Raw genomic sequence first — 143,188 nt, 5'->3', positions numbered from 1 at the left:
ATGGCTAGCTAATTCTTATAAATGTATCATTCCAACAATTTAGGTTGGGATTTGATTCCATTTTTGCAATAAATTTTAATTCTACATGGACGGCATATTGTACATATATTGTGGTATAGAGCGAACAGGTACTGCGACACAAACCCAAAGAATACACGCTTTCACTTCATTCCTCAAAATTTTGTTCGTAGTGCAGAGCCTTAACAACCTCTAAACTCTGTGAGAGAATTAATAGTAGAACTTGTTTTTGCACTAAGTAAATGTCCAAAAAGCTTTTAGCAAAATATCTTATTGCCTATGAATCCTTAGGTTTCTGTAGATTGTCTTGTATCAGCTATGTATTGACCAGTTGGAAAAATTTGTAGAACTAGCATTGGTCAAGATACATTCGGAACATCATTGGTGCATTCGGTACTAATCATAAGTTGTATAACAGTGTCATATATGCAATGTAAATCTTGGCCAATTCTGATGGAGAAACACATCACAAGCAGCGTAAATCATTTTACAGTGGCTCATTCAATGTTATTTTTGCCTCTAACTGGTTAGAGTTCACCAAAGAACTACAGCAATGTTAGTTCATACATAATAGCTATAATACTAATACTATAATAGCTTATATTAACACACAAGCTTAATGATGTTTCGACTCCCCTCAATCGAAGAACTGTAGTGTATGGTCAGAGCATTCTTTGATGTGCCAACTCATTTCTTAATGTCCATATACAAAATAATTTGTGTAATATCGCCTTGTTAGTTCTCAGTAGTTGAAAGCAAATTTGTGCTCAAAATAATAATATAAAAGGATTATAAACAAAAATCCCAAATGATAATTATTATTTCGCAATGAGTGAACTCGCTCATAATTTTTACCAAGCAAAGCCTTGTGCTAGATATGGACATGTGAACGCATCTACGATGTGATTCTCCAAATATATTATTAGGGTTGCTATGATAAAATGACTAAAAAATCTATTGATGTAAAACTATCATTGTTTGATTTGGATTTGTAGGCAGTTCTATATCTGTTGAAGTTTTGGTTAATTCAAGCATGTTCATTGACGGAGTGATGAATATATGTTGCAGGCATCTGAACTTGTCATAGCGGTAGGCTTATAACGCTGTTGTCGATGTTTGAATGTACTTATCCATTGTTGCCAAGTGACACACCTTTTTGTGGGTGTCCAAGAATGTGTACTCCTTGACACCGAGTGAAGCATCTCTGTTGTTGGTGTGTGAACATGTTTCTTTTGTCACAGAGTGATTTACTTCTGTCATTAGTGTGTGTCCTTGTTGCAGTGGCTAAACTTGACACTTCTTTTCTCATGATTTAGTTTTTGAACAGTAAATTCATCAATGTCTCACTCGTCACCTTTGTTGTGCACAACACACAAACGCCAAAACAATGGCAACTCAGTAACATCCTCTAGAGTCGAATTCAACCCGAGATACACGCTAGCGCATTTGCAATGTTTGGCGCTACATGTGGTACAATACTGGGTGGGAAGGGCAATAAATGTCTTTTGGACTTCACTCGACCAATATTTCAAAATTTTTATAAAGGCTGAGTTTTGTTTGTGTCACTATAGTAAAGGTTTGGAATGGTTCCTACTACAGTTGAACCACCATTCTCGACTACTCCTCCTCGCTGCTACCAAATAGCTTATTCATGGAATGTCAAAAAAAACTTTTTACGAATACAGTACAGCACTGTGTTGATGTTGCAGTCATAGTTGGTACTTTTTATTAATACAGTACAGCACTGTGTTGATGTCTCAGTCATAGTTGGTACTTTTTATTAATGCAGTACAGCACTGTGTTGATGTCTCAGTCATAGTTGGTACTTTTTATTAATAAAGTACAGCATTGTGTTCATGTCTCAGTCATAGTTGGTACTTTTTATTAATACAGTACAGCACTGTGTTGATGTCTCAGTCATAGTTGGTACTTTTTATTAATAAAGTGCAGCATTGTGTTCATGTCTCAGTCATAGTTGGTACTTTTTATTAATACAGTACAGCATTGTGTTCATGTCTCAGTCATAGTTGGTACTTTTTATTAATACAGTACAGCATTGTGTTCATGTCTCAGTCATAGTTGGTACTTTTTATTAATACAGTACAGCACTGTGTTCATGTCTCAGTCATAGTTGGTACTTTTTATTAATACAGTACAGCACTGTGTTGATGTCTCAGTCATAGTTGTTACTTTTTATTAATACAGTACAGCACTGTGTTGATGTCTCAGTCATAGTTGGTACTTTTTATTAATGCAGTACAGCACTGTGTTGATGTCTCAGTCATAATTAGTACTTTTTATTAATACAGTACAGCATTGTGTTGATGTCTCAGTCATAGTTGGTACTTTTTATTAATGCAGTACAGCATTGTGTTGATGTCTCAGTCATAGTTGGTACTTTTTATTAATACAGTACAGCACTGTGTTGATGTCTCAGTCATAGTTGGTACTTTTTATTAATACAGTACAGCACTGTGTTCATGTCTCAGTCATAGTTGTTACTTTTTATTAATACAGTACAGCATTGTGTTCATGTCTCAGTCATAGTTGGTACTTTTTATTAATACAGTACAGCACTGTGTTGATGTCTCAGTCATAGTTGGTACTTTTTATTAATAAAGTGCAGCATTGTGTTCATGTCTCAGTCATAGTTGGTACTTTTTATTAATAAAGTACAGCATTGTGTTGATGTCTCAGTCATAGTTGTTACTTTTTATTAATACAGTACAGCACTGTGTTGATGTCTCAGTCATAGTTGGTACTTTTTATTAATAAAGTACAGCACTGTGTTCATGTCTCAGTCATAGTTGTTACTTTTTATTAATACAGTACAGCACTGTGTTGATGTCTCAGTCATAGTTGGTACTTGTTATTAATACAGTACAGCATTGCGTTCATGTCCTAGATATAGTTTGCACCTGAATCTTCCTACATAAATATTAGATATGATGAACATTGTGATGAGTAAGGAGGCAACAATAGAACTTTTCCTACATTTACCATTGCCGAATGCTCAATAACCAAAGCTAATTTGTTTAATTGCACAACTTATGCTATTCAAGACACATTTGTACTTGTTTAAAGCGTAACAACAGCGATAATGCATAAAACCACACAGTAAAGCCACTCTACCCCAGTGCCAAATTCAAACCAGTAATCTGCTGAATGGCTGCGCTAGTATGTACAGAAATTGCTCCCAGCTTCTGAAATTTCCAGTGCCAAAGCTCAGCCATGATAACCAATTATTGAAGATTTACTCGCTGTATCACAAGCTGCTCGTTTGATGTGTGGAATATGCGCTGAAGGTGAAATGCATGCCTTTAAAAGTAAAATCTACTGACATTTGCGAATTCTAGAAAGCTACTTGCGCGTACATAGTCTCAGGGGCTCACATAGTTACGGAATCTCGTACTTCCGAGATATAAGAAATTGCTTACGTATTATTCTTATCTTATCTTGTAATCTATTTGTTTCTGCTTCACGGAGCACTTTCTACATCTTGATTCATACGTTATAAATGAAGGAGTAACGTATATGTTTTATCTAATGCGGAAAGCTCTTCTCGTTTATGAATACTCCTTTTATACCTCAAGTCAGACCTCACGATATTGTGGTTTTATGGTTGTAGAAGTGAGAGTACACAAGATGTTGATTGAACAATCTGCTCTCAAGGTTTTGTAATCAAAGAGTTAGGGTTAGCGTTAGTCTATTGTTGAGGTAATTAGATTGTACAGTTGGCCTAGCTGGTTAGACTATCTGAATACTCCCCAAACTTCATGATGGCCGAGCAAGCAATGCTTAATTACCTCTTCCTTCCCTTCACCCCCTCCTTATGCAGGATCTAAATGCGCAGACATTTAATCTATGATTGATTCTATGATCTATCTATTGAACTTTTCAATCGATTAGCAATTTAATTTGCCAAATATATATTCAGTAGCGATAAAAACAGCTACTTGAAAACTTAAAATAACATTACTTAATGTTATTTAATTTAATGTACGGTATTCTTTGCACCCTAGTTACTATATTATGCAGTTCCGCACGACTAGGTTCTTCTCAGCTGTTCGTCACAAAGGTGTTACTTACATTTATACATGTATGGTTCTCTTTTTTTATACACCATTAACTTGCAATTCTCTGGTTGAACTACTTCTTAGGAAAATATATGCCACGAACCACATTATTAGCTTTTAGTGATCCGTATGAATGACATAGAGCCATTTTTGCTGAAATGCTTTCTCATTGTGTATTGACATGTTTAGGTTGCTCATTTTATAGCAACCAGTCGATTTATAGGTTGCTTGCTTTTATATATGTAGTGTCATTAGTTTTGCTACTTCTCTTAGTGACCAAAATTTCAGTCGTTCAATGGTCACGATGAGCGAGAAATGCAATGTAAGTTTCAACAAAATGTAAATTGTTAGTTTCAGCAACTTAACATTTTTTCAGCTCAATGATTCTTAGACCTGCATGACCTAATGTGTCAAACTTCATGAATGCGATTGGCTGGTGTTGTACATATTGTCACTGAATCGTTGACTTTATATATAAAATAATTGTTGACGCCCAAAATTTTTGGAACCACTACCATTTTGGAAAAAAAATAAAAACTGGTATAAGCTACGATCATATATATAAATTATAAAAATGTATAAATTAAGTTGCTCCAATTGGTTCCATTAGTGACCTACCACCGACCTCGAGCACTGCTGAGCCTACACTTCTGTGTAGATAGAGTAGCAATATATAGCTCATTGGTATTTTGTTAATTTAATTATTACAAATAATTTATATAATGTATTTGTATAAATGCTGTATTATGCAATCAAGCGAAGTATACTGTATTTTCATTACTTTTAGGCTCTAGAATGATCCAAATATGTGCAGGAATTATTTATAGGAATACTTGTTCCAATATACACTAGTTTTGATATGTGAATCAAATATTAGAAATGATTATCTTCATTATGTCAAGATTGGGCGGTATCGCGAGGTCAGGGCCAGGTCAGGGCGAGGTCAGCGGGTCAGTGCAAATATTCTTTATTCGCTGATCGTTAGCCATTCTGCTCATCTGCCAAATCTGACTATCCGCTATTTTGTCACTCTGCTTGCTTTTTTGCCAATTTGCCAGAGTTGCAAAAATGTTATGTTGAAAAGCTTAGCCTAGCGGATAGAGTTGAGTTATGGATTCTATGTCAACACTTCGTCTTAGCTTCAACTCCGCGCTTGCAATTTATTGACACGTTCCTACGCTGTTATGGTCTGTTCCAGGGAGTTTGCACATGAAGAACCAGCAAATATTACTTTTTGGAATATTAATGCATATAGCATTAGAGAATGCAACAGCTTTGGTGAATCTTTTAGCCAAATATTCATATTGCAATATCTTACTTAACTTTGTTTACTGATGGTTAAAATTATTGCATGTATACGCCCTACCTTATGTTGCATGAGATTTTCTAGAGAGATGGATATGAAATAGGTATATCGATTTAAGTTGCAGGAATGAAAACTAATCTGAATGCCGATAGAAATTTTACTTACAATAGTTTGTTCCAGAAATCTAGGAATATGACGAAGCTGAAGATGTATACGATGCATGGAGCTTACCGAGTACCCTAGTTAGTACCCTACTAGTTTGTTGTATTTCAATTGGTCTATCCAAGGAAAATTGGTTTGTTTTTATGAGAGTCGTATGCATGGTGTGTTTGTGTGCAGGCTGGCATATGTATTTTACAGAAGCTATGATACATTTGAGTTAGAACATTTTGTTCTAACATTTTGTTAGAAGGAAAACGATTGCGTAGCCGCCTGCGTGGGATGTAGATTCATATAGAGCCGTACGGAGGATGACTGGAGGCAGCTACGCGTGATCTCAGCAGTTGCATCCGGTCTGTATATATATATGAATTATATGGCTCACTCATGATAGGCTTCAGTATGGCAATGAGGAACATTCATCTTGCTTTCCATCAGTCAATAAATAGACTCGACATGTAGATATTCATTCAGCGAATGTCAAGTGCATTGGAAGGGCTAACGAAAAGCAGGCATCCTAATTGCTAATACCTGCAGTATAAGATTAAGGCTTGATTATAAACTAACCACACCCTATGTAGACTCCTTCAAGTTAGCGTGATGCCACAGCTTCTGGTTATAATCTCGCATTATGGCATCGGAGTTCACCAGCGGATCTGCTATCTCCGTGTTCTCAGTCACTTATGAAAAAAATGCAGCATCCAAGTCATGATATATACTTCTATGTTGGCCTTGCTGAATATCAGTTATGATTTTTGTGGGAACAATACATCCGGTTTTATTTATTGCTTTAGTTTGCTATCTTCTACCAAGCGACCAAAAATGCAGTTAATACTGCATGCAGGATTCAAGCAGCCACCTCTGTAGCCCCTCACGTAGAAATAACAGCTAATAAAAACTTTAAATTTCGTCAATTGGGTTGGAAGCCTGTGGTCGAAGCTAATAGTAAGCCTGCGAATAAAAATGTATGTCCAAGGTGACTTCACATCGGCGCTGAAACTCATACACAGTGCAATGACATTCACTTTGCCAACATGTATTCCGTTTATCTGAAATCAGTCCCATAAACATTTAATTACTAGGATAATGATGAAGTTTTCAAATCCTTAATTTTTCTGGCATAATTGGAGAAAATTTGAAGAATGCTGCGGGTATTTGCGCTGAGGACCGCTCATCCTGTTCAGGATAAACAAGACTGATCAAACAGCACGAATGCCGGTGAATTATGTGAACTGGTCTATAGATTCCTTTTAAGCTCTTGAAATGCTTTTCAAAATAGTGCTGGTGATGATTCGTCTGTACCGGTGTCATGCAGTGCAATGGACTGATTACTGCCTGCGTGGTATAAGTAAACTCCGTCTGTTTGCATTCATTTGCTTCAGCAAATTTGTTATAATGCTGTTTTACCTAGTTATGTTGTTTCCGATATTTGAGTTGGCTATAATTGGTTGCGCTATCACTATTTGCATTGCGCTTCCAATTCAACTTTGATATCAGCCATCGCAAATGCATTCTCGGAACTTAGCAGCAGAAGTTGTTTTGCGAGTAAACACATTAACATCCATGATAGTCTGCGTATTAAATGGAGGAAATCAAAGTTGAATCTTATGCTCCGAATAAGGCCTAAGCTCCACCGTAAATGACAGTACATACTGGATTTATAGCTAAAAAATCTACTGCTCATTGTCACAAGTATCAACTTTTGTTGGTCTGTTTATGTTTTAACCCTTTGACAGGGGAAACGACCAGAATGTCGTTTACCGGTTGCGTGGGGAAACGACATTTATGTCTATTTCGGTAGACGTTTATAAAGCTGTCGTCTAGTAACGTTAAACAAAGGATATGAACACTAGTAAGTTTTAAATATCATCAACAAGATAGCAGTCATTGATTTACAATATGAAACGATTATCTGAGAGGCGTTGCTTTGTGCTAAAAGCTAAACAAATCGCGATTCCTTGGAAAAGATTAAAAGTTGGAAAAACCAGTCAACATCGGCTCGACTTTCAAAACAGTAAAATAAAAGATTATTGTATCCTGCGATCGTTAGTGATTTTTTGTCTGATCAGAATAAAATTAATTCAAATGATAGAAGTGATGTAAACTTTTTAGGACTTTTAATATACTTGGAATATTCAGAGAAAACGATCGTTATGGTGGCTCGCACGGCTACGTTATAGCGTTTGACTCTACCGAAAAAGATGCTTCCAAGCATTTCATACAGGGACAATTGCACATGGTTGTAATTTTTTTTGAGTAGTAGATATGTGAATGAATGTATATGTACAAAAAATTTTGTTCATTGAACTAAATTTAAGATTTGAGCTATGCATGTTCATAAAATATCGATTTTTTTGAATTTTCGAAAATAAATTACACGAGTCTCGGTTGTTTTTGGGGGGGCTTATACCCGGTCAAAGGGTTAACCAACGCCTGCTTCGTACACGGCTATAAACCGCTTCAGGCAGTTTTAACTTTTTACAACAAGAACTGCAGGCTTAAAGAAGATGTGACAATGACTAAGTCTGACGATTTTGTTGAAGGTGTTAAAAGGCAAAACTTTATCTTAAATCTCAGCATTTTTTTCGTGGATAGTTTTATGCTGTAGTGCTGGTCAATGCCATGTGCTGGTCAATGCCATGTGCCGGTCAATGCCATGTGCCGGCCAATGCCAAGTACCGACCAATGTCAAGTGCCGGCCAATGTCAACCATGGGTTATTTTGTTTAGCGTTACGTAGCTGGCTATCAATTCAGCCCTCTAGAAACATAATCGATTGACAATGTATCATTTGCACATTATCTTTTATAGTCAAGGTCTGTTAAAACATTTCATGATTGATTGTTTAAGATTATTAAAAAAGTAAATTTACCATAGACATAATTGGGGGCACTTTGTCATGATCTCCTCAAGTACCCAATGCTTAATAAGTTGTGGACAATTATCTATCGCTGACGATCATTATAGATAATGTTTATAAAGTCAGCGAAATTTGTTATTACATAATTTATACCTTTGCGAGTCATTTTAGTACAACACAGACGTAAAAGGCCAAATTGTTCATTTGAGCAACATTAAAAATATGGGAACAGCCTAATATTTTCAGATTGTGTTAGCTAATGTATTTGTAACAGTGAAACGGCATTGCAGGTACCAGCTGAATATATCATAGCGAAAAATAATGACGAAGGGAGGCAGATCTGAATTTAGGTTTGGCATAAACCACAATTTGATAAACCACCCTTGATATCTTTCAATAGACCTATTTCTCATCCAATTCTAAACTAAACTAAGAAATCCTGTTCTCTAATTCAAAGTTGTAAATTTCTTTCAGCCTTTCCTGTAATGCTTTCTGGTTAAGAACGGAAGAAGTCTATCATCCATTTGATTAGCATGCGTAAGTGCTTAGCAAGTGCTTGCACAGTTCAGTAGAGTTGAACGATATTCAGTTTAGCACAGCTAACTTAGACTATGAAATAGTGCCAGCTCCATATTTACAATGTTTTGTATTACTACTTTACTGTTGATAGCCATCAAGTAATGTAGTACAATACCAACTATTGAACTTGGTAAACTGCTGTGCTGATCTATTGGGAGTCAGAACAAATGTTTTTCAATAGGATTTTGTGGTTGAATGGCGATTTCGTTTAGAACTTTGAAATCTTTGGCTATTTGCCAAGTTTTCTAACCACATATCAATCATTTCTTTCCTTCGCAAGACACTCTGCCTGTGTTGGTGTAAAGCTCAATCGCTAAAAAGCCACTCGGTGTGTTTTGCTAATTAATCAACTCTCAGATGCTTTGCCATTTGAAACAACTAGACTCCCTCTTGTACCCGGTGTATAGGAGGGGGTCTAGTTGATAACCAGCTGAATAGGTTGAAAGCGCGTCTTCAAATCTAATCTAGTTGGTCTAATTTAGAAGCCAATAGAAGAGACACCACAGTTTGCTGAACCTGAAAAGTCAGGACTGGTTACGAGGAACTACGATAAAAATGAGCTGCTGTGCTCGGTAATTGCTAGTATACTAGTACAACTAGCTAATATTGCCATTGCATCTGCCTAGTGCATGCTCCATCAGTTTGGCATGTTTATTTTCTTGATAACCACGGACAAGCCAGTATGTCTCACCTACACCTAGGTAGACACCGAGGCAGTCACTTAGGTATTATTGCCAGAGCCATTTAGTTTCATATGACATGTAGAGTAGCTGCCCCGTCACAGCAGCTTTCTGGAAATTTAACGACGAGCTCTTTTACTTCTCTTATTTGAGCCGATACCAGTTTGTGGTCCAAGTGTGCCATGTTTAATTTTTTAGTGACACAGGCGATATCTGTGCTACGAAAGTAGCTTAAATTGAACGGCTCAGACGTGGTAAAAACTTATCAACAGATTGTGAATAGGAAACCTTGGAGGCAAAGGAACGAAGAGAGCCATTAGCCAACATAGTCATCGAGGCAATATACCGGATCTATTCTTGATATGTACCATACTAAGTAGGCTTTTGAGTCAATAATATATTTCATAGATACGCCCCGCGTTATTTCTTGGAAAAAGTACTTGTGAGTGCATCTCCATGTCATAGGAGAAGATCATTTGTAACCCGAATTTTTCTTAACTTGCCAATATAGTATTCAGCTGACGAGTTCAAAATTCTTTGGCTAAATAGTACACTATTATTATTCAGCTCAGATGTTTATCACCATACATTCACATTCTACTTTTTCGTTTTTAAATTGAAATGACATTTAATTCATTGCCTTAAACACATGCGGTGCGTACATTGAATGATCTGTAAAGGCCAATTTTTAATCATGGATATAGTGGTTAGTAAACAACCACTTTCCAATAATGGCCAGTATGGGAATGCCAATAATTAGGATGGACTGTTATTGCAAGCTTTATTTCCTGTCACTGCTATGCAGCTGCATTTATCGATGACATAAATATTAACACACACGGCTATGCTAGTAATCATGAAAATTTATGGGACAAGAGCGATACAGTTGCATTTAAACCTATTGTATAAAAATAGAGGGTGAACTATTGAAGAGTAAAGACTATCAATTTTATGCAGAGCATTTGAATACTTGAAAGCTTATTATGGTTGAGTAGACACCCAAGAAATTTATGGCCTGAAAGGAAGCATACATGACAAGCGATCGCAGTCTCACCACGAGCAGACTGGGTAGTGATTGATCGTTCTAGCTATTTTTAGCTCAGTGTAATGTATTCATTCAGTCAGAGTATGGAGATGCCTTACCAGTACTAGCGGGATTTGTCAATGAATGATTAATAAAGCTCAGCCTATCACATTTTCTAGGAGTGGTTGTGAGGTGAGCCCGAGGTGGGATAGCTACCTAATGCAAAGCTATTAGCTAATATTGTACTAGTGGCAATCTCTTTCAAAATAACCAAGACAAATCCTTTGATGAAAGCCTTTTATTGCTGCTTAGACTGTAATGTAGGTTTGGTTACGGCTTTCACAAAACCAGTAAAACTTTACCACAAACTCGCCAAAAATATATACCAGTAGGATCCGAGTACTAGTATTATGAGAAACTGGCAAATCAAACAAAATATATCAATGGTTTTTAGTCATTCACTGTTTTCATGGCATCACTTGCTACTGACTAGCCATATTCCTTGCTGGGCATCCTCTAACACGGATGTAGGATGTAGCATTGCCGCTGTGTATGAGAAATAGCTGGAGATGTTAGTAAATTATTCTATAGTTAAATAAGGTGAGGAGATGTTCGTCAAATACTTCTAGCTCCTGATTGAGTGTGCCTGGCTTGCCTGGCTTGCTTGGCAGCTTGTCATATACGGTCTGTCCATGTGTGATTAGTTATAATTAGGCAATCTCCATTTGTTTAGTACATAATCCCGGTCAAGAGTATAAAACAACATGGTGATTAGTTTGGGGCTTTTCATAGAAGAGCAAAATTTGAAGTCCATTGTGGCAATGGCTCAGACAAGACAGCCTTGCCGAACTTCAACTCTGATCACAGTTGCAACCCCGTTTCCTGCAATTGTAGCACGCTGTCGCAGCCTTAACACCCAGTTGCATCGGACCGTAGCAACATAAACACGGAAGACATAAACTTAGGGCTGCCAGTGCTGACCACCTTGTTAAACATTTTGGTGATTCAGTACAGGAACAAGGATGCACTCTCGTGTCATCGGGATTGTCAATGATAGTTTTAAAGCAACTTTTTACACAGCACATGCATGATAACACATCTACAACACTGTCCGCACTGCATCGACAATTCCCTTCGCAGAGCCACCGCTCTGGAAGTTTGCGTTGCCCAGTACAATCAGTGCAACGACACTGTCCGCATTCACGGCAGATGATCGAATTGCTTATATTGCCAGTCTCACCCAGAGTCAACATAATGTTCGATGCTGCAGGTTGCTGAGTGACTGGTTGAGGTGCATTTGTAGGAGAATCCTTCACACCTTTATCACGACGAAGTGAGCGAGTTGAAAATTGTGGAAATCTTGATTCTTCTGTTATGATTAATACTGTGGCGGGTAATAGGGATTTACTCTTACTTAACGAACTAGAAGAGTTCTCTAGTCTAGAAGGACTTGTATTACACTTCCAGCTAGGCTGATTACTATTCGAGCGTGTGACCGCTGGGCGACTGGGTAATCTGTCTGAACATACTACTCGCCGATCTCTTGGCGGCACCGGTGGCGGTCGTTCGCTGCGTGGTGGAACTTTTGGAGACTGGAGGCTTTTTGTACATGAAGGTTCTTTTTTGCACCCCTGCAATTGCTCGCGAATTTCATTTCTCACGTTCTCACGATGTTCCATATTCTTGATATGATTAACCTTTGATTTGAGAACTGGTTTGTCAGGTTTATGCTGTTTGGCTGGACGTTGTGGTGGCTTTTGTGAAGTGGAAATAGTGTTTGTGTCGACATATTCATTTGGTGTAGACTCGGATCTGATACTATCGATGCCTTGTATTCGAACAACACGTCCGGGTCGATCTGGAAGGGGTGGTGGTGGAGTACTGTCTTCATCCATTTACATACAGACCTCTCTAGATTGGTGCATTCCTGCAACAGATGAGAAAACAGAAGGTCGTAGCAGTTACTGTAAGAAAAAGTGGCTCACCAATGGAATAATCTAGGAATAGCTGGAAGTCAGGTGACAGAAATAAATAATGACTATGAATTCCAACATCTGCAAGACTGGTTGAGATGGTTACAGAATCTTTAGAAGATTCAACACAACAAATTCATCTCATAAGAAAGGGCTCTGACAAGATGGGTCTTTAATTGATTCAGTTAAGAATAGGCCCTAAAATACTCATCATCATTTTTGTGTGTAACTTACAGAGCCTTTCCATGAGATCATTATATCTAAATATCATTATCTTGACAGCATGCCACTCATAATGTTTTATATGAACCAATCTCCCTATGAAAAATACATTGCATGAATATTTTTGAAAATGAATCGACATCACTACCAACAGAAACATGAATTTTTTTCTGGTGTCACATTGTAATTCCACTAAACGACAAGTCAAATATCAGCTAAAGCCTAAACTATAAAATCATAATATAGCAATCCAATTTGTTATTATAAAGCTGTTCGACTAATGCTGTTTCCATGGTAAGTTTGTATGTAAAAATATATGAGTTGGATTACCTGAATAGGTTGGGTATAAATGAAAACTAGCGTCTATGTGAAGTTTTTCACACAAACAATAAAATGGGTAATATGTGATCAATACTGGCTGAGGGTAAAGCAGTGAAGAGGGTTGTTCCTTCAAAGCATAAACATTGTGTAGTGGACATTAAAATAAGTAGATGAACACCTGCGCAAGCTGTCAGTCACTGCGACTGACGCTTCATTCAACGCCAAGTTTGAGTTTCCTGAATACATTTTTTGAGAGAATAAATTTTGAGCTCTTGATCTAAATCTTGATAAACAAACAAAAGCCTTGATAACAAACAAACTTGTTAACATAATGCAGGTGCTCATTGTAAAGCTGATCCTGGGACACTAAGTAAACACTGACTAATTTAGCTTGGCTAAAATTGTGCCGAGTGTAGTCATCGAGTGTAGTCAGCGGAGTGTAGTCAGTGAGTGTTGTAGCGCTCTTTTTGGCTAGCCTTCTTTTTGGCCTGCATGGAGAACAAATACGATTTCTATGTTCCTCTCTCAGTTCATCAAAGTGTTTGACAAGTATTTCCTAAAAGTTGATTTCTAGATCACTAATTGACCGAACAACTTGTAGGCCTGGCATGTTTTTGACCATTTTAAATTTGAGGCCCTGGTCATTCCCCTCTCAGACTAGAGCCGATTGCCAGTTATCACGCTGCTCAACTGGACTCAAATGACTCGTATGTCTGTATAGCCAATCACGGTGAGTGATTATCATCTTCTGTTGGAGCCAGTTGACAATAGAGCTTATATGTCAACATTTCAGCAATGTAAAGCTTAGACAATACGGAAAGCCATTTGGTATTGCTGGACATAGAAGATACTACAAGATATAATTGCTAATGTTTGAGCTATATTCCTGGTAAACTAAAAATTTAAGGGGACTCTTGCCGGGGTAGACAGTCATATTAAACAAGCAGCCAATGGTAATGCATTCATCACTAGACATGGATGTCAATTCTCTACAATTCTATGCGCACTAAAGAACACTTTAAAATGGTTTGTTCACTCGGTTCCATAGGAAGAAAAATATTAGCATCAACAGTTTTTGTTTTACTCTATTTGTTTAATAGAATGCTAATTAGGATTTCACTAATGTTTTGCATTCACAGCTGTTTGTTGGTTTGAAGATAGCTGGAGCCGGCTACGCACGCAGCACACAGCAGCACACCGCGAGCTTACGCATTATCCCTTGACCAGAGCTACTAAAATACTGCAATGAGAGTGCTTCATTACAGTAATGCCATAGCATTAACACTTATTATATGCATATCCTGCGTGGTTTCCCTTGCCAATAATAGTAGAGATTCTACGTTACATTCTGACAGTGTTGCCAAACGAGGTGTCACTCTTATTCTCATGGTACCCCTTTACCGATGATTGATTACGGAGAACAGCTGCTAGTCGTGTCTTCAGTCATTCTTTCATATAAATCCATCAAGCGATTTATGAAGCCAGTTGTCATCAGCGGCTATCAGTTCGCTAAGGCCGTGCTAACTGCTCAGTCACAATACCATACGACGTAAAGGAATCAAGTAAATAACCTGTCACAACAAATGAAGAGTAGATATCCCTGTTCCCAATTAGTTTGCGGTACCGTTATAGGCCACCACTAGCCATCATGGGCCATTGATCATGGATTTGCGAGGCTACGCCAGGTAAGGATATGTAGTCATCTGGCTCCAATTAACCATACAAACTTTTGTCATGTTGTTTGTTGGGAAACAGATGCTCTACTTACCATCACCGTTTTCACCTATTTACCCAATCCCGTTTAATACGAATCACCTACCTTTTACTATCCTAATCTTGGACAGTTTCAGGATCTTTTACATTGTCCAAACGAATTTATGAACAACCCTTAAATGGGGCAGCATAAAATATATTATTCCACTGTGAATAAACCTACTTTTCCATGGGGACCAATATCTCAATAAATAAATACATCAATTGAGTTCTCCAAAATAAACTTGACCATGTGTTTTCTCATTAGCTGTTCACCGGATATAAATTGGTTAGACAGAGACGCATTGCAATTGTTTAGGCAAGTTTCAGATGTAGAAATGAAATCTATGTAGAAGCTAGTTGATTTAGAAAGGCTACAGGAACTAGCAAGAGATTCGCTAAAATTTATTTTATACAATGACAATACCTTGACCTTGACCTCATCTCAGTTTGAGAAAGATCAATAAAACAACAAGTAACATTTTTCCTTTTTCAAAAAAGATATGTTGTCAATTTTATAAATTAAAATCTGATATTGTTCGAGATATCAACATTTGCATATTTCTGGGATGAAGACAAGGTATAACACAGTTCAAAGAGCTACTGCTATCATTTACAATTCACTCAGGCTATTCACCAGCAATGGAATTATACAACAAATTATGCATTAAACAGATATAGTCATTCAACTGTTGTGAAGATTAATGGACCCGTAGAGGTGCCAGATGGCGGTTTTGAGGACAGAAATTCATGAGGCTGTTCATGGAGCACGCTGTGCATTAATAGTGAGTAGATATTATTATGCTCAATAGCTGATGGCGGAATGAGGGTGGAGTGAACTTTCCTAACGGCCATTCATCAAAACAACATCACTGTTGAATGAATGCCACAACTGGTGTTTGGAATTTACGCCATTGTGCCGGATGAATGGTGCATTCTAGTTTACATCCGGTGTCAGAGCAGCAACACAGCGCCTAATGCCCAAATATCAAGTGGCTTTGAGGATCTCATTTCACTGTTTAACAATGCAGCTGATTATTGGGCAGAATCAGTTAAAAGATTTGTCAGTTGTCAGATCGTCAGAATACGTCGTATCTGACAAGCATTTTGTCCCCTGACAGCCCAAACAGTGATATTCTATTTTATTTTAAATTCAACGTCTTGACTGATACTGACAGTGTAAGATTAAACGGCGTGTTCAAATGAATGACTCGAGATGTGATGGGAACACCTCTAAAGCTCATTGAGACAGACTACTAGATATTGTATGCAGTGCTATTTATGCTAGTTGGCATAGGGCGGCCATTATTACAAATATATACCATCCAAACACACATGCAAGCCTTGGCTCTTGAATTGCGGACAATTGAGAACAATTGCATACAATGCTTTCATTGATACGTGATCATGATAATAATAAGGTCTTGGACAATAGGAGCACACACTACACACTTCATACCATTGCATTGCTTGTATAAAATGGAAACAAATTTATGTTTTAGACTCAATAAGATTATCAATGAAGTTTCAATAGGCCTACTGTGATGACATCAAGTGATTTAGAAGGATTGGCCATTGTTCTTAGTCAGTCGAATCTCCCGAATGATGGAGGATAAAATGATGGACAAGTGCGAGCAAGCGTGCGCAAAACATTGGCGCTCTTCTCGAGGCCTTGTCGCCCCTATTTTCACAGCTTGACCATTATGGGGGCATTTTACTTTTCAGTCGATCAAGTGAAGATCAACTAGTCTTGCACCTAGCTGCCTGCTTGCCCTAGCAGATAGCAAGGTGAGCCGTAAGCGCTGTATACCTGAATATTGTTAATGATTAGCGAGTATTTGAAATGGGGAGAACAGATGAATACTAGTTGCTCCAATAAATGGCCACCACTAAGCAAACAGGCCAAGAGTGCTGGGTGCCAACAATTGGCATGTAGCACATTATAGCTGCGAACAGTCCATGGCTAGCATATAAAATGACATTATCAATGGAGGGAGGCTGAGAGTAATGGCTAAAGCAGACATGCATGCCACAAATAAAACAGCATGAGGCCAGCTGCATCAGTCAGTGGTATACATCAGTATGTATACCACTGACTGCAGCCTCCATTGATCAATCATAAAACCAACATCAAAATGATTTGCTTTGGTAATGTGATGATAACTAGCTAGCTGGCCATGCCACGGCAGGAGCTCACTTTTGATGACACTGCTCAAGTAGCTGTTGATTTATGATAGTATGAACAGTGATTATTTCTGATAGAGCCAATATGTGCGAGCAGCCATGGCTAGATAAAGGCATGGCTTGACGAGGCAGGATATCCAATCCATCCAACAACAGTCGGTTGTCAATACCCAATTCCATTCTACATAGTTCACGTTCCATTGATAAAACGCATGAATGAAGAAGGACGAAGGACGCTGGCGAAGGGCGTCGCAATATCGGAATCAGTTTTTCTGATTTCATGCCAACAGTGGATTCGTATGGTTTCATTGACGCTACATATTTTACTTGGTCCCGTAAGAGTTAATCAACTGCTATAAACATCGCGAAGCAAGAGTCATTTCCTATCTGGTTCTATTAGCAATGCTGAGTGCAATACGAAGTGGTGTCGTAGTAAAGTTGGTAGATTGTACCGCACCTAAGGCAACACCTGACTTGTATAAGCTTTTAATTCTATTGTGTGAAGTTCATTCATAGTTTAAGCTTTGACATTCGTTCTTTACCAAATCCAAACTACAATCAACGGAAAATTATAGACGGTTGTTATTATGCTTGTTACAACTTACAGATGTAATAATACTAGTGCTCACTTCATAGTTGAATCTGTAAAGATGCTCATGCGGTGTCAATAAGCATGGTATATGACGGACATTATTGCTACTGTCATATATGGCACACACAGTTCTGGGAGTAAACCTGTAGGTCTCATAACTTTCCTCCATTGGAGATAATGCTCTAGTGCAATTATTCGCTGAAACTATTGGTGCTGCAAGCAATAATAGATACAGAGAAAAACAGACAAATAGATACTTTCTGTAACATATTCTTGGACATTAACTGAAAAGTAGGCCCTAGTTGCTCTATTACTAGCTGTAATGGAAAAACTATAGTTGTTGGTTATTGAAGCCTGCAGGTACATAAGTGCTAAAAATGCAGTTTTACTCACCTAGTAAAATGTCAAGTATTCTTCTTTGAATGTGAAGTTATCTGAAATTTCCTTATATGATTTCTGTCATAAGCTTTTATCTTTGCTTTAGTATAACTTGAAGGGTCGAAAGCTGCCAAGTATGGTATACACTATAATCCAAAGGAGATAGGTTCACGTATTTCTATGTATTATCAGTAATAATAATCCAGTGCGTAGACACGGAGCGCTGTTTATAGAGATCCGTAAGGTAGTAGCGTACAGTACTCTCTTCAGCTAACAAGAATGAAACTAGCAGCGCTCGTACCCGACAAGAAGTACTTATGCCATATATGGAGTGAATGGAATAGCCTAAGTTCCGCTAAGAATTGACAGGATGTAGGTATTGACAGAAAGGGTTAACGTGAAAGGGGTAGAATCTATACATAATTACGCTGTTACGCAAAAAATAAATAAATTAATAATGTATAATATATATGGTTTTAATTCTTAATGATTAATAAATACAACAAAATATTTAAAATCAGTTTATAATAATTATTTCTGTAAAAAAATATATTTTGCAAACAGTTTTTATCAATAAGTTTTGGTGGCTTTTTTGATCGTTAGGGAACAACTCCGTATTTTTAGTCATTGGTTGATTATTGCCATCTCATCTGATATGGACGAAACAACCGAATCATAAACACATCCAAGCAAGCAATGAATAAGTTCTAACGCCTGCATTATATTTGACATGTTTTTGTTGGTATACGAGTAGGTTATCTGAAGAATATTTTGCTCAGTAGATGAAATTTAGTTGTAAATCATTTCTAATAAAGAAATGTTTTTATTTGCTTTATATATTTCAGACCAACATAATTGAAAATTCAACAGGACTCACATGAATCCACGCCAAAAGCTTATTTTAATGATGTCTAGATTGCAAAGCTCATAATAAAAAGTTTTCAATCGTCATAATAACAGTGATATATTTATTATTTCATTTAAAATTGATCTACAAATATGTTTGATGCTATGTTCTATTTGCTATTATTAGCAAAATTTAGATTTTATCTTCATAAGAATTCTTTTTCAGTTTTTTACTCATAATTTATCACATAAACTAGTAACATAAACTACTAACATAAACTAGCTAGCGCGCTTCTCATGAAATATTGAAGCCTTTACGAAAAGCAAAATATAGCACTATATTATTCTACATGTAGGCACATGTTTTCATTTAATAGCTTGCTATGTTTATGAGCCTTGCAGAATAGCTCTTGTGGTCCTGCAGAGCAAACCTATTGAAAGGCATAAATTAGATATCATGACACCGTGAAGATGTGATTGCACCAAATTTTAGTTGAAGTTAACAGAAAGTATCAGAGTTTTTTGGCACAGGGGTAGCATCATAGCCCCGTTGCACAGGTAGCAACGGGGCTATGATGCATTCAATATGTTCTGCAAATCATGTTTTGGATTATCTTCAACATTTTTTTTATATAATCTTTACAAGCCAAAAAATGTTCATCTTAGCATAAAGTTTTTATTAAAACATCCAAGCCGTTGCCACTCACATAGTTTCAGCTCATATAATAGGACAAATCACTCTACTGCAGTAAACTCAAACTCTGTATGTATCATATCTGAATAATCCTCTCCATCTTTAGTCCTAAGATATGTAGCTCTCACTATGTTGTATACGCGGGTTGGTAGTGATAACGACTCCGTTCTTATACGTCCCTGTGGGTATGTCTAAAATACTAACGATCTGTTACAGTAGGCGCACGATTTCTTCTTTAAGCCTTTCAGATGATTTCAGACAATTTGCATTTGAATACTTGAGTACTAACAAAATGCAGTGTATTAAACTTATTATTTTTAGATAACTTATTGAATGTCACTTGAAAGTGACATTCAAGTGACATCTAGAACAAATGACATCTAGAAATATTTGCAGCAATAAAAATACAGTTAGCTACAGAAATTACCATGGTAGTGTCGGTAGTTATGAAAGGCTACTTTCAATGGATCTGGTTTTATAAGGTCTGTAATCTTTTGCACTTCTGCAACACACTTGAGACCAGTCTGAGAAACAGAATGCCTCATATCACGGTTTGTGTAGCACACATTCATATCTCTCTTTTCCGTGTATGGCAGTTTCCACACTAATACCACTGCTCCACTGGTGGCGCATATAAACATTCTGTAATCAATAAAACAAATGTAATTAATATATGCCATACATAGATATGGCATTCTAATGTGTATCAATTAAAAGCTTTTAATTTGAGAGTTAGATAGATTGAGAGTATAAAATTACAAAATGGACAAATGTTTAACAAAAACATAAAGATGCCAAGCCAACAATTAGAAACTTTGCTTTTGGGAGCTAAAGATGAGCATTGATCAATCCATTTTCCTCACTTTCTACATATGAGAAGTGAATATAAATTCTAATCACATATCTAATTTATTAGCTAAAACTGCCCAAGAAAATTTGAAGCAAATATTATAGCTAGGTGAAACAATAAAAAAAGTTATGAAACAATAGTTGGTAATAGCAAAATCTTATGATTTTATTAGTTAGTGTTCATGAGTAGTAAAATTAACACTTCTAGTTTAGTATATGTATATATAGGAGACTCAGGGTTGAAGATAGATTTACCTCCGTTCTCCGATCTTCCTCGGCAGCAGAACGCTGCTGACGCCTGCTAGCTCCAACCATAACCTGTCTGCCCTAATCTTCAACCACCGATGCTCAGAAAACTCTGAGTCACGTTTGATGGAACTGGAAGCATTGTTAGAATTCTGTTGTTCGTCAATAAAATGTGTCGATGCAGTAATTCAGTAAATTGATGATGTCGATTAATTCAGTAAATGCCGATGTCGATGTACGATCTAATAATTCAGTAAATCTCCTAACGCCGAGAATCTTCGATATCACGGACAATTGCGTTTTACCAGCGATAACATTTATTATGACCTATATAAAAATCTCGTACTAATGATTGGCTAAAGAAGAGATAGTATATTTATCGCTCACGGACTCTTTTAAATATACACGTCACAAACAAAGCACCCATTTGAATCTGAGCGTTTCAAAATATGATCTCATTTAAACGCTAGTATCTCTGGACAGAGTTAGTCTACAAAGACAAAAATGACATCACTTTGTAGCTGATGTTTTAGCCTTGTATTGGTCTTAATTTTATTTGAATGGCTTTAATGGTGCAATCACATCTTTAAAGGATAAATCTCGATTTAACTCGGCTTTGATAGGCCGGTTTTATAACGCATAACTTCACTTGCAAATGCTAAGTACCTGTTTAGTCATGTCATATACATATATATTTTAAAACTTTTAACATGTCATCCATAATTGGTCTGTACAATTTAATACATATTCATTTTAGATTAGCTGCAAGTTAACTTGTCAGCCTTCATATCAGCCAGTAGAATTGATGATGCCTTGTAACGGGCTGGCGTTGAAAGCTTCATCACTTGAGATAAGAAATATTATTGACATGGATAATCAGAAAATGCTGATTGAGAAAAATGTATTGTGTAACATCATTATCTGACCTTCACCGCTCTTCCGTTCCGGTAGCTTTTTAAATATTACTCTAACATAAATATGTTCTTTTTTCTCTCACAATGTAAAATTGTGAGAGTTTAATATAGATGAATGCTGATGGCAGGTCTCTGTGTTAATAACGGCACAGCACTTCCTCAATGGCATGCTGATGCAGGTAATTTCACATGCACTAGGTTACTAGTAGTTTGACTAACATCGGTAGCAGATTCCTTGAGAAGGAGTATATCTAGTAATCTTTACTGTGTGCGCTCAGATAAGTCGTAACTTAACACAATTCGACCAGAATTAAGTTATTGCTGCTTCAGTTGAAATAAGCACTCAGTGTCGAACCATGTCGGCCTCCATCAGACACGAGTCAACTTACCCAAGTTGATATACGACATATAGATAGCAACCTACATACAATTAAAGCAAAAGCCAATGATTCAAGGTCTGCATGTTTTTATATCAAATACCCATTTTGGTATCTCAGTTAACCTAGTAAAACCTAAAAAATGTACTTTCGGAGGCCTATCTGTAAGTGGGTATGTATATGGAGTATGGGTACCAGATTTAAATCGTCCAGACCCTGCAAATGTAGATATTTCGATGATTGGGTTACCCAATGGTACTCGGAAAACAAGCAGGAAAAAGTAGCTGAGGCGTTGCGTGCGCGTCTCCTAAATAATTGAGAAATGCAAACTAAGATCTTCATCATTATATAATACACGAATGGAATATCCATTCTGGCTTTTGAAACACTCGCCTCTGATCATTTTGATAACTCTATAGCGAAGTAAATAGCCTGCCAACTTTGATGGTATTATACTATCAGCGAGTCTACAGTCATTCATCGTGTGACAACTCAAAATTGCTACATTGCAGAGATTTACATATCATTTAGACTTAGTGCATTCCAAGCATTAAGACTGACTCCATGTCACAGCTCACTCGGACAAGCTTTAACAAGATTAATACAAGTTTCTAGCAAAGTGACAGTCCTTCAATTATCGAGCTCTACTTTATCTTGAAAACGCGTTGCGTGGCAGAGAAATGGCGAACTCAGTATGGATTGTTCCAAATAGCTTAAGACACACCTTAACATGTCCTAGAAAACACTAAGTTGATCTGCGGTAATATCGTGCTGCGTTGTTTTACTGGGTTGATATAAGAAAATGGCATTACTTGTGAAAGAATGACCACTTACTGTTGTTAGGAAATGTCGTCCAATATTTCCAGCAAACATTCCAGTGACTCACCGGTGAAGTTGTGTGTTACTAGAGTTGTAGATGAATTCGGTGAAAATTATCTTTAGCCGTTTATTTAAATAAAAAGTAAACCATGTTCATGCTTTATTTCTGCTTGATAGTTCTGTAGGCTTACTTGTTTAACAATATTTGATCATTCCTAATATGAAATGCTATTCTCCTGCTATTGCGAATTCTCTTGAAGTAAACTTTAAACATGCCAAATCTAAAACATGAACGACAAAAGTTTAAATAGGTGTATTTTTTCAAATATGATATGTCTCCTCACCTAAATCGATCAGCATTATATTTGTTATTGATTTTTATTGTGCTGAAGTTATTAACTGCATTTGCATCTAGCTGCATTTGAGGCATCAACTCCTATAATTTTAATTCATGTAAAATATATAAATATACATATGATTATAGAAAATGTATTTATGAGGATAAAACAATAAAAGAGCTCCTAGTCAAAATACAATTTTTAAAAAAGTTGTACATTTTTTATTTGAACCAAAAAACATCAATTGCATGACTGGCTGACTTCTAGTCAAGCTGTGTGAATGCGGTATATACATGTATAACCTGTTGGCTTGCAATCTAGTCTGGGTGTGTATTGTCATCGTCTGTGTCAAAGAAAAAGACTACAAACTACCGATATTGTAAGCAATTGTACAGTCTGAATGAAGTGACCCAACAGGCATCTACACATACATGTACATGTTTTATATTCGCATAAAACAAGTGCATATTTTGTATTTATATAAAATAAAGATTCTCCGCCGCCTTAAAGTAAGTTTGGAAGTTGTCTCTAAAAGCATATTTTCGTTTGTTTTTAATAACATTGGCACTTCTACAGAATGAAAGCTGCCGGGACCTAGGGCACTGACTTGTGGACAACAGGTTGAGGCTGACTTATGGAAAGAGCCGCCAGAAGACAACTATATTTTAATACGGCCACAAAATATCTTGAGAGGTGTGTTTATGCTGGTGCAGTGTACATATACGATACAGTACAATACAATACAATGTTGTACATTATAATATTATTATACTATGTAGTGCAATAAATATAATATTATTATAGAGCCTACTATGTAGTGCAATAAATATAATATTATTATATTATGTAGTACAATAAATATAACATTGTCAACCAAAATAAAAATTTCTTTTCACTGTTTATCGATGAATAATGAAAATCATAAGCTATTGGATATTAGAAACCTATGGATATCATAAGAATATTAGAAACCTATGGATATTATAAGAATATTAGAAACCTATGTATATTATAAGGATATTAGAAACCTATGGATATTATAAGGATATTAGAAACCTATGGATATTATAAGGATATTAGAAACCTATGGATATTATAAGGATATTAGAAACCTATGGATATTATAAGGATATTAGAAACCTATGGATATTATAAGGATATTAGAAACCTATGGATATTATAAGGATATTAGAAACCTATGGATATTATAAGGATATGAGAAACCTATGGATATTATAAGGATATTAGAAACCTATGGATATTATAAGAATATTAGAAACCTATGGATATTTTAAGGATATTAGAAACCTATGGATATTATAAGGATATTAGAAACCTATGGATATTATAAGGATATTAGAAACCTATGTATATTATAAGGATATTAGAAACCTATGGATATTATAAGGATATTAGAAACCTATGGATATTATAAGGATATTAGAAACCTATGGATATTATAAGGATATTAGAAACCTATGGATATTATAAGAATATTAGAAACCTATGGATATTATAAGGATATTAGAAACCTATGGATATTATAAGGATATTAGAAACCTATGGATATTATAAGGATATTAGAAACCTATGGATATTATAAGGATATTAGAAACCTATGGATATTATAAGGGTATTAGAAACCTATGGATATTATAAGGATATTAGAAACCTATGTATATTATAAGGATATTAGAAACCTATGGATATTATAAGGATATTAGAAACCTATGGATATTATAAGGATATTAGAAACCTATGGATATTATAAGGATATTAGAAACCTATGGATATTATAAGAATATTAGAAACCTATGGATATTATAAGGATATTAGAAACCTATGTATATTATAAGGATATTAGAAACCTATGGATATTATAAGGATATTAGAAACCTATGGATATTATAAGGATATTAGAAACCTATGGATATTATAAGAATATTAGAAACCTATGGATATTATAAGGATATTAGAAACCTATGGATATTATAAGGATATTAGAAACCTATGGATATTATAAGGATATTAGAAACCTATGGATATTATAAGGATATTAGAAACCTATGGATATTATAAGGGTATTAGAAACCTATGGATATTATAAGGATATTAGAAACCTATGTATATTATAAGGATATTAGAAACCTATGGATATTATAAGGATATTAGAAACCTATGGATATTATAAGAATATTAGAAACCTATGGATATTATAAGGATATTAGAAACCTATGTATATTATAAGGATATTAGAAACCTATGGATATTATAAGGATATTAGAAACCTATGTATATTATAAGGATATTAGAAACCTATGGATATTATAAGGATATTAGAAACCTATGGATATTATAAGAATATTAGAAACCTATGGATATTATAAGGATATTAGAAACCTATGGATATTATAAGGATATTAGAAACCTATGGATATTATAAGGATATTAGAAACCTATGGATATTATAAGGATATTAGAAACCTATGGATATTATAAGGATATTAGAAACCTATGGATATTATAAGGATATTAGAAACCTATGGATATTATAAGGATATTAGAAACCTATGGATATTATAAGGATATTAGAAACCTATGGATATCATAAGAATATTAGAAACCTATGGATATTATAAGGATATTAGAAACCTATGGATATTATAAGGATATTAGAAACCTATGGATATTATAAGGATATTAGAAACCTATGGATATTATAAGGATATTAGAAACCTATGGATATTATAAGGATATTAGAAACCTATGGATATTATAAGAATATTAGAAACCTATGGATATTATAAGGATATTAGAAACCTATGAATATTATAAGGATATTAGAAACCTATGGATATTATAAGGATATTAGAAACCTATGGATATTATAAGGATATTAGAAACCTATGGATATTATAAGAATATTAGAAACCTATGGATATTATAAGGATATTAGAAACCTATGAATATTATAAGGATATTAGAAACCTATGGATATTATAAGGATATTAGAAACCTATGGATATTATAAGGATATTAGAAACCTATGGATATTATAAGGATATTAGAAACCTATAGATATTATAAGGATATTAGAAACCTATGTATATTATAAGGATATTAGAAACCTATGGATATTATAAGAATATTAGAAACCTATGGATATTATAAGGATATTAGAAACCTATGGATATTATAAGGATATTAGAAACCTATGGATATTATAAGGATATTAGAAACCTATGGATATTATAAGGATATTAGAAACCTATGGATATTATAAGGATATTAGAAACCTATGGATATTATAAGGATATTAGAAACCTATGGATATTATAAGAATATTAGAAACCTATGGATATTATAAGGATATTAGAAACCTATGGATATTATAAGGATATTAGAAACCTATGAATATTATAAGGATATTAGAAACCTATGGATATTATAAGGATATTAGAAACCTATGGATATTATAAGAATATTAGAAACCTATGGATATTATAAGGATATTAGAAACCTATGAATATTATAAGGATATTAGAAACCTATGGATATTATAAGGATATTAGAAACCTATGGATATTATAAGGATATTAGAAACCTATGGATATTATAAGGATATTAGAAACCTATGGATATTATAAGGATATGAGAAACCTATGGATATTATAAGGATATTAGAAACCTATGGATATTATAAGGATATTAGAAACCTATGGATATTATAAGGATATTAGAAACCTATGGATATTATAAGGATATTAGAAACCTATGAATATTATAAGGATATTAGAAACCTATGGATATTTTGTTGCAATGCTAAAATCAATGATTAAGCTTCATACATATTTCATCAACACTTAAAATAGCATTACTGCTATCATTATTATTATCATTATTATTATTGCTATCATCATTATTAATACTAGTATTATAGGTTACCGACATTGTTCGAGAGATTAGTCTGCTATAGCTAGATTGAAAAGCACCTGCCAAATGAAAAACAAGTTGTTGTGTTTAGAAGGGTTTTTAAAAGGTCATGCCGTAATAGGAAAGATACGTGGATGTTTCAACTTTCTCAATTAGTTCTCGACAGCGCATCACCTATCCTCGACAGCGCATCACCTATTCACTATGACTTTTCACTTCAGTTTTATCAGTTTAATTGAGAACTTGTGATATGTGATACTCCTGCTAAACCGGGGTAAACATCTTCGAAACCTAGATACATGTACTTACATTTATTAATTTATTTCTGTATGCAAATTACAAAAAAGTTACTAAAACACTGAATGATAATATTTACAAACATAACAAATTTTTAAACATTAGTAGCGTCTAAGATTCTTACGCAGGGAAAATATAACTTTTTTGGAACATTCTCTGATGAATAATAGGTGCCACCTTAAAGTAGCCCTATTTTCCAAATATGTATATAGTATACTACAGATATATTGCAATAATTTACAAAATGGTAAGACAATCATTATCGAAATGACCACTGAAAGAGAGTATTTATGTTGACGCAAGACGAGATCATGGTTAAAACAGTGTAAAACATAAAAACTCTTTAATACCAGGTGATAACAGCTGGTGACCATTCAACCAAAGTGCAGATCCAGATTCTGTGAGTAATTATAAATTTAATTGTATAATGTTTATCTAATTCTTGGGCTTATCCTGCATCTGATGTGTTTGTCATATTACTGCTAAGCAAGTTGTACTTGTATCCTATTAACATATCACTTGTGGTGTCTATGGTAAGTCGTGTACAGCTTATAATTTAGAGACAACCAAATCAAAACTACCGAAAGAAGGTTTTAATACTGTTGATAGACTGCTGCCAAAATTTGTGTCAGGCATTCAAAGTATATGAAAGAAACTGTCCCAGTCATAATTTTGCAAAACAAAAACGATTCATTTGCCATGACCTTGACCTTGCAACAAAAGGTACTCAATGCTGGATTTTCAACTCAATGAAGAATTATAGGTCTTGTTAGAATGTCACTAAAAATGCTACATAAAAATACAATTAATTCATCTTTTTAAGATCGTTTCAAATTACGTTTCAATTTGACATTAATTGGTGACAGTTGTGTGGCAAGTAGGCTTGCATATGCAAATTGCTACTGTGGTTTCACAAAAAAAACGTTTCTCATAAAAAGATGTTGATTTGGCAGTGTGTTAATTTTATCTAAAGCTACATGCCACATTCTTTGAATCAATGTCAACCTAGACTCAAATCTGTACTGAAATGTCTTAAGAAAATCTATGGCAGTCTGGTTTAAAACTTGGTGCTGCTAAAATGGAATTAAACTTTGAATATCGCTTTCTGTATTAATAAATTATTTAAATTATTTAATGTTGCATAACAAGATATAAATGTAGAATAATTCTTCAAATTAATATTGAAACCAAATGAAAAAGAATATATGATGATTATGCGTGACAACCACAATGATTCTGAGAAAATACATTCAAATACTAGATTAGACCGATAATAGACTTGTCCTGGGTGTAGAGTTTTGCTAGATACTAGCGTGATAAGTTTGGAGTTATAGCTCACTGGTCTATTTTAGATATGTAGATCGTGAAACCTATACAATGGATAAAAGCATTCTAATTAGTGGAATATTACTACACAAAGTAAAAAGCATAAAATGTATAAAGCATTATGTAGAAACATATAACATGCAGGAAAACTGACAAATAGTACAGAATAGCAAGCAAAATGACATATTATGTATAGCATCTATTTCACTAACCTTGTGCCTCCGTAATCACATTACTAGCATACTAGCGTCACATTCTTTAGTCTATTCGCTATTTGTGAAAAATAGCTGTAAATATGTCAGGTAAGTCTTATCTGCTTACACTCTAAAACTAAACTAAAAACAAGACAAAGAAAAAGAGCGGCAACAAACAAAATTTGGTGACCCAAAAGCAGCGCTATCATTGGTCATCATCGTTAGACCACCTAAGGCAACCGGTGCAGAGGACAGGCTGACTGTCCATGAATCACCACTGAGGGTGACCAGAGTGCGCAAAAACTAATGGCCAAAGCAGTTACAGGAATGTGAGGCGATGCTTACTAGGCTCTTCACACTGGGTTTCCAAGTGTATTAGGTGTGTTTACACGATGTTTTAGTGGTTGCGCAGAATCGCACCACTAAAACCTTTACTACAACAAGCCCATCTTTGAACTCCGACCCCAATTCGAACTCCGACCCCAATTCGAACTCCGACCCCTGTCATACATCCTCTCAATTCACTGTGTACTTTACAGATATTCTTCAGAGAGATTACAATTCATTTGAGGTTCCCATACAGTTAGAGAAAATCATATGCACCCATGTTTTACAAACTGCCGTCTATTGCTAAAGTGAAACCAAAATAATAGAATACTGAATACATTTAATACATTTGTAAACCTATTCCTAAATCTTACACTCATTTTTTGATAGCAATTTACAATCTCAGTCACCCTTCTTGAGGTTATTTATTTCGAAAAATTTGTAGTGATCAATTATAGAGATTGAGTTTGATTTAAAATTCATTTGAATAAATTTTTTAGTCGAAGTAAACTGATATAAACATTACAACCGATAGCATTGAGTACGAACCAAATATGATTGACGACAATTGAAATCTGTGAAGATTACAGTTTTCATTCATTGAAGGATTTTTCATAACATTCATTTTTTAGAAAAAAAATGTCGTACGGCCCATCATCCTTTAAAAAGCAAGCCTTCCAAGCAGAGGCAAAGAGAATGCAAAACTAATTACCTGCACCTCAAAGGATGCTATGAAAGAGCAAACTTCGAAACACAGACAAATAGTATTTACCTTTAAACTTCATCTACCTATCATCTCTGTTCTACTTAGAATAACACCCAGCTGTTCAATTATTATACGGCTGTCGGTCTCGGTGAATGCCCTAAGGCTAGAGAATAGTATCTCTATTTTTGGCATACCAATCATAACCTAATACTTCCTGTGTGCACCGCTGAAATGTTAATTTGATCTGAGCCAGCCAACTTCCGGTTTGATAATCACGATATAGCTCGTAAACATAAATGGCACTACCCACTGTTTAATCAACTCGCTAATAAAACGTAGATTGATTCATTTGGGATTGATAGTCTTCTAAGAATTTGGAAGCGCTGGCAAAATTCCCAAGGTAGATCTTTGATCAAGCTTCCATACTCGCCTCCATCTGAAAAAAACCTGGTTGTTGTTACAAGAGGAATTAGTGGATGCGATGATTAACGAAGACGGAGCTACTTATTCTTTCACAGTATGGAGCAACACTTGCGTTTTATGTGTGATGCTTGAATGACACAGTGACTTTTACTGTAAATGTTGAACACTGCTGTGTTATACATCATCATTTATATTTTATTCGCGTAAAACAGCACACTTTGTTGCAACAACAAAATTTTTTGTTTTGTTGATGCATCGTTGTAAACTGAGTCATTTAATGGGAACTTGGTAATATCTTGGTTTGTCGACCAAGATATTATCAAGTTCCCAAACAAACCATTGCACGACTTGAATCGTCTCTGATTTTATGCCAATAAAATTGATTAGCTATGAGCTTCTTACTTGATTGGCTTGCATTTATAACAAACGGCGGAAATACGGTTTAGCCGTCGCTGGAGTTATGATACCTCCGGTTAAATGGAGTACTTGATCGATTATTTGGAATGATGATGATAGTATGTTTTAGAATGATGATATTCATTCACATGATGACGGAGACATCATTCACTGCAATTGCATTCTTCTGAATTTTAATAAACTCAAATCTAAGACATCTACCGAGTTGATTTGCTTGCATTTAACTCAATTTTACCTAAGTTTGCATTCAGATACCTACTCGTAACCAGCATGGATAAAGTTTATGCGAACGAAATTCGAGTTTTATTTATCTTGAAGAGTTTAGGAGCACTGCAGTTGTTTTTGCAATGCTTGGTACATGAAACTATGCAAACATTGAATTGTAGAGGCTGCCTTGCGGTGAGTACGCAGGTTTCTGTGATACATTATTGTAAAGCATAGCTTAAGATGCCCATCAGTGTTTAATGTTTGTAACCTACAATAAATGAGCACCTGCTCTAATACAACAGATTCATTCAGAAAATGTTAAACGTGATGTTATTAGATTAGTTTGTGTGTTCTTCTTTCATCCAATAGAGCAATGATTGCGTTTGATGCTTACCATAGCAAGTGATAGATGAAAGATAACTCCGTGCTTCAGGTGACGCATAGACTGCAACTATTGCTCTTTGCGAGTTTCTACCAATGACAGATACTTTGGATATGGATTCCAAAGTATTGCGAGTAAGGAATTTATAGATGTAATGTTGGTATATATAATTCTAACAATACGTAAAGTAAAATTTATAGCTCAAAAGGCCATTCTACATCGCAAATACTTGAACAAAAACTACCGCTTAAGCGTTTGTACAAATGCAATTCAATACCCACCTACCACTATACAGACCTACATCACTGATATACAGTACCCACCTACCACTATACAGACCTACATCACTGATATACAGTACTCACCTACCACCACACAGGCCTACCGTAAAACCTCTATTTGAATGCCATGGTGCTCTATTTTCAATGCTTCCCTTACAGTGATGGTCAAATAGAGGTGACGTTCAAATAGAGAGCTGGCGTTGTATTCTTCAAATAGCTTGTCAGAATTTTGGGGAGATAAATGTTATGCTTATGCTGGCGAAGCGATGTCACCTGTATTTTGCACTCTCCTTCAGGTGGAGCCGACATTAACCCTTTTAAACACACACAATCTGCTCTTACCTGTAAATTGTTGTAGCTCCATAAATGAATGCATTGGAAGTACCAGTTAATATCTATCGCTTGCAATTAACCTGCGATAAAATTATAGCCTGTGTACTAGTTTGCGATTTGTTGGAGCTTCAATTTCTTATTTGGTTCTAAATTTGAATAATAATCTTATAACTATATTGCACAATGTAGCATAAAAGCTCATTAGACTCATTGATGTTTGCTAGTTCACAGCCAAAACCGGTTTTTTATGTGCAATAGAAGGGGAGTTATAGGCGTCGATCATTGTAGGCCGAGCTAACACTAGTGTGACATGCTATGCATGCTTCAAGCTTTGAAGTTGTGGTTTTGGTCGTAGGAATGAGGCCGAATTTACATGATACGCAGGAGCGGTCGCACAACCCACAATTATTCGTAGCTGACGAGTTCAAGTGTTACAAAGAAATTGTCGCACAACTCGGCATTTTCTATATTAGACTGTTGCACTTTTATCTACAACGGGGGCGCATAATTTATATTGCGGCTGACACTTCTAAAATGCGTCAAAGGGTGTAAGAAATTTTTTTTCTCAAATTCGGAGTTGATGTTTTTTTATTTCCGAAGTAATATTTTTAAAACAAGTTTATTAAAAACAGAGCTGCGTAGGGATGATGTAAGGACGTCACTAATGAAGACGATGAAAATCCAACCTCCGATCACAAAGATTTGTGCAATAATACGAATATTGATGTCTACATCATACGAAGTACTTCGTGGTTGATACGATATTTTCAAAAATACTCCCCTTGTAACGGAGGTTTGAATCGCTTTGAAGAATTAAAGAGTCAACATTTTAAACCATTTACATGCTACGAAGATGAAAAATATGACAAAACTTCGTAGCATGTAACACTAGTGTGAGCTAGGAAGCTTCCACAAGGAAGCTATCAAATATTATGCTATAAAACTGCAAATTTATAAGTTACATAATAATAATTTATCAAATGCTACTGATATATATTCAAAAACAAGTGACATAAACGAACCATGCTTATAATACATGCAGAAACAAAAATTAACAGTTTGAAACAAAAATATATGCTTCAAGTGCTCGGTAGTTGGGTTCTGATTGTTGCTTCTTGTTCTTTTGGCTGTTCAATACCTTCCACAATGTCTTCTGACCTCAACTCTTTTGTACTGCTGAACTAGATGATATTAGCATCAAAACAATTTTTTGGCAAAGCAAAACTTTTACGGTTGTATTTCACTCAGATAATGAGGAATTTTGAAGCTCATGGCTAATCACAACTTTTAGCCTACAACTTGTGGTTCATAAACTATTGTAATCGTAAACCACTTTTCACATACCTCCAAGTATCAAGAACGGCGTTAAACAAGGAACTACTATTAGCCTGATACTGTTCATAATTATTTCCATGTTGTTGCTTTCAAAGTTTTAACGAAATAGCCGAAAAGCTTTGGAGTTGGAAAACAAACTTATACCAAACGGAAACAACTAAAGAATTAATCGTTATTGATGAACTGAGTCATTATTAGTATGGTTTTGTGGACACTTTTCTACTGATCCGTTGCTATTATTGGTCGCTTTTCTGCGAATCCCTTGCTATTATTGGACACTTTTCTACTGATCCCTTGCTATTATTGGACACATTTCTACTGATCCCTTGCTATTATTGGTCACTTTTCTGATCCCTTGCTATTATTGGTCACTTTTCTACTGATCCTTTGCTATTATTCGACACTTTTCTATTGATCCTTTGCTATTATTGGTCACTTTTCTGCTGATCCCTCGGTATTATTGGACACTTTTTTCCTGATCCCTTTGCTATTATTCGACACTTTTGTACTGATCCCTCGCCATTATTGGACAAATTTCTACTGACCCCTTGCTATTATTGGTTCATAAAGATCAAAGAATGTCAAAGTGGCAGTCAAAGGGGTGGCATTCAATTGGAAGTTGGCGCTCTATTTTTCAACTCTTCTACAGTATGAGAGACAGTCAAATAGAGGTGGAGTTCAAATAAAGGTAGCGTTCAAATAGAGGTTTTACGGTACATAATTGGTATTCAGTACCTACCACCATACAGAGCTACATCACTAGTAATCAATAGGCAAACTTGGTGAGCATAGTAGCAATTCTTATCGAATTGTTGACTGTTGCTGAGCGACAAATCAAGCAATGTTGAATATGCCAAGGAGCTACCAATGTCATTACATTACCACCCCTCATAAAACTTACTACGGGCGGAAAGCATGCTAAACTAGAGTGAAGCCGAGCAGGACCATTAGCCACAGGATAACAATGGAAGAGCCTGAAGCGGTGGCTGTCATCATGACAAACAGAGAGTGCAGGATGCTGCTAAGTCATTAAAACTGAAGCCATTTACAGCATGCTGAAAAAGGATTCCAATTAAAACCAACAAGGCCGTTAATGTTCGTGTAATTTCATCTTTTGCGCAACTTTCCAAACTTTTTGAAAATAAGGCATCCTCTGGCTGCCTTCCAAAAGGTTTTGTAAACGGTGGTATACCAAACTAATTTTTAAATTATTAAGCTGAGAACTTGTTAAGGCACCAGCAGCAATATAATTTAAATCTACAACTTTTGTTGTTGACAATTGCATTAAGACCAGAGAGAGAGAACGAGATGCATATTTGTCATCACCCTCCAACATAAAAGCTTCCAAATAATATTATGTCATTATGCAGCAAGCTGAGGATGTTGTACTAGAAGGCAGGCTTGTTGATAGAGTAATAAATATGCCTTTGCTTCATGTACCTTGTTATTCAAAGGTTTTTATGAGTGCGATTAAAGTATAGGACTATACAATAGCAATGACAAGCCCTTCATAAGATCTCCAACACTCCTCTCTAAAATGATGGGAAAACTGTGTTGTATGCGAGTTATGCAATCTTGCATTTATTTTATTGTAGTTTGAGTATGACTTATGAAGAAGCAGAAGTTATAGGCGTGATGTGTGTTATATAAGTATTTTACTGATGAACATTCTGGAATAGAGGATAAGCTATTGTATGGAAGAGTTATTCAGATCCATCTAAGAATTTTTAGCAAACCATTTGATAAAGTTACAACACAAGTAATATCAGGATAATATAATTCAAGTTAAATAGTTCAACCATTTATTCTGAAAGTCTAAAGACGATCGAAAGTTAGCCATATATGCTTCTCCATGCTTCACCTTGTAGTTGATAGTCTGTACCTTTGAGATGTTATCAGGCTGAAAGAAAACAAATGATACTCTTTTACTAAATACTGGAGCACTAATATACTGGTGTACTGATATACTAGTGTACTAATATTCTGGTATACTATACACTAGTGTACTAACATTCTGGTGTACTAATATAGTGGTATACTAATATACTGGTATACTAATATACTAGTGTACTACTATACTGGTATACTACTACACTGGTGTACTGATATACTGGTGTACTGATATACTGGTGTACTAATATACTAGTGTACTAATATACTGGTGTACTAATACACTGGTGTACTAATATACTGGTGTACTAATATACCAGTATACTAATATACTGGTGTACTGCTATACTGGTGTACTAATATACTGGTGTACTAATATACTGGTGTACTAATATACTGATGTACTAATATACTGGTGTACTAATATACTGGTGTACTAATATACTAGTGTACTAATATACTGGTGTACTAATACACTGGTGTATTAATATACTGGTTTACTAATATACTGGTGCACTAATAAACTGATGTACTAATATACTGGTGTACTAATATACTGGTGTACTAATATACTGGTGTACTACTATACTAGTGTACTAATATACTGGTGTACTATTATAGTTGTGTACTGATATACTGATGTACGTTCGAAAAGAGAGTTAAATCCAACTCTCAAATCAATGTATGAACATAGCGCATAGCTTTATTGTATAATTTGATGTTCTATTAAAGATAACAGCTTTGTACCATAACATCCCACAACAGTGCTGTCATAAAACCCACATAGCTTTATTTCTGACAGCTGCCATAGATTGTAATAAAAAGATTTTTCTATTTAATTAATTTCTTATTAGAAAAATGACAGATACGAACAGGTGCAGACAAATGGTGAGTTGAGCTCATGACAGTTTGGGATATAGATGTTAAAAAGAAGCGCATACTTTGATTTTTCATAAATCAAAAATCGTAACCATAGCAACACTCGGACAACTGGCGCTGACAGGATTTCATTTGCTATTTATTTTGCTATTGCATTGTCATTTGCCTCAAATATGCGAATTATAACGCGAGTGTCACTACGTATGAGAAATCAGATGACAGCATGATAAAGTCAAATCTTTATGAAGTTAATTCATTCCAAGATCTACTTTGATGGTGAAACTGTTGTTTGCTGGATCCAATACAGTGCAGCCCCGCCATATGACATTAAGTCGTTCTGGTGTTGGCATCGGACGGTGAAAATGTTGTACAGAGGTATATAGAAACTGATAATAACTATCTAATGCAAGCATCACCTGGTGAAAACATCAAAATTTCATATACACACAGTACATTTTAGCAATTAGTTACAAAATCGTATGTTAGCTGCTATAGTCACCTACATTAGCTCTAGTGTATTTAGTGTATCTTTAGCTGTTATGGTCTGCAATAAAATGTAACATTACAATGTGCTATGTGCAGCATGTACCAGAGGGAGTTCCTACCTTCGAGACAGACGTATAACATAAAATTTGAGTTGAACTTAAATGAATTCAGCTTACTAAACACACACACACACACTTAAAGATAAGTTTTACTATTGATTTTACTAAACTTTTATTTTGTCACGGACTAAAATTTTCACACCTGTTTCCGGTTTTGTTTCCACTATAACTTTTAGCCAACCTCATTAAAACTTTTTTAACCTAGTTACAAAAGATGCGATGCTGTTCTTGAAAGCGGCCTCTCGCATACTTGACGATATAATGGCCATCAAAAGGAAAATTGAAATTTTATATACTTTTGGAGTGACGTGAGCTAGTACGTGTATTCACTTTCGCTTACTTTTCACTGTTCACACGACGAATGCTGAGCTGAGAGAGAGCGAGCATCGTGTCTCTTTCAGGCATTGTGGGATGGATCTTGGTAAATAGCATATTGGCATCTTCGTTATTCTGACGTAATCAGCGCAGAGACTGCCGAATTTAAATTTCGAGATAAATTCCAGTTGATATAGTATGGCGAACAAAATGTTGAATAGCGAGGGCAAAAAACGTCTTGTTTCACATCATAAAGTGAAAAAAACTGTATAATTGGGACTTGGCAATACTTGAGTGCACTGTATTTACAATAGAATACGCTGAACACCCATGATAATTCAATAATGAACTCTGAACATAATCGCATAGCATTAAAACAAATACAATAAATTAAACTAAGTAAACAAAATACATGTCAAAAACTAGTAAGCGTGTGAAAATAATGTCATAATCAATGACAAAGTTTCTGTAATTACTCTACCCTACGCATGGTTTAGAGACCCAGATGAAGTTTAAACTCATTTTATAACATTCTTCATGGTTGACAGTCTAGTTTTGATTTTCTCTTGCCTGTTCCCTTTCACATCGTGCGGCTTTGAGACTGTTCGACCATAGTATGTTAATAATACTGGTTGTAAAGCCAAATACGTACTGCAGCAACTGCATAAAAAATCTCAAACATTTCCCTGTTAAAGATAAACTTACAAAAATTTTAGTTAGTTTTATCAGAGTTAATCGGTAGTTTTTACCATTATTGATTGTTTTTTGTTGAGGTGATCTGAGTGTCAGGATGCTTCAAGATTAAAATTGATAAACCTTGGTCGCAGTTAAAACAACAGGTCAAGCGAAAGTGTGATTATCGAAGAGATCCGCAGAATAGAGACGCGTAACGCTGCGACTTTGCGATGTTACAACGCAAAAGCCGATATCAGCTATCGAAACAACAACAACGATTGACGACATTTCGCACTCATTTTTCTTCTGAGAGTTTTAATCGGATGAAGATTTGTCGATTTTAATCTTGAAACATCCTGGCAGAGAAATCGTCAAAAACATCAAAAACAATCTCAATTGATAGAAAAATATTGATACTTTCTGATAAAATCTACTAAAAATTTGTGTAAGTTTATCTTTTAGGCAATTGTAAGTAAACCTCTGCCTTTACTTAATACATGACGGGTTTCTTGACAATTTGTTTTACAAACATTTTTAAAATGCTAGAAAGATTTCCTGTGGTAAATGAAAAAAACACCAAAAAATGCTATAGCCAGGGCTTAATGTGCCAACAAATAGTAACGAGTCATTTTTTCATTTATTATGACCAACCGCAAATATTTTAATTCATAAAATCACAGTCACGCATTAGACCATAATTCAGATTTACCCGATTTCTAGTAGCTGACATACTCATAGCTAGTCTGGTCAAAATATAAGACTAGTAGCCTCAGTTTCAACAACCTTACACTTTAGCGCTCAAAACTACTAAGTCAAAAAGCTATCTCTGGTGTATAGGACATTAAGCTGGTATTTTAAAATGGATTTATTAGTTTTTTTTATAGTTATAGGAGATTTAAGACACGGTTTTTTACAAAAAAGAAGTCATCGTCCATCAAATTGGAATGTTATTGCTACTTTTTGCAGCACCGAACTACACGACTTAAATTATGCCAGTGGAATCAGCTCAACATATCAGGTCAATTGATGAAGCGAGTATTGGTTTCCATGGTTTTCATATTAGCAAAAGTGAGCCAAGTGATGGGCAATGAAAGACAAAGCTGTATGAGAAATGCGAACTTGCACTATGCCAATGAAAAATGGGCATGGCTGCGGTTACTTGAGGCGATAAGTCATGCTTGAAAAACCATAATATCCCACTTCACATAGCAACTGATTAGAATCCATGTCCGGTTGTTATCTGATCTCAAATTCAAGGCTGTCAACACTCTCAACACGAGCAAAACACAACATCTCCCACGATATATATCATTACTACAATGTCAGCAATTGAGTCTAAGAAATCTCATCTAGGCCTACACATATGATGTCTTTCCATGTCATGATATGATTGTAGCAACAACAGTTCAAGTTGTCGCATTTTCAACAGAAAGCTTATTTCGCCATTTCTGAACCCCTTGTGTAGAGCGCCAAGGGAGCAGTGGTTAGGAGACAGACTTACAATATGATCAGTAGGTCAGTGGTTTGAGTTAAATAAGGACTATTGCTGGTGCTACGAATTGTATGCAACCACAATTACTCAGTACTACCACAACTACAACAGTATTAAATCTGTAAAACCATCTCCCCAGCTTAATAAGGCCTGAGCTGACACAGCTATCAGACAATAACATTTGAATCCATGAGTTTTTTTTAGTGATCTCAGGTTGTGTGACAATGCACTTTATTACCATGCATACGCGATTAGTCTTTCCTAAAAGCATTACAAGTTTGGCACCGTAAATAACGCAAACTACTATGAGTCTATAAAATCCAACAAACACTATGCATACTCGCTATTCCTCCAGCCGATAGCCTCAAGCTGACTAACACTAGTGTTACATGCTTCGGAGTTTTGTCATATTTTTCATCTCCGTAGCATGTAAATGGTTTGAAACGTTGAATCTTTAAATCTTCGAAGCGATTCAAACCTCCGTTACAAGGGAGTATTTTGGAAAACATCGTATCAACAATGAAGTACTGCGTATCATGTAAACATCGATATTCGTATTATTGCACAAATCTTTGCGATTGGAGGTTGGATTTTAATCGTCTTCATTAGTGACGTCCTTACAGCATCTCTACGCAGCTCTATTTTTAATGCACGTGTTTTAAAAATACCATCTCTGAATTAAAAAATATCAACTCTGAATTAAAAATAAAAATTTCTTACACGCTTTGACATTGACATTTGACGCATTTTAGGAGTGTCAGCCGCGATATAAATTATGCGCCCCGTTGACAATTTCTTCGTAGCACGTAAACTCGTCAGCTACGAATAATTGCGAGTTGTGTGACCACTTCTGCATATCATGTAAACTCGTCAGCTACGAACAATTGGGAGTTGTGTGACCACTCCTGCGTATCATGTAAACTCGTCAGCTACGAATAATTGCGAGTTGTGTGACCACTCCTGCGTATCATGTAAATTTGTCCTCCTCATTCCTATGATCAAAACTATGAACAACTTCGAAGCTCAAAAATTCGTAGCATGTAACACTAGTGTATGTCACAGTAACCACACGAATATGCGTTGATTGCACCACACGTTAATCGGAATACCACATGACCGCTGTTCCAATCTTCAACACATATGTATGTCAATTATATTCCAAGATGAAGAGCAAACATGAGCGCCTAACAAATATGTCACACACAGGTTATACAACCGGCCACGCTTTCTCATGATTAACTAGGCTGGAAAAGCAAACAAACGGCTTTGTTGACAAAACCTTTCATGGTGATGATGGTCGTAGACTGAAGGAAGGTAAATCCAGCTGCTATCACTAAAGCTAATCCTCAAGAAAACCCTGCATCCCTGACCACATTCTAGTAAACAGCTTTAACTGGTCAACAATTAACACAACTGGAGATAAACAAAGAGAGATTACAACAGAACACCGGAAGACACAACAGGAGTTCAAAGGACAGAGTGCTGAGGGCTCAGCATGTGTACTTCGCTATACTACATTGAGGCTATGTATTCCCGATGTATGCAACTGCAAGTTTACATGTTGCTGTAACGTGCAGGTGAAAGAGACATGAAAATGTGTCCATCAAAGAATGGTCAATGTGTTGGGTTTCGTCGCCAATGGTTTGCCATCATGTTCGACCATATATTATCGTTGCACTAATCGAACTGAATCACGTCAGTCTTGTAGTTTGACAGTAGAGATGAAGATGACACCACATAGATAATGTTAAAACAATTTATACCATCGATATCGATTTTCTCCGGCATAATAGGATGAGATCTACGATATCGTCCTTGAAACTGATGTATTATGGCAACGATTATTGGCTATGCCTTGACCGTAAGTCAACGAACAGTTCATCATCTACATTTGCCGCATGACTGCTTTGTCTACGTGGCATTGATTGCTTTCCTTTGAATCGACTAGTGTGACAAAATCAAGTATAGTAGCCATTCCTACAACATATCTGTAGAAGCTGTAACCCATCATCGAGATTACAGGGAGACGTAGAGAAATGAGGAGTCGCGTGAGACTAGCGTGTAACTAATGATCATTCGTACCATGCTTATGAATATGCCATTATATGCATGTAGAATTGGATTAACATAATGCTTAGCTTAAACATATGAAGTGCTAAAACACTCCAACGGCGAGTATAAAGAGGAAATTATCTGCTCATGTCAGATATAATAGCTTGCCTATAAAGCTAATAAACTAGAGATTCGCTCATGATTTTGTTGCAATAAATACCATGCAAAGAGGCCAAGGTAACGATGTCTAGTGTTTAGGGCATTGGGCAATGCTTTAGTCAATAAAGAGGCTGATCATCTAAGCTTATGTGTTCTTCACTATATTTCATATGTTACGACTATTTATGATGATCCCAATAATCTATCCCTATAGGTTATATTTAATAACTTATAGGGATAGGTTATTGAATATAACCTATCCCTATGGTTATATTGTCGAGTAGTACCTGCGAGTCATGTATTGTCCAATAATACATATGATGAGAGTATGCTGTCCAATAATATCTGCGAGGTAATATATTACTCTATAAGGTTACACATTCAATGCTATTTTCAATAATCCTTTGCTATTATTAGTAATCATAGAAATAATTCAGGTAAAAATAGCCTTATTATTTCTGGTAACTTTTAAAATGGTGATAACAAAATTATCCAATCCTCACACAATTAAATGACCAAGAAACTGGTCTTCATGTCGATGTGACTCGAAGCATGTGATGAGTTCTAGAGAATCAAACGTCAACCTGAGACCTAACTCCGGCCCTCTGGCCGCGCTAGTTGCCTGCATTGCAATTCCTGTTTACAAGAGAGAGATGGTCAATGAGAAGGAGATGACTGCAGAGGTTATTTGACTGCAGAGGTTATTTGATGCCGATAGAGGGTAAGGCCTCTGGATTCATTTCATTCATATTTAATCAAGACGACAAATATTTTAGTAAAGACATCTAGTTGTGCGATCAATGACACGAAAGATGAATTCCAAGCCATAAAACTGAAAGCAACTGAAACACACATGTATTTACTATGGGTGCAATCTTCTGTAGCAACTACCTTGTATTCCTTTGCTTACCTCCAAGTCTTCAACTCTTTCGCGGGCGAATTTTCAAAACTAAATCAGACTCCCATGGGCGAATTAATATTCCAAAAAATCAATTTTTTGTGAAAGGTTCATACACTTTTCTGTGTGTTATTATGTGCATATATTTATGTTTAAAGGTGCATATGTATACATGTATATGTCCATAGGCATATATATATTATAAACAAATAAAATTGTATAACATAAAATATATGCTTTTCATAATAATTGCATATTTACGGATGATATTTTCGAAAGCATTCTCCTTTACAAAAGCCCAAATCACAGTCTTTGCACCATGTACTTATTCGTATAACAAAGAGCTCCCACAAAGATGTACTTCCTAGATTGACAGGCGCAAAAAACTTTTCAAAATACTCTTCTGGTTAAGCATCTACTGGAGTAAATACTGGGCCTATCACTGCTATAAACTGCTGAATTGTAGGAGATTTATCTCTGTTTATGTTGGTTATATTCTTCCAGGCACTGGCATCACTCCTACTCACATCCTCATCAATAATGCTACCAGCCTTTTCATCACTGTCACTTCCAGATGTAAAGTCATTCCAATCACAATCCAAACCTGATTCACTGTCATCTCTTGCTACTAAATCTAAAAAGTCACTGTCAACTCTGAATCCTTAGTAATTTCGGTACTAGTACTTGCATTATTAGAATAATCTCGGGAGGTTATTTTAGAAGTCGCCATGATGGTAAACTAAAGTCAAACTCTTGAAAAATTCGGTAAATAAAAGCTAAAACCGAACCAAGAAAAAGATAAGTTGATAAATTATTTAGAACAATTTTCTAATTTTTTTCGAAAGTTTATTTATTCATCACTGCTAAAAACGATCGTTTTTTTTAACCTTGAAGTCAATTTTTGAGGCTAACCGAAACTACTATATCGTAGCTTGCTATTGGTAAAAAAAGTAAACAAAAAATGGCATTTAGCTAACCAGAAACTGCAATAATAAAATACGTTACCGAATCGACAAAAACGTCACACTGCCCATTAGCAGCCGTATCACAAAGCGACAAAAACGCCGCTCTGCCCGCGAAAGGGTTAAAAACAGATTAAACTAAGTTAGTGCAATTCAGAGTAACTCTTTTGGTGAGTAACTCTATTGGTGAACTTGATGGTGTGAGAAGGAAGCATCAAGTGCTTCCATCATGAATATTTTACTGCGTTATTAATGTAAACTTGTTTCTTTCTAGTTAACTGTATCCATCTTGATAAATATAACTGAAACAAGTTGTTCTTACTGGTTTATTATTCATAACGATCATATCTTTTCTGTTGCACTTTAAAATTGATCAAATTTTGCATTATAAATCTCGGATAGAGATAGTATTTCAGACCTATGTAGGCACAAAACATTCAACACAAGCTGTCGATGGTATCGGAAGCAGCTTCAAAATGACGAACTTCATTGGCTAATGGTATTGCTGACATATGCATTTTCTAGAAGTGACTACTATATTTTATACTGTTTTTATATTATTGTTTTTCATGTTTTTAAAAACTATATGTTTGTGTTATACTACCACAATAGTTTTCTTTGCGACTAATAAATAACTATAGCCAAAATATTTCTGAACATGTAATTTCATTGGATATTATATTAGGGTATTATTTCAATATAGTTTGTTTTTTTAAATTTAAATATATGAAATGTGCATTCTGCTGCAATATTATATTCATTTGGGCCCTCGAAGAAGAATCTATCTTTGATAATGAGCCAAGTTTTGACAAGAGCTGAAATAGAAACATAAGCCTGCTCCAGCCCATCAGAGCCAGCGGATCATAAATACACCAATATAAACCTGTTGAGAAACCTTTAGTGATCTTATTCACAAATGGTTACACCCACTTAGATCCTCAGTGACCATGAACTGCAGGAAGGAGCTACTATAGATAGAAAAAATTTGTTTTCCCACTCACTCAAAGCAGTCATATCTACTACCGTACTCATAGAGGACAAGAATTCACCAGCCCACTCTGTACGTTTTTTTATACCCGTTCATGATTATCAAAAATTGAAAACATGCATTCAATATAACATTGTTGGCCTTATTTTAATATGAAAAAAAAATTTGTAGTTGCAAGCTCACTTTTGGCATGAATTAAAAAAAATTAAAATAAAATATCGAGAGCTGGCAGTGGCAACAGTTATTGTCAGACATGTAGATTCTTTCACTTTGAAACCAACTAAAGACAATCATTTAAAGCAACCTTAAAACGATAGTCTTTTTCTCTTGTTTTAAAACTTCTCTTTAAATATTAAATAATGTGTGTATTAAGTTGGTAATCAAATTACATATTATTTTTAATTCATTTTGGGTTGATATTTTTACTGAAGAATAATTTGTTAGATTTAACAAAATATTTTTGTGTGTTACCGGTAGGTAGACGACTTGGCTGAAATGTAACCGTTGAGCGAATATGGAAAAAGAGCAATTTTTAATTCCATTTGGCTTGAAATTCTTTTCAATGAGCAGCCACTACATATTTTTGTTTCCAGATGTTGTCAGTGTTTCAGGAATGTTGGTGAAAGATATCACCTGAAATGTTGAGAGAATGGTTAAACAAGAATAGGCCGAGCATTGTGATGATGCTCTTGTTATGACAATCGCTCTTTTATCCCAATCGCTACGATGCGCTCTCTGTTGTGATAGTCGCTGCTTTAACGGCCGATATAATGAACCCATACCCCAGCTAGTACATATGGCGACGCACTACCAACTTTTTTGTATCTGACTGAATCAATTAGCGGACGACAGCTGTGTAGTGTTGTTTAAACTATCTCGAATAGTTTTAGTAGGAAGAGATTCTGGTATGCTTGAATCATATATGTTAGACGCTCACTCGCTCATAGTTTCACAAGTATGTCACTCCGGAAGATTATCTTTTCACCGCGTGTATATTTATTGTTTATGCTTTGAGAAATGAAATATTTTTATTTCCTGTTCACATCATGTTAGAATGCCAAACGAATTCAGTAATATAACAGTTACTCATTTGAAAAACATGAGGCCTTACCTAGTGAAGTGAAATCAAGGATATTAATCCAATATAAGACCCTAGATCATAACTGTTGAGAGACGCTTACAGGTTTGTAAAAATTAGGTCAAGAGTTTGCTGGCTAAAATTATATTCTCAGTAAAAAACAGGAAAACACCAGGTCACCAGGTGGTCATCATTCTTTGAAAGTGTAATAACAGGTATGTTTTATACAGTTAGAGGTCTTATGAAACCGAACTAATAACTAACAATAATTCTTAATAGTTGTTAACCTGCTTCAGTTGTTTATTGCAATCAACTTGCAACGTCAACCACTTTTTTAAAGTAATTTGTATCTCAAAGACTAACAGTAATCGGTGTTAGCAATTTTAATCTTGAGTGAAATTTAATTTGAGCTTTATTTAAATGAACTAGATATAATCGGCACACCAAATATCATTCAGTATCTCATCTACACATAGGCTACATACCATACAAGATTCCAAGTTGTAAGCCTACAGATAAGCTCAAGTGATTTTACCAGCTCAGAGTTCTACCGACCAGACCATATCTCATGCAGGTGCTAGAGAAAGTTTAAACCCAGCGCTTGATTACCTCGCTAAACACAAATGCATATATTTATATTATTTATTATCATGGCAATGTGAAAACCTTGTTTTTTAAAAGTAAAACACATCATTGTAGAAGTTAGCTGCCTACAGAAAGTGAAAAAGAGTGTAAACAATTGTACTCAATTCTTGCATACTAAAATGCTGATGTATAGAAGAAGCCTTGTTTGCTTAGTCACATTTGATCACAATTTCATTTGGTGGAAAAGTTTGATGAGTGGGCATCTAGGAATCCATGCCGTGGAAAATAGATAGTTACTTCACAACAAGTTGTCAATGACTACTACTGGGGGGTAACTGCATCCCGTTGATCTATTATTCCTGAGATATAGATCGTCAAAAGAAACAAGCGATGTCAATTTAGGTCACCAGGGTTGCCTGCCAGAAGGATATACCGGTGATAGATTAGCTAACATGTCTAATTGGGAGTAAGAGGTTTTGACAGCAACGATAATGAATCGACAGAACAATAGACTATGGAAGACATGAGAAGCCGAGCATCAAGAATCTTAGATGACATGTTCCGCTTTCGCTAGAGCGCTGACTAGACTTCACATTTATCGCTGGCTGGGTTCAAAGAGCAAGCGTAAAAATGATGCTGATGGCTAAAGAATAACTGGGAGAGTTAGTCTGTTGCCCGGAAGATGATTGAATAAACCATTATAACACTCGAATCCTGTGCAAGCCGATATTAATTTGAATAATCATTGTTTAACGGCTCGGCTTTGTTAAGCTTGTCCTAGTGACACTAGAATGAAATACCAACTAAATGCAAGCTATCCAACGTTCTCCCTCCCAAATATTTCTCACATTGTCTATACAAGAGCATGGTTCTTACCACATGACTCCTTGAGCCAATTAGAATGGCTGTGGCTGGTATCGCTGCCTCAGCCAGTTGTAATCTCGGGCGCATCGCTTAGCCTTGACGTAGTGCACAATTCCTTGGAGGAAACAGAGAAATCCTAAAATATAATGAAAACAGGATATATTCCTCCCACTTTGCATCCTTCAAGAGAAAAAGTGCATGTATCATTTAATGAATGTAACAAGATCTGAAAGACAAGAGACACAAACAAATTTCCCTTGCTAAGGTCTAGCAACCTATTCTACGATTAATAGACAATAACAAGAAAAAAGATAGAAAGAAACGGACGAGGTAGTTGTCTATTGTTTATGTGTACAAGAGTTCTAGGCATGGCCTGAAGTTACCTGTACACTAGTCAATTACCTGTTGCAATACACCGTGATTTGAATAAAGCAAATCTCTGTGATCTGAATCGAGCATATTTATTGGTGTCCTTAGCAACAACCGATAAACAAACAATAAATGTTCAACAATTGAAAACTGCGAACACTGTCATGCGATGCAATGATACCCTACAGGATGAAAATATTCGCAGAGTTATGTTTCGTGCAAATCGCTGTTTTCATGCATATGCACGGACTAATTTATTCGTGAATGAACACAATATCTCTCTATTAAGAATTAACTCTATTGCGGCTAGCAATAGAGTTAACCCTTCACATGCGTCCACCGCGTGTTCAGGTTTCTATTTAGCCGACAACTACGAGTCGATCATGCTAAGCTATAAATTTTTTGCTGAGTCCAGAGGTTTTCACGATTATTCATCGCTTTGGAAGCCTTTGATGAACGAACAACTTGTGGGTAATGAGTAATGAGTTTTTTTAAAACCATTTACTAAATGAATAATTTAATTTTACTTTGGTAAAACAAAATATATATTTTTTCCATCGCTACCGCTTCGTTATTCGTTTTAGTGTGAGAGAGGAGCCCAATAATCTGCATGACCCATTTGCACTAAACCCATTTGCACGACCCATTTGCAATGGTTGGTCATCTACCCCGTGAAATAAATAGAGTAAGCAGCTTTTTCATCATACACGGGGAGGCACAACGACTGCAAGGGTGGTGGATGTCATTCCTAGAAGATCACCAATCATTCAGGGAGGTCTTGCATCTGAGCTAGAAGTAACCGCAGCTGCTAACGAGGAGAATATATGTTTTTAAAAAGGAACAAGAACACCTTTACAATTACAAATTTTTGGCCAACCAGTAGAACGTTGCAATAGTAAGTCACGAGGAGAGTTCTGATAATAACTTCCTTACCAGCCTTGTAGTAGCGAAATAATCGCCTTTAACATCTACCCAAAACAGTGACAGCGATATAGCGCTGCTATTACTAAAATAACTAGTCAGAGAGCACAATGACAGCTAGTATTTACTTATCAAGAGTATCAGTTTAATTTTATTGCCAGACAACCGCCATATGGGCCAAACTGTTTATATTTACTCCATTCATTGTTTGTAAAATATTTTTTGTATTTAAAATATTGTATTTGTACAGTCAAGTTTGTAATTAATTATAATATATTTATACATGAAAATATCTCTATATAAATATCTCTAAAACTCCTAAGAAATATCTATATAGATTTATATATAAAATATGTATTTATATATTTTGAATATACAGTGAAACTCGGATAACTTTTATGTCGATCATGCTAAGCTATAAATTTTTGGCTTCATCCAGAGGTTTTCATGAATGTTCATCGATTTGGAGGCCTTTGGTGAACCAACAACTTGTGGTAAGTTATGAGTTTTTTCAATGTAAAGAACTGCAGGAGATCAACAAAACCAATAAGACCTATCTATAATCTAGCATTGAAAATTATTAAGAAGTAGGGTTGGAAAAAACCACGGTTTTTATGAAAAAACCACGGTTTTTATGAAAAAACCGTGTTTTTTTTTGTTTGAACCGGTTTCTATGGTTTAAACGGTTTTTATAATTTTACAAGGTTTTTTGCAGTTTTAAGTCTAATTAACATCACTTACTATAGCTGCATGATTGAGTATTGAACAGACATATGTGGAATCAGCTATTAAAGATGGTACTGTGGTACTTGTTATGGTAAAAAAGAGAGAAAACAAATGGAAATTTCAGAATGAGTCTTAAATCAAACATGATCGATGAAATACAGAGCAGAAATCTTATCACATAAAGTGAATATTTTACATACAGCTCTACATATAAGTAGGAACTTTAATCCAAGTGATTAGTCATGTGGTAATGTAGAGCAGAGCATAATGCAGATGCATTGCTAGTGTTTGGAGCAGTGGCAGATAACTCAACTTCTATCACCTGAATATTAGCATCACTGTCTAAATTGGTGTTTTCAGCTTGACATTTTGCTACGTGAGCTTTAAGCTTATCTGCGTAACCTCGCGTTACTACAGCACACCTATTACGCTTTGCCTTAAAACCTTTGCCTTTTGCAGTTCGAATGAAAAAATGCCAAACAGGATCCTGTTTGCGAGGCATGTTGGAAATTTGAGGCACAACTTTAACTTTTCAAAACACAATAAACTTGATAAACTAAATTCTAACAATCCAACTACTTTGGCTTGTGCCCTATAAATGAAATATTAGTTTGCAAACTTAAAGCTTTTGCCCAAAAGGATTTTATTGTTTTAATTTTTAACTGTAAGTAATCCTTTCTCATTGGCCAAACTTGAGAAAGTATTCATTCATTATTAGAGACGATGATTGGATTAGTATATATTTCACATGGTTTTTCTATTTCATCAGTAAAGAGATCATCATATCACTTGATAAAAGCAATTGAAAATGAAATTCACTAATTCATTGTTGTGCTAGGATTTCATGTAGTTTCAACTTGAGCTCTGTCATCAATTTACTACTGTGTCCAAAATAAACTTCCACAGCTGATAATTACATATAATTGCATTTCTACCGCACATGAACCGCTAGGCGCTTAAAATATCATGTTTTTCACAAAAAATAATGAAAAAACCATAAAAACCGGTTTTTTCGGGCCGGTTTAAACCGAGCCAACCCTGTTAAGAGGTTTTTAAGGCTGACTTGAAACAAAATGAACATTAGTTATTTGGTATCAAAATGTTCACCATGTCTTACTCTGCTGTGTTGTAGGTGCAAAATATGTGAAAACGTGATTACAAGCTCTTAGTAGCTCAAAAACGAACAGTTAATCGCAGCCAACACAAAACAGTTGTAGGTTGGAATCGCTTTCAAAACGGCTCAAATGTGACGTAGTTGAACACGATGCGCTTCTGTTTGCATTTTCATTCATCGAAATATTTTCACAAATATACTTCATGCATTCAATATTGCCTATTGTCCTTCCGCATCTATTTTATTATCATTGTAATGCTGTCACTTTGAGCACTGATATCTCAAAACCTTGCCTCACAAATCAGTTTTTTAACCTTAGCTCAAGGGGGTGCATATCATCCTCTGATTAATTTAAGGAGCCTGTCGGTCACCTGTGATGGTCGAAAAATGCTGCAGAAGTTGTTCGCACAATTTGGCCGGAAGTACAGGTCACATGATCAGATTATGACTAGATGATTATACCAAGCTAAAACGGAACTGTACAGTAGCGAGCATCTATATTTGATAAGGGCCAGTAGTGAGCATCTATATTTGATAAGGGCTTTCCGGTAGAACCCGAAGTGTTTGTCATAAAACTAGTGCTATGAGAAGTGTTATATTGAGCCTTTTATTGGACTTTAATTTCACGTGATAACGTCACGTGTCAAAACAATAACCATGGCGAGTTGAGCACGTCATCAAAATAAAAGGATTCCAACCCACGGCAGTTTTTTTAACTGTTCGTTTTTTGAACTTTTAAGAGCTTGTAATCACTTTTCCACATATTTTGCACCTATAACACAACAGAGTAAGACATGGTGAACCTGTTGATACCAAATAACTGTAATGTGAAATTTGTTTGTTTGTACTGACTGGACTGAAATTTGTTGGACTGTATGCGTATAACTCTATGCGTATAACTCTATGCGTATAACTCTATGCGTATAACTCTATGCGTAAAACTCTATGCGTATAACTCTATGCGTATAACTCTATGCGTATAACTCTATGCGTATAACTCTATGTGTATAACTCTATGCGTAAAACTCTATATTTATAACTCTAACATTATACATGCATTTGCATTGATCCTCACTCCTTCAGATATGTTCAATCTAAGGTGAATATAAGGTAGTTTCTGACTGTATTGATTTCCAATTATATGTTAAGACTTGTAAATTATGATTTCCTAGCCCAAGCTCCAATGCTGAATAAGGATAAGGAGGCACAACATCTGTAACTTTTCTAAGTTTTGGGACACTCTCAAAGAACGCATTTAAACTGTTATATCTAATGGCAGCCATGTAAGATGAAATTATGAAAGCTCAACATTTTGTTTTTCTCTAACCGCATATTACTGGAACGAGCTAACAAGTACACACAAACGTTTATTTGGTTATATTTGTCTATGAAGGACTAGAATTTATCACTTTCAACCCTTTATCAGATCGTCAAAAATATTCAAGACACATCAAATGCGATATCATCGCATTCTTAAGGGCTCATGCGGATATGGCTTATGTTGTCAAGGGGCGAAGGTCAAAAGGTCATTGCTGCTGCAATTACAGCTTACAGAAAAAAAGGGTATAAATCTTTGAGTTGAATAAAATGTGATATAAATACAACAACAGTTCTAGAGTAGAACATGTTGTCCATGAGTTATATCTAACCTTTTAGCTGAAAATTAATACCTCAATACAAGTATAGCGATATATTAAATGAGTCCTCAGATCTAAAAAAACTTGTGGTTTCTAGAATTATTAAATAGAATCTGTTTGAGTAGGCTTATACAGGAAAACGGCTGCAGAAGTGAAAAGATGAAAGCTGGGATGAACTTCTGGTACCAATCCTAGGATTAGATTCGACAGGGTTCAATGTCAATATAATAATACTGTAAATATGTATCTTTGCGATAAGTGGCTTCAATTATCTAACAGATAAGAGCAAACCAAGTGATAGTCTTGACATTTAATATTAAATTGAGAACAAAAAAACACTGCGGTGTTTCAGACATCTAGCCAAAAATAACCAGACCCACAGCGGTAATGATGAGCGCTTAACAAGCAAATAAATGGCATTCTGTTTCATGATTGATCGCACCAGCTGGTTTAATGTTTCTGATTTCGCTTTAGCACGATAGAACCCAGTCATCCAAATATGCTATCTCAGAGCGAAAAAACAAATCCTGCATTGAAATTTTGTTTCCGTACAATTCATTCACCATGTGGCCTCCGCTAACAAATTTCAGCAAAAGAATAATTGAGACTGGAGTGTGTCTCGTACCGTAAGACCAGCTGGTTGGGATTGGAGTGTGTCTCCTACTGTAAGACCTGCTGGTTGGGACTAGAGTGTCTCGTACCATAAGACCAGCTGGTTGGGACTGGAGTGTCTCGTACTGTAAGACCAACTGGTTGAGACGGGAGTGTCTCGTACCGTAAGACAAACTGGTTAAGACTGGAGTGTCTCATACTGTAAGACCAGCTGGCTGAAACTAGAGTGTCTTGTACCGTAAGACCAGCTGGTTGGGACTGGAGTGTCTCGTACTGTAAGACCAACTGGTTGAGACTGGAGTGTCTCGTACCGTAAGACCAACTGGTTAAGACTGGAGTGTCTCGTACTGTAAGACCAGCTGGCTGAAACTGGAGTGTCTTGTACCATAAGACCAGCTGGTTGGGACTGGAGTGTGTCTCATACTGTAAGACCAGCTGGCTGAGACTGGAGTGTGTCTCGTACCATAAGACCAACTAGTTGGGACTGGAGTGTGTCTCCTACTGTAAGACCAGCTGGTTGGGACTGGAGTGTCTCGTACCATAAAACCAGCTGGTTGGGACTGGAGTGCGTCTCCTACTGTAAGACCAGCTGATTGAAACTGGAGTGTCTCGTACCGTAAGACCAACTTGTTAGGACTGGAGCATCTCGTACCATAAGACTAGCTGGTTGAGACTGAAGTGTCTCGTATCGTAAAGCCAGCTGGTCGGGTTGATAATGAATGGGAGGAAAAGACAAGACAAATGACTTTACAAATAGCGACATTTCATTTGCCTTTCCTTTATGAACATAATATTGCAAAACTTCGCAAAAAAAGTGTTTGCGGTATATTGATACCGTTCTGACATGACTGGCAATAGCAACATCAATTATAATATTTGCGGAATATTGCGTAGTTGAAAGATCAATTCTCGATTCATTGAGAAGTTTTGTGATGGGGCTTCATTGAGACAGGGTGAGAAAGAAAACCGTGTCTAATCCAAATGGATCATGAACCAACTCTGACATGAGCCAACAGGTGATACTATTCTTAATAACGACTGCTTTCGCTATGCAATCAGAGAAAGCCGGAAGCATAGATCATTAATGGGCTGTCAGCTTAAAATCCACCCTATAAGTTGGAATGATAGAAATGAATGACCAACAGTTTGTTAAGGATTACCTTAAGCTAGGACGCAGATCAGTGGATCAGCACAATATTATAGCATGACCTACATTTCATAATAATATACTAAATGATATGTTTTTAAATAATATAATAATCATAAATGATAATAATATAATAATAAATAAATAAGAAATACTTATTTTATTTAAAGAATATTACATAATAATTTATATATCGACATTATAGCATAACCTACATTTAATATCTTTAATAACAAATATAATATTTACTTATAATTTAAAAACAAATTACTTCCAAAAAAGTAAAAGAAAAACTTAGCCAACAGCTGGAAAAGACGTTTTATTCTTGTAGCTTACAAATAAATTCTCTGTCAAAGTCACGACGCTTGACATCACGAGAGAGTGATAAATAACTGACAACTTTGAGTTTGAAAGATTCGTAAAGAGGCAAGAAATAACAGTTACAAGATAGCTGATGAGGTCAGTTTCAGCATCTCATGATTCACCTCTGTCCTTGCTCATATATACGAAGGCCTAAACTCACAAATATTACCAGCCTGATGCGACTGCCTGAGCTTGGGTCAGTTTATAACTAAACAAGAAAATAAATGTGAAAGCATTTACGGTTAAATACCTAGCAACCTGTACACAGTCATACCTTGACATACGAGCTTAATGCTTTATGGGACTCAACTCAGATGTCAATTTACTCGTATCTCATAGATTATTCCTAAATAAAATAACTAAATACAAATTAATCCATTAGCATACTCTGAAAAAACACATAAAACAGGATATGATGGTGGAAAAACGAGTTTCAACTGTTGTAATTCAGTATCGACACTAACAACGTAACAAATACCTATTTGATTGTGATAATTTGCAATAAAATGTTAACATTATTATGTACACGACCATAAGTTTTTACCTTTGAGACACACGTAGTGGCTAATGGCGGTCTGAGAGAGACTTGACAGCAACACTAAACTTTTGCCACGTTACGTAACTGAAACTTTGAACTTAACTCGAATGAATTCAGATTCACTTTAAATTCAACTTACTTGAAATTAAGCTTACTAAACACACGCTAAAAGTCAAGTTTTAATCTTCTGCAAAACTTACTTTAATTTTGTCGTTTTAATTTTTTATTATCTGCTTCTGGTTTGGTGCTTTTTGCTCTAATATGTGGCCAACCTTTTAAAAACTTTTTCAAACTCATTCGAGGAGAATGACTGAGTGATGCCGTTCTTGAAAGAAGCTCACATACTTAGCCATAAGTGGCCATCGAGAATCCGCCCGTATCATATAACAAAGATTACTCGTATGTCAAGGAAGAAACTTGCTCGAAATGCTCCGCGCATCTCGATTTTCTTGTATGTTGGGCACTCGTATGTCGAGATATGACTGTAAATGGTATGAAAATATTTCATAATCCTATTCACAAACTTTTATACCAATTTAGAGCAATACTCATTAGGATAAGTGCAACGAGGCTAAACAATACAAAAAATGGTCGCATGCTAATGTAGGGCCATTTTATTCAAGTTACAAGTTTTATACGTTGTAATATTTCAAAAACAGGTCTACATATAGTAAATTAAAATTCAAGCTAAAAGGAGGCTAATTTCTTTTATTTCAATACTAAAATATTCTTAATAGAGACTTGGAGTCGTCCACTCACTGTGTTTATAATTATGATCAAAGATAAACATTCTGTTCAAAGACTGCGTGCAAACGAATTGGAACTATTTATTTGCAGCAACTTTGCTAAGAAACTTGAAAAATTTAATTTTTCTGAATTTATACGTTTTACGATTCACTTTTAGATCAATTTTCACTCATTTGTATTTTTATTCGTTTGAGATTATCCATTAGTACACTTTCAGGAGGAAATATTCAGCATTTTGTTACACTTGAAACATGTGAGTTTAACATTTGCTACTCGATCACTCAGAAAAGACCTTTCATACATTCGGAAAACACAATAGATTAGGTACCTGACCCTGTTTGTCCAAGTGACATTTTGATCATACTTAAAGGTTGATTTGCAACAAAATTCACATTACAGTTATTTGGTATCAAACGATTCACCATGTCTTACTCTGCTGTGTTGTAGCTGCAAAACAGGTAGAAATGTGATTACAAGCTCTTTAAAACTCCAAATCAAACAGTACTTGAACATTGCGGTTATTGTTTTGACACATGATGTTATCCCGGGAATTGAAAAGCCAATAAAAGGCTCAATACAAAACGTCTCGTAGCACTAGTTTATGACAAACACTTCGGGGTTTTACCGAAAAGCCCGTATCAAATATAGATGCTCGCTACTTTACAGTTTTGTTTCGGCTTGGTCTAATCGTCTAGCCGTAATCTGATCATGCGACCCATACTTCCTGCCAAACAGCGCGAATAATTTCTGCAGCATTTTTCGACTATCACAGGTGACCAACAGGCTCGTCATGTTTATCAAAGGATGATATGCACTCCTTCGAGCTAAGGTTAAAAAATTATACAAATTTTTACGGTGGGTTTCAAGATATCAGCGCTCAAAATGACAGCATTACGATGATGATGAAATAGACGCGTAAGGACAATAGACATGGTTTTATTGAATGCGAATAGTATATGTGTGAATATATTTCGACGAATGAAAGTGTAAACAGAAACCATCTTGTTCAGCTATGCCCCATTTGAGCAATTTTGGAAAGGGATTATAATCTACGGCGTTTTCATGATGGCTGCGATTAACTGTTCGTTTTTTAGCTTTCAAGAGCTTGTAATCACATTTCCACATATTTTGCACCTACAACACAGCAGAGTAAGACATGGTGAATCTTTTGATACCAAATAACTGTAATGTGAATTTTGTTGCCAGTAAACTTTTGACAATCGTGCAGTTTACGGGTTTAGGGATGAGGGTAACACAGATACGCATGGCTATGAAAATGGATCCAAAACCATTCAGTGCGCTTTTGGCCCAGGTGAACCTCATTCTTTCACTAAAGGTCTCCAGACTTTGGTAACCAAGGATTAGCATTTAGTTACCATTATCTGACTTATAAAATAACGACACAGGCTGTAATAATCTATTAGCGCAAGGTTAACATAGTTTTTCCCAGTTAATCAACCAATCACAGAGGATATGTTTATTAGTTACTATGTATTAAATTTATTAATGTTATGGGATGTTCATTTGTTGAAGGTGATTACGTCGGCTAGTTAATATATATATTTAAAACGAAATGATTATGTCGAGCATTTATTCATCGTCACAATTGGCCCCAGGGATTTTTATTGTACAGCGCTGATGTTAAACCAGCTGCCCATGCGTTTAAGTTAATTCACACCAAGTTAAATCCAAAGATCGCTTGTGGAAACACAGTTATATCAATGCATCTTACTTGACCTGAATAAAATTTACTTAAGTATTATTGCGTCTCTTTGAAGAAGACTATTACATCAAAACTGTTTTTAAAATTACTTTTGCAAAACTTTGAAGTGGTGAACTATTGGCCTATTAGCCGTTTGCGAATGTAAATAACCGATGACATTCTGTTAAAGGATACGAAGACACAAAAGCTGTTAACAGCAATATTCAACGTCATTCAGTAAAAAGCCGGTCACGCTCACAACTCGCTTTTGCCAGAAAAAGTTGTCATCACGATAAAATACGAAGAGTTTATTTCAGCACTCAATGGATTAATGGATTAATAGCCAATCTGTCATAAGAAGCTCAGACAAAATCAAGTCGTTAAGTAAAGACTTAAAGACTAAACGCGTATCCCAATCTAACACCTCTTGATATTTTATTTCCATATAACATATCTCTTTCCACTTATAGCTGTTGGTGACCAACTGTGCCCCAGCTGACTATGATATGAAAAGAGGATAAGGCCGAGTATTTACCTAATCCAGCGATAAGCCAGCATGAGACAGTAAACCACTGGCTGTTGCTCAAAACCACGTTGTCATCGGTCGTGTCGCGGAGGAAAGTGATTGGACTGTCTGTTGTGTTAAATCCCCAAGCAGTCTCGGTGATGTATGTCTGGTGCTGCAGATGTATGATATCAAAGTGAGTCATTTCTAAAGGACATGCCAAGAGGGCATGGATAGGAAAGTCAGAAAAATATAACTCCAAATGTTTGTTGGTTACAGGCTAACGCTAAATAATCAGATTAGCACAGAGATAAATCCCAATAAAACAATGCGTGCCTATCAGACTAGCAACCAACCATAATTGTTAACTTTTTGCAACACTTTAGCAACTTGCAGCAGTTTTGAAACACGATAATTTAGTTATGATATCAATAAAAATGCATTAAGACATTCACTACTATATTATGATACTCACTACTGCATTAATATATGCACTACTACATTAGGACATGCATTACTGCATTAATATATGTATTACTACATTAATATATGCACTACTACATTAGAATATGCATTACTGCATTAATATACACACTACTACAGTAAGACATGCATTACTGCAATAACATATACATTACTACAAGCACGATTACAGTAATATAAGCACTACTACATTAATATGTCCTACTTTAAGCTTATTTTGAGTTCAGTGTGAAAAAGTTGAGTCGTGATAGCACTGCAATAATGAGCAACATGCCCATCTGCTAGGTTCCTGCTGACCGACAGTGCAAATAATAATGTTTCATTAATATTTGATCCGAATGAAACTGATCTGCTTCATACAGCGGAACCGAACTAATACATAACTATGATGAAAACAGGAAAGCAAGTATCCTCAAGATGTTCCAGATTAAAGACTGGAACGTTGATCAAGGTATATCTAGTAAAGAGTCGCCCACTCTTTAGAAAAAAGTAGACAACTCCATCCTACACTAATGTGTTAACTAAAAGGCATTAATACTGAACTGAAAACAGCATATAATAATCCTAGTAAACCTGCAAGAGGAAATACTCCCAAATAGTGGGTCATTATTACTTTTGCCGAGTTTTCAGTATAACCATGTTTTACGAATTTGTTTGAACTTAGAAATCGACATACACCAACAAGTGTTAGCAAATATTTGCTGCGTCACTGAAATAATTCCCAATATACGACGTTTAAGTAGTAATTCCCAAGATACTACATACCAGGAAAAATATTCAACACACAACGTCAACGTACAAAAAGTAATTTCCAACATACGCTTAGACTAACCGTTTTAAAGATGTGATTGCATCAAAAGTCGATCAAATAAAATTAAGACCAATACAAGGCTAAAACATCAGCTACAAAGTGATGTCATTTTTGTCTTTGTAGACTAACTCTGTCCAGAAATATCAGTGTTTGAATGAGATCATATTTTGAAACGCTCAAATTCGAGCGGGTGCTTTATTCGTGACGTGTATAGTGATACATGTGAAGAGTCTACGAGCGATAAATATAACATCACCTCTTTAGCCAATCATCAGCACAAATTTTTTATATATACAGTAGGTCGTAATAAATGTTATTGCTCACAAAATGCATTGTCTGTGAACTCGAAGATGCTCATCGCTAGGAATGTTACTCAATTAATAGATCGCACATCGACATCCGCATTTACTGAATTAATCGACATCGTCAATTTCTCGAATTACTGCATCGAAATATTTTATTGATGAACAACAGAATTGCAGTGATGCTGCTAGTTTGAGCGAAGGCGACTCAGTTTTCTGAGCATCAGGCGATTAAAGATTGGGGCAGACAGCTTCTGGCTAGAGTTGACAGGCATAAGCAGCGTTATGCTGCAGAGGAGGATAGGAGGGCGGAAGTAAATTTATTTTGAACTTTGAGTCTCCTATATATGTATACTGTTGTGTTTACATTTAAATTATATTTCCCTGTTTGAGGCTATAATGTAACTTCCTGTGCATGTGTGCGTGATGCAGTTGCAATGAGTTCTTGGTACAAAATAAACTATGTTGATTGTTAAATTAACGGCTTTTTAATTAATCGATAGCATCTAGCAATATAATGGCTTAGATCGATGAGCAAGTGTTAAATATACTAAAGGTAATAACTTGAGTACTCATGAATACATTTACTAATTAATAAAACTATAAGATTTTGCTATCACCAATCATTGTTTCATAACTTTTTTATCGTTTCACCTAGCTATAATATTAGCTTCAAGTTTTCTTTGACAATTTAGCTAGTAAATTAGATTAGTGATTAGAATCCACTTCTCACTTGTAGAAAGTGAGGAAAATGGATTGATCAATGCTCATCTTTAACTCCTAGAAACAAAGCTTCAAATTGTTGGCTTGGCGTACTTATGCTTTTGTTAAAAAATTGTTCATTTTGTAATTTTACACTCTCAATCTATCTAACCCTCAAATCGAAAGCTTCCAATAGATACACGTTAGAATGACATGTATTTATGAATGACATGTATTTATGACATTTGTTTTACTGACTACAGAATGAAAACAGGAGCAACTGTGTCAGTCTGGAAACTGCCATAAATGGGGAAGAGAAACATGAATGTGTGCTGCACAAACCATGATATGTTTTGGTTGAGTTTGCTGCAGTAGATTAATTTGTCCTATTATGTGAGCTGAAACTATGTGGTGGCAACAACTTGGATGGATGTTATTAACCCTTTGACCAGGTATAAGCCTCCCCAAAAACAACCGAAACTCATGTAATTTATTTTCGATAATTCAATAAAATCGATATTTTATGAACATGCATAGCTCAAATCTTAAAGTTATTTTTATGAACAAAATTTTTTGTACATATACATTCATTCACATATCTACTACTAAAAAAAAATTACAACCATGAGCAAATGTCCCTGTATGAAATGCTTGGAAGCATGTTTTTTCGGTAGAGTCAAATGCTATAACGTAGCCGTGCGAGCCACCATAACGATCGTTTTCTCTGCATATTCCAAGTATATTAAAAGTCCAAAAAGTTTACATCACTTCTATCATTTGAATTAATTTTATTCTGATCAGACAAAAAATCACTAACGATCGCAGGATAAAATAATCTTTTATTTTACCGTTTTGAAAGTCGAGCCGATGTTGACGGGTTTTTCCAACTTTTAATCTTTTCCAAGGAATCGCGATTTGTTTAGCTTTTAGCACAAAGCAACGCCTCTCAGATAATCGTTTCATATTGTAAATCATCGACTGATATCTTGTTGATGATATTTAAAACTTACTAGTGTTCATATCCTTTGTTTAACGTTACTAGGCGACAGCTTTATAAACGTCTACCGAAATAGACATAAATGTCGTTTCCCCACGCAACCGGTAAACGACATTCTGGTCGTTTCCCCTGCCAAAAGGTTAATAAAAACTTTATGCCAAAATAAAAAATTTTTGGTTTGTAAAAATTATAAAATAAAATTGTTGAAGATAATACAAAAGATGGTTTGCAGAGCATATTGAATACATCATAGCCTTGTTGCCACCTGTGCTGAAATCATGTCTGATAGATGGATTTATGAAGTGTAATCAGAGCTGTATTGACAGTTACTTTTGCATAGCTCGACTCAATTCGAACACCAAATAATAATGACCATGCTAATAAGTGAAAACATGTGAGTCCGTCAACCAGATGCAAGAATGGCTTTATTAACCCTTTGCCAGAATTGGTGGATTAATTGATTTCAAAGAAATTGACGTTGTTTTGCATTCACTATTTCGGTCAACCTATAAAAACCATTTGTTTTGTACTTGAATCAACTAATAAAAAGTGACAGTAAATTTTTGTCTACAAATTGATACTAATAATGACTAGATAACGTTGACTATACATGACTTTTTTAGGGATGCAGTTGGTTTCGCCATATATTTGAACATCTTCTTTTCAAAGATGCGACTTGCTTATTTTATTTAGTAACTATTTTCCGGTGAGGGTAGCAACTGAGAACTTCGCTAATACAAAGGCCGTGATGAAATACGTTAACTCGACGACCAAATTACCGCAGACTGGCAAAATCGTAGTCAGTACCCAGACGTTTACACGGCATTTAGAGGAAACTAATATGACAAACTTATAATTTGAGACATTCATAATAATGTATCTGTAGCTAGATTTAAAATTCTATCCTAGCAATCATGAGCAAATACAAAATAAAATATAAGCCAATAGAGCCGCGTAGGACTAGACTTTTATCGCAATAGCCGATGTGAATACGAGAAATAGAGACAGATTGTTTCACTATATACATCATTTCAGGCAAGTCGGGGCACGTCTTTTTTTCTGAGGGTTTTTAGCACGATCAAATTTTGTCGACTTTAGTCGTCAAATATCATGACAATGAGATCGCCTAAAACAATAAACAACATATTAACTGATAGAAATAGAAAAAAATCTGTACTTTCTGTTAAAATCAACTAAAATTTGATGCAATCACATCTTTAAAGCGGTTTATAGAGTGAAGTTTGATCAGATTTTTAACGAGCTTAAAAATGAACTTACACACAATTTTAGTTGATTTTATCAAAAAGTTTCGGTATTTTTCTATCATTTGCGATTGTTTTTGATGTTTGAGTGATCTTACTGCCAGAATGTTTCAAGATTAAAATCGATAAAACTTGATCGCGATTAAAACGCCAAGAAGAAAAATATATATATGTGCGATATGTGCGAAATGATGTGGCTAGTTGCTAGTCACTGCTATAGTTGATGTCGGCTATAGTTGATGTCGGCTATAGTTGATGTCGGCTATAGTTGATGTCGGCTATAGTTGATGTCGGCTATAGTTGATGTCGGCTATTGCGTTCAAGTTGCAGCGTTATTCTGTCAGTCTCTTCACAATTATAGACGTCATAATTGCACTTTTGATTGATCCGAGAATTTTAATCGCGATCAAGTTTTATCGATTTAATCTTAAAACATTCTGACAATCAGATCATCTCAAAAATCAAAAACAATCGGAAATGATAGAAAAATACCGATACTTCCTGATAAAATCTACAAACATTTGGTGTACGTTCATCTTTGATCTCTAATTTGAGTACGCACGACGCAATCCATCGCCCAACTGGTTAGATCGCATGGGATCGCAATTTTAATAGTTGAAGGAACTTCTGAAATATGTAAAAGGTGAAGAGGTTAAGGAAATGTGATGGTATACCATGACAAGGAACGCCCACTTGATGACAGACAGTCCGAATCCAGCGATAGCTCCAGCACGGCCAGCAATGGTTGCCGTAAGACAGCAAAGGGCAGCGAACAGTCCAATCCAATTGAAGAGCAAAGCCACTACAAAAGTACCATCTTTCTTCCAATTCTCTTACTAGCTCTTGACATATTGTCTTCAGCGAGTTGGTGCCAGTTAAAGGTCCAACAGATCCCAAATTTGAATGGTCTTAGAACATTGTTTGAAATCAAATATATTATATACTGATATTAAATATAATATAAACTGATTTTAAATACAGCATTTTCCAGCATGAAAGTATAAAACAAACAGCCTGATGTCGGAAAAAATTTCTTTTACTTGATGAAATGCCTATGTTCAAAATTTTCCTAGAAAGATTCTCAGTCAATGATAGGTTCGTATGAGACGATATATGAAGACATGGGTACAAACATTCAACCTAGCCAATTCCATTTCTTTGTTTAAATATTAAAACAATGTTCAGGCTACAGTTGAGCTCCAGCAATAAAGGTTGACGTTAAAAATTAGAGAACAAAGTAGCAGATATCATAAAGACTACGAACGGTAGATACCTGAGGCAGATACCTGAGGTAGTGAGCACCTTAGGCTATTTCTATTTTACATAGACTTAGACATTTTAGTGCGCGAGCAAGAGAGGTCTCAAACTATTATGAATGAGAGAGTTATGAATCGCAACTGATGTGAAAGCCTAGAGAATAGCACATGTACATTGGAAAAGAAAAACATTCATAAGCTCACACATTTTAGTTAGGGAGGTAACTTTATTTACAATTGCCTGTATATATATACACAGAACATGTACATGCATCAGTAGGACCTATTGTTATATATTATATATATTGACCAATATATCTAACACCACGAACCAAACATATTCGCTATATTCTATGCCCAAGCATGCAATACTTTCACAAATCCTTACAGAGGTGCTTATTCTTTACTTTTCAAGCTGGGAGTACATGTATTGACCTTGAACTTTGGTATTAGCAGTGATAGACCACGAAAAACAGCATTCCACTAACTAGCTATTCCCTGGTGTTGCCGTGAATGCTAACCTAAACAAGTGGATGTTTCCTAGTGATAATGCTTATGTGATCAAGGTCAGGTTTGAATGAACCTTTTCTATTTATAGTATACATGAAAAATGATAGCACAATTATAGTAGGTGTATAGTTTCCAGTAATTCGCCGAAATACAAGTGCGGTGAACTCACCCAATCAAATTACTGCGTGCAAGCTATGCCAAAGTTTGCAAAACAAATAGTACTATGTTGGCTACTGTTAGCGAAGGCAGGTGCCAAACACATCTGATGACTGCACGGGTGTGAAACAAGACGCCTGCATAACCTGAATTTGAACTGCGAGCTGACTATAACGAACACATACTTAAGCAATAAACCCCAAAAACCACATAGCTCTGCTGCACAAATATAAATGTGCATATCCATAAATGAAAATGAACATGCCCACAGACGTCATTATTTCATTATATATATTTTGTTAGATTTAGAAGCCTATGAATAATCTACCTATTATAATATCAGCCACCTAGTGAGGTAACGGTTGCACTCTGGCTATACCTGAGCTGTAATTGCCTCCTTGAGGAATTGTTAGTACGATGAAACCATAATGCATTGTTGTCTATTGACAGCTAGAGACTTTCCTAAAGATACTTTACAGCCTACAGGCCGCGACACCTTTACTATTTTTTCTGAGTGATGGCTTGAAAACGAACAGCCTAAAGTCAGTTCCAGATACACCTATCTACTTACCACATTTGGTGAAGCACATCGGTAAAAGCCATTTGAGAAATTGCTTTAAAGAAGAGTTCTTACTGTGAACATCAATTTTCTTGAAAGCGTTCCTAGCAAATTTTACCCCGAAAAACACTCGCAGATCGAACCATAATAGCAGCATTTAATCATCCAATCATCAAACATCTGATCAACTGAGCATGCACATACTTTGAGTTTTATTTTAAAAAAAGACATGATTACAGAGCGACGTTTCATCAAAATGGTTTGTCACATTAAATTTTTGTGGTAGGCAACCAAAGATGAATGTATATGTAAACATTTGATGTAAGTAAAATATGTCTGGTGATATGGCTTTTGGCTCAATGGAAGAACAGTAAAAGTCCGGTTACAAGAACAGCTCGGGGCTTACCATCGCAGATACCTGGTCGCAGCTCTCTATGAAAACTCAAATGAGCTATGTAATGGCACAGAGCTATTCCTATCATAGCAATTAAATCTTGCAAGCTAACACTGTTGTTTTCTATCACAATAATGTAGCCCCCTTGTCCTATTCTAATTTGATTACAGGTACAGTGAAACTGGGCTAACTCGACCTTCGCGGGACCGAGAGAAAGTGCTCGAGTTATCAGAGCATTCAAGTTATGAGAACACTGTCACAAGTGCATGTATTATTGTATTTATCAGTACATATACAAATTATATATAAATCAAAAGGATTGATTGCTTGTTGCAAGTTAAGGGAGCTCTCATGTAATGTTTTAACAATTTTTATCAGAAAGTATAAATATTTTCCTTTTATTACTTGAGATTCGTTTGTTTGTTTTAGGTGATGTGACTGCCAGGACGTTTTCAGATTAAAATAAGCAAAACCTGATCGCGGTTGAAACTCTCAGAAAAAAAAAACATATTTTTTTGAGCGTTTTAACAAAAACCAGTTTTGCCAATTTTTCTTTTAGTTTATCTGAAGGTTACCTCACTTCTCCTTGCTTGCAGAGGGCTATCCCCAAGCAGATGTTTGGTAAAATTCAATTTTTTGCAATCCTTTAGAAAAGTCGTTAACGAAAATATTTTGCCGATACTGGTAATAATGATGCCTAAGAACTACTAAAAGTTGTTGTTTATCTCTATGGCTTGAAATAAAGTGATATTCTAAAGCGATAACAACTGTCTCGGTAGCCGTTAGGCAAAAAACTGTTTGAATTAACGAAGTTAAGGTCGAGTTATCTAAAGCAATTTGCCATTGCGTGGGAACGGACCAAACAAATCCGTTCGAGTTAACCATGTGTTCGAGCTATCCGAGGGCGAGTTATCCGAGTTTCAATGTATCTTGTTTTTCCGACAGCGATATAGTTTTTTCCTCATAGGACACATTCAGAGGCGCGAGATTCAGGCACCAACCTCCTTTTAGTTCTCCATATAGCGACAGTAAAAACTGAAGCCTTTGCCATCTGTACGTCTGATTTTATTAAGACTATTTTATTGAAGACTAATACACCGACAGTCCAGTGTGTCATGAAACATCATCAGGTGTAATAAGTATATGTATAATTATTCATCAATTCGGCAACGTGGTCGAATGATGCAGTTGGAAGTGTGCCTGGCTGCAAAAAGGTATTTCCGGGCGATCTCCTTCCCCAAAGCTTTTAACGACACGGCTCTTATTATAGTAAAGACTGGTCTGATGAAGATATTTTAGCCAAAACAAAACAACCAATAATGGGAAATGGCAGATGCTGGTCTATACACCATTTCATTAAAAACCGTAGAGCGGTTATATTGCGACCATCGAAGCAAGATAGCTAACAAGTCTGTAAAAATTGGGAGTATAATTGACTTGGAGTGAAACCTACCGAAGAAACAGCACAGAAACTCGAGTTCGGTACCAAGAACCTGTCGTTGCAGCTGGGCATGGCTCATGTTACTCGGTGGGGCCGACTCCTCTCTCTCAGGGATTAGCATGGCTGGGCCACCCTACACAACCGACAAAAGTAAAAGCGACGTTTCAAATTTGATTAGAGATTACAACATCAAGGAACTGAGCTAAGCTTTGTAGCCATTGACTTATTCACTATAATCCTTGCACACGCCTCTATTCGTGAAAGAAACAGAACAGTTTCCAATGCATTTGGATGCGCTGAAAACTTCTTTACCATTACCATTGGCTGTCCCACAATAAATTCTATTGACTATGCCCGAGATACACACATTGCATACATATGTTGCAAAAGAGCGAATCACGTTCCAGTGTGAATAGCAATTTTCTCTTTTTCGCCAGTAACAGCTGGTAATCACCCGTGCAAATGAGCGTTACTAACTCATATTATACACTAATATGTTGGTATTCTCAATGATATAACCGTAAATGGTTACAGACCCTTGCACTCACATTAATGATTACAAGTCTAAAATAGTTCATCTTCAGATGCAAATTAAATATACATTTATTAATTTACTGCGCTGAGCAATTGTGATAAAACATACTTTATTAGAGGGTAAGATGCTAAGCTTCTTCTCCGACAAAGAAATAAGGCATGCTTATGAAGTTTTAAATCTGTGCACCAACAAACAAGAGTTGCTCACTCCAAAATTGCTGTAGTAACAAACATTTCTTGAAAATCATGTCAGCAATAGCCTTTACCATCAAATTTACAATCGCATTTACCAAAAGCAAGATCAGTCAGTGCTATACTTGGATTGAAACTTTTTAAAAAGGTAATGGGCAAGTTTGAATATTTATACTAAACTAGTAATATTCATATGAAACTATTGATATTGGTGGCGTAAGAGCTATTGGAGCTATATTGGAGCTATATTGGATGGAGCTAAATTGGAGTTATATTGGAGCTAAATTGGAGCATAGGTGGTGAATTAGAGCCATTAAAAACAGGTTTTTCCATCCCAATATCCTTTTTTATTGGTTTTACAGATGAATTTGTCTGTAGTTTTTTTTGCATAGTGACAACTGATTTAAGATACAAGAGAATTGACATACGAGCTCGGTCCTCGGGGCAACGCAAGCTCAATGTTAAGATATGACTGTAAATAGAAAACTCCACTACACAACCTTCTGATGTCACTGCTCTCAGCTTGTTCCAATGCTCAGTGAAATAGGGTGCTTTATGGGTGACCAACCTAACGCATCACACAATTTGAGATCTTAACAAGACTATCAATGGTAAAACTCCATTGCTTGATGAATCACTTTAGTGATCATTCTATGGGAACCGAGATGGTCCTTTAAATTTTTTAAGGCTTATATTTTGCCTATAATATGCAATACATACTCAATATAAAACAAAGACCCAATGAAAAGTTAAATAGAACTTAAGCTGTATGTCTATACAGATGTCCATATATTCCCATGCACCATAATCCGAAAAATATCCAGATTCAATTTTTTTCCAAATGAGAGTAATGTTGGTTGACTAATGTTGGAAAACTCATAACCTGCACCTTTTACAAAGGATTACAAAGAACTTTCAGAAAGTGATTGGAGTTTGATATTTTAAATTTAGCAAGATATGTTTTTGCTATTTTATACAAAAAAAGAATCCCGTTCTTTTACATTCCTTTGTGGAGTCAATGACTTTGTAAAACACTGAAAGTTCATCTGTGCCCGTGATAATAACTGTATACAAAAATGATCACGTCACACCAAACTAGAGCTGGAGTGTGTACTTTTAATACAAATAAAAATGTCTAACAATTATCAGTACCCAACAGTGTGAGAGCATTTTTCAAGTACTTGGTACTATTTGATATGAAGCGGATATGAGATACTTCTTAGGACCTACAGCCCCTAGTTTACCAGAATAGCTTCCTCTAAATTAAGGAGTGTACGTTAACCTATGGGTCACCATGAAAGAGAGCTTTTTGAGCTGTCATTCCATGAGTAACACAATTTTTTACTTACAAATATGTAATGAGTCACTTACTAATATGCGTGTCACTTTCACATCTTTAGCAAATCACTTACACATATTTAGCGAGTCATTTACACCTAAATAGCAAGAGTATTAAGCGTACCACAGACCTACTTCCATGACACTTACAAACAGAAAGCTAAAGCCATGAGCTCTAGTTCTTCGGGCCTGTCTTGCTGCACGGTCTGAACATTCCTCTTGTACTGGGAGACCAGCCTCAGCTGCCTTGCATTTCTCAGCCTCATCGTATGTCGGCAACTTGCTGGCAACATCATACGCTGGAGGGACAGTTGCTGCCCGGCTGACCTCATCTTCATACGCTAATAACACGGCATCAAGGTCGCTAATAACATGGCATCGAGGTCGCTAATAACATGGCATCAAGGTCGCTAATAACATGGCATCAAGGTCGCTAATAACATGGAACCAAGGTCGCTAATAACATGGCATCAAGGTCGCTAATAACATGGAATCAAGGTCGCTAATAACATGGCATCAAGGTCGTACAATGTTGTGCATTAATATAAATTGTCGTGTTTTCACGTTCTGACAAATGGGTCCTCCACAATATCCTTTGAGCAATTGAATTAGCAATATTTGAAGATTTCTGCTGTAGTAGTGACATCCTGCTTCTACGTAAGACTAATAGTTGTTATGGCTACCATAGCAATTCATATTATCTTGTTGTCCTAAGTCTCATTTGATTTAAACTTAAACTCAAATTCCAAACCTGAATTGCTAAACATAAATAACCTTGACAAACACTAGTTGATGCCATTACGTATCATTACGTATCTATGACCAATAAAAAACTGGATCGGGTTAGTGATCACATGAAATTCACTTGCCATGCTAAGGTCCATGTATCTACATAAAATTGAATACAAAAATTAGATTTTAAGAAATTTTATTACAAATGGGTCCTCTCCAACAAAGAAAACCAGCCTTTGAAGGAATACTGAGCCTACTGATGGATATTGCAAAAAATCAATGAAAAACTATCATCTATTACAAAAAGGTTTGCTGAACGCAATAAATAACACAGTGCGACTCATAGATTTTGTGTCTGTAAGGTCCTATGACAGTGAAATTACAATGTACTTTTCCTAACTGCAATCCGATCATATTAGTAAGAAATGACAGAATTCCACAAACAAGGAATGATGGAATCTCACAAAGAGCAAAAGATGAGCAACTCCAGAAGATTAATACGAACCTGGTGGCGGAACAACTTCAACAGAGGTACTTTCTGATGTTTCTGTACTATCTGGAACCATCTGCGAAAGCGGGTTAAAAAAACTTTATGATTGCTAACTAATAATGGTGAAAACCAGATGGGTTGACACTAACCAAAAATTAGACTATCTTTTTAACCAAGAACTTTACTTACGATTCCTAAAGCTGTAGGCAAGTTCTCAACGATAATAGTCAGCCGTTGACTGGGTTTGGATGATAAAATGAGTTATGTTATGAACAATAAATATATACATCAAACAAAGATTCACACGTCAAAATATATCATATAAAAAACCTCAAATTGAATGCCCCCTTCATTTGGACACCTTCTCTATTTGATCGCCACTTTGACATTCTTTCATTCTGATCAGCTAACTCATAACTCCTTTTCTATTGCACATAAAAAGACAGTTTTGGTTGCAAACTGTAGCAAACATATCAATGAGTACAATGAGCTTTTATGCAACATTGTTAAATATAGTCATAAAAAACAGGGCCAAACCTCACCATTTGCACTAGATAAATTAGGAGTTCAACCTCAGATGTTTATATTGTCCACATTGCTCCAACCTCTTAATTACACTTCCTCACTTTAGAAAACTATCACATTTGATAGTCTTACTCAAAGAATTGTCCTAATATTCTATTATGTACTCAGTTCAAACGCCATCATGATGAAACATTAACCTAAACGAAGGAGCTTTATCGTAATATACTACCGCCTCTTTCCTAATCATCTTTTATAATTGATGTAAATATAATTGTATAATAGATTACACAACTGATCGTAACCTCAATGAGAACACATTTTTCACCGAAGAAACTCGATACTTAAAAAGACTAACACTATATCCAAAGTGAGAATGAGAGATACTGCTCAATTTTATCGCTCATGCTACCATAGAACATAAGCATTGTCGAGCCTATACTTTTGTTCACATCTCTTCAAGTGAATATAACAATAACAACCTTTTTTTGCCAAGTAGCACTTTATTAATTTAGTTTTTTATATAATTTAGGTTTGACTGTTCGTTTTTATATATATCGTAATTGTTTTAATATCAGATGTAGTTTGTTGAAATTTCTACAATTTTTTAGAGCTCTGTAACTAATTAATCTGAATAGAATGTACCTTTACAAAAGTACCATAAAATCTTTATTTTAAGGCCATGGTGCTCTATTTTTCAACCCTTCCCTTAGAATGGCACTTTATTAGAAGTAATGTTGAAATCAATGGTGGTGTTGTATTTTTCAAACACCTCGTCAGAATATTGAAAAGATAAATCTAACCCTTACACGGACAAATCAAATATCACCTATATTTTGCACTTTCCATTGGGGCGGAACACTAACCCTTTTGGAAGCAAGAATTTTGCCAATTTACCTCCAACTTGTCATAGATCCCCACAGAGAAGCTGATACATGTCCTTACCTGCTGATATCTATCTATTGCTTGCAATTAACCTACGATGATCTTATAAGCTGTGTTGCAATTTGTTGGAGATTTCAGGTTTTTTAGTTCATTCTAAGTTTGAAAACATAGTTTCATTTTATAACTATATTTAACAAGATTGCATAAAAGCTCATTGCACTCATTGACATGTTTGCTAAAGTTTGCAGCAAAAACTGACTTTGTATGAGCAACAGAAGAGGGGTTACAAGCATCAATCCATTGTAAGCTGAGTTCAAATTACCGCGATAATGCTATTAAACAATGTACTATAAATCTGCGAATTTCTAAGTTATATAATAATAATCTTTTAAATACTACAAATATATATTCAAGAAAAAGCGACATAAACAAACCATATTTATGATGCATTCAAAAACAAAAATTAACATTAAAAAAATTAGCATCGTTTGCTTGGCCAGTTGCTGACTCTTCCATACCTTCCAGTGTTTTTTGACTTCCACTCCTCTTCTGAACAGCTGAGCTAGTTGATATCAGCGTCCAAACAATTTTTAGCAGCGCTAAACTTTTACGCGATGAACTTTAAAATATACATTTCTTACGCAAATAAAGATAAACCAAAATCAAAGTAGCCTCAAAATTCGTAATAGCACAGATTCAATCGTAAATGCAAAAACTTTTTCACATACATTAAGTATCAAGACCACGTTAAACAAGGAACTAATATTAGCCTGATACAGTTACTAATCATTTCTATGGTTATGCATTCGTTTGAACGACAAAACTGTAAAGACTTGGGGTTGAAAAACGAATTTCAATACGAACAGAAACAGTAAACAAATTTATTGTTATTGGTGTAATCGAGTCAGTATTAGTATGGTTTTGTTGACCTTTTTCTAAAAATAAAGGTCAACAAAAATAAAGGGTTCGCAAAAATAAAGAATGTCAACTGGTGGTGGTTAAATAGAAGTGGCGTTCAATTAAAGGGTAGCACTCTACTTTTTCAACCCTTCTCCCATAGTGGCGTTCGAATAGAGCTGGCATATAACTGTACAGGTTTTACGGTATTTGGTTCAACATATGGTGGTTTCGACAAAGCAGGGATTGAAAAGGACCATACATGTATACCATAATGGAAATACCCGATCGCGGTTTATTCAAGAGAGCTATAGAATATTGCCAACAAAACCTTCAATATCGTCTACATGTTCAAATATTTATTTTGCTAATTTTTATTTAAATCGTCTGTTGCAGTATCTCTTTGCGAATGAGCTTATTTGTCTTGCTAAATATTGTTAATGTTCAATGTTACAAAGCTTTGGACATGACGATCAAAATGTTTGAAAGCAAATACAACTTATCTTCCAGAACTACTTTTCTGTGAAAATAATAACTTCAATTGTTTCAGGCAAAAGTTTTATATTCCAAGCAAAGATATGCTGTAGTGCTCATGTGTCTTGTTATGGCAGGTTTACGAACCAAACATCTTTCACTACGCAACTTTTTGTTTTTACGTAAACTCAACAGGCTTCTTGAAAGCTTCAAGTACACAAATTGCCTTATTCAGGCTTTATAGTAGTCTAACATGCATGATCTTATGGATGATTAGTACTAGTTTTCCTAAAGGCTTCGGTGGCACTGTTTAGCTCTTTTTCGTTCACTAGGCTCCTTACTTTATTCTTCTTCTACAAAAGACTCACACCGTTCTCACTTCTTTTGCATTATTTCTCCTCTCAATGCTCAGCTTTTTATCAGTCCTTGACCTTTCATTCACTGTTTGTATATTAATGATATCATTCTGGGGTGAGTTTGATGTCATTGGTTCCTATCGTTTACATACATGTGCATTAGTTCGCCATGTATCAAGAAATATGAGTGTCTTTAGAACCACTGCTGTTGAGTGTAACACATAAGGATGTTGGATTCCTGGTATTTCTGCTGGTATTGTTGGTGATGACAAACTTGACTATGTTAACGAAACCAATTTTTAATGTTAGTCATGACTCAAACTCCACGGCTAGTTAAACTAAGAGACTTATGTTTCCACTCTTTAGGACTTTTGTTCTAGTTGTTCAAACAGGGTATTTGCAATGGCAAATACTTTCCTATAAAACTCACACAGGGAGTATGTGGTCAAAAACTGCTCAAACTAATAACAAATTATAAAATAATGCATGCGAAAGTGTTATACATGTATATAATACAATATCTATGATAAATCGATGTTGTATCACATAAACATGATCTTTAAAAAATTGAATATACTGAAAGCTATGCTGCTCATAGCTAGCTAACACTCAAGTGTATAGAATTGCGTTACAGTAACCTGATCTGGCAGGCACTTCAAAAATTAGTATTATATCCATTTTGATGTTTCACCAGTTCTGTAATCTTAGTTTTCATCAAGCTATATGTGGTATGCAGTAATGGAATGCTCCTGGCTAACAGCACTACCTCTATCCTCTCCCAAATTTTTTTTATTATCTTTCCACTTTTACTTGAACAGTCTCCAGTTTTGATATTATATGGAATAGTTTGGCAATTTATAGACCATATTGTTCGATTTAGAAACTTTAATATATAGAATCACTATTGATGTCTATTTTATCAATATTACGTTTAGATTTCAAGTTTATCGCCGTAGTGGTTATGAGTATATCACTAAAGGGTGGCTTTAACGTAGCTATGTTCTAAATTATTTACAACAGTTTTCTGTCGTTAACGATATCTGCTAGCGACTCTAGTACTTAGATACTAGTACTTAGGTCACAATTTAGAAGTCTTTCGTTCATTGATGCAAATTTTCATCCCATTTCTAACTCAACAAGCTTGAAAATAGTATTTGGTTCCGTAAAAATACAATTAATCGCATTCGCGTTTCATTACAATAACTTAACGAAACCAGATTGATGACTTCAGGACATAGAAATATATATGAAAAGGGATGCAAATCTTCAATTTAAAGAGACAGAAACTAAATTACCAAAGGTGTGCTTGCTGTAGCACCTTCTTCCATAATCTCGTCGCAGCTCTAAGTAGATCAAATAATAACTAGACCCCAAACTGCTTTTCCAGATGTCTCAAAATGGCGAGCTAAATAATGTATTATAGGATGTACTAACTCGAGTATAGCTGATACGTAATCACCCACGGGAATTATAACCAGAGAGGTTTTCTTGTTTGAAGTCTTTCATCATGAGAACCTATTCTATGTTCAACAAGCGAGTCCGCGTTACACCGCTTCCTGTATCAATAGTAAATTATCGTAGGCATTTCCATTCGCGCGTGCTGGTACATGTACTTCCATTACGTTCCATTCCTTAGAAGATGTTCTTTACAAAACTCAATGAAAGTTAGATTGGTAGAGTTATCTATTAATGAAATTTATAATTGCATTGAAAATTTGCTAGTTATTTTTACTAGAACCCGTTCTTGGGATATACCCTGTTTCTAGCGGCATTCTAGTCGCCTCTCGCATTCTGCCCGGTCATTTCCATCATATTCTTATTTTTCCTGTTTATTGATTTATTACGGCTGAAACCACATAAAATAAAATCATAGTTGTCAGTAGTTTTTTCTACAATGCAACTATATGATATCAAACGAAACTAAGGCATGCTTAGACGTTCGAACGCTATGCATATCACCATCCTAACTTTCCCCTTTATTACCATTTCTTCACACTGTGTTCCTTCTCCTAAGTCCAACTCATGGAGGAAAAATTGCTTTATTATCTTCTTGAACCAATTCACTATAGAACTATTTATGCTTGCTTAAGCTACACTATACAAATTGTTAACCAATAGATGCAGTATTTATGTAAAATGACACTTCTATAAGTAGATGTATTCTCAACATTTAATTTTTGGCCAAAAAGAAAATGGGAAAATGCCGAACACAAATTAAAAAAATTACCACAGAAAACAACACAAAATTGTAGAACAAAGAATGTCTAGCGCTCTAATTGTACGACGTCTCCTCTTTTGAGGTTGTTGATCAATATTAGAATAGCCAATTGATATGGATACAGAAAATATAACGACTTTTTATTGTTTAAGCAGTCTCGTTTTCGATAGTGCTCAAATATCATTTTTGAGTTGATACCAATCGAAAGTTACCTACTAGTAACATTTCGGTTGATATCAACGGAAAGGAAGTTTAATAATCTTACGCTGGAGGTGGTCACAGTTTTTTTGAGAATGATTATGTAAATTAAGTGACAGTACACTGTCAAATCTTGAAATAGGATCTTAATTTGTTATGTGTTTGAGTTTGTATATCAATCAACTCATATGTCAATTGAATTAGTTTCATTTGGCATAACTGAAATAAAGTTAATGCATTTTTGATCTAAAAATCTTGCCGTTATCATGGCAAATTGTGGAAATAAACATGTTCTAAAATAGTAAATATTTGTATATACTTTACCAATGTATGATCAAAGCAAAAAGGTTATATCATATATAGCAAAAAAGGAAGGTATTATTTACCTTTGCTACTTCAGTGGCAAATGAGTAGGCTTATGGAAGTGGTGTTGGCCAAGGTAGCATTTTCTTTACCTTGAACTTAAAAATCATTTTCTTTGGCAACAAAAGACACTGTTTAATGCGTGAGAATAGAGTTATGGCATTCACATTGCTCGCTTAATGTTTAGTAATTGCCCATGGCATGTAAGAGTTTTGTAACAAGTAACGCAACCATGGTTCTGCTAGTTAGTGGACTCTTAAAAGTTCATTGTAAGAAGTTGAAACTGCATTACATACATAGTCCATCAAGTTACGAAAAAGCTGTTTGTGGCACTCACCTCCCTTCACTTTTATTCTACTATTCTAGTCTTTAAAAATTATTTAGACCTTGGCCATGTTTAACCTGAACAAGCATGCTAATTTTTCTGTGCAAAGTAGTGTGAATTTTTCATAGAAACCATCCATATTTTCTACAGCTTTTATTATGAAATTTGCTGGTTGTATATTGACAACCAATCTTGACAACACTATTGTAATCCAATAGTGTTGTCAAGATTTGATTACCTTTTGACAGCTAAAGGCTATTTTTGATTCCTTTAGTAGTTAGTAAGTTTCTTGTCACCTAGCCATAGATTGAAGGTCATAGCATGCACTTGGTAGGTTAGCAATTTATTGTTGCTTTTCCATGTGTTTCTTTGTTTTAGATTTTAATGCTAATCACCGAGTGACATGGGCAAACACATGAATATCCATGGTATCTTGCGAAGCATGCATTTTCATGATGGCAGCGGTAGATATATAGGTCATTTCAAGCACTGTACTTTACCATGCCGTGGTGCACATTCACAGTGGAGCAAAGCTGTATCTGCAGCTGAAAAAGTTGTTGGCTACCCAACAAGCTTTATGAACCTGAGGTTTTGGCTAAGTGATGAAATGTCCAATGTCGCCGTAAATATGCGTAAGTTGATTGGTACAAAACATCCTCTAATGAAAACAGCAAAAGGACTTCTTTTTGATAATAAAGAAAACATGCAAACTCGAGGACTAGTTGTATTGCTAATGTCAAAAGGCGCAGGACATCCAAAGGAGTCACGAAACTTTTTGCATCATCGATTGGACAACTCGTATTCCGACAGCAACCCCATGACTATTAGCAATTTTAATGGCAGTGGTATATTGTCTACACAACGATCTCTAGCAGAAATCACTGAAATGATTAACACTGCCTTTGTTATTCACAAAGGAGTGATGGATATAGACTTGAATAATAAGCCAAAGCCATATGACTCTGAAACCGCCGATTTACTGTATGGAAACAAAATGGCCATTCTGAGTGGAGATTATTTGTTAGCTAAAGCTTCATCTGGTCTATCATCACTAGGTAATACCTATGTGGTAGAGTCCATGGCCAGTGCCATCTCTGATCTAATGGAGTCTAGCTTTTTTTTCGTTGACAGAAAAGACCAGAAATTAGATCTGGATACCTGGGAACAGTGGTCTTACAAGAATGGTGCCTGTTTATACGCCAAGTCGTGCCAGTCTGCTCTTATGTTGAGCCAGCATTCTGCGTCAACTAGTGACCAAGCATTTGACTTTGGGAGATATTTTGGTTTGTTGAGGCAACTCCGAACAGATTACGAAGGTCTGGAACCTCACCGAGATGACTCTGAGGCGCCCAGCTCTTCGATATACAGTGTATTATCTAGGTCGGAAATTTATGAGCTCAAAAAAGAATACACATGCAAAGCAACAAGCTGCCTTTCAGTTTTACCACATTTAGAAGCAAAAGAGGCGCTGGTGAATATCTTGTCAGCCGTATCTGATAATATTTTTTAGAATGTTAATAGGCCTAGTTATGCTGTAATTCATACAACAAACATCGTACAGATAATGTACATTTTTAAAACAATAATTTTATGTATAGCTTTTGTTTGTAAAAAATAATAATTTATGATTAACGTTGTTGTAACATTGGGTAGAATGTTTGCTAGTTTTGTTCTTGCTTTAGAAATCACATTTGGTAATCAGTTTAATAGCTATTCTTGCTAAATGCTGTAGACATAAATATTATATTCACAATATGTTTAAGAGATATGTTATATTTTAAATATATCTCTTAAGATTTTGGGTATAATTAGAAATACATGATCACTGAATTGTACAATGCAGGATTGCATTGCGGCTGTGTTAGTTTCTTATCAGAATACCCTTTGTTTACCAGTCAGGAATATACTTTGTACCCTAGGACACTTATGTATTTGCCTCATCTAACTTTCGCGGAGTCATCCTCTTGCGGAAATTTCATGAGCGAAACTAATCTATCATAATGAACGAGCGAACACGCGGAATTAAATAGCTTTGTTCATTGATAGCCCAAGAAACAAATGGCAGCAAGCGATCAAATTGCATTATCAATCTCGGCCAAACAATTCTATCTGCGGTTTACAATTACAAACTAGTCCTAAATTGAAAATTTTTCTCTTACCGGTGAACCGAACCTGAGGAATCTAATTATGTTTGTTCTACTGCATTTATTTTCACATCACTATATTTTCGCACTCATCAGAGCTGCGAAATTCAGTTGCATCGAAATTTTACTCTGTATGCTACTCACGAAACTAAATACTTGCGACATATAAGTGTCCTAGGGTATTAGCAGAGTCTGGTATATGCTTTGTATTACGAGCTTATAGTATTCTTTGTTTATTCTCTTGGTTCGCTCACTTGAGATACTAAATGTCATAATTTTAAACCTTTGAAGCTCCCACATACAGATTATGTTTCAAGAGTGCTGATTATAACTTTGTAATACATCATCCTAGATGCCAATTTCACTCACTACATGAAGTCACTGCCCTGTCGGGCCTTGCAATGCAATTCCAGTAGTTGAACACTATTCACAGCATTGTGGGGATAGTAGAGAACTGATGCGACAGCGCCATAGGAATCATTTGTTAAGTGTGTGTTAATAGATGGCTGTAATACAATTCGCTAATTTGCAAATACATATTGTCAAAATGTGCAAGTCATTCTTATGAAGCATGGATACACTGATTTGTCGAGACGAGATTCTTCAATTTGTAAATGCCTTTTTAAAAATTTGTCAGATGATATTTGCAAGCCATTGTCTTAACCATTTGTCAACTGAGTTACTAAAAAGGCTTACTTTGTGAATGCCTCGTACAAAAGTTTGTAAGTAGGCTCAAATTTAATAGGCGATTGTAAACATACTTATAAATATATTGAGATGTTTAATATACATTTAAAGCAAATTTATTAACAGGTATTTAAAACATACTCTTCAATAAACATTTGCCTGTCAATTTGTTTCTAAGCATTTTGAAATGTAGCTCTCAACCTTCTGTCCTACCTCACTGTTTTCAATGCTTTCTCTTAACATGAATTGAATGCTGGTTGGTTTACAATTTTGTAACACAGTTATGTGATAATAAACTTTTGTGTAATGTAGATGTTCATGTACTGAGCTATTTGCATATGGACCATGCAAATAGCTCAGTTTCATGAATCCTTTTCAATAAGAGGGTGCTCATGTTTCTCTACTGGTGTGTTTATCAGCCCTACCTTTGACAAAAATGGTGGTCGTGTTCTACTTGGCAATTTTCATCATAGAAATATTCCAGCTTAAGTGATTGGCCAAAATTTGTGTTGTAAATATTGATCAAATTTACATAGCGTTGGTAAAGCAATGTTATTCCTTAGTTGACCAAGGGTATACTTTGGTTACCTAGGTACAACCTTAGTTAACCAAAGTACAGCCCTAGTTAACCAACCAAGGTATAACCTCGGTTTTAAACTTGGATTAACCAAGGTACAACTTTGGTTAACCCAAGTTTCACCTGGCAGTCTCTCTGAATAATCAGCACTTGATACAAATCCTAGTCTTTAAAATCACTTCCTGCTAGAACCGCAGCCTGAGTAACAGTCCATGAATGACTACTACATACATGTAATACATGTATGTTGTCGTAGCCTGAATACAGTGTTCTCTGTATGACTACTATAGCATATGGTAACCTGTGCATGGGGTTTTTTGTGTGATTACTAGATATGGCAACCTGGGCATGGGGCTCCCTGTATGACTGCTCGACAATATGGTACTCTGTGCATGGTGTTATCTGTACGACTACTAGAGGATATGGTATCCTGTGCTGGTGTTCTCTGTATGACTACTATAGCATATGGTAACCTGTGCATGGGGTTTTCTGTATGACTACTATAGCATATGGTATCCTGTGCATGGGGTTCTCTGTATGACTACTATAGCATATGGTATCCTGTGCATGGGGTTCTCTGTATGACTACTAGAGAATATGGTACTCGGTGCATGGGGTTCTCTGTATGGCTACTATAGCATATGGTAATCTGTGCATGGGGTTCTCTGTATGACTACTAGTGGATATGGTATCCTGTGCATGGGGTTCTCTGTATGACTACTATAGCATATAGTGTCCTGTGCATGGGGTTCTCTGTATGACTACTATAGCATATGGTAACCTGTGCATGGGGTTCTCTGTATGACTACTATAGCATATGGTATCCCGTATAACTACTATAACTTCTCAAGGTATCCGGTGCTGTTGGTGTTTTTAGTGCTGCTAATGTTGACAGCGTTTGTAAGAAAACTTACTGTAAAAAGCGGATCAGTTTGAGTGCTAAAAAAAAATGTACAACTTACATATTTTAACCAGAATGAGAATGAATAGGGTGGAAACAGTTCTGGTAAATTTATCTAAAACCTACATACTCTTTGATTAAGTTGTTTTTTCACACAAAAATATACATGTGAGCTTTGAGATTTTTATCTCAATGTGAGAAGTAATCATGGGAGCAATACATTTGGAAAAATTAATTAGCAATGATCGGCTTTAGTTTGTCTGAATGATCAAATTATTGTTCTCTGTCAATAGTTGGGCAATAACTAAGTACTACTTATAATCTTACACTCATAGCTTTTTGTTAGACAGCAATCGCTCTCAACGCCATATTATGTGTGATACTTAATTCTTTACAAGAATAGTATATCATTGTTCGCTAAAGAAAAGCGTTACGCAGAACTGGAATTTCTATCAAACTGGCAGCAATTTAAAGTATCTTTTGTTTACCAGTATTGATTTCAAGTGTTGGTTCTCATACTTTTCTCAAGAGAAAACGGATAATATAATGTAGTATTTGGTCGAGTTGTGTTCTGCCGGAGAATTTCGCTATTAAAAACTGCTGTTTTTTTTATGGATGCAGCTTCAATGTAACCAGAAATTATGAGGTAATATTCATTTTATACAGATCTTATTGCTCTCATGGGTTAGCCGATTTATATCTAGTACAACGTTTCTCTTGCGATTCTAAGAACTAGGGTTTTTTTCATGAATATAATAACAACGACTCTGAACTTCAGAAGGGACATAATATTGTTCTCCAGTTTTCTCACTTTAAAACTACCACTTCCTTCCTCTAATTGTTGTGGTCTTATGTTTATTACAATTCTTATTTGCTATGAATACATACTGAGTGCAAGTAATTTATCACTATTCATCTTTTTTTTTTAATTCTCAGCTGCAACAATATTATCCCCCTTACTAATATGTATCATGATTCTTTTTCATATTTTATGACTGACTTTTTTCATATGATCATATTTTTCTTACTGATTTTAGCTGTGGTACTAAGGTTTTTACAAAATACAACTAAGAGAGAGTGCTTTTTGTTACCTGTAAATATTGCTTTATTGGTTAAGCCTTTTTGCTTTAAGACAGCCAATTATGATTCATTGCTTGTAGATATACCCTTTTTGACAACTCTATTACAAAAGCAGTTTTAGTTACAAAGCTATTGGTTTGCAGCATTACATTACGTTAAAATGTTTTGTTGCAGTCTTTATATGAAAGTTAACACATGCATTCAATAGTATAGCTCTACACAGGATTTGAGTATGTACATATTTATCTATGTATGTACATAGTACATACAGTATTTTAGTCTCGGTAACGTGTTTTAGATGATGGGAAAGACAACTCTTACGTTGACACGTTAGCCTGCAAAACTCAAGCGGTTGAGGTCAAGCGGAAACCACAGACGTCAGCGTATCCAACTATACCCGAGTTATCTTTTCACGGATGTGTATCTAGAGCTAAATGAACTAATAATGAAGTAGAAGAATATGGCTGCCGGACATAAAATTCCAAATCCAGCAAATAGTCGAACAATTGACAAAATTTTGGGAGATGCACAGAATACAGGATGCTTAGATCTGAGTAATCGAAGAATTCACGAGTTTCCTAAAGCAGCGGAAATATATGACTTGGCCGACACTGTTGAAGCTGGTAAGTAACCCTGAGGTTTAGCTTCGTTTCATTTTCTTGTACATTATGCGTTATTATTTGAAAAATCTCGGTTTTAAAAGTACATGGCGTAATAGATGTTATGTAAAATGCTTGTTTGAAAAATTGCTTTATATCGTTTTAAAATATAGGCTCAAGTGTAAAATATTGTCGTTCTGACTGACGGAAGAACATGTTTCACAGTATGCGAAAAGAATGCATGATCATAGTGTTTATGTCTAGTCTTATTACATATTTGTTTTAAAACGAATTGAACGCAAATTTTACCATTTTTATTGACATCGCATTTTTAGTATTGCATATTTATTGTTAGTCATAACACGTGGTACTTGACAAATGCTCGGGTCTATTCAAGGTATCATGCAGTGCAAGACAGTACTAACTTATACTGTCAAATATTTTGTAAAATTCGATGTTTGCTCGATTTTGTACGACTAGAACATCGGAAGTTTGTCAATAATTACTCACTGAGTGGTAAAATGTGTACTTTAACAAGCTATGGTGTTTTTATTTTTGCTTATGAAAATGAAATTTCTTGAGAATTATTGTGAAATTGGGAATTATTTCGGTCCATTGTCTCGTTTCTAAATTGTATTTGCAATATATCTGTCTAAGAATGTCTCGAGATAAGCAGTGGCTATCTAATTGAGCAAACTAATTGTCAGGTTTGACCTACATGCTATTTGTTGACATGCTAAGATGGGCGTGCAGGTGTGGATCAATGTGACATACTCATGAGGTAAATCAATATCATTTTCTAAAAATAGACGACTTCGTATTGCACCATGGTGCCTAAAGGTGAAATCACATTATTTGCAAGTCTCTACTCAAAACAATATAAAACTTGCTTCATCCAAAACGTTGACTCGATTTGGTAACTAAATTAATAATTTGGCTATAATTCAAGCTGTGTCTCTAAGCAATACAGCCTGCTTTTCAAATTTGATGAGTTGCTTCAAAAGCTAGAATCATTTTGCTATCATTTACCACAAGGAAACTGGTGTGGTACTTATTGTGGAGAGTTTTAGACTAATGCAAAAGTACAAATTAATGAAATAATCAAGTGCTGTACCAAAAATAGACATTCAATTCAGGATGATACTGTCCTGACTTGGGCTATAGTTTTTGTGAAATATTTTATCAGAAACTTCAACAGCTGATTGATATGAACTGATTTGATTGGCTTCTTTGTATTTAGAAAGCGATTTGAACCACTTGGTGAGATACCTGGTCTCAATCTCGTCTACGCAATTTGAAAGTAATCTAGTTGCAATTTATTCTACTGGTATTGTTAAAAAATGTCTAAAGATAACGATTGTTTTTCCATATTCATTTTTATTGTTTAACAATGAGACTAGCTAATTGGTAGTCATAGAGGTAGTAGCGTAAAACTATTCTCTAACTATTCTGATAAGCTGTGAAGCTATTCCAGTTTAGTTGCATAAGCATTACAGACTGTAGGTCAGAGGGCTTCATTTCCAAGAGGAAAACTTTTCGAAGAATACTATCTTACATCTTACATTTACATCGTATCTGCCATTTGCCATATCATTACAAGGTCATGCACTTTTTCAATTTTTAAATGTTAATCTTTACATGCATCAAATGACACTATCATAGATGACATGTCGAGTTTGCCAAGTTTTAATTTGCTTTGTGCTAAAGATGATGTATATTATCAGATATCAGCTTTAACGCTGTTCACCAAACGGACAGAAACCTATTTGTCGGCTCTATTGATTTTTATCAAAGGACTCTCATCTAGTTATTCTGTTACCTAATAGCTATTACATTTATATTTTATTTAAGCCTATAATTTTTTTCACTGTTGCTTGTGCCTGTTATTTGGTTAGGGAGTCATTGCGCTCCATCTTTATTGAAATCACAAAACTTGTCATTTCCACTCCTTATTTCTAATTATTTTTTTAATTGGTACGCTGGACAGTCTAGTGAATCATGAGAGATCGTAATGAGTAATCAGTATGTGCATAATTAATTTCTGAAGTAGCAAGGCGGCCAAGTGGTATAGTGGTTAGTGCGCTCACCAGAATTAGAAATATTTGAGTTCAATTCCCAAGCGAGGCAATTTTTTTTCTAATGCTCTTAGCGTGGCTTCAGACAAATGGATGGACACTGCTCTTGTTATAGTAAAGCTTGCAACCTTTTAAATTGTATCATTAAAAAGTGATTCTAAAATTAAAAATGGGAAAGATTTTGCTAAATTTCTTATTAAAAGCAGGTAATTTGAAAAATAAATTTGTTAATTATAAAAATCACGTATAAACATGATAAAGTATATATTTAAAAACATGATGCATGTTTTTAAATATATACTTGAAAATATTTTAAGTATGTACTTTTATAAATATATAAACTCAGCAAACATGATCTTGCTGAGTACTAGTGACTTTTTCTCCCATCAACATTCTGACATTTGCCAATCATCTTGTGATCACATAAATACATTTTATATTTGGCCTCTTTTCTTGCGTCAATACACTGTTTGAATGAAAAAGATGGACTGTCTAACCTCTACTACAGTGTGGCATGTAGTTAATCTAGACCATTCAACAGCTTCTTTTTGGTCGGTCCAGTTTATCATCATTATCTATGACAACATGTTTTAGCATCGTTTTAATTGTTCATAGCATTATGTCACCTTTTCAACTTTACTGAGATTCGATAGGGATATTTACTTGTCGTTCAGCGTAAACGGGGAGTTATTTTTTGAAGGGTTGCTAATGTGAAAGATGTTTATCACATTGTAGTAGTAAGTACTACACAGGTGTAGTGCTTACTACTACACCACTCTTCATTTAACGGCAATTCCGAATTACCATGACATTTCAACAATCGTAAAATTATTAAAACTATGCTTATAGAAACTAAATGAACATAAAAAGAAAATACATCTTTTAAAACCATTAAAGTAACCATGAATGTAAAGATATGACACCTCTACATTAGCCATGACCATAGCCGTTGTTTTTATGCACTTACGATGTCGGCTGTTGGCTAATACCGGGTCTTAGGCTAATATTTGCCATAGTTGAAGCATTATGAAGAAAATACTTGAGGTACATAAATATGCTACATAAAAAGAAACATTTTTTTGTATGTTATGAAAGTAAACATCAAGAGTAGGTAAAAATATTTGACATCTACTGCAATGTGTACTACGTAAGCCTAACATTTGTTTACATGGTTGTATATTTGCAAAAGCTAAATAAAAAAGAAAAAGTTAAAACTATATATGTATGCAAAAAGCCTTGAAGAGGGGTTGTTTAACGATAGAATCGCTTGATGATGCCTCTTCAAAACGCAACCACTCGTCAAGGTAGGACTACTTGGAATAACTTTGCCTTTTGCCAAACCTCAAAGCTTTGCCTGTGACCGATGCATAAAAGACACCAGGGCTTGTTTATACTAAACTATGTCTAGAACAGATGTACATAACTTATTACAAGCCTAATATATCTGTACAAATAGAGTTAGGAATGTATTTAACCTCTAAGGGCTGTCATACACTGTTCGGTACTCTGCGAAAATGAGGAGTTCATGCTATAGGATTATCAGACAGATTTTACTGAAAGTTAAACTAGCTGAAAATTGCCTAATAACCGGTAGAGATTTAGTTGGTTTGTAGTGAACAATTAGTCGATTATTCTCTTTCGATAGTCGATCAAAAATACTTCAACCTTCAGCCAGCGTTGGTTTATTGTCTCACAAACAACAATTAGTTTACTTTGAACTGTTTTGCAGCAGTATTTTGTATTGTTAAAATACTTATAAAAGGTATAAGTTATGTTAGATAGATATTAACTTTACTATCACCAGTCAATGACGTTTAAGGCATATTAGACCATGGAACAAGAACAAAAAATAGTAAAGTAAATTATCCGTATTGTAAGAAAAATCTTTTTGCATAACACGGTTCTATAATGTAAATTGGCAAGGTGTCGGCGTTTGGTATAAAGTGTAGTGGTTTTTTGTGTGGAATGTAACGGATAGTCAGGCGGATTCGAGATACGATTTGAGTATTTTAAGCAGCGAATATCTAAAAATACATTTAGCTCCTCAGCATTAAGGACATTTAGACGTTGTTTGCTTTGGTTGCAAGTTCGGCTGGATCTCAGTTAACACATTTGTTACCAATGTTTTTCCATGCAGAACTCACTCAGTACATTAACCTGCGAGAGAAAAGTTGTTATTTCTCTTTGAAGTCTCATGAGGCAAATTTGATTATTATAAGCATGATTATTATAAACACAAATCTAATAAATTTTTTTACAATGCATAAGAATTGTGGTAGTTTTTCTTACGAATAATGTATTTCAATGGAATAATTAATTTTTTACTTTTTACATTTTTAGTATGAACAACCTGGAAAATACAAGAGTTGCTTATAACTGCAAAATCTAAAATTTAATCAAATTGTTACATGAAAGTTTAAAACTTGATAAATTTAGAGGAACGACTCATTCTAACGAGGGTTTATATTTGTTAAAAAAACTTCATTTTTCATTTGTAACAATACTGTGCTGTCGCATGGCATTCCACTGACGTCGTAAGCCATTGAGTTGTGCAAAATTTAGTGAGTGGGCTGTGCACTTTCATAAACAGTAAAGATGAATAAAAACATATCAATTGAAGTGACCACTTACTTAACCTATCGTTTGGGCAAAGTTCAACTAAAGCTTAATACATGTAGTATTTGCAAAAAGGTTTAGATCTAAGCCTTTTGAAGTTGATTTGTAATTTATTTCATATGGATTATGTGATGGCTATTACAAGTAACAAACATTTTTATTGTAAATGCCTTAGATAAACTTTTTGCATAGACAAATATGTTTTTTAACCATGTCATTTGCTAATCATGTTAATTTATATGAACACGGTAGTGAATTACATATTTCCAATGAATTATCATTGGCAATATGTAACATAGTTACATGTACTGTGAACAGGGATGCCTATACTTTGTCATATTGACATGAAAGTCTCAGATTTGCTCTATGTGCGTACATGTATCATGCAGTTGACCTATTTATGTGACATGTATCATGCAGTTGACCTATTTAAAATCTTTAAGAATGAATTTATTAAAATTTAATGTAATAATTTTGTTATACATTGGAGTATATATACACTACAAGTATGCAAGAACATGATATCTGTGAGTTTGAAGGTGGTTCGATTGTTCGTGTGTTCCTTTCATATATTTTGTTATACATTGGAGTATATACACACTACAAGTATGCAAGTACATGATATCTGTGAGTTTGAAGGTGGATCGATTGTTCATGTGTTCCTTTCATATATTTTGTTATACATTGGAGTATATACACACTACAAGTATGCAAGAACATGATATCTGTGAGTTTGAAGGTGGTTCGATTGTTAGTGTGCTCCTTTCATATATTTTTGAACTCACACATGTAATGCTTTTCAAGGAGGCTTTTCAGCCCCAATGCGCCATTGCTAACGTTTCAGCTGCGCCAAGTGCCATCAGTGTGTGGAGAAAGATGTTCAGTTAATTCTGCTAATAACTTTCTAATCTAAAGCCTTCAATGAGAGTACACAACTCAGACTTTTCTAGCTTCAAGATGTGAGTCAGTTAATAACCCAAGTACCGCAGCCAATTATAACTACAGTCATTGATAGAGAGGAGGGCAGTTATTTGCACTAACAAGAATCGAACTGTTACAACCTTTGGATTAAAGTGCTGTTCACTTCAATATGTAGAAAATTGTCTTTAGTGTTTGTCCTGAAGTTAATTTAGTCAGACCCCCTCCCGTACTTATATGTTATTATGAATGAACATCGAATGTCTAACATACGTGTAGTAGTTTTGTGACATTCTGTCACCCAGCTTTCCAATTATGCTCCGAAGGAATCCTGTACTGGTAGGCGATAATAAGTTTTTTTTGGTAAAAGTTCTTTCTGATAGTACAAGTTTTTGTAATCTTCACAAACAGATAACTTTACTGGTTTCTCAAATTTCTAATATAGACTAGTAAAGTGAAATTAGGTGAACACTTTCTAAGTGTTGGTATTTACGAATGTGTGAAGCTTTTATATCAATTACTGAGATAAACATTAATGTATTACTGCTTCAGAGGATGACTTCGCTGCTCATTCGTCTTTTTTGATAATTTAAATGTGACGATTATGTTTTCACTGCTTGAAGGTGTTTTAGAATTAATTTAGTAAGTATCTACAATGATATTACTAGCATATAATTACTAATATGCAGATAATAATTGAGGCTGATGAACTGACTCTTGAAATGCATCACTTGCTGATAACACGTTAACTTGTAATTATAGAGCCACCTAGCTGTAAAGATTCAATCTTGTATACATGTATAGAGTAGACACTTCAACAATGTAGATAATCCATTAGGAGAACGTATATATTATAATTATTTTACGTTATACAAACAGCAAAGTACATGCAAATTGTCCAATCCATTCCAAGATCATCTCCAACTCACCCATGTGGTCCTTCAAATAGGAAAAACTAAACTTAACTTTCTAATTTAATGAATGTACAGTAACTGTAGTATTATTGTTTTGTATTGTAATTTTTTTAAATTTTTCACTTTGACTTAGCATTCATAATTACTGTAATTTTACATTAATTTAAAGGCTGGGCACAGCTTCGATGTCAATTTAAATCGACTTTTTTTCTAGACAGCAAGTTCTGGACTAAAAATAAAAACGTTTTGTGTGTCTAAAATGGAACCAAAATTTTTTTTGCTACAGTAAGAGTGGTGTCTATCTGTTCGTTCGCTTGTCTGAAGCCAGGGTTAGAGGCATCGGTTAAATAGAGGCTGGGTAAAATACTGCTTTCAACGAGACTTCAACTTGTAACATTCAGTTTAGTAGACCGAGTCTGACCGACACTCAAACACCTGCACCAATCTGCAGCCTTAAGGCATTTCAGAATAATTGTGCTTCTCTGTGCTTTATCCACACATATGACAATCTCTCACAGCATACTAGACTACCAGGGTACTAGTACATATTATAGAGATACCTCTATATGTTATACAACTACTTATTCTCTGTACTTTATCAGTACACATGACAATCTCTCACAGCACACTAGACTGCCAGGGTACTAGTATATATAATAGAGATACCTCTATATGTTATACAGCTACTTATTCTCTGTACTTTATCAGCACACATGACAATCTCTCACAGCACACTAGACTGCCAGGGTACTAGTATATATAATAGGGATACCTCTATATGTTATACAGCTACTTATACTCTGTACTTTATCAGCACACATGACAATCTCTCACAGCACACTAGACTACCAGGGTACTAGTACATATAATAGAGATACCTCTATATGTTATACAGCTACTTATACTCTGTACTTTATCAGCACACATGACAAACTCTCACAGCTCACTAGACTGCCAGGGTACTAGTACATATAATAGAGATACCTCTATATGTTATACAGCTACTTATACTCTGTACTTTATCAGCACACATGACAATCTCTCACTGCACACCAGACTACCAGGGTACTAGTATATATAATAGAGATACCTCAACACGCCGTCTTCCCTCTTAAGTACAGCAAGAGAGAGAACTAGATTTTTAAGGCTAACTATGGGATTCTCGATATTCAAATCCACTTTGAGTACATGCACTGACTTGATGCTTTATGTTAAATGTATAATTTTTTGTGTACTACGATGCAAAACTTTACATAAATTCTTTGTGTTAAGTGGAATTTACGTAGAAAGAAATTTACTTCACAGAAGTGTCTGCTGTACTGGACATCGATCTAAGACATGATTTTACACATCTATTTATACCTCAATGAGCCTTGTTCAATTGCATTGAATATGACATTGTATTTATTGTTCTCTGTACATATTCTGTCTATTTCATAGATATATCAAAGAACAGATTTACAGAGGTACCTGCAGAGATATGCGAGTTCCTCCACCTGGAGGAGCTACGATGCTACCACAATGCTATTAAAAGTATTCCACCTTGCATCAGAGGATTGCGGCATCTCAGTTTTCTTGATCTCAGGTATACCAGTATGCTACTTTGTGTCTTTTAGCGGTTTTATTAATATTTTATTGTTACTAAAAACAGTGATTCTTCTTAACCGAGTTTTTTAATATTACTTGTGTTGTTAATAACGTTTTAGTCGAAACCAATTCACAAACCTCCCACCATTCCTGTGCGAGTTGACCTCATTAGAAGTTCTTATAATCTCCAACAACAAACTATATTCTATTCCAGAAGAGATCGGAAATCTGTCATCTCTCATGGAGTTGGTAGGTCATGCTATAGTGGTGTTGGTATTAGGTGATGCTAGTAGTGATGTTAGTAGACCATTGTATTAGGTGATGCTAGTAGTGATGTTAGTAGACCATTGTATTAGGTGATGCTAGTAGTGATGTTAGGAGACCATGGTATTAGGTGATGCTAGTAGTGATGTTAGTAGATCATGGTATTAGGTGATGCTAGTAGTGATGTTAGTAGACCATTGTATTAGGTGATGCTAGTAGTGATGTTAGTAGACCATGGTATTAGGTGATGCTAGTAGTGATGTTAGTAGACCATGGTATTAGGTGATGCTAGTAGTGATGTTAGTAGACCATTGTATTAGGTGATGCTAGTAGTGATGTTAGTAGACCATTGTATTAGGTGATGCTAGTCGTGATGTTAGTAGACCATTGTATTAGGTGATGCTAGTAGTGATGTTAGTAGACCATGGTATTAGGTGATGCTAGTAGTGTTGTTAGTAGACCATTGTATTAGGTGATGTTAGTTTACATTAAAATTCGTCAGGTTTGCTCTTTCTATTGCGCTAGTTGTTGAATGTAATTCAAGGCCGTTGTGTTAAATTGTTCTCCCTCCCCAGACCTATTCCTTAAATTATAAGCAATGATAAACCAGGGTTGGCTCGGTTTAAATCAATAGTTTAAACCGAGCGGTTTAAACCCGGTTAAACCCGGTTTACACCAGCTGAAAAAACCGGTTTTTATGGTTTTTTCATTATTTTTTGTGAAAAACATATTTTAAGCTCCTAGTGGTTCATGCGCGGTAGAATTGCAATTATATGTAGTTATCAGCTGTGGAAGTTGAAACTACATGAAATCCTAGCACAACAATGAATTAGTGAATCTCATTTTCGATTACTTTTTCAAGTGATATAATGATCTCTTTAATGATGAAATATAAAAACCATGTGAAATGGTTTTTATATTTCATCATTAAAGAGTGAAATTTCACCATGGTGAAATTAAAACAATAAAATTCTTTTGGGCAAAAGCTTTAAGTTTGCAAACTAATATTTCATTTATTGGGCACAAGCCAAAGTGGCTGGATTGTTAGAATTCAGTTTATCAAGTTTTTTGTGTTTTGAAAAGTTAAAGTTGTGCCTCCAATTTCTAACATGCCTCACAAACAGCATCCCGTTTGGCAGTTTTTCACTCAAACTGCAAAGGGCAAAGGTTTTAAGGCAAAATGTAATAGGTGTGCTGTCGTAATGCGAGGTCACGCAGATAGGCTTAAAGCTCACGTAGCAAATATCAAGATGAAAACACCAATTTGAACAGTGATGCTAAGTATTCAGGCGATAGAAGTTGAGTCATCTGCCACTGCTCCAAACACTAGCAATGCATCTGCATTATGCTCTACACTACCACAAAACTAATCACTTGAATTCAAATTCCTACATATACATAGAGCTGCATGTACAATATTCACTTTATGTGATAAGATTTCTGTTCTGTATTTCATCAATCATGTTTGATTAGAGACTCATTCCGAAAATTCCCTACGTTTTCTCTTTTTTCCCCATAACAAATCCCACAGTACCATCTTTAACAGATGATTCCACATATGTCTGTTCAATACTCAATCATGCAGCTGTAGTAAGTGATGTTAATTAAACTTAAAATCGCAAACACCTTAGTCAAATTATAAAAACCAAAAAAACCATGGTTTTTTCATAAAAACCATGGTTTTTTTTCTTAAAAACCATGCTTTTTTCCAACCCTGAGATACACGAAGATGTTATTTGTCAGTCAGAGTCATCCAGTCATTTGGATGATTCTGAAACAATCAGAACAGAGTTTGATCATTTTGATCCTACTCAGCTCTTCTGCTTTATGAGCTACATAAAATAACTATGACTGTAATCTGTGCATAAATTGTTACTTAGACGAAGTCTTACTGATGGGAGATACAAATATGGAGTATTAATGCTAAATATATTAAAAGTGTACATAAAATATTTTATGTGTAAACATGGGGAATTTTGGGCAAATATTAAACATTTTACACCAATAATATTAGCCGTCTCTCTGTAATGAGTTTTTAACAAACCGATGTACCAATAATTAATGTTGTTTCACCTATATATTGAGTATGGAACTTCGCAGAGTGTATTGACACACAGCATCATATGGTCACTAATGGAAACTTACTGATTGTGTGTGGCCGCTGGCCTGGCCTAGTTGAATAACATTGACTAGTTAAAACAGCATGCCATTGGGCATTACAACTATTTGTAACTTGCTATCTTTTATCCAGTGAGCAGCGCCGCCAGATAGCAGCCCATATCCTTCCTAGTTCACTGGCCTCATGGCTACTAGGGTATGAGGAGAGCTTGGTGATCCTCGATGCTAGCGAGCTCTTTAGCTCCCGCTTAGCTCATTCCAATAGACATCAATAAATCATCAGGCTATTAAGTAATCAAGCTTTGCAGAAGGCTCTTAGCGATCATATCGCTGCTGTAATTACCTATTAATAGCTCAGGGTTAATAGCGGTAGGCATTGATACTGGTGACCTCACTGTCTACCATTAATATAAATGGAGTCCACTGGTTCTGACGCCCACCATGTTTGCTCTGGCTTTCGTTTGTGTCCCCGCAGTTGATATTCTACCAAGTTAGTGCTCATCAGTCTGGTCAAGCTCTGTTCTTATGAATAATTATAATAAAGCTTTGCCAACAGCCTCTTGAACATGGAGAGTAGATTGGTCTAAGTACTAGCCTGTGTTTTCCTCTGGCAGCATCACCATCCGCGTTGTACACCCGCGCCAAGGTTGCTTGCCTGTATCTGTCATCTTCTTATCTCACTCTTGACACTAATAATTCAAATTAACTTCTTAGTAATTTTGTGATTTCAGGAAGTTTGAGTCTATTTACACATCTTCAGGATCTCTAGATACCAAAATAAAATTTGCCAAAGTCAAAGCAGTTTCAAATCCAAACGTTACACGATAGCGTTATATGACATGCTTGGAGTGAAAAGACTATTAGGAATGTCAAGTTCAGTCCTAGTGGTCCAGGTTTCTTGTGGACCACAGGCTGCTTATGGACCAGTGGCTGCTTATGGACCACAGCATCCACTGACTGACTTCTAAAAAACCTTTTCGTCTTTTGTTAAGCATACCAGTCTATTTCATGTTTTGACTAGGGTAAAGCCGTCTATCAAATAAGGATAATTACAGATTCCTTTCGCATACGGATATATAAATAGGGTACACAGAGGCGGTACAAATGAGGTGGTACACATAAGGTTGTACTAGGGAGGCGGTACACGTGATGTGGTACACATGAGGTGGTACACATGAGGTGGTACACATGAGGTGGTACACGTGAGGTGGTACACAATGAGGTGGTACACAATGAGGTGGTACACATTAGGTGATACACATGAGGTGATACACGTTAGGTGATACACATATGGTTGTACTAGAGAAGTGGTACACATGAGGTGGTACATATAAGGTAGTACACTTGAGGTATGTGTATTCTAATCACATCTCACAACTTAGGGAAATTCTGTAGTTGATGCATTGATCATGGTCCATGATGGTTCAATATAATTGAGTCAGGTAGGATCTGTTGACAGTGGATGTGCGCATGCTTACAATGCAACAGCATAAGGCCATCTTGATATCATTATGAATATTGTAATATTTCATGCTATGATAACAAAACTCTTGCCCTATAACAACCCTGTTCTTGTAAAATGCCGGGGTTGTGTAGAGAGTCACTATTTGCAAGTACTGGTTTTATTTTAAAGGTTGACTTGCAACAAAATTCACATTACAGTTATTTGGCATCAAAAGATTTACCATGTCTTACTCTGTTGTGTTGTAGGTGCCACATATGTGGAAATGTGATTACAAGCTCTTAAAAGCTCAAAAACGAAAAGCCGCTGTAGATTGGAATCTCTTTATTTCTCTGATGCAGCCATGAAATTTGGTTATCGTCTTGTCACGTGATGTTCTCCCGTGAATTGAAAGGGCAATAAAAAGCTCAATATAAAACTTATCGTAGCACTAGTTTATGACAAACACTTCGTGTTTTACCGAAGAACCCGTATCAAATATAGATGCTCGCTACTTTTCAGTTTTGTTTCGGTTTGGTCTAATCGGCAAGTCGTAATCTGATCATGTGACCCAATACTTCGCAAATAATTTCTGCAGCACTTTTCGATTATCACAAATGACCAACAAGCTCATCATGATTATTAGTCAATGATATGTACTCCTTCAAGTTAAGGCTAAAAAATTAAACGAATTTTTATGGTAAGTTATAAGATATCAGTGCTAAAAGTGACAGCATTAAAATGACGATATATAGTTTTATTAAATGCGTGAAGTATATTTGTGAAATATTTTTACGAATAAGGTTGCATGAAAGTGTAAAAGAAACCATCTAACACAGCTACGTCACATTTGAGCCGTTTTGGAAAGAGAATCCAAACTACGGCAGTCTCGTGTGGCTGCGATTAACTGTTCGTTTTTGAGCTTTTAAGAGCTTGTAATCACCTTTCCACATATTTTACACCTACAACACAGCAGAGTAAGACATGGTGAACTTTTGATACCAAATAACTGTAATGTGAATTTTATTGCAAGTCAACCTTTAAAGAGGCTAAAGAGTAAAATATTGAAAATGATTATGATAGTGCTTAAAAAAGGCACCGATTTGTTATCAAATCTATATAATTAAACTAACGTTATCAGTACCTGAACAAAATTCGATTAAACATGCCGAGTGTGTATGCCGACACCATAAAGTTGTTCATAACTATCAGCTTAATTTCTGCAAAATTTGGTACATGGTAGTTTTATATAGCTCATTTGTTTTAATGCTGTAGATGTTTTAATGCTGTAGATGTCGTTAAGTTTTTGGCTTGTTATAGTCGTCGACTCTCTTACATTGAATGTAACAGTTTGACTGTACAACTTGACTGTATAATTAGCTGCTCTTCAGGTTTGTTGAATCTTCTTTTATTGGGTTCAAGTAAAAAGCAGGCAGTAACAACTAACCCTTTAGTATAATAAGAACCGTGTTTGATCGGCTGTCTGAAGCCACGCTGTTAGAAAAAATTGCCTTGCTCTAATATCGAACTCAGATGTTCCATTTTACAAGCAAGCGGCTACCAACTGCACCACTTGACCACCTTCCAAATTGAAGAATAATTGCACACATAGCTATTACATGTACATATAATTGCACATGTAGTGATTATACCTGATGGCCTCTCACTGCCCTTGGGGACTGTCAGTGTACTAACATATAATATAATGCTCTAATGCCCATTTCTTGTCTATAAATAACCTTTGTCAGTCCAAACTATGCTAATAGTAATTAAAAGCTGTAATTGAAGTTTGCTCAATCGCGCCTACATGATGGAGACCTTTATTATACTGAGACATGCTTGAAAAGCACACATGCCAGTAGCTCAAAGGAATGTGGAGAGTATGCAGTAAAAACTTGGATTGTTTTTATTCGAATCCGAGTACTCTATTTTGCAGTACGCTTTTTATGCACTCGGGAATAAGCTTTCATAATACGTGTGTGAAAACCTGCTATTAATGGCGCGTTCCTAACTCTCCTATTCTAATTACTAATGGTTTCGGCTGAAGCAATCAAGATTGGAAGAAAATTGCATGTTGGGAAATGAAGACGATGAACAATAAACCAGGTTGTGACATTGCATTAGTGAAAGTATTTGTTTTTGTCATTCTAATTTGGAAACACTGCAGCTGCAGTGTTGTTTCGCTTCTTATAACTCTGGCAACAAAACAATTTAGACGTCAGCTGGAGACACTTTCTGATTTGGCTGAAGATTTAGGCTGCATTACTGTTGCTTTCCATTTCTAATATTATTTACTAGGATGTTTTAATAATATATTGTTCAATCATCATAGTATATAACGGTGAAATATAAAAAAAATGACTATTTACAAACATATGAACCAACTAAAGGATCGCGAGTCACTCTCTTCTGCTATGGCTTAAAAGGCTGTCTTATCATGCCTTGCGTGAACCCTCTGATTTTTTATTTACATTTAAATATCTAAGATTTTTTCTTTGTTCTAGTTAACAATGGAACCATGCAAAGTGGTGATTTCCGAGTTCTAACACCCCGTAGTTTTCTTTTGTCGAACCTCAAAAGGTTTTAGACATGTATTTTTTATGGCTAGCATAGATTCAACCAGAATGGTTTGGAATGCATTACCTTTGACATTGCACATTACATTCAATTGTCGGTAGCTTCCAATCCATACGTGCTTTCCATGTAATGAGCTGTGCTTTCCATGTAATGAGCTGCGTGGTTGGAAACCGCCCTAAATGATTAACTCACAATCAAGTGTAGTCCGCTAGCACAGCTCATAGAGTTACATCCCCTTCACCGAAACCGGAATGAGCTATTTATTTTGAGCTATATATGTTTTGTTTGATGGCTGCAAATTTTGTGTAAAAGTGGGGTACAAATTGCTTATCCTTTTTATTTTTAGTTATACTTTGAATAATAATTATCACGATAATATTCTATGATCAATGTACTCCCTTGTCACCAGCCTGTCACCAGCCGTGTCACCAGCCGTGTCACCAGCCGTGTCACCAGCCGGCCTGCGGTAGACATTGAGTTAATTAAAGTTGTTACATCTTATTCTGCTCAAAGCTACTATTGGTTATTTTTCTTGTACGCGCGGCGCGCGTGTCAGTTTGTAACTTGCTGATGAATCTTTTCCAAAGCACAATTACATCTCAATGTTTCAGATCATTTTTGACGGCGCACAAAAAGAAGTTAGATGTTTTGTAGCTATTTCATATCCTGTCAGCATCTTCTATTTAAGTGTGAGCAGCAGTGACCAGTGCCTCCGTTGTTTTATTCTCGATGTCTCTATGCAAGTATACATATCTGCATACAAGTTTTTATATATACTAGTACGCTGGCAGTCCCATGCGCCGAGAGGGATCGTCATGTGTAATAAGTATGTACATAATTATTCTTCTATTCGAAGGTTGTTGAGTAGTGCGGTTGGCAGCGTGTCTGTTTATAAAATTGATTTTTCTGATGTAAAAGTTTGAGCTACTATCATTCTCGAGCGATCTTTTCCTACCGCTCTTAGCCTCAGACAGCTTAATGCTTCAGACAGCTTAGAGATTTTTTTCCTAACGCTTAGTGGCTTAGGACGGCTTTGGTTTTCTTATGGTAGTAGACTTGCATATTGACAATTATGACTTCAATAATGCTACAACTAAAGCAAGTTTTATGTCTGTTGAAATTAAATGTCTTTATTTTGAGTAGTCGCAACTTAAAAAGGGCTATAAATATACTAAATTGTAGTGAAAAGACAACTCACTACTTTTGTAATATTATTCATATGTTGCTTCGATCCTCTAACCACCCGCTAGCTGGTTCATGCGCTTAATTGGTTATGACAACCATTTTACGGGATACTTTGGAAGTCAATGTTATGATATCTATGTTGACAATGCAACACCTCTCGTATGCATGTTACGTAAAAGCACAAGATCTCAGCAGTTGCTGCATTAGTTAATTGAGCGGGTGAAGTCTGTTACCATGTTGCAGGCTGCAATTCTGTATGCTAATCAGTAAGTGTTCATGACGCTCTACGATTATTGCCATCTTGGTTTCAAAGAACTACTAAATGAGATGTTAAATGTTAACCAAAGCTCTTGGTCTATAAATTTATAGCCTAGTTCTTTATGATTGACATTTTGCTCCAATGAGTTATTCGAGGAATGCTGATTACAAAGGAGATTATCTTCATATAGTGTACTCCTTCGTGTGAACAACCTCGAATCAAGACTTACTTGAAAGTCGCATCTGAGGAAGATCGGGAGCTTTTCTGGCTCTTTTTTATTTGGCCACCGTTAGTGTTCAAATACAAAGACACTCCGATAAAAAAGTGCATGGTTCCTCAAACTAGAGTCAAGAATCTACAGTTATTACCTTTTTACCGTGTTTATGTAAGCATAGGCTGTGGCTCTTTGTTTCTAGGATGTCAGTGACAACCAGATTGATGCAATTCCATCACAGATAGCTGATATACGCCAGCTCAAGATCTTAAATCTAAGAAAGAACCAGCTTTCACAACTTCCTCCAGGTAATTGAGAAATATGTGCATACTACGTTTAGACGTATCCGCGGTACCCACTACTTCCTGTTTTACTTCCTTCCCTACGTCCTCTTTCTGTCTACTTTCTACTTACTGTCTATATATAAATGACACTATTTGTTTATAGAGTACAGTTTTTTGATCTAAATTATTTTTATTTTCTGTCAGAAGCAACTTATGGTTTGTTAATTGTTGCTATTTTTAATAATATGCCTGCTGATTGTATGTCAACCCATGCAGTTATTCAGTTAAGATAATTTGAACAATTTTTTTGATTTTCATTAATCACAAAAAGAATATTTCAATGCCGGCTCATTTTTTAATTCAATTTAGAAAGTAAACGTACAGCTGACAGAATTAACCAATAAGATTCGAGCTATGTCGCATGGTTTTAAACACGCAACAATCCGCTGCATTAGTTCTATTGGGAGCATTTACCAGACGAATCAGTACCAATATCAGTCTCTGTAGTGAATCATGTTATAAACGAGCCCACTTTTCCTTTTTCAAAAGGACTGGAAACTATTAGTACACATTATGATTAATTTATTCAGTGATTAAATAGAAATATGCATAGATAAAAATAGTCGTAAATGTATAACTATTGAGCAATATACAGCCAGCACTGGTTATTACATCAGTATATGTGTTCTTTATTTAAATATATTAAATATAAACATATTAATGATATGAACGTTGGTACTGTGGTGAAAGTAGATCGTTAACATTTGGTTAGTTCTACATAAGCATAAGTACTAAATATCATGCTCAGTGCGGTTTGGCACTCATACGCAGGACTAAATCACATTCAGTAAAGGCCATTTGATGAGTATATCACTAACTTCTGTTGTGTTAAACCCCTATCAGGGACTTGAATTCATCAAGTATCATAAAGAGAATAAGTCTTTATGTTCTCTGTTTCAACACGCCACGAATTTTAACGACTGTTTTTTATTGAAATAATTCACTTTGTATTAAACTGACATCTTGTTCTTTAGCTGGAACCAGCGATATAAGATTGCATTGCCGGAAAAGGATGGAACAACAGCAGAATGCATCGCATTAAAACAGTTTCCTTTTTGTACAAAACTGCCCTTTATTTTTTCTCTCATGTTTTTCATCATGTTTGTAGGTGTGCTATGACTAGCAGAGCAGTTAAATATCATGTTTGTAGGTGTGCCATGGCTAGCAGAGCAGTTAAATATCATGTTTGTAGGTGTGCCATGACTAGCAGAGCAGTTGAATATCATGTTTGTAGGTGTGCTATCACTAGCAGAGCAGTTAAACAATAACCATGTTTTCTAGAATGAGTAAGACACATTCGTTATTGGAGAGTGATGAGTAGTAAATGGTTGTATATTGCTATCTATGCCCTAAACTAGGACACATTTTTATCCACACTCAGAGAATTTACTTGCACTAGTTAAACCATAACTGCCACGTACAACTTTAATCATATTTTCTAGGTAAATCAGACACGCTGATTCCGATTTTGTACTCAAAATAAAGTTTGGTCCACTAACTTTCAAAATCAGGAAGGCTTTTTTAAAGCGTTTCAATATTCGTCTAGAACTCAATCGGCACAACAGGCTCCCCCATAAATATGTGACGTACGCTAGCTTTTTAGGAATGGAAGTTAGGAATGTTTAGTCCGATTTAGAATGATTGAGATGGGTGTCTTAAAACCCATTAATATCTAAATTCAGCCTTCAAAATAATCTCCGTCTTTTCTGAAAAGTAGATAAGCGATTTAACATTGCATATTTAAAAATGAGCTCATAAAAGCGCGATAACAACGCTAGCTTGTGGTAAAATCGCGCTTTTTTGAGCTCATTTTTCTCGCCGTTCAGCTTATTAAACATCCTGTAACAAGCTACGAGCAACTTTAAATAGTTTATCTACATTCCATAAGAGTCTGAGAAGATTTTGAAGACTGAATTTAGATAATAATGGGTTTCAAGACACCCATCTCTATCATTCTAAAACAGACTAAACATCCCTAACTTCCGTTCCTAAAAAGCTAGGCTGCGTCACATATTTATGGGCGGAGCTTGTTTTGCCAATTGTGTTGTTTTCGAGACCGATATTAAAACGCTGTAAAAAAGCCTTCATGACTTTGAAAGTTATTGGATCAATGTTTATTTTGAGCACTAAATTGGCATCAGCGTTTCTGATTTACTTAGAAAATACGATGAAAGTTGTACGTGGCAGTTATGGTTTAACTCGATGTTAACAGTAAAGCTAGTTGTAGTGCTAAAAATTTCTAAGTTTACCAAAGTTGCTATCATCATTGCTAATATATTATAGAAGATTGTTTTGTGGATGAAAGCTGAAGCTCGACAATGAGTTTCATATCATTTGTCAGTTTCTCTTGAATTAAGCAAAAATATTTGCTTCATATTACAAAGAATGTTTTCAAGTCCGTTTTCAAGTCCGTAGCACTTGAATGCGACCGCGTGAAGCGCTAGAAATATTCTCAAGTGATAATCCAAAGCTTATTGGACAAGCACTATTGGATCGATAGAACATTCTATTGGTCCAGAATAGTGGAGATTCTTAAATCACCAGTTAATTCTTTTCACATGACACTTAAAATGCAATCTCTCAGTCCTAACATCACTGCTGCATAGTAAATTTGCATTATTGGCAATTACATATCATGTATATGTCTTTCGTTGAACTCTTAAAATACTCTATTTATGCTAACATTTAATTGATATTTTTGCAAGTTAGATCTAGTTTCTGTCTCGTTTCTTGTAGGAATAATTATTCCGATTAATTTTCTGCTGAAAAAACATCATACTGGTATCTTGCTATAAAATGTCGATCACTAAGCGGAAATCAGACATTAGTTAGCATTTTGTGATACTTAAACAATGACCACTTGGCAAATGATCATAAACCTTCAAAATGTACACGGCTCAGTCCAAATCCTATTAGGAGTGGCCACACGCGCCAGAAACGATCAAAAAATGATTATCTTAGCTACATGCTGTCTGAGAGTGAGGCAACTCCTGTTGTTCTATTTTGAATCACAATCAGGTCGATCGTACCTAAAAGCGCGCAGCAAATAATGCATCCACTAATAAAATGTTGTTTAATCAAATGCGAAGCTTCGGTTGCACCCAGACGAACCAACTTGAGTATGATCAAAGTTGTTTGATAGCAAGATATTATGCTCTGGTTACATTGACTACTTCCTCAATTGAGGTTTCAAATGATAAAAGCTTCTTTTCGATGGTGCCGCGGTCATGACTTAACACAGCTTTTGTATATACCATACACAAATGTGCTAAATAACAACTCTGTGGTAGTGGGGACAACTCCAATTTCATATAGTTAATTTTCCAATGTAAGTTGTCAATGTGAAATGACAACTCTTTGGCAGTGGGGACAACTAGCCAACTATCCATTACAAGTTGTCATTGGAAATACGATTCATTACCAACTACCAAAAACCTCTCCTTTTAATATCATTGGTGCTCAGTAACTATCAGCCATCTTAGTGAGCACAAGTAAATGCTCATAAGTTAATATCGCGAGTCATTATGGAGTTCCATATCTTCTTCATCCAGTAATGGCTGATTACAGGCAGTCATTGATCTGCGTAGCATCACTCTATTATAATGATGTGCTTACTAGCCAGTACATGGATGCTAAAGGGTACATAGCCTAAATGTTATTTGGTAACCTATCATTGGTACATGCCAGCAACTGGTATTGTATATAAGTACTAGCACATTTTAGTCATCTACCATTTTTACTAACTGGCTACAGAACTGTGTTCTTGTAAGTTCTTTTCTTTGCTAACAATGTGAAGGATTTGTAAGTGAGATGACTTTCATGTTTGTCATGTGAAACAGAGCCAAAACCCTTATAAACCTGTTGTAAGGAGAAACTAGAAAGGCTTATTGTTTTTGTATTATAAGAATTTACAGAAAATGATAAGCGGACCTTAGTAATTGCCACGGCAATAGATCTTTTCATAGAGCAATAAAACAAAAGGATAGAGTTCTAATAATTTCGAGCACATGGCTGAATTGCCAATTTAAAACTAGCATAATTGTTGCTGAGAGTTAAAAATTTACATAAGGACCAAGTGAAAACCATTGTTTATATCAATCATTCAGTAACTATTACCAATGATATAAACACCCCCACAAGGATAGGCGACAGCTATCATATGGGCGGGGTTTATGATCGAGCTCTGTTGGGATTGTGCCAGCCTGGGTTTCGGGGCTACCACAGTTCTCGTGGGGCAGTCGCGTTGCCTTGTTAGGTTTTGGAAAACACGACTCGCTGTTATCGGGTCATTAGCTCATTCACTCAGTAGAACTCGCGGTTCACAGTAGCAAACCTTGAATTTCTACAGTGTAGGGGTAATACCTAACCAGAAAAATTGATCCATGGAAAATAAAACATTTTAAATTACCTATTTTTACCAATTTTGAGATTGGTAGGGGTTGTAATATATGCTTAAAGTTAAATATAATTTACCCGAAATCGCTTGAACAGCGTCCTTTTTTCCCTAGTTTTTGATTAATATTTTGCCACCCCTAATATAAAATGACAAAGTCTTTCATCGTTGTCACATTGTTTTACCTGGTCAATAAGATGGGACAGCAGGCAAAGCTGTGCAGTGAAGTTTTCATACTCAAAATATAAATATAAAACCTAATTTGGACGATTTCACAATGGCGACTATTAATATCACAAATGCTTGTGAATGGCAACTGACTGATCATAACGGTGACAATATTGGGCAATTATATTTTTTGACAACAAAATGAAACTCAGATCTGATCACTAAACTTACTGATCAGATGAAACTGATCAGTAAAATAACCACAATTGTTCATAATATTTGTAAATATACAAGGGGCTTTATACAGCATATTTCTTTGTTCTGGTGCTATGTTCGGGTTCACCCCAACAGAGCTCGATCATTAAACCCTGACCATATGATAGCCGTCGCCTATCCTTGTGGGGGGCTTTATATCATTGCTGTTACTAACCAATGGCCTCAGTAGACTTCCTTTAGACGGTAGACTCCCCTTTATATGGTAGACTCCCCTTTATATGGTAGACTCCCCTTTAGATGGTAGATTCCCTTTTATACGGTAGACTCCTCTTTAGATGGTAGACTCCTCTTTAGATGGTAGACTTCTCTTTAGATGATAGATTCCCCTTTATATGGTAGACTCCCCTTTATATGGTAGACTCCCCTTTATATGGTAGACTCCCCTTTAAATGGCAGACTTCTCTTTAGATGGTAGACTCATCTTTAGATGGTAGACTCCTCTTTAGATGGTAGACTTCTCTTTAGATGGTAGACTCCCCTTTAGATGGTAGACTCCCCTTTTATATGGTAGACTCCTCTTTAGATGGTAGACTTCTCTTTAGATGGTAGACTCCCTTTGAATGGTAGACACCCCTTTGAATGGTGGACTCCCCTTTATATGGTAGACTCCTCTTTAGATGGTAGACTTCTCTTTAGATAGTAGACTTCTCTTTAGATAGTAGACTCCCCTTGAATGGTAGACTCTCCTTTGAATGGTGGACTCTCCTTTGAATGGTGGACTCTCCTTTGAATGGTGGACTCCCCTTTAGATGGTAGACTCCCCTTTTATATGGTAGACTCCTCTTTAGATGGTAGACTTCTCTTTAGATGGTAGACTCCCTTTGAATGGTAGACACCCCTTTGAATGGTGGACTCCCCTTTATATGGTAGACTCCTCTTTAGATGGTAGACTTCTCTTTAGATAGTAGACTTCTCTTTAGATAGTAGACTCCCCTTGAATGGTAGACTCTCCTTTGAATGGTGGACTCTCCTTTGAATGGTGGACTCTCCTTTGAATGGTGGACTCCCCTTTAGATGGTAGACTCTCCTTTATATGGTAGACTCCTCTTTAGGTGGTATACTCTCCCTTTAGATGGTAGATTTCCCTTTATATGGTAGACTCTCCTTTGGATGGTGGACTCCTCTTTAGGTGGTAGACTCCCCCTTTAGATGGTAGACTCCCCTTTGAATGGTGGACTCTAGTTTACACTCATTGCTTTTATTCATTACATATTTTATTATTTTGTAGAGCTCAGCAAATTGAAACTCAAGTCACTAGACTTCAGCTGCAACAAAATACAATCCATACCCTTAGAGTACAGGAATATGGAGACTCTGGAGGAGCTTATCCTGGACAACAATCCACTGATAAACCCACCTGCTCATGTAGGTCAAACGTCTCACTTTTTTTGAAGTCTTGTCCCATGAGACCATTTTGCAATAAATATTTGTAGAAACCATAACAAAGATTTATGATAGCTAGATTTTGATAAGCAGATGTTTGAGTTTGTTGACCTACCGTATATCACCGCATATATACCTATATCACATATAAGCCGACCCTCAGAAAACAGCCCTGAAATCAAGGAATTTGCGGTCAAGAATCGGTTTGTATGCGAAATTATACGAGGAATCTAGGTAACTCCGCTAGCAACTAAACACCGGATTCGATGCACATCGCCGTAAGGGTGTGATTGTGATTCTATTAAAAGCTACAATGTTAGATGATAAGTACTTTATGTTAATTAAGAGTGTCGGTTTTGCTAGATGCACCTTCAACAGTTCAACCATACTGGCAACTACTTTATGTTGTTAATATATTGATAGTAGGGTGTAACTACCATAATATAAACTTAGTCATAAACTGAATAGTAACCTTCTAATGTCGAAAATAACTACATTTATTTTATTAACGTTTTCTCTTTGGTCTTCAATAAATATCGTGTTTGTTAAGGGTTTGCTAGTGTAACACATATCAACTGAGTCTGTGTTTGTTAAGAGTTTGCTAGTGTAACACATATCAACTGAGTCTGTGTTTGTTAAGGGTTTGCTAGTGTAACACATATCAACTGAGTCTGTGTTTGTTAAGGGTTTGCTAGTGTAACACACATCAACTGAGTCTGTGTTTGTTAAGGGTTTGCTAGTGTAACACATATCAACTGAGTCTGTGTTTGTTAAGAGTTTGCTAGTGTAACACACATCAACTGAGTCTGTGTTTGTTAAGGGTTTGCTAGTGTAACACATATCAACTGAGTCTGTGTTTGTTAAGGGTTTGCTAGTGTAAGATATCAACTGAGTCTGTGTTTGTTAAGGGTTTGCTAGTGTAACACATATCAACTGAGTCTGTGTTTGTTAAGGGTTTGCTAGTGTAACACATATCAACTGAGTCTGTGTGTGTTAAGGGTTTGCTAGTGTAACACATATCAACTGAGTCTGTGTTTGTTAAGGGTTTGCTAGTGTAACACATATCAACTGAGTCTGTGTTTGTTAAGGGTTTGCTAGTGTAACACATATCAACTGAGTCTGTGTTTGTTAAGAGTTTGCTAGTGTAACACACATCAACTGAGTCTGTGTTTGTTAAGGGTTTGCTAGTGTAACACATATCAACTGAGTCTGTGTGTGTTAAGGGTTTGCTAGTGTAACACATATCAACTGAGTCTGTGTTTGTTAAGGGTTTGCTAGTGTAACACATATCAACTGAGTCTGTGTTTGTTAAGGGTTTGCTAGTGTAACACACATCAACTGAGTCTGTGTTTGTTAAGGGTTTGCTAGTGTAACACATATCAACTGAGTCTGTGTTTGTTAAGGGTTTGCTAGTGTAACACATATCAACTGAGTCTGTGTGTGTTAAGGGTTTGCTAGTGTAACACATATCAACTGAGTCTGTGTCAGCATTCCTTATGTGCTAGCAGAAAATTGGCTATGGCTCTATATAATTACATTCACTTGCCATTGTTGTTTTTAGATTTCTTGCCTCTAATTTGTTTGTTTAAACTGATTATGCATGCAAATTGAATGTCATTGGTAAGTTGCAAAATGATGATTAAATGTTAACAATGAAAGAATTGAATAAATAGGGTAATTTTTCACTTCTTGCAATTATCTTCTCCATGTCCATTGTCCATGCTACTTTCATTAGATATTTCTGACCATAATAATTAGCATGCTTTTATGTAAAATTGTTAGTAGTATAACACGTAAATCAGGGTTTCTTTTGCAAAAGTTTAGAGCTCAATCAAGTAGACAGCAAGGTGTTCAAGTGAGGTTTTTAAAAAAAAATTTGATCGTTTTGTCAGTCTATCAACTTGTGAAGTGAAAGTTTTACCTTTTGCTACTTTATTGGTTTTCGTGCTAGGCTAACATGGTTTTCCTGGTCAAAGCTTAAAATGTTTTCTATGCAGTAATTGGCTGACTACAGGCATTGACATATGTAACAACATATGCATTGATTTCTTTATCTTGTGGTACAGTAAGTTGCAACATGGAAGGACAACTCCTAAAAGTTATGTTATTAATTAAATCTACTAATGTTCGCAAATCATATGAATTTTGTTATTGTACATATATATGTATATATTGTACATATAGAGTGTATATATTGTACATATAAAGTGTATATATTGTACATATAGAGTGTAAATATTGTACATGTAGACTACATCTGTTGGAGAACGCACTTTAAACTGTCATCAAGTATCTGTTTGCATTTACTAGATGATGTTACGTGTATGAGAGGTCTACGGAGTTATCTTCTCCACCCAAACCTTCATTTTTGTAAAAGGCTATACCTAGTTGCATATGATACTGTATGGCTGCTGTCTGACTTCCATGACCTCTACAATTTTAGAAGTGTACTAAAGGCAGAGTTCATATATTAAAAGATCTTCATATCTTAGCGATACGAGAGGACAAGCGAAGGGGTGTCTTGTCTGAGCCAGCCTTTTCTAGAAACGCCCTCCGTAGATCATATCAAAAGGAGTGAGTTTAATATATTCTCTTTTTGACAAACTGGCTATTCTTGTTTAGTAATCTTGATGGGTACCATTATTTCTTTACTAGCTCTACATCGCGTAATAATATCACTAGCCAAGCTCGGATATCACTGCGGCGTTTGTCAATTATACTTCACCATATCAAGAATTGCTTGCTTGTTTTGTTTGGCAGCATCAGTTTTCACTCTTTAGCTTTGATGTGCAGCTTTGGTTTGTCAAACATCGCTCTGCCTTATCTTGGACAAGGTATTAGCAGAATGATACACTGATTACACGCATAGAATGTGGCTTACTGTTTCCTACTTGTAATGTCTATTAGGTATCCTCAGATTAGTCTACCATTATTTTATTAAGCACATATTCATCCTATTAAAGGGGCTTTACTATTGGCTACGCAGACTGATCATGTATGTCAGTCCTTTCTTTATACACAATCAAGATTTTGAAAAATTGCTTCACTGATTGTTTTCTGGCCACTGAAGACCGTCTACTCAAGGTCAATTGTAAGAATTTTTCTCTATATTTGTGGACATTAGAGCCATTAAGAATTTCACCATGATGTGTCAGAAGTAAGTATTAAGAACCCAAAAAATGCATTCGATGCTAACAAAATTGACCAAGGAGAATGAGTGATCCGAAATGTCTACTAATAAACACTAACAACCACGCTGCAAAGTTAGTGTGCAAACACATCAGCACCTACCTTGGTGCCAAACACTGAAGATTAAGTGACCTCTTGGCAATTGAACATACAGTTGCATCCGTGGAGGGACAGAGGCTGGAACGACTGTGAAACTACTAGAGTCAAGAAGTTAATGCAGGACCACTTACACGAAAGTGTAAGTGGTCCTGCATTAACTTGTAACATTTAACAGTAAGTAAGTCTGTAAGTCTTGTGTAAGTGGTCTAACAGTAAGTAAGTCTGTAAGTCTTGTGTAAGTGGTCTAACAGTAAGTAAGTCTGTAAGTCTTGTGTAAGTGGTCTAACAGTAAGTAAATCTGTAACTGTAAGTCTTGTGTAAGTGGTGTAACAGTAAGTAAGTCTGTAAGTCTTCTGTAAGTGGTCTAACAGTGATGTTGGCTTTTATTTTGCAGAGATCTAGAAGCCGCGAGGCTCCGCCGAAAACAGATTGTTAGTACAGATTCAGGCTATATAACAGACCCGAATCATCGATGGCCTATAGGCACACCTGGCAGCGCAGGAGAGGTGTGCACATCTATATATAAAATGTACATAGTGATAACTTGATAGTTGAAAACAGCGAAAATGTTTACAAACCGAATGTTTAATGCGTGCTACCGCTCACTATAGGTTATGGTAGCGTGCAAAAGTAACAGTTAGCATCCTATCAAAGTTCTGTATACTTATTTGTCTCTCCACGCTCTCTTCACTCAGCTCTCGTTGCTTACAGTTCATACTAAACTTATTTAAAATCTCCCAGCAAATGTCAGCGCCATTTAACATAAAGACCAAGTCTGAGGATTTTATCATTATAACTACAATTTGTAATCGTTATTAGTTTCAGCCAGAATGGTTTAGCTTATATCCAGGTATAATAGAACCACAATCCTCAAGCTATTGTAAATAATCCTCTATTCTGGCCCTTGTTCTAATAGTTTCAGTATCAGTAAGAATAGCTTGAACACTTAGTGAACGTCTTTTTTAGCTATTATTTAACAGGTCAATGAACTAATTATTGATAAATGAATCAGACAAATGCCAATTATTAGCTTCGAAACAATGATATTGAAAGTTGTTTCCTCTTTCAACTACAACTAGGAAAAGAGCAGATGACTCTTAATTGGATCAATTTTTGAAGCTACAAAAGCCTGTTCAAATCTAAAGATTTTTTTGTAGAAAAGTTTTAGTGAACAAATTTCTCTATCATCATTTATGAAAATCAATGATATTTTGAAATTTGATCATAACAGTGGAGGTAATGGCTTTAAAAGAACTCTCTTAGTTTACAGCGTCATCTGCATGTGTCCACCTAATAAAAGTGAAATTTTCTATTTAGGTAGAGTGAATGGAATGCTTATCTGGAATGTTGTTTGATATAGAATGGATTGGATAGCGCTGTCAAGGCAGCAGAGTCCCTAAAAGAACAGCGGGCAGAACGTCACCTAGAGTTAAAGAGTAGAATCACTGGTGCTGAGCTGCGTAGCCCGGGCTCATCGGTTATCACACCTACTGATGGAGAAAGTGGAGATCCTCCGAGTGGCAGCATATCTCCTCTAAGACTTTCCGCTAATAACTTTGATAATAGTACAGATATGTTTTCTAGGGTAAGTTGCAACTTGACTATGGGTATTTCTGACTAATTCTAACAATAGCATCATCATAATGATAAGCAGTCGTGAACACAGCTGAGTAATTGGTATGAGGATTTACATTTAATAAACATTAGCAGTGGATTATTATAGTACACAGGTGAGTAACATTGGTCTTGGCTTAGTTAATCCGTTGAACACCCAGGCTTAACACCTATTGAATCATCTTTATCGTTTAAATTTTCAAATATCAGTGCACTAGGTGATTTTGTGAGCAGCTTTGTGATTTTTACACACTTTCAAGTCTGATGAGGGGGGTCAAGCGAATTTGAGGACGATTTTCAATTATATGCACGCCACAGGATAGTCCACAACTATAATCAACAAGCTGCAACAAGCGGGTAGACTGTAGATAGATGAATTGTACTACGAATCAGATGTCACAAAAAGTTGCAATTGCTAGTGCATAAACTAGCGAATGTTTGGATTAACACCAAAACATCAATTGTCTCAAAGTAAAAATTGATTAAAAAGACCTCTGTTGGGGTAATACCAAAATAAATTAATTTGCTTTACCCAAAAAAAGTTTATGGAAGATAGGGTTCAATTCTGTCTTGCTATCATATCTACATGACACTTGAAATGCAATTACTCAATTCAGTCACCCAGTTCAGTCACCCAGTGGTACATATATATAAACAAACTGAAGGATATTTCAAAGATTCTACAGCGAAAAATTTCATTACCCTTTTTCTACTTTACATGTAGATTCGAGTTCTCATTTTCTAAATATACTCGCTGAATTGTTGGATATTATGGAAACTACCATTTTGCTTTGCCTTGACTTCCTTCAACAGTCAGTTACAGGAGATTTCAGTCTTGTCTGAATACTGAAGTCGAGGTATTACTAAGTTTTCAGCTAAACAATACATGTAGGACTTGCGTGCACATCAACTGATTTTTAATACTATTAAGTTATTGTTATATTTTAAACATCTTTTTAGTATTCAGGTTTCCGTGGAAAAACAGCTCTACGTAATATGACAATATCAGTCCTCAAAGCGTTAAATAAGAAATAAAATTATTATAAATATAAATGTACAGATATATTTATGTGTATATATACTATTTACAAATGTATATATATGTATATATATATAAAGCTAACTAAAGAGAAATCTACTCTGAAAAAGAATTTCCGTGGAATAAAATAATATGGTTAAAAGAAAAAGAAACATGTCTTTTTCCTTTACCCATATTATATCTACATGTATATGAGATCCATCAGCTTATCACAGTTTTTACGGTTATTAATACAGTCAAACATAGATAGCTCAAACTTCACGGGACTGAGTGAAAGTGTTTGAGTTATCAGAGCGTTCAAGTTATCAGAGCACTGTCACAAGTCCATGTATTTAATAGTAGATACTTGTACATATACAAACTATAATATAAATCAAAAGCATAAATGGCTTGTTTCGAATTAATTGCTTCTAATGTAAAGTTTAAAAATTTTTCACCAGAAAGTATAGAGATTTTTCTATCACTTGAGATTTGTTTGTTGTTTTAGGTGATGTGACTGCCAGGACATTTTTCAGATTAAAATTGGCAAAACTGGATCGCTGTTGAAATGCTCAGAAAAAAAGTCATCTTTTTCTTTTGAGCGTTTTAACCAACATCAATTTTGCCGATTTTTCTTGAAGTTCATGCCAAGATTACCTCGCTTTTTCTTGCCTTCGAAGGACCATCGCTAAGCGGATGTTGGTAAAAATCAAATTTTACCAAATCTTTTGAAAAGTCGTTGACAAAAATATTTTGCCGATGATGGTAATAACGACGCCTATGAACTACGAAAAGTTGAGGTTTACCTCTATGGCTTGGAATAAAGTGATTTTCTAAAGCGATAGCAACCGCTTCGGTAGCCGTTGGGCAAAAAACAGTTTGAATTAACAGTGTTGAGTTCGAGTTATATAGAGCCATTTATCATTGCGTGGGAACGGACCAAGCAAATCCATTCGAGTTAACCATGTGTTCGCTATATCCGAGGGCGAGTTATCCATGTTTCACTGTATATTGATAGTGTAGTTTATTTGTAACAATGTAAATTAATAGTATTCGGTTAATAAATTATTTGTTTATTCAATAACTGAATTACTATTGATTCAAAAAACATGCACGATATTACTTCTGAGGTCTCTGCATCCATAGACCGAAAAAGTCATCCATTGAGACAGCTACTTGCATACCTTTGCTCCTTGCTTGACCTAATGAATAGGGAGCGCCTTCTCAGCCATCTGGTTGCTACTAGTTTTGATTTGATTTTTCATGACTGCAAGACTGGCCCTTTGGTTACCGTTGCTATATCATGTTATTCACTTCGCTGTTTAATATATAGAGTGAAATTGTACCTTTTACATTGCATGGACGGATATGATTTCAAACTTCTTATCATTGTTTGCTTCAAGTTTAACTCTGCTATTTAATGCTCTCTTCAGCAAGCCATTCAGCAAACTGGCATGTACCAGCAGGTAATCTTTGGATCAGGCTTCTCATTTTCATTTATTCTATCTTATGCTCAAGGGTTAAAATAGAATCCCTATCTGATACCCTCTTTCTCGCCCTCTGTAACATTTCCATACATCAATTAATCATGACACCAAATTTATCGATGCCTTGTAATCTTGGGAATAGTGGGCTTATTGAGAATTGGGAGTCGGCTTCAATTTTCTATTGGTTAGCTGTAACCCTTTATCGTTACTAATATCTTATCATAGATGTCCATAACCTCCTTTGTTCGCTCTTAAGCTTTGTGTACACTACGCGGTAAGCCGTGATCAGGTTTTTGGCTAAATTTTACTTTTTGTTAATTTTAGTTATTAAGGTTTTTGGTTTAAAAAGGACTTTTTTGTCTGATGATATGGCATTAATTATACTGTAATTTATCAAATTGTTGTACATGTATCTATCAGTGTATTTCGCCTTAATGAATGATGCTCTGAATATTCTAAGCATTCTCATCATGTGGCTTTTTGTGTATACTTCTAAAATATTACAAATATGGCTGTCAATTTTCAGAGTAAGACAACTTACGATTGTGCGAATGCTGTTCAGACAAAATTCTGTTACTCTTATTTATATAAAATTATTCTTTTTTATCTTGGTTTATATAACTTTTGTTTTACCAAACAACAAACTTAGAGATTAGTTCAAAAAAATGTTTGAAGATAAAATGAAGTGTTGTGCGATGATACGATATTACATTCATCTTCTGATTGGTTGCTGTAACAGAATAATTCTCTCAAAACTGAATTTGTCTACTTTGAATTTTTTTATTGCTCGTTATGAACGTATTAGTGTCTAATCAGCCAATCCATTTTTTAAAAGTTTCCTGTTGGTCTAACTAGCGAATATATAGCTTTAGAATAATTTAACCATCTGGTGCAGGCTTATCTCAGGTCGTAAGTAATGTTTTATGTGTTTCTACTTTCGCTTTTAATTATTAGTACTGGTGGCTCTAATTCTCATTTCATTCTGGGCATTGAAGACGCATGATAAGGTTTCCACAACACGTCTCCTGATTACTATGTAGCTTCTATCTGTCTTTGTTGCTTGAGTTCTGTGCTGGTTTCCATTTGAATAGGAGTTGCAGAGGCAGAAACAGGAGTATGAAAAGAAAAAAAGACGTGCGGAACAGCTTAAAACCGATGGAGCCAGGAGATCTAGCAAACCACCTGTTCCGCGCACACCTAACACTCCATCACCCCAAGCACCTGTGGCACCTATCAGACCCGCTTCAGGGCATTCAGAAAGGTAGCTTACCATATATATCTGCTTATATTCACGAGAGCTTCCATCTAACGGTGAACTGGTTTAGGCTTGCTTGTCATTAGCTTTTGTGGACCAGCATATACTTACATACATTTAGAATGATAAATCGTTTTCTTGCAATTTGTAAGGACTAATCTTATAAAACAGTAATAACATAGAAGTCTAGCCTATAAGAGGAAGGACGATGTGATCAAGATTAGCTATTGCCTAGTTACAGCACGCATTAAACTTGGTATTGGTTTTTTGGTTTGCACGAGACAATGTCCGGAAAGCCAGAAATGTGAGATTTGGTTAATAATAGAATATTAGGTACTTTTCTGTACAGATGCCAATGCTAGGGCAGCGAGACAAGATTTAAAAATGAGCTTTCACAAAATTTATGATTGGTATCCGAGTCATAAAGAAACTCCTGCAGTTTATATTTCAATGAATGCTTCAGAGTATGTAGTTCTGCTATCGCTATTGGTATTTCCCTGATGACAGCAATGAGTTATTTTTGGCTTGCATATATTATGACCCGTGTTTGTTTGTCCATCCGTCCGTCTTCTTTATTCCCTTTCTCTTATCATTTCTACTAGCCCTCGCTAATCTCCTGCATCTCTTATTCATCTGAGGCGTTGTTTGCCCGTATATCATGGGCAGACAACTCCCATGATATATCTGCCATAAATCATACCATTTCTCTGCTGCGCTTGAGCGATATCAAACTTACCAGTCTGTGATTACTACAACAGACATTCTTGCAAAGGATTTTGTTACATAGTGCTCCTGAATTGTGACTCCCTGTTGTATTTCTCACGACAAGAAGTTAATTGTTAGCAAATATGAACAGTATATCAAATTACATTCATTCTTATCCCTTCTGCTACTGGTGATGTAGCATTTCAAGTAAAAACTTTTAGTTTGCTACAGGTTTTTCAAGTAACAATAATTGTTAATGATTGTTTTATTTCATAGTTGACATGACAAACTTGTCTCATCAATTCATTATCTATAGTTTATATATTTGTAAATTTTAAAGAAAATTTAAAGCAATTATAAATTACAATAAAAGTCTTTGATTATTTGTGCCATTAATTGAAGATACGAGCCTTGAAACATTGTGTCTCTCAAAGTTTCTGTTGATTTTTGCCAAGAGGAATACAAAGTACTCTGATGTGATTGGTTGATGGTTCTGTTTTATATGTCTGTCTGACATTTAGCCAATCTGAATACAGTAAGGTGACTCAATTAATTTCCTTTATTTCTCACAGTTGGAAAGAATTTGGCTAACGGCTTAAATTTTGGATGATATGCTGTTAAGCACACTGGAGAACTCCTTGTTATATTAACTCTAATAACTCTGTTTTTAATACGATCTCTATTTCACAATTTATCTACCAGTCAGATTTTCTGGGATTAAAATTTGATGGCCTTGTACAAACCTTTGTAAGCATAAAAGAATTTGCACTGCATCGTGTTAACTATTCAGACTGGTTATGGTGTGTCTGCGTCGTGTATCTTTGTATTTGTCTTTGTCTGGCCAGCCTACTGTACTCGGAAGCTAAAGGTGCGAGGCCGAGCCAGCTTTCCCTCTCTAGGCAGCATAGCTATACTCTGCCGAATCCTTACTACCTCGAACGGTAACTTGTCTGTTGATGTCGCAGTCCACTAGACATTGTGTTTAAGGTGTTGTGGGGCTCGCAGCTTCCTTCGCACAAACCGACCTCGAGTGTTACATGCCATAACATCAATAGCTTGCTTACGCGTCTCGCATTCCTAGAGCACCTTAGTTGAAGTTTGTCTTGCAATCAGCTTTGAAATTATTTCTAATAATTTGTTCATGACTAGCAACAAACACTGCAATGTTTTTGCCTATCGTTGTTGCATTCTATGCCTATGTTGTTAGGGATTTGTTTTTTTAAGCAAATGAAGGGTTGCCCCAGTCTGTAGGTATTTCTAAGCAACTAAAAGGTTGCCCCATTCTGTAGATCTTTCTAAGCAAATGAAGGGTTGCCCCATCCTGTAGATATTTCTACGCAAATGAAAAGTTGCCCCATGCTGTAGATCTTTCTTAGCAAATGAAGGGTTGCCCCATCTTGTAGATCTCACTAAGCAATTGAAGGGTTGCCCCATACTGTAGATCTTACTAAGCAAATGAAAAGTTGCCCCATCCTGTAGATCTTACTAAGCAATTGAAGGGTTGCTCCATCCTGTAGATCTTACTAAGCAATTGAAGGGTTGCCCCATCTTGTAGATCTTACTAAGCAATTGAAGGGTTGCTCCATCCTGTAGATCTGACTAAGCAATTGAAGGGTTGCTCCATCCTGTAGATCTGACTAAGCAATTGAAGGGTTGCCCCATCTTGTAGATCTTACTAAGCAATTGAAGGGTTGCCCCCATCCTGTAGATCTGACTAAGCAATTGAAGGGTTGCTCCATCCTGTAGATCTTACTAATTGTAAAAAATGCAACTCAAAAATGAACTCGCACAAACTTTAAGTAGATTTTATCAGAAAGTATTGATATTTTTTTATCACTTGCGATTGTTTTTAATGTTTGAGGTGATTTGACTGCTAAGATGTTTGAGAATTAAAATTGACAAAACTAGACTGGGTTAAACGGCTCAGAAGATAAAAATACATCTCCAAAAGTGACGTTCGTAATCGTGTTTCCTATTTGTCTATCTCTTAATTGCATCCAAGTTGCAGTGTTACACGTCCCTATTGACTTGTAATTGATTTTGTATTTGCGTTTGATTGTTAAAATGAAACTTTAAATGCAGCTTCAGATAAATTTCTACAGATGTTTTAAATAATTTAAAGATAGGATAAGTTGGTTAGAGATTGTCCAACCGATGAGATCGTATATTAATCACTTATAAACAGTATGCATGACTACTGACTTCATTTTTGGCGAAGTCTGTGCGCGTCTTTTTCTTCTCAGCATTTTAACCGCGATCAAGTTTTAACCGCAATCTTGAAACATCCTGGTTGTGAGATCGCCTCAGACATCAAAAACGATTGCAAGATCACCTCAAACATCAAAAACAATTGCAAATGATGGAAAAATACTGATCCTGTCTGATAAAATCTACTAACATTTTGTGCAAGTTTTTCTTAACTCATTGCTCATGGCCAGACATCTAGGTTTAGTTCATCTGTTTATTAAGTTACCCCGTTTATCTTATTACTAGATGTGAGGTTTCATGTACAGAACTGTAATATTTGTTTGTATATAATGCTTGTCTATTTTTTCTCTCTGTGTATGGCCTCGTGTGAGTCTGCGCTTTGACACCACCCTGGCATTGTTTATGGCCTCGTGTGAGTCTGCTCTCTGACACCACCCTAGTATTTTTCACTCGTGTTGCTGTCGCACTTTCCCATTGCAAAGTTTGTTACTAGCTTTGTTATCGTGATTTAGCTTGCTTTTCACTGCACCTTAGACCTTAGGGGCTGCGAGGTCCGTGAATACATGACACTTGTCAAGCTTTACCTGTGTCGCAATTTTGCAGTGGCATCGTGCATGGCTATAATGGCAGACTCCCACACGCTGCTTCCACTCCATATTATAATATCTGTCCGCAGTAAGTAGTCGTCACCTTTCTCAGCTATGTGTACATGAGGTTGGATGTTGTACAAGAGAGGATAATGTACTTTTGAGTTAGACTTATTTTGAAGTTGTGTCAGTAGCGTTGTCAATTTTTACTTTTAAAAAATTAATGCTTATCATAGATATAAATTTCTTTTTTCAGCATCTTGCTCAGTAAAATTTTGCTTTTAACTGATCAAGCTTTGCAAGCTGGTCCTTTAGACCATCTCACATGGTTTAGTAGACGTTTCCGTTTTACCATTAGAATTATCTCTATTGGTAAGATGTATGATATGTAAATGCACATGCATGCTGATAGGTTGGGAAGTCAGAGCGTGTACTATCATTACTACCAGTTTTGGTTCTATGCCTTCCGCATGTCAGCTTGCCTTGATCTTACCAGCTTTAATATTGCTGTGTAGATCATTAATTAGGCAGTCAAACATCTACCGTTGACCATCTTGACATCCAAACACGACCTACAACGTAACGTTTAATCATATATCCGAATCTACGGAACTAACTTACAACGTGAAACTTTCAATTTCTTGAAACATTTCAGTTATGAAAATGAGTTATTCGATATCTCTTGGTCGAAGTTGACTAAATGACACTGCGCATATCTGTCACCGCATAAACTCATGAGCTTGCGCGTTTCTTGGTATACGCTTCTTGCTTTTGAGTCGCTATAGTAAATAAACAGTAAATATAATATAGTATATAATATAGTCGAGTGAATAAACAGTAAAAAGCTTTATTACTTATTATTAAATTATTAATTTAGTTTTTTATATAAAATTAGGTTTTATACATTTATTTTTTGCACAATTTTATGTATTGCTTTTTTAATTCTGTTTAATTACTTGGAGATTTTGGAGCTTTGGAATCAATTGAACGAAATGCAGTGCGTTCCTATAAAAATACTGGCTTAGGCGTGGGAAAGTTTTGAATGTAATTTTTGCAACTAATTAACATTCTACGCAGAGGTGTGACTGTATTTGATTGCTATGTAATTACTAATTTCAGTAAATGGTAAGGTTTATGTTAGTTTGCTAGAGTCAATTGTTATCTGTAGATGTTATAGCTGGTAATGCAGTCTGTCTGGTTTTGTTAAAGGTTGACTTGCAATAAAATTCACATTACAGTTATTTGGTATCAAAAGACTCACCATGTCTTACTCTGTTGTGTTGTAAGTGCCAAATATGTGGAAATGTGATTACAAGCTTTTAAAAGCTCAAAAGCGAAAAGCCCCTGTAGACTGGAATCTCTTTATTTCGATGACGTATTCATGAAATTTGGTTATTGTCTTGTCACGTGATGTTCTCCCGTGAATTGAAAGGCCAATAAAAAGCTCATTATAAAACTTATCGTAGCACTAGTTTATGACAAACACTTCGGGTTTTACCGAATCACCCCGTATCAAATATAGATGCTCGCTACTTTACATTTTTGTTTCGGTTTAGTCTAATTGGCAAGTCGTAATCTGATCATGTGACCCAATACTTTGCAAATAATTTCTACAGCACTTTTCGATTATTACAAGCAGGCTTGGGGCCACTAGTGAGTATTGACCGCACTGCACTATTTGCTGGCTAGACGACAGTAAGGTGCACTAGGCACTGCACTAGCTCTAGTGCATGGCATAGTAATAATATAAAATGCACTAGCAGAAATTCTTGTGCACTAGGCACTGCACTAGCACTAGTGCATGGCCTAGTAATAATATAAAATGCACTAGGCACTGCACTAGCAAAAATTCTTGTGCACTAGGCACTGCACTAGCACTAGTGCATCGAAAAGTGAAGTAAAAAATGCACTAGGCACTGCAATAGCAAAAATTATTGTGCACTAGACATTGCACTAGCACTAGTGCAGTGTAAAATCATAAATGCACTAGGCACTTCACTATTAAACTTCACTAGGCACTAGACCAATGAGCTTTTTTGCTATAGCAGCTGCAAGAATTGCTTGCTAATCAACAGATATCTACTGCTATCCACTGCAATAGTACAATTATAGCTGCGCAAAGGATGTCAGCCATGTATTTGTCAAATAAACTAGCCTCACCTAAAATTTCAAACAAACCATAGACCGACAATAATGCTCAATATTAAATAGTGCAGATGACAACAGATATCAAATAGTGCAATGTATTACAATTACAATAACTAAATATACTAAGCAAGCATGGAACGGAAGAATTCACTTCTTATTACATAAATGTACTATTTACAACAAGAAAATCTACCCTTGGATAAACCAGTATCATGTAAACAGTAAGTCATATTGATGGCAAAATTGATAAGCATTATTGTTCAGAGAAGATGTTTATTAGACCGAAGGAACATTAGCCTTTCAAAGTTGGTGTCAGTCAGTTTAGATCTAGTTTAGACTAGTGCATACTATGTCGCACTAGGCATTGCACTTGCACTAGTGCATTTATGAAAGTTTCCAATCCGCACTAGGCATTGCACTAGAGCATTTTATGTTGCACTGTGCACAGCACTTGCACTAGTGCGTTTATGGGAATTTTTTAATCCGCACTAGGCACTGCACTAGTACATACCATGTCACACTAAGCACTGCACTTGCGCTAGTGCACCCAGGAACTCATGTCAAATTTGCACTAGCATTGCACTAGACATTTCTATTTTTAAATTGCACTAGTGCAGTGCACTAGTGCAGTGCACTAGTGCAGTGCACTAGTGCAGTGCAATGCGCACTGCACTGCTAGTGGCCCCAAGCCTGATTACAAGTGACCAACAGGCTCGTCATGGTTATCAGACAATGATATGTACTCCTTGGAGCTAAGGTTAAAAAGTTTAACGATTTTTTACGGTAAGTTATAAGATATCAGTGCTAAAAGTGACAGTATTACGATGACGATAAAACAGACGCGTAAGAACAATAAACATAGTTTTATTGAATGCGTGAAGTATATTTGTGAAAATATTTTGATGAATAAGGTTGCAAGAAAGTGTAAACAGAAGCCATCTCTCACAACTACGTCACATTTGAGCCGTTTTGAAAAGAGAATCCAAACTACGGCGGTCTCATGTGGCTGCGATTTTCTGTTCATTTTTGAGCTTTTAAGAGCTTGTAATCACCTTTCCACATATTTTGCACCTATAACACAACAGAGTAAGACATGGTTAATCTTTTCATATCAAATAACTGTAATGTGAATTTTGTTGCAAGTCAACCTTTAAGTCTTATCTGTTGATGTTATAGCTAGTAACGTGGTCTGTCTGGTTTTGTCAAGTTTTATCTGTAGATGTTATAGCTGGTAATGCGGTCTGTCTGGTTTTGTCAAGTTTTATCTGTAGATGTTATAGCTGGTAATGCGGTCTGTCTGGTTTTGTCAAGTTTTATCTGTAGATGTTATAGCTGGTAATGCGGTCTGTCTGGTTTTGTCAAGTTTTATCTGTAGATGTTATAGCTGGTAATGTGGTCTGTCTGGTTTTGTTGTAGTCAGAGTAAAGGAGAGTCAAATAATTGTAATTTGGAGGCTAAGAGGTAAGCGGAGAGAGTATGTCACATAGCTTCTCTTTGTCTCCGTTTTAATGCACTCCGTTTATGATAATACATACCGCTGACTCCTGTTGTTTTAGCACCGCTGCTGTATCCTCAGACAATGTTATGGATAAGTCTACCAGCGATAGTCATAGGAGCTCTCCTATCAGCCTTTCTTCACAGGTGAGGCTATTAGTCTGTATGTTTATTACTTTATTTAGATGGTCACATGAATGTAAACTGGGCTCTATAACCCAAGGTGCATCAAATTATTCTGTTTCTCGAGTTTCAGAATTTCTCTTACCTTTTCAACTGTAGATCACAAACATTCTCACATCTGCAACTATAGATCACAAACATCCTCACCTCTTCAACTATAGATCACAAACATCCTCACCTCTGCAGCTATAGATCACAAACATCCTCACCACTGCAGCTATAGATCACAAACATCCTCACCTCTTCAACTATAGATCACAAACATCCTCACCACTGCAGCTATAGATCACAAACATCCTCACCTCTTCAACTATAGATCACAAACATCCTCACCTCTGCAGCTATAGATCACAAACATCCTCACCACTGCAGCTATAGATCACAAACATTCTCACATCTTCAACTATAGATCACAAACATCCTCACCTCTGCAGCTATAGATCACAAACATCCTCACCTCTTCAACTATAGATCACAAACATCCTCACCTCTGCAGCTATAGATCATGACCCTCCTCACCTCTTCAACTATAGATCACAAACATCCTCACCTCTGCAACTGTAGATCACAAACATCCTCACCCCTGCAACTATAGATCACAAACATCCTCACCTCTTCAACTATAGATCACAAACATCTTCACCTCTGCAACTATAGATCACAAACATCCTCACCTCTGCAGCTATAGATCATGACCCTCCTCACCACTGCAGCTATAGATCACAAACATCCTCACCCCTGCAACTATAGATCACAAACATCCTCACCTCTGCAACTATAGATCACAAACATCCTCACCTCTGCAACTATAGATCACAAACATCATCACCTCTGCAACTATAGATCACAAACATCCTCACCTCTGCAACTGTAGATCACAAACATCCTCACCTCTGCAACTGTAGATCACAAACATCATCACCTCTGCAGCTATAGATCATGACCCTCCTCACCACTGCAGCTATAGATCACAAACATCCTCACCCCTGCAACTATAGATCACAAACATCCTCACCTCTGCAACTATAGATCACAAACATCCTCATCTCTGCAACTGTAGATCACAAACATCATCACCTCTGCAACTATAGATCACAAACATCCTCACCTCTGCAGCTATAGATCATGACCCTCCTCACCACTGCAGCTATAGATCACAAACATCCTCACCACTGCAACTATAGATCACAAACATCCTCACCTCTGCAGCTATAGATCACAAACATCCTCACCTCTTCAACTATAGATCACAAACATCTTCACCTCTGCAACTATAGATCACAAAAATTCTCACCTCTGCAGCTATAGATCACAAACATCCTCACCTCTGCAACTATAGATCACAAACATCTTCACCTCTGCAACTATAGATCACAAACATCCTCACCTCTGCAGCTATAGATCATGACCCTCCTCACCACTGCAGCTATAGATCACAAACATCCTCACCCCTGCAACTATAGATCACAAACATCCTCACCTCTGCAGCTATAGATCATGACCCTCCTCACCACTGCAGCTATAGATCACAAACATCCTCACCACTGCAACTATAGATCACAAACATCCTCACCCCTGCAACTATAGATCACAAACATCCTCACCTCTGCAGCTATAGATCATGACCCTCCTCACCACTGCAGCTATAGATCACAAACATCCTCACCTCTGCAGCTATAGATCACAAACATCCTCACCTCTGCAGCTATAGATCACAAACATCATCACCTCTGCAACTGTAGATCACAAACATCCTCACCTCTGCAGCTATAGATCATGACCCTCCTCACCTCTGCAGCTATAGATCGTGACCCTCCTCACCCCTGTGTACTATACTTGTGCAAACTTGTCATTGTCTAATACTGATTCAGTCCTACATACACTCCTCGCTTTCTTCAAATTTAAGGACGGAGACAGCAGAATATCTATGACCTCATCAGTCGCCTCCTCCAGTGCTGCTGAACTCGGCTCTATTAACAGGCCATCAGCGCACTCAGAGGGGAAGCATAAGTCTTTGGCTGATGCTGAGCTACGGGTGAGTTAAACTTTTCACACGATTATAGTCACTCTGTTTTGTTTATAAGTGTAGCCATAGTCTTGGAACTGATATAGATAGGTCCTCTTTGGAGGAGCGTTACTTGTTTGGTTTCAAAAAGTCTTCGATTTCTCATTTAAGAAATCGCGTTCCCTACACCCGAGGTCCTCATTTAAAGAGAAGCTAGCGGTGAGAATGTAACGAATGCGTTGCATTTGTGTTCCCGGTATTGAAACTGTGTTTGGTGTGTGCTTCAATTACTACATCATGCTATGTTGCAACTTGAATGGAGGCCCGTTTATGTGCTTGTCAATGGTTGCTAAACCCTTATCGTTACCCTCTTATACAGTATGTCATGCTGTGTGTGGAGCTAATGTTGTATTTTCTATTATCCTCTTTTACTCAGCTGCCTCTTGGCTCTCTCTTTTAGCGTTCTTCTTCTGCGACTTTAACATCTGCTGAGAAAGCTATGACTAACAGCTCAAGGCAGCCCAAGTCCCCCCCTGGCCCTGGTAAGACTGCTCTTCGTGCCCCTAATTCCATCAAGAGTCAAGGTCGAAGTAAAACAGCACCATTACCTCGCAATAGTTCTGGCCAGTTGGCCGCGCTTCTCATTGGAACCAGCAGCGTCTCGTCACCCTCTGCACACGCCCCTTCTTCAGCTAAACCCTCTACCAAACTGCCGGTTAAAGCAGTGGTGAGCACCGCTGCGAGGGGGCATCACGGCATCAGCATAAGCACTGGTGCTCAGGCCAAGCCTATTCTCGCTGGCTCTAGCACCAAGTTTGGTACGTGGTATGAGACAGCCATGCATGCAGCGCACAGGTCGCACATAGAACGACGTGTTGCGTTATAGCGTCCGGCACTGCATGTCTTACGTCTCGTACTATTCGCTAGCAAGCTAACCATTTCTCGTAGATCAAAGATTTCGTTTCCTCTATCCACTAGCTCAGAGGTGTCAGGCTTGCTATGAGCTCTTCTTACATCTAATTTACAGCTCAGGTCTGGGTCTCTCGTTTCACACTTCCTATCCTCGCTCGATCATCTCTTAGTCCATGTCACTGCAATGGTATACTGACTTTTTGTTTAATCTCTGTTAAATGTTGAATTGACGAGCTGCTTGTTATAGGGATAAGCTCTCTGATTGCAACAGCATCATTATTCACTACATAGGTCACTATATAAGTCAGTACCGAATATTCACTATATAGGTCAGTACAGAATATTCACTATGTAGGTCACCATATAGGTCGGTACAATGTCAATACAAGGTCAAAAGAATCCATTTTTAAAAGTCAAACTCTGTATGTTAGGTAAAGCCTTCTTAAAGCACATAAATTACATAATTTTTTTATTATATATTTCAATACATCAGAGTCTTGGCTTTCGAATGAGCCTATATTCAATACACAAAGAATAATAGAACTATGAAAAACAGGATGTCAAAAGTATGTCCTGCAAAAAAACACTTGGTTCAGGTTCTCAAAATGTGATGTCACAATTATTATTTAGCCTTAGGTAGTCCGATCCTTTTCGCTGCCATTAAGGCTGCGCTTTTCTCTGACAATCGGTGCTGTTAAACCCAGAGAGTGATAATAATAAACTAGGATTCTAGATAATCAACAATGCCCAGGATCATGCTAACGCCCGACCAATACAAACACATGTTCTGGGTTAATTAATCATGCTTCAATAAATGTACTGTCGTTGATAAAGGTCATGAAATCACATCGATTAAATTGTGACCTGCGGTGGCGTGGCCCTAGGCCTACATGTCAATCGCACTTTCACGAGATGCTTGAAACTAATTAGTCTCAGTCGCGACCCTCAACATCACAATAAAATGAGAGGGCTAGCAAATAATAACATCGGGAAAACATAGTATGGTGCTTGGAATCTGAGTTATTATCATAGAAATAATCTGTACATGGAGAACTAATGACTGATTCCTTCGTCATCTTCATTGGTTCTCTGGAGTTGTCCTATCTTTGCCTGACACTAGCGTCATTATCGTAGTTGATAAATCTAAGCGGTAAGCAATAAAATAGGCGGTAAGAGCACACAACACCGCATAAAAAAATTGTGACGTCACAATTTCCGAGTCTATGCCAGTAAACATTTTTGCGGTAGAGCTCTGGGGAAATCCTATAAACACCAACCAATGTCTGTCTCACCATGGCAAACAATAGCTCATTCGAAAGCCAAGACTGATGTATTGAAATATACAATAAAAAATTATGTAATTTATGCGCTTTAAAAAATTTTTATTCTAAATTTTAAATAAAATGACTATTGTGGAAATTGTTTTTATTGTTTTTTACCATGTACTAAAACAGAAAATTATTTTTGAAATTAATGACAGGAAATTTTACTAGGCCAGCATGCAGAGACCTTATCTAGGTGTCATAGGAGAGCCTCATTTATTCTATGGTTTTATGTGAGCCTTTGAGATATGAACAAAGGTCTTGTTAGGTTTATGTGATTCTGTTTTTAACTAAGGCTTTCTGTGTAATTTTAATCACATGCAATGTTTTGGTAACTTGAGTACAGAGATGTCTATTTGCGCAGGAATATGCTAAAGGCCGCTGTGGGTGTATCAAACCACAAATTTTACTTGTTGACCCACAGGTGAGCCGCAATTTACCGAACATAATTTGCAACAATTACGAACATCATGTGATGTCTTGGAAATTTTTATTGCGTGATAGGTGGTCCACTTAACCCTTACAGCTATCAATCTGATAGCATAGTGAATGCCAGAGAAGTTTGGGCAGCGGTGAACACTCGTGAGGCACTGCTAAGATTCACATGAGATGCTCCTAACTTGATGTTAAATGCTAAGTATTAATGCTCATATCATTGCCATCAGAGAGGTTGTTGGTCATGTCCTTACAATATAGGACACTTGTCTTTTGCCTTCATTTTCCCTTGTTCCATCTTGACACCTGTCAACCTCTCATAACACCTACTTTTTTTTAAAAGTAATTTTGTTAATTCAACCTTAATATCTGTCTCCTCTAACATCACTATCAAACATATCCTCTCTCTTACCTTTTTATTGTCACATTCGGTCAGTTTGACTCTTGAAACAAGATCATTACACGGCTTTGCATGTCAGGGTTGTGCGACGTCCTATCTGGCACATGCTGGCACACGCTGGCACCTGCACCTCCCCATGCTTCAGTTTGTATTAATTTTGTCCCTTTGGTTGAGATCTTAGCAACTAGTCACCTTGCTTGAGCTTGATATAAAAGCACAGCAACTATGCCTGTATGGCTGCTTAAGCCTACCAAAGCTTCTCTAAAGCTCATAAGCATGTAAAGTTGAGTACGCGGTTGATAGATAATTTGTAAGTTGCTCTCTCCTGTTTCTACGTAATAATGTGTTTTTGTCAATGTGTTGAAGGTTTTCAGCCGGTTATCCCAATAAGTCGGCGTTCAGCCAACTCCTCTCCCGCTGTCAGCCGGAGCGAGCAGGAATCTCACAACAGAACTCTTAACACTGGTGATGAGGCGCAATTTATAAATACTATCAGAGAAGTAAGTAGTACATAGTCTACAATTTAGAGCGCATCGACATATGTAGCACTATGTAACAGCTAGGTCTGTAGATATGAATGCATAGAAATATAAATTAATATAGCTACGCAACAGCAATATCTCAAGCGCAACGTGCATAGACGTGAAATTAACTCGTTCAACCCTAATCCCAAAATACTCGAAAAGAGGTTGTTATCCCCTGGGCCAAATCCTAAATTGATCGGGATCGACTTTGTAAGCGATTTGTGTAACAATCGTTTGCTATATCATAATTCTATTACAATATTTTAAAAGTGCACATAAGCCTTTACATGATTTCCATTTTGCTATAGATTAAAGCTCATAAAACAGACCAATGAGGCTTTTTCTCTCAAGTTGTTGTAAGAAAAATTCACCATATCGGCAAAATTTGAGGATCCTTTTTTCCAGCAGTATCATTACAATTTCAATATTATATTCCAACTCTACAACTTTATCACTTTACCACTAGCTCTAGATAAGTCTCAAGAGCAGATATGATTATACGATTTACTTACAAGTAAGTACTAGATTTTGAATTAAGGCTGAGCAAGTCATCACATAATCCATCGTTTTTTTTACGTCATCAAGCCGTTTGCACATGAAAAAGCCGCCATATTTGTAGAAAACGATTGATTTTCTTTTATTTAATAGTACTTTTTGGTGTTTTGATACTATAATAAAAAAATTGCAAACAAAAGCATCGTTTTCAAACATCTATTGCAAAAGCTCCGCGTTTTTAACGATAAATGTGTCTATAAAGATGGCCGACAACGATAAAATTACGTCACGAAAAAACGAAGGATAACGATAGCTTTTACTATCTGACTAAATCTGACAGCTGTGATAGGAGTTTTTTGCGAGTTGAGTAAACTTTGATTTAGTTGGATTTTATTTTCAAGCAGCTTTACTACATGTTGCTAAAATTTAGGCATATTAACAATAATAATTACTCAACAGCAACTGAATACAATCAGAAGTCGACAACCATGTTTTATATAATCACAATTATCTCAGCTTGTAGCTTGTATAACATAAACTTATAGTTTGCCAAGTTGGGTTGGTTTTTTTATGCTTTTAGTAGCTAATGTAGTACTTTTTTATCGTTTATTGGTTTGAAACAAATTAGTTTTTTTGCTCATAAAAAGTTCGTTTACTTGAACATAGCTACATTATGTTAATGTAGAAATTTCTTCTTCCTAAATAGAAAAAACAGAATTAAAATAAAATCAATAAAAAAGGAGATACCGGCGATTCTGTAACACTGAGTCTATCGATTTCGGGCAGCCAATTGATTAATTGGGCCTGGATGCGCGCAATACAGCTTTTTTAATTGGGTCTGAAATGATTAATGACTGTTGAGACAGCAATGTCTTAAGATATGAGTGCATAAACATGTAAATCAGTGACCATTGTTATTCTGGTAAACCGTTATTGTTATACCGTAAAACCTGTATTGTTTAATTGTAAAAACTTGTTTGTTTTTCTACTAACAAAAGACGATTGTAAGTTGTCTTTCCTTTTAATCGATATGAGAAAAACTGCAGACAATTCCTTCTATTGCTGGGTGTTATTTTATCACCGTCCACATAACTCACATCAGCACCTGTCAGAATAAACGTTATGAAAATTGTTCAATAATCAAGTGATGAATTTCTCTATTAACTGTTGAGTTACAGATTTACTCTGAATACTAAAAACTTAATGAGCCGAATATAGATCTAGCTAGTTATAAATTGCAGATCTGTTATCTCTCGATAGTATTAATAGATGTATAGATGTATATTATGCAGTATAGGAAAGGAGTATAACATAGACACCAAGTATGCAGTGCAGGAAATGAGCAATGCCAGTATATGCTGAAAAACAACGGATATCAGCGGGCTTTACATCCTCTACATTATTTTTCTTGGTTGAAGCAGATAAAGATGAGATCTTTTCAACTGTATAACACTCGCAAATTTTGTTCTACAAATCAGTGTGCAGCTTATTCTGGGAGCCTTATCGTGGAAGTCAACCAAATAGCTTTGTCCTCTCTTTTTATAAGTTAACACGCGGCAGTGAAACAGATAATATTCAAGGTAACTTGTAGAATATCCGACACGCCGCGCAGTTAAGTTTAAGTTGGAGACAATGTAATACCTTCCAAATACTAGGATCAAAGTCAGAAGTGTTGAGATGTTTATATTCAAGAATTAAGACTGAATGTGTATTTGTATCAGTACAGGTTATAGAATCAAGATTGAAGGTGTATTTGTGTCAGTACAGATTATAGAATCAAGATTGAAGGTGTATTTGTGTCAGTGCAGATTATAGAATTAAGACTAAAGGTGTATTTGTGTCAGTAAAGATTATAGAATTAAGATTGAAGGTGTATTTGTGTCAGTACATATTATAGAATTAAGATTGAAGGTGTATTTGTGTCAGTACAGATTATAGAATCAAGATTGAAGGTGTATTTGTGTCAGTACAGATTATAGAATTAAGACTAAAGGTGTATTTGTGTCAGTACAGATTATAGGATTAAGATTGAAAGTGTATTTGTGTCAGTACAGATTATAGAATTAAGACAAAAGGTGTATTTGTGTCATCACAGATTATAGAATCAAGATTGAAGGTGTCTTTGCCGCATGATGTTATGGGAGAGCTCAGGGATGGAGTTGTCCTCTGTCACTTAGCCAACTTCATCAGACCGCGAACTGTGTCCCAAATACATGTGAAAAGCAATGCAGTGGTGAGTATTAGTTTTTGACTCCACACAACTGCCTTTTGAAAGGTTCTTCTCATATTACAGTTCTTTAGCTCTATATATAGCTTGAGCTTGTTGTTTGGTTTGGTAACTAACTGGTCGGTCTACCCGGCATAGGTCTACCCGGCATAGGTCTACCCGGCATAGGTCTACCCGGCATAGGTCTACCCGGCATAGGTCTACCCGGCATAGGTCTACCCGGCATAGGTCTACCCGACATAGGTCTACCCGGCATAGGTCTACCCGGCATAGGTCTACCCGGCATAGGTCTACCCGGCATAGGTCTACCCGGCATAGGTCTACCCGGCATAGGTCTACCCGGCATAGGTCTACCCGGCATAGGTCTACCCGGCATAGGTCTACCCGGCATAGGTCTACCCGGCATAGGTCTACCCGGCATAGGTCTACCCGGCATAGGTCTACCCGGCATAGGTCTACCCGGCATAGGTCTACCCGGCATAGGTCTACCCGGCATAGGTCTACCCGGCATAGGTCTACCCGGCATAGGTCTACCCGGCATAGGTCTACCCGGCATAGGTCTACCCGGCATAGGTCTACCCGGCATAGGTCTACCCGGCATAGGTCTACCCGGCATAGGTCTGCCCGGCATAGGTCTGCCCGACATAGGTCTGCCCGGCATAGGTCTACCCGGCATAGGTCTACCCGGCATAGGTCTACCCGGCATAGGTCTACCCGGCATAGGTCTACCCGGCATAGGTCTACCCGGCATAGGTCTACCCGGCATAGGTCTACCCGGCATAGGTCTACCCGGCATAGGTCTACCCGGCATAGGTCTACCCGGCATAGGTCTACCCGGCATAGGTCTACCCGGCATAGGTCTACCCGGCGTAGGTCTACTCTTTTAATTATAGGCTAGAGTGGCATTCTGACCTCGTGTCTCAACTTTCTCAGCCCTACATGGCTATATAAGGTATTAGATTGTATGTGTTAGCAACATACTGTACATGTTATTGACGCTAAAAGTTTTGAGGCTGTTATTTTGAGGCTATGTTATTTTGAGGCTATGTTATTTTGAAGCTATGTTATTTTGAGGCTATGTTATTTTGAGGCTATGTTATTTTGAGGCTATGTTATTTTGAGGCTATGTTATTTTGAGGCTATGTTATTTTGAGGCTATGTTATTTTGAGGCTGTTGTTTTAAGGCTGTTGTTTTGAGGTTGCTGCTTTGAACATCAAAAGTACTTTTTAGAGAGCTTTAGCTAAAAAAAGCTCTTTCTTTTAGTGGTCATAACAAAACTTGTTTAAAATCCGAACTAAACAATGTGAACCATTTTATACAAGTTAAATTTGTATTGCTTTTAAGTGCTTTAAACAATAATTGGGTAAAATTTATTTTTACAGCAGATTATTTTTACTAAAACAACGTACTGGTGCAAAGAGAGTTAAGAGAATTTAGCAAATTCAAATACAATTTAGAGCGATCATCTCAAGCCTACTGGTCAGTCAACATGCTGTAATTGATTCGGCCAAAGCTAGAAGAATTATTACTGTATTATTAAAACTTGATGCTGCTTGGTTTGAACACAAATTTACTACAAGGATTTTAGATGTGGCATTTGCAGTTTACTATCAATATACAGATTGTATATATGAGTCATTATACAGATTGCTTTAATTAATAATTAGTAACAAAATAATTTGTTAACCCAAGTAACTTACCTACAGTAACATAAGTGTATTTAAGGTATTTCATGATTATGATCTGCAATAAAATGTAACATTGCAATGTACTATGTGCAGTATGTACCTAGGGAGTTCTTACGTTTATGACAGACATATAACTAAAACGTTGAATTTAACTTTAGTAAATATAGCTTACTAAACACATTTGAAGCTAAGTTTTAGTATGTACTTTACTAAATATTAAAAACTTCAACTTTGTCATTGGCTAAAATCTTATCACCCATCTGTTTCCGGTTTCGTCTTTACTAATAATGAAAAATGCTCAACTGAGGGAACGCGAACATCGTATCCCTTTTATGCGTTGTTGGAGGGATTTTGGCGAATAGCATATTAGCATCTTCGTTATTCCGACGTAATCAGCACAAGGACTACTAAATTTCAATTTTGAAAAACAGTTTTGTTAATACTTTATCTCGAAAAAATTTCGTATGGTGAGAGTGAAAAAACTTCATATTCAACGTCGTAAGGCAAACAAATTGTATAACAGAGTCATCATAACCCGAGGGCGCACTGCATTTGTTTCTTGTGTTCTTTATGCATTGATAATGGCGTTCAGTAGTGGAATCTAGAAGCTCAACTAATCTTACATAACTGCAGCATATGGAGAAAGCAGTTACAGGTTTTTAGGCTGTTCTAGTTTTGATTTGTGCATCAATTGGCTATTGTTGTTACGTGGAATGCTGAGAGTATACTAGGTGCGCGTGCTGTGCCTGGCGGCCATCTGACTTGACGAGAATAGCTGAATCGCTCATAGCTGGGTGAGCCTGGAGCTTCTGTTCTTTAGGTTATAGGGCAGGTTTTTGCCACGACCGCTTTTTCGCTATTTCTCGTCCATGAACACAATTAATTGAAGGGCTTATATAAGGACAGCTTTACAAGAAAAAAGCTAAGGGTGTTATCAAGCCGTACCACCCAACATTTATGAGAACAATGGATTTATGTCATTCACGATGCAATGTGGTAATGGATTACGCCATGTATGATTTTTCTCAGTGGCTCCAACAGATCTGGTTAGTTAGTTTTCCGATAATTATCATGTAACAACGGCAACAGACGAATAGATCGTTCTCAATTAATTTGTACTCATTTGGCTTCTGCATTTCCTTTTCCCTAATTTATGTAATGAAATATTACAAGCCTGCATCCTACGCCCATGCTGCGTGTAAATGTGCGACACTATATGAGCTCTCTGAGAACTGTTTAAAGTATTATGCTATTGCAAATGTTAGTGTGTCCTATAACTTGTTGCAGTCCTATAACTTGTTGTCTGGGAGTGCAACTCCCTACAACTTATTTAATCATTGCTTGTAGCCTAAACTGTCCATGGCGAAATGCAGAAGAAATGTCGAAAATTTTATAGAAGCCTGCAAACATCTGGGTGTCCCACAGGTAAATCGCTTATTAGTACAAAGTGCATATCTGTGTCGAATGAATCCTTAATCTTGTGTGACTAATCCGTGTTGTTGCTTCCCATTCTGTCTGACATGCTTATCTTCGCTGACCACAATTGCGCTGCCAATAATAGCTGGTTGATTCATTGCGTACCTCTCCTATTATGAATCCTAGCCCTTTGCTATGCTGCTTATATAACGAGTTATATAACCGAGGTCAAAGTTCTTGTGATAAAAACACACAATATGTTAGTCCATTGCCGTTTTCTTTTGCAGCTCGTATAATGTTTGTACTGTTTTTGCTGAAGTGTTTGATGTCTGGTAGCCATAATACCTACTAGTTACCAGGATACAGAATTTGCAACATCATAGCTTAACCCGGATGGATAGAAGCTGTTTATATTCAAAATCTAAATTCTGCTCGCTGATTAGCAAACTTTATGCGTGACAACCGACAATCAATGCTTACATAAGTGAAAAATCTATCAGGCTTTTTACTCGTGATAACTGGCAGAAGATAATCCTGTAGATTAAATGTCACTAACACATGCACGAATATCGTCTTACTGTCTACACAATGTTTGCAAGATTTTCATCTGAGCTATTGATTTATATGCGTGTTTAAACTTCTTCTGCTTTAAATAGTAATTTGGGATTAATTCAAAGAAAATATGTTCCCCTGGGAAAAATGGATGCAAATTAAATAACGAAAGGTTTAGCAGTTGTGGGATTGGCAGTGAGTGGTGTGCTCTGTGAGTCTGTGTAAAATGAATTGGAAAAAACCTTGTGAGCTGTTAGTCTTTGATACAGGATAAAGGATATTGCTATTATCAAAATAATCAATTTTTATAGGAAACTTCTTTGTTTTGAGCCTTTTCATTTCTATAGTTCCAACCTGTTCTTACGCGCTCATATTTCCTCCCTGATTTCTTCTACTACCCATCTGTTAATATCATCTGTTAGTACCACGATCTCATGTGTCTACATATCTCTACCATGATCTCATCTGTTACTACCATCATCCCATGTCTCTACATATCTACCCTGATCTCATCTGTTAGTACCATGATCTCATGTGTCTACATCTCTACCCTGATCTCATCTGTTACTACTGTGATCTCATGTGTCTACATGTTTACCCTGATCTCATCTATTACTACCATAATCCCATGTGTCTATATCTCCACCCTGATCTCATCTGTTACTACCATGATCTCATGTGTCTATATCTCTACCCTGATCTCATGTGTTACTACCATGATCTCATCTGGTACTACCATGTTACTACAGGGGGCCCTGCTAATTGTCATTAATTCGTTCTGTTGTTGGCATCGTAAGGTGAAAATGTCGTATGGAGTGGTCTAGAAACCCATAGTTCATTAATTATCTAAGGCAAACACTCCTTGGTAAAAACATCAAAATCCTACATACGTGCTGTACATATTAAAAACCTACATACGTACTGTACATATTAAAATGAAGAACAAAATAGTATATTAACCTTAGTAAATATAGTTAACTTGTAGTTAACTTAGTAACTCTAGTTTTATTGTCATGGTAATCATTTTCTTCTTCCTTTAACGTTGTTATCAATCTTAGGACCTATAGCTAACGAATTAAAGTTATATTATATGTAGTTATATACATACAATGAATTAAAGTTTATAGCAAATAGCCTATTATAGTAAACACTGAAATGAACAATAAATTTTCACTTTCACTTTTCACTATTTTTCATTTCACTCACATAATGTTAAGCATTTATGAAGCATGAAGAATGCTGAACTGAGAAACGGATTTCGCCGGATAGCATATCGATATCTTGGTGATTCCGACATACTCAGCTCACTGACTGCCAAATTTGAATGTAAAATTTGTTGATGTATGGGAAAAAACATGCTGTTATGAGGGGAAGAAAAAGCATCGAGTTCCACATCATGACCAAAAACCGTAAAACAGGGACACCGAACTCGCGGATGCGCTGGACCATGACCTCATGTGTCTCTCTACCTAGGGTCTGACCTCATGCTCCTACATTTTAGCCCATATACACACAGGCCTTTGTCTAACTCGCTCTCAGGAGTGAAATTTGCAGCTGCTTCTCAGATCCTGATGCGCTCTATTAGCTTCTGACACACAATAAAATCTTATGAGAAGCAGTTCAGACTAGCAGGTTCTTACTGCTTCAGAATTTGTGATAACAAAGCATACGAAGTGCGAGATAAGTTTATAGTTGGCAATAGAATGGAATCAATAAACTATTGCTTTTCTTTAGGCGCTACTTAGACAGTGAACACTATGAAAGTTGTAATTTAGGCTATAGTTAAAAAAAGTTCTTTAATGAAGTATAATTGTTACACATCTTTTTAGATGATATGCAGTGTTAAGTGTATAGTAGAGCGAATGGAATAAAAGCGTGTCTTTTCAAACAAAACCGCTAACTTCCCCCTGCATGATGTGTTGAACTTACAAGATAGAAGTAGCTCTTCAATAGTCTAGTAGATTCAGTATATGCAGTCAGGAAATATGACCGAGTAAAGCCTGGTTTCCGTATCGATTGCGAGACTGCGGCGGTAACTTGCGCAGAAAAACGCTTGCGTCGCTAGGCTCGCCGGCGTCTGTTCACATATAAAGCTACATCGCTAAACATAATCGCGTAATCAAATAAAATGTTCACTCCCCATGCCATTTTTATAATGGTGACCTTCACCGGTACAGTGCATTTCGGGAAGGTTTTGCCTGCAGTCTTTTGCGAAATTTGAACAGCGCTAAACTATTGCGTTGCCGCCGGCAACTACCGGCGGCACGTAGGTTCCCATTTCACCGCTAATACCCTGCGGTGCTGTTGCCGGTGCTTTGTGACGTACAGTCAAACATGGATAACTCGCCCACGGATAGCTCGAACACATGGTTAACTCGAACGGTTTCTTTGGTCCGTTCCCACGTAATGATAAATTGCTATAGATAACTCGAGCTCGACATTGTTAACTCGAACTGTTTTTTGCCCAACGGCTACCGAAGCGATTGTTATCGCTTTAGAAAATCACTTTATTCCAAGCCATAGAGGTAAACCTCAACTTTTCCTAATTCATAAGCGTCGTTATTACCACCATCGGCAAAATATTTTTGTCAACGACTTTTCTAAAGGTTTGGTGAATTTTGATTTATACCAAACATCCGCTTAGCGACCGCCCTTCGGAAGCAAGGTAAAGTGAGGTAATCTTTGCATAAACTTCAAGAAAAATCGGCAAAATTGATCGTGGGTAAAACGCTCAAAAGAAAAAGATGTCTTTTCTTTTGAGCATTTCAACAACGATCAAGTTTTGCCAATGTCAATCTAAAAAACGTCCTGGCAATAACATCACCTCAAACAACGAACCAATCTCAAGTGATAGAAAAATCTCTATACTTTTTGATAAAAACGTTTTAAACTTTACATTAGAAGCATTTAATTTGAAACAAGCCATTTGTGCTTTTGATTTATATTATAGTTTGTATATGTACATGTATCTACTAATAAATAAGTAAATACATGGACTTGTGACAGTGCTCTGATAACTTGAACACTCTGATAATTCGAACACTTTCGCTCGGTCCCGTGAAGTTCGAGTTATCCATGTTTGACTGTATATGGGAACCAGGCTTTAAGGTCATTTTGTACTCTAAAACAAGTAACACAGGCTAGTACAAGTAACACAGGCCTGGAAGTAACTCGCACTCTGCAGTATTCAGGAGAAGGGGTATGACAGTATCAAAGTCTAGGCATGTCACAGGACAGACAACTTCATTGCTATCAAGAGCAATTCTCTAATGGTTCAAATTTTGGTTGTTTAGCACATTTGCCTATATGAGGACTAGCATCAATTAATGAAAAACAATTTTTAGTAACTAAAGAAAATCTAGCAAGGATTATTTACCTTTGACCTAATTAAGCTGATTCCTATTGTTTGATTTTTCAGTCAACGCAATGCATTATTGCTAGAAGACAGCAGAAGTTCACACTATGTGTCAGCTGCCTGTCGGCTATGATTTTCATCAGCGTAGATATATTTATAGCTTTAGATGGTACATACGTTTTGTTTAATCTATACATTGGTAGCATGTATGTCATAAATGCGCTGGTAGGCTGTTGGGTGCTATGCTCTTGTTCTTCATATTAACTTCTTTCAAAAACCTGCACAAATTCAGTCTCAAGGCCTGAGAACTTAGGCTAAAACTCAGTCTCAAGGCCATGGCATGACAACTTAGGCTAAAACTCAGTCTCAAGGCCATGGCATGACAACTTAGGCTAAAACTCAGTCTCAAGGCCATGGCATGACAACTTAGGCTAAAACGTAAATTAAAATTGTTTTAAGTTTAGCATGTAGATTGTTCAATGAAAGAAGAATAGAATCCTAAAGCTTTTGTGAAACTTGTTTTGTCACATTGCTAGTGGTTCTTTGTGGCCTATTCACACGCCTATAGACACTCAGCTACACGCATTGCCAACTGCATGCAAATTATCTCGCGCGCACACAACTGCATGCATACTCGGACACACGCATAATCGCATGCTAAGAAGCAGCTGTACCTAGAATATCTGATAATGAACAACTGAACTTCAGAGATTGCTAGCCGTGGCCATTGTCTAGTTGCTCTATCTAGTGCATTGCAAGCCGCCCCATCGCTGACACTCAATAGCGGATGTAAGATGGCAAGATAAAAAGGGAACTTTATGCAAATCATAAAGCTTCTTTTCCAGGCTTATTTTCTTGCATAAGGCGTGCTTATGCAAGCAATTCTCGTCCTCGTTCTTGTCCTTGCATTCACGTGTTCACATGGGAACTGGCCACTTTAGAGTTGTCCACATGTAGTAGGCATATCCGCTAGCCTCTTATCGCAGGTTCTCAGAAGTTTAGGTTTTTGTTAACACATTTTTGCTTCATCATCATCCTAGTCTCGCATGCCACTGGTCTCTTCATTTTTTCATCTAAATTTATTAAATTTTTGTTCACTTTCGAATAAAGGAGGCATGATAGGCCTATGGTTTATTCATTTTTCTAAGCTCCGTGCAAGAATGACAACTTTGGTTTAATCAGGAGTAATTTCGTTGTGGAACAATTTATTAATGTTTTTGTCATTGTGGATGAGGAGTGGTGCAGGTCATTACCTCATGCAACTTATTAATGTTCACATCATTGTGGATGAGGAGTGATGCAGGCCATTGCCTCACGCAAATTATTAAAGTTATATAACTAACTTTCGACTCGACCTACTATGAGATTTAGTGCTCTGGAGAACAAATTATTACAAAACCAATTTTTGTTGTCTTAGGCCTTTTAAAAATGTGGTTCACGAGTTAACAATTTCTATTCTATCACTAATTAAATTATAGTAAGATACTTTTCAGGGACGCATTGTTCATGGATTGAAGTTTGTTGCATTACACTATTAGTACGATCAATATCATATTGGTATTGATATAATAATAGTAATTATTATTAGTTGAATTATTGTTAATTTTCATCAAACTTCTTTAAATATTACCAACTCAGAATATTAACAACATGCAAGAAACCTTATATATTGAGCTGGACTAAAATATAGCAACAGCCCAATTATTTGCTATATGCACAGATATAAAGTACTGCATACTCAGCATATAAAATGCAAAGTCATCACCAATTTCATGACCCATTGCGCTAAGTGCAGACCAAGGGGTAGCTAGGCATAAACCCAAACATGAATAATTTATACCTGCATGAGCTTGTTAAAATTCTATTTTTATAGCATTTTAGTAATAAATTTAATTCATGTCTTCAGTTGTGAACGTGGCACTGCGTTTTATTTTAAAAAGTCGCTTTCACGCTTTTGACCGATTTTCTGTAGACAAGGAAAGTTGTATTGAATTATCAGATGAAGATCAATTCATTTATGAGCAACCATCGAATGAAAAGAAAAAAAGGACGAAAGCTACTGGGTTAGAGGCTGTGAACATATATTGGACATACATTTAGGCCTAAATGAATTTGTCAAAATACTGATCGAAAATTGGATGCTCAGACTGAATGCTGTTGGCAGAAAATTTGAATTATTTTTGTAAAAGTTAGAGGTTTTCTTATTGGAAATCGGTTTTAAGCTGTCTATAGTTGTGAATTCGTAAGTTGTTACAAACTCCGCATTCTGGCTTGTTGGTTAATAAAGGCTGGTTCATACTACATCGCCGTATCATGGCGATGTACATGTAGTATGAATCATTTTGCACACTATCACAAACCCCTTCGCATGGCTTTGTCGATGCTATCGGTCCACGGTGTACATAGTCGACGATGAACGCCGACATATGGCGATTTAGTGTGAACCAGGCTTCACTAATGGCTATATCCCACTTCCTGATTGTATGTTCTGGTAATCCGAAAGTTGAAGGTGTCTGATATTAGTCTTCTGGTGTTTCTATATTTTTTAAAGGTCCTGACATTCCTAAACTGATTGAAATTTGTCAACTCCATCGCCTTAAATGCCAAGAGATTCACAAGCTCATTATTAGTTATGGAGATGTAAGACACAAAATCAGATGAATGGCCATTCAAGAAGTGTTAAGGCGTGGTCACACGAGCACCGAACCGACGTAGGTTCGGTTCGGAGGCTGGTTCGGTTCGTGGCACATGTCACACGGCCACCGAAGTAACTTCGCTTCCTAAATACCATACGTATAGAGACAGGACATGGTTTCATTAGTAGTTGTTATGTATTTGAGTTAAATATTTCTATTGTAAACAAAAAAACTTTGAGGAACAATTATAAATTATAATTAAACAGCAGATTTATCAGAAGATCGTTCGGCTGCTCAAAATAAATCACTCGATACAAATATTTTGTTAACCCTTCCCATCAACATAATTATATTTTTTATTAACATATGAATGCTTTTCTATGCTGAGTACATAACAAACAAAAACAGTCTTTATCATAGTGCTGTGGTTTTACATAAATAAATCAGTCAACGATAGTTCATCAGGATGAATATAACACATTACTTATATTCTACACGAAAGAAAATCACAACCATTCCCTTACATTTATGCAAAACTTAAGTGCAACATCTTACATTTATGCAACCCAATCACAAGTCCGGGTGAACCTTGTCGTAAATTGCTTCATGTTGTTTATTTAATGAAATAAAAGTATCGTCCCATTTCTTTTTTAACTTTACTCACACGCACGTAAGAAGAAATGTGACGCGTGCTCGCTAGAATTCTAGAATTTTAACCAGCCAATAAGAGCAAGGGTTCGGCACGAAATTTCGAGCAGTACCGAAATAGTTCGTTTCGGCCAGAAATGTCCTCAGCCGAACTTTTTAGAGCTGAAAACGACGTCGTTTTGCGTCATTTAGTTCGGTTCGGCGCTCGTGTGACCACCCCTTTAGACTACTTATATTAATTCCAATAACTAATCAATTTACCGAAGTATGTAGAACAGCTGAAAAACAAATGGTGTTTTGCTATGAAGTTATCCCACATGACACTCGAACTAATGATTAGTAGGTGTCGATGGCCAGCAGGTAGCTCTTACCTTGTCCTTATCAGGACATAGCATCAGAAAATTTTGCAGTGTAGTTATTTGATAAAAAACTGACAGAAGATACCTCTACGTTTAGGATTACACATGCGAGGATCTAGTCATCTATTGTACTACTGAATAATAACAAAACAGATAGAGTGCAGATTTTGTAGTAACTCGCAAATACGACAGCCATAGATAGCTTAAATTAACTTCGAATAACAAAACCTGCAACTTTTGTAGGAATATTTCCAATTTTTGCCAATATCTTTTCATTTGAGCATTCAATTTACGCTCCAAATTTTAATTATTCTCATCTATTCATGCTAAAGAGGGATGGGATTAATAAAAGGGGAGAGAATGACTAAAATGAGTGAAACATCAGCGAGGAAAAGATGTCTGTTCACCTTACTATTGCAAGTACTCATGTGATACAAACAAATCTATTAATCAAACAGTCAAAGGCTATGCAGGAGTTCATGGACCTGTTACCAATTAACCCTCGGTTGTACTGTACAACACTCAGCCAAGAACATTTAAAAATAGTTTTTTGGAGTATCAGTTAGTGACATGGTGAGTGTGCACAGTGCACTGCAAGAGGACAAGCAAGCTGCGATCTTTACTGTTACAAACAATGACTAAAGCAAGTGATTAATTTAGTTAATTAATCAGTTAGAAGAAAAGAATAAACAGGATACTGTTTCTTTTTTACTAGACAGGACCTCAGATCCCAAGCCAGGAAATTGACCAGGCCGGGAGCTCAAAAGACTGCACATGAAAAACTCATCCATCCCAGCATTGCCCAATAGACTGCCAATTCTATTATAGTCTTCTGCATTATCAATTAGGTTAAGTTTATGCATAATCTGTCATGGTCACCAATGCAGAAGAAATCAAACAAGGTTGCAAAACTGCACCAGCTTTTGAGTTTTTCAATGGTCGTAACATCGTATGATTTTTTTATAGAGCAAAAATTGGTTCGTCAGACATGACTGGAGTTGGAAAGCACTGTCTAATCAATAGTACAAACTTTGAAATTTCTCAGATTTCATTTTAAAACCACATCTCATATCAACTCAATCAACCTTGGCATGCTGACATGGCACTAGTCGGGTTCACCATTGATGACATAACGTCACCAGTTATGAAACAGAAATGTGTAGCTATGCATGTAAAGCACCACATCAGGCTATTTTTTGTTTAGGCTAGTCGAAAGGGTGTCAACCCACACGGTAGAACGATTTAAGCACACGCAATCGTTGTATAAACTTGTCGGAGATAGCTTGCTTTAAGCAGGGACAAGTGAAACAACCAAGGAGGTTGCGGAGGCGGCGCCAATATATGTTTTGCGTAGCTAAGTGTGATGTTCGACAGACAAAGGTTATGACGCACGTAATAGCCCTCGTTTGGAATGTTCGATTCGTTAAGTAGTGACCAAATTAAAATTGTCCTACACAGGAAAGCAAAATACAATGGCAATAAAAAAACTGCAAGAACAAGAGCTAGTGGCCAAAGGAATGTTTAGCTCCTCTATGATTTTGTCACTAAAAGGACAGAAGCTGGCACTTTCTTGTAGACTACTGTAAGCTCAATAAAATGACTATGAAAAGCATGTAGCTGATTATTTGTACATGCTAGGGGAGAAATTGCACATAATGATGATCAAACTTATGGTAGTAAGTAATGGCAACTGTAACTCAAAGGGCATCATAGCCATGCTTCTAGCTGGCTAAGGTGTTCACACATTAGAAGGGCAACTTGTTCACTGTCCAAGTGAGCTATGCTAGATTCTTTACACTTGCATTGGCACCAAAACATGGCCATAGGTGAAATATCTGCGTCTTCATTGGTGCATGTAACTATTACTAACTAACTATACACGGGGTATTCTGGTTCGCCTATTTGAAATAACTTCTGACATATGACTAGATGAATCCGAGTAATCAAGGTGCAAAGTATATATAATTTGGTTCATTTAAGTATTGTCACGTAAACATAGGCTTAAAACATTCAAGTGTACATAGCAATAAAATTAGCTATTGTTCATTTTAAAATTAAATTTGGAATATAGATGTATGTATATTGTATATCACATGATGTTGTTCAATGGTAATGATAACAGAGGTGCAGTGGACCTCAAGATGCACTGCACCGTGAGGTCCACTGCGGCATTAGATTTTCTCTCTGTCTTCCCGAGTGTATATAGGGCATTGACTTATCAACTGTCGTATTTATTTATCCCTAAACTGTTTCAATATTTTTGTTGTATTTTGATGAGTTTGCAAATATTTGAATTTGTTGTAATTCAAATCATGCGGTACCAGAGTTGACTTATTTTATTTTTTAATTGTTGTCTGTTTTTTCTGTTGTCTTGTATACTTCTATCTGTACAATTCTCTTGTCACTGTTCAGGATCATCAATGAACCATTTAGAAAAGCATTTTGAAATAATCGAAATTTTTTGTCCAATTAATTGGCGCAAAAGCGCCAGAAATTAAGCTAACGATTTCCCTGATATCTTTCTGTAGGCGGATTTGTGTACACCAGATGATATTTTGGATACAATTCGACCAAGAGTTGTTGCTAGGGCAATCAAAAGCCTCTGCGCAGTGCCTTCCAGATCCGACATTTTGTTGTCGTATTTTTGTCTTTATTTGTTATTCACTATTTGTTTATATTTGTATCTGTTTCCGAGTACCTAAGCCTTCTTTTTGCTACACCCGTCAGTGTGCAGCATCCTCATGCCAGAACCTGTAAATCCTGCAGCTTTTGGTGTTGTGCTATATCAGATCATATCTTCATCCACTAATTTATCTCTCCTTGTGCACGTGGGGTTTCCTCGTTTGCCTTATAGCTAGCTTGCAGTGGATTAATTGATTCGCTATTGACAGCATTAGATTTGCCTTACATTCTCTCTCTCCCTCCTTGAGCGTCTTTCTGCATGTTCTTCCATGTAGCTTCCTTTGCACAACTATCACCCTCCTGGTTTATTATTTTCCATTCAGGAAGAAATATGTAGCCAAGCCGATATTATTGACGACAAAAGCCCTGTTGCAGTTTTACGAACATTAACTGCGGTAAGAGACTTGAAACTTAGCAAGCGAACTTCACAAACTGCGGGAGGTAGGCCAACTACACCCCGATCAAAGCAAACATTAAATAATGGTCAGAATAAGCCTCCACATAACTCTACTAGAAGTATGGTGAAGAGCCGGACTGCCCAGCCGTTACATTCTGTTGTGTAGATTTATTGTACAGCTTTTGCGTTCAGCATTGAGTATTATTAATAATAGGCATGTTGCTTACCAACTTGAAGCATGTTCAATTATATTTTATACATTATTATGTTTCTACAAATAGTATGAGAATAAGATTTATCTAGTCATTTCTTGTAAACTCAGATGAACTGGAAGATAGTCACTGTGAGATTGTGGCTATCAGTTATAATCATTATTCTTTTATGTTTTCTTTGCAATTGAGGCTGGCTGCTGTTGTTATATCCACTGTAGCTAGTTGCTAGTTTATATTTGAGCTGGCATATCTGCTCACCTTTCACCTTTTTATAGCTTTTATCCATTCACTGGTGCTTTTCTTACTGAGCATTAATAAATTTTGTCAGCCGGATATCTTACTTACTTACACCTACTTGGAAGTTCAACTTTTTTGTTCTATAAAAATTAAAAGAATGCAAGAAGTAATTACATTGCTCTATACATTCGAGTTCATTGAAGCAGAATTGTGCATGTAGATAAATTGCATCAGCGAATTATGGAAGTTATCTGTTCACTGTTCAGTTGTTACAGTAAAGTAGTGAGTAGCACTTGACCTGAAGCACCGAGACAGTGTGCACCATAGTATTGCTCATTTTAAAACGTGATACAGTAGACGCTCATATAACGTTTATCTCCTATAACGTAAT

The 143,188-nt window shown here is 36.1% G+C and overlaps 4 protein-coding genes across 8 annotated transcripts; 2 read left to right on the top strand and 2 right to left on the bottom strand.

The window, feature by feature from the left end:
- Positions 1-10,981: 10,981 nt before the first annotated feature.
- On the bottom strand, positions 10,982-18,427 carry LOC137405860 (protein sprouty homolog 2-like). The gene is made up of 2 exons (XM_068092295.1): positions 18,139-18,427; positions 10,982-12,628 (listed from the first exon to the last, which is right to left on the bottom strand). The coding sequence occupies exon 2, from the start codon at positions 12,594-12,596 to the stop codon at positions 11,553-11,555; it is 1,044 nt and encodes a 347-aa protein (XP_067948396.1). The 5' UTR covers positions 12,597-12,628; positions 18,139-18,427; the 3' UTR covers positions 10,982-11,552.
- Positions 18,428-34,921: 16,494 nt separating this feature from the next.
- Positions 34,922-73,937, bottom strand: LOC137405696 (NEDD4 family-interacting protein 1-like). Its single transcript, XM_068092051.1, has 8 exons — positions 73,779-73,937; positions 69,365-69,425; positions 68,278-68,468; positions 66,076-66,196; positions 62,422-62,549; positions 57,221-57,365; positions 46,822-46,945; positions 34,922-35,267 (listed from the first exon to the last, which is right to left on the bottom strand). The coding sequence occupies exons 1-7, from the start codon at positions 73,809-73,811 to the stop codon at positions 46,842-46,844; spliced, it is 783 nt and encodes a 260-aa protein (XP_067948152.1). The 5' UTR covers positions 73,812-73,937; the 3' UTR covers positions 34,922-35,267; positions 46,822-46,841.
- A 106-nt stretch (positions 73,938-74,043) lies between these two features.
- On the top strand, positions 74,044-77,410 carry LOC137405695 (all trans-polyprenyl-diphosphate synthase PDSS2-like). The gene is made up of 2 exons (XM_068092050.1): positions 74,044-74,147; positions 75,966-77,410. Exon 2 carries the CDS (start codon positions 75,991-75,993, stop codon positions 77,095-77,097), a length of 1,107 nt encoding a protein of 368 aa, XP_067948151.1. The 5' UTR covers positions 74,044-74,147; positions 75,966-75,990; the 3' UTR covers positions 77,098-77,410.
- Positions 77,411-81,417: 4,007 nt separating this feature from the next.
- Positions 81,418-142,940, top strand: LOC137405898 (leucine-rich repeat and calponin homology domain-containing protein 1-like). Of its 5 annotated transcripts, none has more exons than XM_068092346.1 (19): positions 81,418-81,599; positions 89,539-89,683; positions 89,805-89,934; positions 97,946-98,051; positions 104,153-104,289; positions 106,751-106,881; positions 107,990-108,101; positions 108,956-109,180; positions 111,661-111,693; positions 112,806-112,975; positions 116,486-116,557; positions 120,034-120,078; positions 120,174-120,258; positions 122,201-122,329; positions 122,760-122,841; positions 125,735-125,868; positions 128,483-128,620; positions 131,651-131,728; positions 142,275-142,940. In XM_068092346.1, exons 1-19 carry the CDS (start codon positions 81,437-81,439, stop codon positions 142,512-142,514), a joined length of 2,355 nt encoding a protein of 784 aa, XP_067948447.1. In that variant the 5' UTR covers positions 81,418-81,436; the 3' UTR covers positions 142,515-142,940. The 5 variants fall into 5 exon arrangements, 4 of the variants coding, with proteins under 4 accessions (XP_067948447.1, XP_067948444.1, XP_067948445.1 ...); XM_068092343.1 differs by having other exon boundaries at positions 122,760-123,117; XM_068092344.1 differs by lacking the exon at positions 111,661-111,693 and having other exon boundaries at positions 122,760-123,117.
- Positions 142,941-143,188: the final 248 nt, after the last annotated feature.

Source organism: Watersipora subatra, chromosome 10 (assembly GCF_963576615.1).
Source record: "Watersipora subatra chromosome 10, tzWatSuba1.1, whole genome shotgun sequence".
Lineage (NCBI taxonomy): Eukaryota > Metazoa > Bryozoa > Gymnolaemata > Cheilostomatida > Watersiporidae > Watersipora > Watersipora subatra.
Note: the sequence above shows the minus strand (reverse complement) of the source record. Positions and strands in the feature narration are given on the sequence as shown.

Excerpts from the sequence above, each read along its gene's own strand:
- LOC137405860 (XM_068092295.1), bottom strand. The coding sequence starts at position 12,596 with ATGGATGAAGACAGTACTCCACCACCACCCCTTCCAGATCGACCCGGA.
- LOC137405696 (XM_068092051.1), bottom strand. The coding sequence starts at position 73,811 with ATGGAAGAAGGTGCTACAGCAAGCACACCTTTG. Across the intron at positions 66,197-68,277 it reads ATGGCTTTAGCTTTCTGTTT|GGTGGCCCAGCCATGCTAAT; the intron begins GTAAGTGTCATG and ends TCGGTTGTGTAG. Across the intron at positions 46,946-57,220 it reads CTGGCTTATCGCTGGATTAG|GATTTCTCTGTTTCCTCCAA; the intron begins GTAAATACTCGG and ends ATTATATTTTAG.
- LOC137405695 (XM_068092050.1), top strand. The coding sequence starts at position 75,991 with ATGGGCAAACACATGAATATCCATGGTATCTTGCGAAGCATGCATTTT.
- LOC137405898 (XM_068092343.1), top strand. The coding sequence starts at position 81,437 with ATGGCTGCCGGACATAAAATTCCAAATCCAGCAAATAGTCGAACAATT. Across the intron at positions 89,935-97,945 it reads TGTCATCTCTCATGGAGTTG|GATGTCAGTGACAACCAGAT; the intron begins GTAGGTCATGCT and ends CTTTGTTTCTAG. Across the intron at positions 112,976-116,485 it reads GCTTCAGGGCATTCAGAAAG|TGGCATCGTGCATGGCTATA; the intron begins GTAGCTTACCAT and ends GCAATTTTGCAG.